A 135,657-nucleotide genomic window follows, 5' to 3' on the forward strand; every position below is an offset into this window, starting at 1 on the left:
GCCTGGGTACTGTGCTACATGAGTGTGGTAATCTGTTGTTCAATGGCATTAGTTCATTTTTTGGGGGGGGGGGCCCATGCAACATTTTTGCTATGGGGCCCTGTGATTTCTAGTTACGCCCCTGGGAGCAGGTGTGTTAAATTTGGTGTTATCGCTCTCACTCTCTCATACTGATCACTGGAAGTTCAACATGGCACCTCATGGCAAAGAACTCTCTGAGGATCTGAAAAAAGAATTGTTGCTCTACATAAAGATGGTCTAGGCTATAAGAAGATTGCCAAGACCCTGAAACTGAGCTGCAGCACGGTGGCCAAGACCATACAGCGGTATAACAGGACAGGTTCCCCTCAGAACAGGCCTCGCCATGGTCCACCAAAGAAGTTGAGGTCACGTGCTCAGCGTCATATCCAGAGGTTGTCTTTGGGAAATAGAGGTATGAGTGCTGCCAGCATTGCTGCAGAGGTTGTAGGGGATGGGGGTGTCAGCCTGTCAGTGCTCAGACCATACGCCGCACACTGCATCAAATTGGTCTGCATGGCTGTCATCCCAGAAGGAAGCCTCTTCTAAAGATGATGCACAAGAAAGACCACAAACAGTTTGCTGAAGACAAGCAGACTAAGGACATGGATTACTGGAACCGTGTCCTGTGGTCTGATGAGACCAAGATAAACGTATTTGGTGTCAGATGGTGACAAGCGTGTGTGGGGGCAACCAGGTGAGGAGGACAAAGACAAGTGTGTCTTGCCTACAGTCAAGCATGGAGGTGGGAGTGTCATGGTCTGGGGCTGCATGAGTGCTGCCGGCACTGGGGGGCTACAGATCATTGAGGGGACCATGAATGCCAACATGTACTGTGACATACTGAAGCAGAGCATGATCCCCTCCCTTCAGAGACTGGGCCGCAGGGCAGTATTCCAACATGATAACCACCCCAAACACACCTCCAAGACCACCACTGCTTTGCTAAGGAAGCTGAGGGTAAAGGTGATGGACTGGCCAAGCATGTCTCCAGACCTAAACCCTATTGAGCATCTGTGGGACATCCTCAAACGGAAGGTGGAGGAGCGCAAAGTCTCCAACATCCACCAGCTCTGTGATGTCATCATGGGGGAGGGGAAGAGGACTCCAGTGGTGACCTGTGAAGCTCTGGTGACCTCCATGCCCAAGAGGGTTAAGGCAGTGCTGGAAAATAATGTCGGCCACACAAAATATTGGCACTTTGGGCCCAATTTGGACATTTTAACTTAGAGGTGTACTCACTTTTGTTGCCAGCGGTTTAGACATTAATGGCTGTGTGTTGAGTTATTTTGAGGGGACGGGAAATTTACACTGTTATACAAGCTGTACACTCACTACTTTACATTGTAGACAAGTGTCATTTCTTCAGTGTTGTCACATGAAAAGATAGAAGAAAAGATTTACACAAATGTGAGGGGTGTACTCACGTTTGTGAGATACTGTACATACTAGTGCCAATTTAGACAGGAGCCAATTAACCGATCAGCATGTTTTTGAAGTGTGGGAGGAAACCGGAGTACCCGGAGGAAACCCACACAGGCACAGGGAGAACATGCAAACTCCAGGCAGGTAGTGTAGTGGTTGGGATTCAAACTAGTGACCCTTTTGCTGCTAACCACTACACCACAGTGCTATTTCCTTGTGAGGTGTGGCTTTAAATTGATGTAACCATTTGATGCCATAAGCCAGTTGTGACCACTAGACTGACATCAATGGAGTAGCATGGTTGTCTTGTAACCCTTTAATTGAGTTATCTATGAAACGCGTTGATCTCAACTTGCTTTCTGTGAAATGGGACATTCATCTGTATATGTGATCTTTGTCACAAAAAATAATACTACCGTATTTATTGGCGTATAACGCGCACCCCAAGTTTAGGAGGGAATTTAAAAGAAAAAAATATTTAGGAGTGAAGTTTAAGGAAAAAACTTACATTTAAATACCCATCAATGCAGCCTTATCAGTGTCATTTGCAGCCTTGCATTGCAGCCTTCCATTGCAGTCTTGTATTGCAGCCTTGCATTGTAGCCATGCATTGCAGCCTTCCATTGCAGCCTTCCATTGCAGCCTTCCATTGCAGCTTTCCATTGCAGCCTTCCATTGCAGCCTTCCATTGCAGCTTTCCATTGCAGCCTTCCATTGCAGCCTTGCATTGCAGCCTTCCATTGCAGTCTTGTATTGCAGCCTTGCATTGTAGCCATGCATTGCAGCCTTGCATTGCAGCTTTCCATTGCAGCCTTCCATTGCAGCCTTCCATTGCAGCCTTCCATTGCAGCCTTGCATTGCAGCCTTGCATTGCAGCTTTCCATTGCAGCCTTCCATTGCAGCCTTCCATTGCAGCCTTCCATTGCAGCCTTCCATTGCAGCTTTCCATTACAGCCTTCCATTGCAGCCTTCCATTGCAGCCTTGCAGGCTTGTCTCCTTGCCATTTTAAAAATGGCGCCGCCGAGATACAGAGCGGATGTCCTGTGTATCTCGGCAGTGCTCGTTCTCGGCTGTTCTCGGTGGCTTTCGGGTATTTTCGGCCGCACTCGGCCGTTCTCGGCTCTTCTCGCCTATTTTCGGCCTCACTCGCCCGTTCTCGGCGGCTTTTCGGCTTTCCAAAATCCTCAGAGAACGCCAGAATGTGGCCGAAAATAGCTGAGAACGGCCGAAAATACCTTAAAGCCTCCGAGAGCGGCAGAAAAGGTTAGGAAGGGCGGGGGATCGGCGTATAACACGCACCCCCAATTTCCCCCTGATTTTAGGGGGAAAAAGTGCGTGTTATACGCCGATAAATACAGTATATTGAGCATAATAGGTGATTCTCTTAAAATTTTGTATGATGTGACGAATACATTTGCAAATACTGTATTTATTGGCGTATAACGTGCACTTTTTTCACTCTGAACATTGGGTGCAAATAGCGTGTGCGTTTTATACGCCAATACTTCAATTTTAGCTGCCTCAGAGGGGACAGGGAGGGGGTGGGATGAGCGCCATAAGATTACATACAGTGAGAATCTCCTGTTTACTTGTGTCTCACTGGTTGCAGTAGTTATTGCTTCCCCCTGCCTTCTGGAGAGTTCTGGAAGGTAGTAGGTTGGGAGTGTCAAATCAGCAGCAGAATATATATATGCAGTCCTAGCCAATCCCTAGGGGAGGGTGCCCAGATGGTGGCTGGGAGGGAGCATAAATAGCTTGGGGCCAGAAACACCCTGTCTTGTTCAGGAGGAGGAGGTCCCAGCCTGGAGGGCTGTTGCCCTATTGGGTGGTCCAGCGTTTTTTTTTTTCTACTGCTCAACGAGCTCCCAGCTATGCTAGCTTGGAGGTTACTCTACTGGAGCTTTGCTGGAGCTAACTGAGGGACTTTGTTTGGGACCTGGTCTGGAGAATTCACAGGAGAGATGTCAGGAAGATATTAAAAGGAGGCATCCAGTTATCCTAAAACATTAGTGGGTACAGACCGATGTGTGAGATCCTAGTGATTGTGTGCTGCTGCTATCCTTCTTGCATCAGAGTCAACCTGTACTTTAAAGAGGACATTGTTCATGGTGCCCCTGTGTAGCTCAGCCCATCATTTGCTACTGCAAGGACTGTGCTCAGCATCTCTAAGGGGAGGATAAGTGTACTCAGGTCACTACTGAATGTTGCTGGAGTATCCCACGGTTACCCTGCACCCATCCAAGTTCGAGCTTCTTTCAATAAAGCAAGAAAAAAAATACCCCTAGACCAAAGGTCTCCAAACTTTCTAAACAAAGGGCCAGTTTACTGTCCATTAGACTTTAGGGGGGCGGACTGTGGCCTTTGGAAGTAAAAAAGATCCCAATGTTAGTGGGAAAAAACAATGCCCCATCGTTGATGTGAGTGGGAGGAATTGTGCACCATCATTGGTGTGAGTGGGAGGAATTGTGTTCCATCATTGGTGTCATTGTTGGTGTTATGGGGAGAAATTGTGCCCCATCATTGGTGTCATTGGAAGGAATTGTGTTCCATCATTGGAATCATTGAGCACCGTAAGTGACATTGGGAGGAATTGTGTACCATCACTGGTGTCATTGGGGGGAATTGTGCCCCAATCATTGTTCTCATTGGGCCTCTTTGTTGGTGTCATTGGAAAGAATTATGTCCCATCATTGTCATGAGTGGGAGGAATTGTGTTCCATCATTGGTGTCATTGTTGGTGTTATGGGGAGAAATTGTGCCCCATCATTGGTGTCATTGGGAGCAATTGTGTTCCATCATTGGAATCATTGAGCACCGTAAGTGACATTGGGAGGAATTGTGTACCATCACTGGTGTCATTGGGGGGAATTGTGCCCCAATCATTGTTCTCATTGGGCCTCTTTGTTGGTGTCATTGGAAAGAATTGTGTCCCATCATTGGTGTCGTTGGGAGAAATTGTGCCCCATCATTGGGAGGAATTGTGTCCATTCATTATGCCCCATTGTTGGTATCAGTGGATTAAATAGTGCCCCAAGGACCGGATAAAAGCAAGCAAAGGGCCGAAGTTTGGAGACCACTGCCCTAGACTAATCATCAAGCCAGAGGTGTGCCGGAGACTGTGTGTCTGGTTAGAGCACCTATTGGGAAAAAAAACTCAAGACCAAATCAGCAGGCTGTTAAGGGGGTGAGCGCTACAAATGTGTGATGATCACAGAATTTTGAAGGTTTTAAGCAGGAATTTCCCTTTTAAATGAGGGGGTGCTGATAAGCATCGGGCCTTATGCCGCACACACACAACCGGACTTTCCTGCAGAAAAGGTCAGACGGGATCATTTCATCGGATATTCCGATCGTCTGTGGGCTTCATCTCACTTTTTTCTTAAAAAATTCTGATGGACCTAGAAATAAAACATGTTTTGAATCAATTCCTATCGGGAAAACCGTTCGTCTGTGTGCTATTCCGACGGACCAAATATGACCCAAGGGCAGCTATTGGCTACCGGCTATTGAACTTCCTTTTCTAGTCCCATCGTACGTCATCGTGTTCGAAACAAATGGACTTTGGTGTGATTGTGTGTAGGCAAGTCCATTCGGTTGGAACTCCATCGCAACTCCATCGGAAAGACCATCAGTGTTTATTGTGATGGAAAGTCCGGTCGTGTTTACGCGGCATTACCCAGAAAAATTTAGTTAGGTAGCTGTATATTGCAGGGTGTACTTGCCAATTTGTCTATATTCAATGGTGCAAAAATCAACTACATATGATTTTACCATCTTTCTTTTTCAGGTCCAAAGTGAACATGGCAGCACCTCCAGAAAATTGAATGTGGAAGAGCATAGGACAGTGATGGCAAACCTTGGGACCCCAGATATTTTGGAACCACATTTCCCATGATACTCAAATACACTGCAGAGTGCATGAGCATCATGGGAAATGTAGTTCCAAAACATCTGGGGTGCCAAGGTTCGCCATCACTGGCCTAGGACCATAATCAAGTTCCTGTTTCTCCAAGAGAAAAGGTGCGAAGCAGATCTATGATGAAATGCCAACAAAATTCGGGTGACAGTGGCCCTTCATATGCAACAGTTAAACGTTGTTTTGCAAATTTTGAAACTGTCCATTTTGGTGTTGAAAGTGAGAAACCCAGCGTAAGTCTGTCTCTGTGCCTGCAAATGTGAAAGCCATCCATGACATGATCATGGAGGACCAGGGGCGGACTGATCATTGGGCTACTCGGGCACTGCCCGAGGGCCCTGAGCCACAAGGGGGCCCCATCAGGGTTGCCAGCCTCAATAAAACCAGGGACAGTATGTAAAAATCTGTGTTTTTTTTTACATCTGTCTCTGAAATGTCCCTTACCGACATCCTTTTGGTCTAAAAATCCTGAGATTATAGCTGCCCCACCTCTCCAGTACCTTCTCAGCCAATAGAAACATGTCTGTGTATACTGTGTGTACATGTATGTGTATACTGTGTGATTATATACTGTGTGTGTGTATACTGTGTGTGTGTATACTGTGTGTGTGTATACTGTGTGGCCCCATAATCTCGGATTGCCTGGGGGCCCCATAATCTCCTATTGCTCGGGAGCCCCATGAGTTGTCAGTCCGCCCCTGTGGAGGACCGACGAATATCAGCCTAAAATATTGCTACATATCTGGGAATATCACGTCAGAGAGTTGGTGCCATTATCCACAACGACCTGGAAATGAGAAAGCTTGCAGCAAAGTGGATCCCAAAACCTTTGACAACCGAACAAAAGAGGAAACGCGTGGAGACATCGTTGGCTGTTTTGGAACATTTTGCAAGAAATGAGTCAGGATTTCCTGGACAAACTGGTGAAGAGACATGGATCTACTGTTATGATCCTGCGACAAAAGGAACAGTCTCAGGAATGGAGGCACAGTGGTTCCCCCGGGCCAAAGAAGTTCCGTGTGCAAAGGTCAGTGCAGAAGCAAATAGCAACAGTTTTTTGGGATAAGAAGGGATTTTCGGCTGGTGTACTACCTCCAAAAGGGTTCAACCATCAATGCAACATATTACTGTTTTTTATTGATGAAGTTGAGGCAAAATATCACAGAAAAACATTGAGGAAAGCTCTCCAAAAGGTGTCATCCTGTTGCACGACAACGTCTAAACACACACTGCAGGTAAAACAATGGCAAAACTGGCCTCCTTAGGCTTTCAAATGATGCCCCATCCACCCTATTCGCCAGACGTGGCTCCTTCTGACTATCATCTGTTCCCCAATCTCAAAAAACACCTAAAGGGACAAAGATTTGGGAATGTTCTGGAGGCAACAAATGCTGCAAATGAGCGGTTACACCAGCAGTTGGAAGAATTTTATTTGCAGGGACTTAAGAAGCTGCAGGACAGATGTCGGAAGTGCATTGACTTCCTGGGGGAATATGTAAAATAGAATGGAAGTTACAGAGTCCTAGCTCAGTTTTTTTCTGGGTAAGGCTCAATATTTATCAGCGCCCTCTCATACAGCTCTACCTGGTTCTATCACATCTCTGACTCTTCACATCATTTCCATAAAAGCAGAGACGGCGAATCGGCCCGGGGCAGGTTCATCTTCATTCCTAATTTACCTTTTTTATTGGCAGACTTTCCAGATTTGGTAATACAAGGGAGTCATTGTCAGTTTATGTTACAGAAAATGATTTACAGCTTCCTGTTTTCTGTAGTCAATAATCTGGTGTTATACGGCATACACTATTATATTATCATAAAAAGAAATGCATGCCTGTGTATTTCCAATGAACAGACTTACAAAGTGGCAGGGTTTACTGAAATGGGTGACATTTTGTTCAAATATGACTTTAATGGGAGACATTGCGTCTTTAGCTATCCCCTCCTTTGCCCCGATAAATGTATACTTTTCACACTCATCCTCCTGCAATATCAGAGCCCTCAATAACAGAGCGGGCCCACTCCGCCTCCTTGAACCGACAGAGCTCTAGCAGGGCAGGCCCATTCTACCTCCCCGCACTACCATAGCCCTTAATTAATGAGCAAGCCCAATCCATCTTCTAGCACTTCCAGAGCTATTAATAACTAAGCGGGCCTACTTCAGCTTCCCGAATTACCAGAGCCCTCAACAACAGAATGGGCCCACTCTACCTCCCTTCCCACACAGAACCCTCAATAATAGTGGGCGCATTTAACCTCCCTGCACCGCTGAGGCCCTCAATAATGGAATGGACCCATTCCACTTTACTGCCCTACCAGCACAATTAATATCTTAATGGGCCCACTCCACCTTCCTGCATTAATGGAGTCCTAAACAACAGAGTGGACCCAATCTGCCTCCATGCACTGCCAGAGCCCTCAACAGCAGAGTGGGCCCACTCTGCCTCCATGCACCATTCAGAGCCCTCAACAACAGAGTGAACCCACCCTGCCTCTATGCACTGCCAGAGCCCTCAACAACAGAGTGGGCCCAATCTGCGTCCATGCACCATTCAGAGCCCTCAACAACAGAGTGAACCCACTCTGCCTCTATGCACTGCCAGAGCCCTCAACAACAGAGTGGGCCCAATCTGCGTCCATGCACCATTCAGAGCCCTCAACACAGTGGACCCACTCTGCCTCCATGTACTGCCAGAGCTCTCAACAACAGAGTATATCCACTCTGCCTCCAAGCACTGCCAGAACCCTCAACAACAGGGTGGGCCAAGTCTGCCTCCTTGCACTGCCAGAGCCCTCAAAAACAGAGTGGACCCACTCGGTCTCCATGCCCTGCCACAGCCCTCAACAGCAGAGTGGGCACTCAATGGAGCTCTCAATAATGAAGTGGGTCCATTCCACCTCCAGCATTAACAGAGCTATTAATAACCTAGGGAGCCCACACCATCTGTCTGCATTGTTGGAGCCCTCAAAATTACAGTGGGACCATCACACCTCCCTTCCAAAGCCCTCAATAATGGAGCCAGCTCACTCCACTTTCTAGCACAGCTTGAGTTATTAATAACAGAGCAGGCCCACTCCACCTCTCTAAACCGCCAGAGCTTTCAATGACAGAGTGGGCCCACTAAGCCTCCATGCACTATAAGGAGCCCTCAACAGAGTGGACCCACTCTGCCTCCATGCCCTGCCATAGCTCTCAACACAGTGGACCCACTCTGCTTCCATGTACTGCCAGAGCCCTCAACAACAGAGTGGGCCCACTCTGCCTTCATGTATTGCCTGAGACATCAACAACAGAGTGCACCCACTTTGCCTCCATGAACTGCCAGAGCCCTCAACAAGAGAGTGGACCCACTCTCCTTCCATGCACTGCCAGAGGCTTCAAAAACAGAGTGGGCACATTCAACCTTCTCGCACCACTGGAGCCCTTAATAATGAAGTGGGCCCATTCCACCTCCAGCATTAACAGAGCTACTAATAACTGAAGGATCCCATACCATCTGCCTGCATTGTTGGAGCCCTCAATATTACAGTGGAACCATTGCACCTCCCTCCCAAAGCCCGTAAGAATGGAGCCGGCTTACTCCACTTTCTAGCACTGCTTGAGCTATTAATACCAGAGCAGGCCCACTCTACCTCTATAAACCGCCAGAGCCTTCAATAACAGAGTTTGGCCAACTGCACCTTCCCATACCGCAGAAGCTCCCAATAACGGAGCGTGCCACAATCCAACTCTAAGTGCTGCTGGAGCCCTTGATACTGCAATTTCCAGGCATGAAGGAGCAGGTGATCTTCCATATCTGAGAGGGCTTGGGCCAAAGTGGCCGATCACCAAGCTGGCAGATTATTATGTGCGCTAAACTTCGACACAGGGATACTACAGCAGAGAGGTGGTGAGGGAGCATGGTGAGTGATCTGCAGACGCTGTCACTCTACCCCCAACCGGACAAGAGGACATTCTCTCTTTCAGGTGGACCGGTGAAGATACAAATATGGTAGCTGCCATGTCTGAATAGCTTTTACAAAGGGCTATCATCCTTATGCTGGCTCTGTACATCCTGAATTCTCTTAGCCCTTGTACACACGGTCGGACATTCCGACAACCAAATCCGTCGGATTTTGTTCGTCGGATTTTGTCCGACGGATTTTGTCCGAAACTGTTGCATACACACGGTCGGACCAAGTTGTCGGAAAGTCCGATCGTTCAGAACGTGATGACGTTATTTCGTTACGACGGGACTACGTTCAGGCTAGTAGCCAATAGCTTTGATGTAGGAATTTGATCTGAGCATGCGTGGCACTTTGTCCGATCGGAATTCTCTACACATGATTGGAGTACGCCCTATCGGAGCAGTTTGTCGGAAAATATTTCTAGCAAGTTGGAAAATTTGTTCCGACGGATATTCCGACGGAAACAGTCCGATGCAGACCACACACAGTCGGAATATCCGACAAAACAGTCCGATAGGACACATTCCGACGGAATCTCCGACCGTGTGTACAAGGGCTTAGAGGTTGACACTTGCCTGAAGGAGGAGATACGGCTAATTCAAATCAATTGGGTATTCTGATATTAATAGGGTCGTCGGTTCGAATCCCAACCACGACACTACCTGCCTGGAGTTTGCATACTCTCCCTGTGCCTGCGTGAGTTTCCTCCGGGTACTCCGGTTTCCTCCCACACTCCAAAGACATGCTGGTAAGTTAGTTGGCTCCTGTCTAACTTGACCCTAGTATGTGTGTGAATGTGAGTTTGGGACCTTCAATTGTAAGCTCCTTGAGGGCAGGGACTGATGTGAATGTACAATGTATATGTAAAAGTGCTGCGTAAATTGACAGCGCTATACATATTGAAATTCCAGGATTAGGCAAATGTACTTGGCGTTTTGGCTTACAACTTATTTGATCATTGAATGAAATTACTCTATATTACTACACATGGTGCTCAAAGTAATTATATTGTTTCTACTATTATAAGTCTTTTATTAATACAGTATATACAGTGGTGTGAAAAAGTGTTTGCCCCCTCATTTCCTGTTCCTTTGCATGTTTGTCACACTTAAGTGTTTCGGAACATCAAACCAATTTAAACAATAGTCAAGGACAACACAAGTAAACACAAAATGCAATTTGTAAATGAAGGTGTTTATTATTAAAGGTGAAAAAAAATCCAAACCATCATGGCCCTGTGTGAAAAAGTGATTGCCCCCTAAACCTAATAACTGGTTGGGCCACCCTTAGCAGCAACAACTGCAACCAAGCGTTTGCGATAACGTGCAATGAGGCTTTTACAGCGTCCTGGAGGAATTTTGGCCCACTCATCTTTGCAGAATTGTCCTAATTCAGTTACATTAGAGGGTTTTCGAGCATGAACGGCCTTTTTAAGGTCATACCACAACATCTCAATAGGATTCAGGTCAGGACTTTGGCTAGGCCACTCCAAAGTCTTCATTTTGTTTTTCTTCAGCCAGTCGGTGGTGGACTTGCTGGTGTGTTTAGGATCATTGTCCTGCTGCAGAACCCAGGTTCGTTTCAGCTTGAGTACACGAACAGATGGTCGGACATTCTCCTTCAGGATCTCTTGGTGGACAGCAGAATTCATAGTTCCTTTTATCACGGCAAGTCTTCCAGGTCCTGAAGCAGCAAAACAGCCCCAGACCATCACACTACCACCACCATATTTTACTGTTGGTATAATGTTCTTTTTATGAAATGCAGTGTTCCTTCTACGCCAGATATACTTGGACACACACCTTCCAAAGAGTTCCACTTTTGTCTCATCGGTCCACAGAATGTTGTCCCAAAAGTCTTGGGGATCATCAAGATGTGTTGTGGAGAAATTGAGACGAGCTTTGATGTTCTTTTTGCTCAGCAGTGGTTTTCTCCTTGGAACTCTGCCATGCAGGCCATTTTTGCCCAGTCTTTTCCTGATGGTGGAGGCATGAACGCTGACCTTAACTGAGGCAAGTGAGGCCTGCAGTTCCTTGGACGTTGTTGTGGGGTCTTTTGTGACCTCTTGGATGAGTCGTCGCTGCGCTCTTGGGGTAATTTTTGCCGGCCACTCCTGGGAAGGTTCACCACTGTTCCATGTCTTCGCCATTTGTGGATAATGGCTCTCACTGTGGTTCGCTGGATTCCCAAAGCTTTGGAAATGGCTTTATAACCCTTTCCAGACTGATAGATCTCAATTACTTTCTTTCTCAATTGTTCCTGAATTTCTTTGGGTCTCGGCATGATGTGTAGCTTTTAAGGATCTTCTGGTGGACCTTATTGTGTCAGCTCCTATTTAAGTGACGCCTTGATTGTGAACAGGTGTGGCAATAATCAGGCCTGGGTGTGGCTAGAGAAATTGAACTCAGGTGTGGACAACCACAGTTATAGTATGTTTTAACAAGGGGGGCAATCACTTTTTCACACAGGGCCATGATGGTTTGGATTTTTTTCACCTTTAATAATAAACACCTTCATTTACAAATTGCATTTTGTGTTTACTTGTGTTGTCCTTGACTATTGTTTAAATTGGTTTGATGTTCCGAAACACTTAAGTGTGACAAACATGCAAAGGAACAGGAAATGAGGAAGGGGGCAAACACTTTTTCACACCACTGTATATGGTTCTTTTGATAGAAATACTCTCTTATATTAGAAATCCTTCTTTTCTAATGTAGCGCCAGATCCTGACGAGCATGCGCTATATGTAAAACTAAAAAAAGGGGGGAATTGGGGAACTTGGGACTTTGAGTGAAGCCATGGCTGGGTAAAGTCATGTGCCTCCATCCCTATCATCTGGAAATAAAAGCTTCACCGCGGCAGGGGGCGGCGGTGATGCAAAAAGAAAAAAGTGGGACTTTAAATGAAGCTCAGGATGACAAAAATGAGTAAAATGGTGGAAAATAAGGATTTAATAATGCGTGAAAAACAAGTTTACATACAATTCATTACATGTATACAAAAATGCGCCCATAACATGGTGTCAATCTGCAACCTGGCAATAATTGATAATAACATATTTACAACCATTAATATTCAGAGTAAAATAAAGGGGACCACCATACTCATAGTTGGATACAAATGTTAAGATAATAGCATCTGCACTGTCAATAGGCTCAAAAACCCAAATATGTTGGAAGAAGTATAACACATATCATGATGGTTATGTAGTTCATACATCAGTAGCTGATTTTACTCTGAATATTAATGGTTGTAAATATGTTATTATCAATTATTGCCAGGTTGCAGATTGACACCATGTTATGGGCGCATTTTTGTATACATGGAATGAATTGTATGTAAACTTGTTTTTCACGCATTATTAAATCCTTATTTTCCACCATTTTACTCATTTTTGTCATCCTGAGCTTCATTTAAAGTCCCACTTTTTTCTTTTTGCATCACCGCCGCCCCCTGCCGCGGTGAAGCTTTTATTTCCAGATGATAGGGATGGAGGCACATGACTTTACCCAGCCATGGCTTCACTCAAAGTCCCAAGTTCCCCAATTCCCCCCTTTTTTTAGTATTCATTCAGGGATGGAAGCTCTCGATGACATCTATGGTTTTATAGTTGTAACTGTCATTTCTGCACCTAGTCTTACTGGCTCAATATTGGCTCTCCCCTGACTATCTGCATAATTGTTTTAAGTGTATAATTTCCTTACCGATTATTACTGTGGTTACCTTATGGTATAACATTGTATACTGTTACTTCCAATATTGTGTGCACTGGTTGTCTGGGTAGTCTCTGCTCTTTTACTGCCCGTATTCAATTGGTGCGGGAGCCGTGACGCACACTGGGGTTTTTCCCCCCGCCCGTATTTGACGCTCGGGGGGCGGGTCTGCCGCCACTGTGTGTCGACGTCACATGTGCGCGCCTGCTGTACGGCGCCTTTGTTGCGTGGTCCTTCCGGCTCAGCACTATCCATTCTCCCGACTGTAGGTGGGGCTGGGGTGGTGCCGACTGCCTGGTGCATGTACGTCCGGGCGTCGGCGTCCCCGCGGCCCCCTCCATGTCTGTGGTTGTGGCGTAGGGGGCGTGGCTGTGGCGGCGTGTATTTATGGGCGTCAGTCCGGGTGTGCTCTGAGTTCCTCTGAGCCCTACACCACAATTGGCATCACATTAATTATGGACTGTTTCCTTTCCTCTCTAATACAGGTATATCTTACACCCTATCTTCATTTAACTCTTTATCCATTGAATGTTTCGGTGATGACCTCTTACCATGGTCTTCCACCGTCACTTCAGTTTGGATTTAATTTCCTCACTTTCACATTCATCACTTTTCTTACTAACCCTTATCCACTGGTCTCACACCCCACACACTCACCCTTCAACATTGTTTTCGGTCCTTTTTCGTGGTTTGTTTTTTGTTTTTGGTTTTCAATTATTGTTTTCACCACACCTCACCAGTTCTCACATTCACACTAGGGGTGCTTGGAGCTCGCCCGGACGCCTGCCTGTGATGATCGCCGCCCTATACATGCCCTCTCGGCTCCCGACACCGATGCTCTGGGGTGGCCTGGGGTCTTTGGCGCCCTGCCTTCCAGTGCACACATATTTGTAAGCCATTTTTGTCTTATACTGATTTTTGGGGGGCTTTATCCATCCCCCCTACCCTGATTTAATATACTTACCTACAAATATTTTCCTATTGCAGATATCTTACATGTCTGCTCCTGAAGAGCGGTTTAAAGCCGCGAAACGCGTCGAGCTACTGATGTATGAACTACATAACCATCATGATATGTGTTATACTTCTTCCAACATATTTGGGTTTTTGAGCCTATTGACAGTGCAGATGCTATTATCTTAACATTTGTATCCAACTATGAGTATGGTGGTCCCCTTTATTTTACTCTGAATATTAATGGTTGTAAATATGTTATTATCAATTATTGCCAGGTTGCAGATTGACACCATGTTATGGGCGCATTTTTGTATACATGGAATGAATTGTATGTAAACTTGTTTTTCACGCATTATTAAATCCTTATTTTCCACCATTTTACTCATTTTTGTCATCCTGAGCTTCATTTAAAGTCCCACTTTTTTCTTTTTGCATCACCGCCGCCCCCTGCCGCGGTGAAGCTTTTATTTCCATGCGCTATATGTGTTTTTGCAAATTAATATTCCTAAAACCACAGTTGGGTTTTAGGGCTAATTATTCTAAATGATGGTTTCAGGGCCAGTCTGGCTGGATTGCACTGGGTTCTCCTTGACTGTAGGTGTCGCTGTCACTGCTGTCAAGTGTGAGAATGCAGTTTTGCTGGGCGTATTGCTCTATTCCTTTCTCGGAACCAGCCCGTGGTAGTGTCATCCTGCTGTGCATTCTGGGAGGTGGTATTTAAGGTACTGACTTCACGTGCTTCTAGGTTCCAGTCCAGAAGAGCTTTCTGTCTGTTTTGTCCTGGTCCTCCTGACCAGCCCCCATGGCTCTCCTGACCTGGGATGCGGATCCATGCAATTCCGAGTCTCGGGGCTGGATGGCCTGAGGTGAAATAACTGCAGGGACAGGCCTGAGTGGATATCGAGGCCTGAGCATTCAAAGGTGGTCCGGTGCCGTCTCATCTAAGGAGAGGCCCAGCAACTGGAGAAGCATCCAGGGGAGGACTCTTCGGGAGAAGGCCATGAACAAGGCTGGCTTCTCTGAAGGAGCCTGGAGGCTCAGTTGAAGGACACTAAATGGTTCTACACTCATACGGTATCGCCGGACCGGCTGCAAAATACTGGTACCGTATGATAGCTGTTTAAATTTACCTACGTCCCTCAGTTACATTCAAGTCTGTGGCAGAGACTTTGTTTTCCTTAAACACCCTACCGGCTGCTAAGCCTAGTGAGAGGAGGTCTATCTGGTGGTTGTGAGAATCCAGTTGTGAAACGGTAATTCTCTGGATTTCTATTGTGAGAGACTTCCTATCTTTGCAGTTCCAAAAGTACCTGAACTTTCTTCCTAACCCTCTACCCTCCATTAAGAGACTGTGTTATCTTCTAAATAAATATCCCAAAAAGAGGACCCAGTGTCAGTTTCTGCAGTTCTTTCGGCCATCTACCACGGGAAACCCCTAGACGGAGATGAGGTCAAGAAGGTAACGGTAAGCCCAATAAAACCAGCAGCTCCTTCGGGGGTCAGTGCTACACTTATATATGGTATGGATTTTAAAAACATGTGGCCATTACCTAGGGTGGAATGTATGCAAATAGAGCCTGCTTAGGAACACCCACTTCTCCAGACTGACACCCACCCATCAAGGGATTTTGATATTTGCTTAACTCCTCCCACTGCTTGCATCAGGGCGGAGGGCTCTTGAGAGGAGTAATGAGGAAGGGTGCTGGGATGTTTTCAGGCAGCCATTTACAGGCCCCTTCCACCAGCCATGATCTGCCTGCATTACAGTCGGTCCGTCCATTAGTAGAACACGGGCATCGCGCCCCCTATCCGTGCGTCCGGCCCCCTGATCTACAAACAGGGTGCCGGACCATAGATTCCAATGGGGGGGGGGGGGGTTGAAGCACGTGATTAGAGGCAGCGGCTATAATAGGCTTCAGAATAGGATGGGCTCGGAATGCAGAGCACTGCGTTCCGAGCCCACCCAGTTGTGTGTGAGAATAGGGAATGAATATTCGCTATTCTCCTCTCAGCCAATCAGGAAGCGGGTCATGAGACCCTTTTCATAAATGGAAGAAAGGAGAAGTGATCTTATTGGCCAAGGGTGAGGAGGAAGAGGGAGGAGACGCGTGGCCAGGGGGAGGAGCAGGGGAAGACCGACGGGACCCACCAGCCACAACACTGTGACTCCTCTGGCCCAGACGTCTAGCACTCCCCGGCTTGGACAGGGGAGGAAGGAAGAGGGGGAGATCGGAGTCTGGGCAGGACATATGCCTCCTAAATTAAGGAGGCTGTCTGTCTCCCACGGGGGGGGGGGGGGGGGGGGTGTTCATGTCCGAGGGCAAGGGGGGTGGGGGATGGCGTTGGCTTGCAAACCAATGCCCTCCCCTCCCGAATTATCGAGCACCAGCCACCACTGACAGTGACCCAGTGATAATAGTGGGTCTAAATTAGGGTGTGTAAATAAAGTATAAAATGAAGAGTTTTTATTTAAAATGTATTTGACACGTTGATGGGGAATATGGAAGGCGAAATATAAGCAGATTAAACTTCATTCAGCTTTAAATGAAAATATCTGTAGATTTGTGTATATATATATATATATATATATATATATATATACACACACACATATATACATACATACATATATATTAGACGTCTCAGCACTGGTGTTCCTGTGTTGAGATAAATTTCAGCTTTGTAATTGGAAGGTGACTTTGCTTTGCTCGGGAGTTTAAGGATCGGCCTTTTAATTCCGCAGACAGCAGGTGCGGGTACAGAGAGTGGAGGTCCGGGGCCCGGCCCCAGTAACCGTACACCCCTCCTGGCTCAGAGGAGCCTTAATATAGAGCGTGGAAGGGATCGGTTACACGGCTAAATCCGTAGTCACCACTGTCGGCTGCTCTCCTTCAGAATGGCAGAGCATTTAAAGTGACCCCGTCGCAAACTTGGGCAAATTCAAAAATGTACTCAGAGGAGCTTACCATTCATTACCATTCAAACCATCGGTAGATCCTACAGCTCTAAGTAGATGACCTAAAACTTTTCAGAGCTTTGTACCGCCCCTTCCCGTTTTCCAAGTCTTCCTATTGGTCAATTAGGCTGGCCCCCACATTAATGAACTAATAGCAAGGCCCACATGGTCTTTTACGTGTTAGCCCCTGTACACACGGTCGGACATTCCGACAACCAAATCCGTTGGATTTTGTCCTCTTGGATTTTGTCTGACGGATTTTGGCCGAAACTGTTGCATATACACGGTCGGACAAAGTTGTCAGAAAATCCGATCGTACTTAAAGTGGGAGTAAACCCAGTTTCAAAAAACACTTACATTCCCGGCATGCCGGAAATGCTAACGTTCACATTGGTTGTTCTCTCAACCAAACTTTCAAACCATCCAATGGCTGGTTTCATAACTGATCACATGTGCGGCATTATGGCAGTTGAAGAATCATTAGAGGCCAAGATGGCAGCTTCCTTGACTGAAAACGATAGAAGGGTTTACTTCCACTTTAACGTGATGACGTTATTTCGTTACGACGGGACTACGTTCAGGCTAGTAGCCAATAGCTTTGGTGTAGGAATTTGATCTGAGCATGCGTGGCACTTTGTCCGATCGGAATTCTCTACACATGATCGGATCATGTTGTCGGAAAATTTTATAGCCCAGCTGGAAAACTTGGTCCGTCGGATACTCAGACGGAAACAGTCTGATGGAGCCCAACACGGTCCTATCGGACATTGTCCATCGGAATGTCCGACGGTGTGTACAAGGGCTTAAAGCCCAACTCCAGCAAACCTAAAACTCCTTTATGTCTAGGGGGTGGGAAAAAGATTTTTTTCACCTGAGCAACTTACACAACCCCCCCCCCCCCCCCCCCCAATGCTCAAGCAATGGGCTGTGGCTAAGAACCTTGCATCAGTCATTATGACATCAGAGCAGCTTAGACCGCTGGAGTGCAGGGGAGAAGAGGGGCTGCAAGGCTGGGTCCAGCAGCATAGAGGAACCTGCTGGAGCCGAGGATCAGGTAAGTAAAAGTGCTTCTCCAAATCCCATACACCTAAATGAACAGTCAACCCTTGCAGTACAGATACAGCCCCACTATATGGGAGCAGACTACTTCTCGTGGGGTCAAGTTTTAAAGTGGTTCTAAAGGCAGAAGGTTTTAGAATGCATTAAGGTTAAAAAAAAAAAAACTTCTGCATGTAGCTTGCCCCCCTCCCCCACCCCCCCGTCCTGCCTAAATACTTACCAGAGTCTGATCTTGATCCAGCAATGTGCATGAGAGCAGCAGCTCTCTTAGCTCTCTCTCTACATATTGAAGTGAGCATGCACGAGTGCCCCTATAGCAAGTGGCCTGCTATGGGGGCAAGAGTGCGGGGGAGGGGAGGGCAAGAGTTCCGGCGAGGGACCCCAGAAGAGGAGGACTGGGGCTGCTCCTTGCGAAATGATTGCACAAAGCAGAGTAAATACAATGTGGTTAATAAAATAAATAAAAGTGATCTTGAGTAATTCCTCTAGTGTTACTCGGTGTATAACATCACAATCCAAAACAATGTATCTAGTCCAATCAATATCATGAACGGTTCATAAACCAATAAAACAGAAAAGTCCAAATATTAAAATAAGATGGATAAATGAATAATAAATAATAAAGTCCTTCTAGGTTGAACTTCCACCAATCAGGGTGCTTTCATGAAACAGCTCAGTGCTCTCAGAACTCTCATCTCAATCATGTGAATAGAAAGCCTTCTGGACAAATATACAGTATCTCACAAAAGTAAGTACACCCCTCACATTTTTGTAAATATTTTCTTCTATCTTTTCATGCGACAACACTGAAGAAATGACACTTGTCTACAATGTAAAGTAGTGAGTGTACAGCTTGTATAACAGTGTAAATTTCCTGTCCCCTCAAAATAACTCAACACACAGCCATTAATGTCTAAACCGCTGGCAATAAAAGTCAGTACACCCCTAAGTGAAAATGTCCAAATTGGGCCCAATTAGCCATTTTTCCTCCCCGGTGTCATGTGACTCATTAGTGTTACAAGGTCTCAAGTGTGAATGGAGAGCAGGTGTGTTAAATTTGGTGTTATCGCTCTCACTCTCTCATACTGGTCACAGGAGATTCAACATGGCACCTCATGGCAAAGAACTCTCTGAGGATCTTAAAAAAAAAAAAGAATTGTTGCTCTACATAAAGATGGCCTAGACCTTGGCACCCCCAGATGTTTTGTAACTACATTTCCCATGAAGCTCAACTACACTGCAGAGTGCATGAGCATCACGGGAACTGTAGTTCCAAAACATCTGGGGTGCCAAGGTTCGCCATCACTGGCCTAGGCTATAAGAAGTTTGCCAAGAACGTGAAACTGAGCTGCAGCACGGTGGCCAAGACCATACAGCGTTATAACAGGACAGGTTCCCCTCAGAACAGGCCTCGCCATGGTCCACCAAAGAAGTTGAGGTCACGTGCTCAGCGTCATATCCAGAGGTTGTCTTTGGGAAATAGACATATGAGTGCTGCCAGCATTGCTGCAGAGGTTGTAGGGGTGGGGGGTCAGCCTGTCAGTGCTCAGACCATACGCTGTACACTGCATCAAATTGGTCTGTGTGGCTGTTGTCCCAGAAGGAAGCCTCTTCTAAAGATGATGCACAAGAAAGCCCACAAACAGTTTTCTGAAGACAAGCAGACTAAGGACATGGATGTCGCCGTTAATAAATTTGTTTTGTTTCATTCCATTTAGTATTAGAATTAATTCGTATTTCGTAATTCGTGTCTGAAATTTTGTACAAAATACGAATTTTCGTTATGATGAATTTATCATTATGAGGGGTTCCCACCATCCCTGTGCTGTGCTGACTTCCTGGGTTTTTAACTTTTAGGTTTGTTGACTTTTTCGTAACAATTACGAATGTTTCGTTAAATTTGGATGCGAAATTCATAAACGAAAACAGAATTCGGAAGCATAGCAATTCGTATTTCGGATCCTTCCGAATGTACAAATTTAAGGAAATTCGTACGAATTTTTGATTTGTACAAAACTAATCACACATGTCTAATTACTGGAACCATGTCCTGTGGTCTGATGAGACCAAGATAAAGGTATTTGGTGTCAGATGGTGACAAGCGTGTGTGGGGGCAACCAGGTGAGGAGGACAAAAACAAGTGTGTCTTGTCTACAGTCAGGCATGGTGGTGGGAGTGTCATGGTCTGGGGCTGCATGAGTGCTGCCAGCACTGGGGGGGCTACAGATCATTGAGGGGACCATGAATGCCAACATGTACTGTGACATACTGAAGCAGAGCATGATCCCCTCCCTTCAGAGACTGGGCTGCAGGGCAGTATTCCAACATGATAACCACCCCAAACACACCTCCAAGACCACCACTGCCTTGCTAAAGAAGCTGAGGGTAAAGGTGATGGACTGGCCAAGCATGTCTCCAGACCTAAACCCTATTGAGCATCTGTGGGACATCCTCAAACAGAAGGTGGAGGAGGGGAAGGTCTCCAACATCCACCAGCTCTGTGATGTCATCATGGAGGAGGGGAAGAGGACTCCAGTGGTGACCTGTGAAGCTCTGGTGAACTCCATGCCCAAGAGGGTTAAGGCAGTGCTGGAAAATAATGGTGGCCACACAAAATATTGACACTTTGGGCCCAATTTGGACATTTTCACTTAGGGGTGTACTCAATTTTGTTGCCAGCGGTTAAGACATTAATGGCTGTGTGTTGATTTATTTTGAGGGGACAGGAAATTTACACTGTTATACAAGCTGTACACTCACTACTTTACATTGTAGACAAGTGTCATTTCTTCAGTGTTGTCACATGAAAAGATAGAAGAAAAGATTTCCAAAAATGTGAGGGGTGTACTTACTTTTGTGATATACTGTATAAGCTGATGGTCCTTCCTTTGTGTATTTCTTTCCTTATCTCTATATATGGAATCCAGGCTCTTAAAGTATCACCAATGGCTCCGAACCACATGCAGGAATGAAACGGATAGAATGCCTCCCATAGTGTATTATTCATCATCGTTTAACCACTTGCTGACCGGCTCACGCCGATATACGTCGGTAGAATGGCACGAACAGGCATATTAACGTACCTGTGTGTTGCCCTTTAAGACGCGGCATTGTGAGCGTGCGCGCCCGCGGGACTTGATGTCCGCAGGATACCTGCGATCGTCTCACGGAGAAGGAGGACGGGAAAATGCTGATGTAAACAAGCATTTCCCCATTCTTCCTAGTGAGAGGACACTGATCACAGCTCTCCCTGTGATCGGGAGCGGTGATTAGTGTGGTGACACACACTGCCCCTCCCCCCCCCCCACAGTTAAAACACATTCCTAGGACACATTTTACCCCTTCAGCGCCCCCTCCTGTTTAACCCCTTCACTGCCATTCACATTTACACAGTAATCAATGCATTTTTAATTGCACCGATCGCTGTATAAATGTGAATGGTCCCCAAATAGCGGCAAAAGTGTCCAGATGTGTCCGCCATAATGTCGCAGTCACGATAAAAATCGCAGATTGCCGCCATTACTAGTAAAAAAAAAAAATTAATAAAAATGGCAGAAAACTATCCCCTATTTTGCAGACGCTATAACTTTTGCGCAAACCAATCAATAAACGCTTATGGCGTTTTTCTTTTACCAAAAATCTGTAAAAGAATATGTATCGGCCTAAACTGAGGGAAATTTTTTTTTTTTATATATATATTTTTTGGGGGATATTTATTATATCAAAAAGTAAAAAATAATGTGTTTTTTCCCAAATTGCCGCTCTTTTTTTATTTGTAGCGCAAAAAATAAAAACCACAGGGGTGATCAAATACCACCAAAAGAAAGCTCTATTTGTGATGAAAAAATGACGTAAATTTTGTTTGGGAGCCACGTCGTACGACCGCGCCAATTGTCAGTTAAAGCTACGCAGTGCCGAATCGCAAAAAGTGCTCTGGTCTTTGGCCAGCCAAATGCTCCGGGGCTGAAGTGGTTAAAATGGAAGAATTTATTAACCACTTGCTTACCGGGCACCTAAACCCCCCCCCCCCCCCCCCACTCCTGCCCAGACCAATTTTCAGCTTTCTGCGCTGTCACTCTTTGAATGACAATTTTTAATTTTTTGCTAAACAAACAAAAAAAGTTGGAAAATTTTGAAAAAAATAAATAAATAATGTTTCATAGTTTGTTATAAAATTTTTCAAACAGGTAATTATTCTCCTTCATTGATATGCCCTGAAGAGGCGGCACTGATGGGCACCGATAGGCTGCACCAGGGCTTTTTTTCCCTCAAACAATAGGTGCCGAAACTCAACCATGACCCCCCAAAACCCCTCCCCCCACACACACACCTTCCAAATCACATCAAATAGTGGGTGTGGTCAGTCAAATTTCACAAACAGTAGGAGGTTCTTAAAGGGGCATTAAATACCAGGATTGCATTACACACAGAGTGCAGAGCTGTCACTTGTAAACACAGAAACAGGACTTCTTTGTTTACAAGTGATTGTGGTGAGCTGCCCCCCCCCCCCCAAGGGTCTGAGCCAGAGGGGGTGGAACTGAGTTCCACCAAGTTTCCCCTGAAAAAAAGCCCTGGGCTGCACTGATGGGCACTGATAGGCACATAAGGTGGCAATGATGGAGACAGATAAGGCAGTACTGATGGGCACAGATAAGGCGGCACTGATGGCCACTGATAAGATGGCACTGATGGGCACTAATAGGTGTTACTGATAGGTACCACTGATAAATGGCACTGATAGGTGGCACTGATGGACACTGGTGATGAGACACTGATAGGTGGCACTTTGGGCAGTTATAGGTGGCATTGTGGGCACTGATGGGTGGCGCTGGTGGGCACTGTTAGGCAGCACTGTTGCGCAGTGGCAGGTGGCACAGATGAGCTGGCGGGAGCTCTCCTGATGTCCCTCTGAGAGATCAGCTTTTTTTTTCTCCTCACACATATAGAGGAGATAAGGAAAGAAATACACTAAGGAAGGACCATGATTATAGCTGCCCCGCCTCTCCAGTACCTTTTCGGTGTGTGTATGTGTATACTGTGTGTGTATACTGTATGTGTGTGTATACTGTATGTGTGTGTATACTGTGTGTGTATACTGTATGTGTGTGTATACTGTATGTGTGTGTATACTGTGTGTGTGTATACTGTGTGTATACTGTATGTGTATACTGTGTGTATACTGTATGTGTATACTGTGTTTGTATACTGTATGTGTATACTATGTGTGTATACTATGTGTGTATACTGTATGTGTATACTGTGTGTATACTGTATGTGTATACTGTGTGTGTATACTGTATGTGTATACTGTATGTGTGTGTATACTGTGTGTGTATACTGTATGTGTGTGTGTATACTGTGTGTGTATACTGTATGTGTGTGTGTATACTGTGTGTGTATACTGTATGTGTATACTGTATGTGTATACTGTATGTGTGTGTATACTGTATGTGTGTGTATACTGTGTGTATACTGTGTGTGTGTACTGTGTGTGTATACTGTATGTGTATACTGTGTGTGTATACTGTATGTGTGTACTGTGTGTGTATACTGTATGTGTGTACTGTGTGTGTATACTGTATGTGTGTACTGTGTGTGTATACTGTATGTGTGTGTATACTGTGTGTGTGTGTATACTGTATGTGTGTGTATACTGTATGTGTGTGTGTGTACTGTGTGTGTATACTGTATGTGTATACTGTGTGTATACTGTATGTGTATACTGTGTGTGTATACTGTATGTGTATACTGTATGTGTGTGTATACTGTGTGTGTATACTGTATGTGTGTGTGTATACTGTGTGTGTATACTGTATGTGTGTGTGTATACTGTGTGTGTATACTGTATGTGTATACTGTATGTGTATACTGTATGTGTGTGTATACTGTATGTGTGTGTATACTGTGTGTATACTGTGTGTGTGTACTGTGTGTGTATACTGTATGTGTATACTGTGTGTGTATACTGTATGTGTGTACTGTGTGTGTATACTGTGTGTGTATACTGTATGTGTGTGTATACTGTGTGTGTGTGTATACTGTGTGTGTATACTGTATGTGTGTGTATACTGTATGTGTATACTGTATGTGTGTATACTGTATGTGTGTGTATACCGTGTGTGTATACTGTGTGGCCCCATAATCTATTGCCTGGGGGCCGCATAATCTCCTATTGCCCGGGGGCCCTATGAGTTGTCAGGCCGCCCCTGCAGGGAAGTATAATATGTTTATTATTTTATTTATTAAAAAAAAAAAAATCTAAGTTTTACAATCAATTTAACATGTGTGCAAAAAAATAAAAAAATTGCTCTAGAGGGGAGCTAGTTAAAGGGCAACTTGTGGCAACCAATCACAATGCATCTTTCACTGACCTGACCACAGTAAACTGAAAACTGATTGGCTGCTGTGGACTACTACGCGTTTCACTGCACATCGTTTTACTGAATAATCTGAATTATTTTTCACAGGATGTACAGCCCGGCATCACAGAAATGGTCACTGTGTGCGGCAACAAGTGGGCCTGTGTTTCTCACTTACATTTTATTTTGCAGATTTTTACACTAGAAAATAAGAGGACATATCTGCTTATTTTTATTATTTTATTTAGATATATTCATGTTTTAAATAAAATGACCTGAGTTCCATCACATCGTCACATCAGAATGAATTCACATGTAATCTATTTCTTCCTTTCTCTGACTCTACTGGGATCATCGGGACATCTAGACATGGAAAACAGAGTCCTCACATTCCCTTATGGCAGAACGTCTCTCCTGGGGCGGCTCTGAGCTGCACTGTGCATAACTGGCAGTTACTAACAGGTGAGGCCGAGCCCAGAATCTTCTTCTGTACCCACACAGGCGGCATTCTACTACTTGGAAGTGTTGATGTTTTTCCAGTTCGGAACGACTCGGCACTTCGGCATAAAGGAAGTGATAAAAACAGCTGCAGGTATGTGAGGGCAACCTGGGCATGTGTTGGCTGGCAAAGCTTCATCTCTCCTTTGTGAGCTCTTCATCCAATCACATCAAGGGGGTGCAGCAAGATGCTGCTGGGTGGTGTCTGCTAGGCCCATAATTGATAGATGAGGGGATATCCAGAAAACACAGTACACCCAAAGTGCTGAGAACCTTCTGAGAGCCCATTGGTGGAACGTTCTCTGCATGTGGCTTATCGTCCAACCAGCCACTCTCCGCTATGTGCTGCACTGTGTGCCATGGGTGCAGCTGTGTGGAAACACTAGAGGGCGCCACGTTCCTGCTTGTGCTGGCGCAGAGCTTGTAGGAAGATCTGCTTCACCTGGACCATCATCTCATTGTAGAGCTTCAGGTCGTCCTCCTTCGTTTTCAAGGCGCTTTTTAGAGCCGATTTCAGAGCTTCATTTTCATCTACTTTTATTTCCAGCCTGAAATATAAAGGCGATATTCAAGATGAGCGCAACAGGTAAAGGCGGCATGGCGGCATCCACAGCACACCGAAGAGAGCCTTGCATAGGAACCGCAATCATTTTAAGATTCTCCCCCCCTCCCTATTCGAGGAAAGAAATATTGCCAATCTCTACTTACCCTCTCTATGCCCCAGCACTATCCATCAATCTCTACCTACCCTCTCTATGCCCCAGCACTATCCATCAATCTCTACTTACCCTCTCTATGCCCCAGCACTATCCATTAATCTTTACTTACCCTCTCTATGCCCCAGCACTAACCATCAATCTCTACTTACCCTCTCTATGCCCCAGCACTATCCATCAATCTCTACCTACCCTCTCTATGACCCAGCACTATCCATCAATCTTTACTTACCCTCTCTATGCCCCAGCACTATCCATCAATCTCTACTTACCCTCTCTATGACCCAGCACTATCCATTAATCTTTACTTACCCTCTCTATGCCCCAGCACTAACCATCAATCTCTACTTACCCTCTCTATGCCCCAGCACTATCCATCAATCTCTACCCACCCTCTCTATGACCCAGCACTATCCATCAATCTCTACCCACCCTCTCTATGACCCAGCACTATCCATCAATCTCTACCTACCCTCTCTATGCTCCAGCACTATCCATCAATCTTTACTTACCCTCTCTATGCCCCACCACTATCCATCAATCTCTACCTACCCTCTCTATGCCCCAGCACTATCCATAAATCTTTACATACCCTCTTTATGCCCCAGCACTAACCATCAATCTCTACTTACCCTCTCTATGACCCAGCACTATCCATCAATCTCTACTTACCCTCTCTATGCTCTAGCAATCTCTACTTACCCTCTCTATGCTCCAGAAATCTCTATTCATCCCCTCTATGCTCCAGCAATCTCTACTTACCCTCTCTATGCTCCATCAATCTCTACTTACCCTCTCTATGCTCTAGCAATCTCTACTTACTCTCTCTATGCTCCAGAAATCTCTATTCACCCCCTCTATGCTCCAGCAATCTCTACTTACCCTCTCTATGCTCCAGCAATCTCTACTTACCCTCTCTATGCTCCAGCAATCTCTACTTACCCTCTCTATGCTCCAGCAATCTATACTTACACTCTCTATGCTCCAGCAGTCTCCAGCAATCTCTATTTACCCTCTCTATGCCCTAGCAATCTTTATTTACCCTCTCTATGCTCCAGCAATCTCTACTTACCCTCTCTATGCTCCAGCAATCTCTACTTACACTCTCTCTGCTCCAGCAATCTCTACTTACCCTCTCTCTGCTCCAGCAATCTCTACTTACCCTCTCTATGCTCCAGCAATCTCTACTAATCTCTATTTACCCTCTCTATGCTCCAGCAATCTCTATTTACCCTCTCTATGCTCCAGCAATCTCTACTTACCCTCTCTATGCTCCAGCAATCTCTACTTACCCTTTTTATGCTCCACCAATCTCTACTTACCCTCTCTATGCTCCAGCAATCTCTACTTACCCTCTCTATGCTCCAGCAATCTCTACTTACCCTCTCTATGCTCCAGCAATGTCTATTTACCCTCTCTATGCTCCAGCAATCTCTACTTACCCTCTCTATGCTCCAGCAATCTCTATTTACCCTCTCTCTGCTCCAGCAATCTCTACTTACCCTCTCTATGCTCCAGCAATCTCTACTTACCCTCTCTATGCTCCAGCAATGTCTATTTACCCTCTCTATGCTCCAGCAATCTCTACTTACCCTCTCTATGCTCCAGCAATCTCTATTTACCCTCTCTCTGCTCCGGCAATCTCTACTAACCCTCTCTATGCTCCAGCAATCTCTACTTACCCTCTCTATGCTCCAGCAATCTCTACTTACCCTCTCTATGCTCCAGCAATCTCTACTTACCCTCTGTATGCTCCAGAAATGTCTATTTACCCTCTCTCTGCTCCAGCAATCTCTGCTTACCCTCTCTATGCTCCAGCAATCTCTACTTACTCTCTCTATGCTCCAGAAATCTCTATTTACCCTCTCTATGCTCCAGCAATCTCTACTTACCCTCTCTATGCTCTAGCAATCTCTACTTACCCTCTCTATGCTCCAGCAATCTCTACTTACTCTCTCTATGCTCCAGCAGTCTCTGCTTACCCTCTGTATGCTCCAGCAATCTCTACTTATCTTCTCTATGCTCTAGCAGTCTGCAGCAATTTCATTAAAAAGACAAAAGGGTGATTCGGGAGATGGTGAGAGGTAGGTACAGTAGTGTAGTGTAGTAGTGTAGTGTAGTGTGGTGTAGTAGGTGACAAACTAGAGTTCTGCTTTAAGGCGCTTGACCCAGCTTTTCTCTTGCAGAATATGCAGTATTAGTTGGTCACCGACCAGCCCCTGGCCTGCTGACTGGACAATGAGAGAGAAAACACACTGATGAGGCCACCATCCTGCAATAAGAATGGAGTGATAGGGGAGGGAAGGAAGAGTGAGCTCCCGGGGGGCCAGGAATTAACGTGAACCTGTCTTTTACTGATTGGGCAAAGCATAAGAAGGCTTTACAAAAAAGCCACGCATTGCAACTTCATATTATAGGTTTTCTGACTAGAGTTCACAACAGACGGTATTTATCTTTCAGATTGTCTATGGAATTGTCTGAACACAGTGGGGGGGGGGGGGGGGGGGGGCACTGCTGCGACTTAGCTGCATGTGTGATCTTCGCCTCCTGCTTCCATCTGAGTGACAAGGTCCCCTAATTCAAGGTGCCCTCTCCTCCTCCATAAAATGCTGCATAAGGCCCCATGCACGCTGCCCGTTTGCCAAGCTCTTCTATATGCCTTGCTTCTAGCATGAGAGCTAAAGCTACATTTTTGAAAACCCATTTAGGCGCGTCATTCGCTTGACCGTTAATTTAATCGGCCAGAATATTTATTTACTCTGGCCATTGAAATTAATTAACGCTCAAGAGTTAAACGCACATAGTGTTAATGCATGGCGCATTAGCCATTTTTAGTGGCAAAACGCTCCTCTCCTAAATGCACCGGCCCTGTTTTTTTTCTGCCGTTAAAAAGCTGTAAATGCCTATGTGTGCATTGACACCTAGCGGGCCATTTACTAAAACTGGAGAGTGCAAAACCTGGTGCAGCTCTGCATGGTAACCAATCAGCTTCCATCTTCAGTGTGTTTAGTTAAGCTACGAAAAACCTGGAAGCTGATTGGTTTCTATGAAGAGCTGCACTGGATTTTGCATGCACCAAAGGCAAATCGACTGCGCACTCTGCAAAGTGAAGTTGCTCCGGAGCTTAGTTAATAGACATGTGCAATTTGTTTCGTTCCAAATGTGTTTTTTAACGAATTTCGGCAAATTTGTTAATTCGTAAATATCCAAATTAACGAAAACCCGTTTAATGAATTTTTCCGAATATTCATAAATTTGAAAATTCGTATATTCCTACATTCGTACATTCATAAATTTGTACATTCATACATTCGTAAATTTGTACATTCATACATTCGTAAATTTGTACATTCGTACATATAAATTCGTACATTTGCAAATTCATAAAATTTGTACATTCGTAAATTCATAAATTCGTACATTCGTAAATTCGCACATTCGCATATTCGTAAATTCATAAACTCGTACATTCATACATTCGTAAATTCATAAACTCGTACATTCATACATTCGTAAATTTGTACATTCGTAAATTCATAAATTTGTACATTCATAAATTCGTAAATTCGCACATTCGTAAATTCGTACATTCACACATTCGCAAATTCATAAATTTGTACATTCATAAATTCGTAAATTCGCACATTCGTAAATTCGTACATTCACACATTCGCAAATTCATAAATTTGTACATTCATACATTCGTAAATTTGTACATTCGTAAATTCATAAATTTGTACATTCATACATTCATAAATTCGTAAATTCGCACATTCGTAAATTCGTACATTCGCACATTCGTAAATTCATAAATTTGTACATTCATAAATTCATACATTCGTAAATTCGCACATTCGTAAATTCGTACATTCGTAAATTTGCATATTCGTAAATTTGCATATTCATAAATTTGTACATTCATAAATTCATAAATTTGTACATTTGTAAATTCATACATTCGTAAATTCGCACATTCAGAAATTCATAAATTTGTAAATTTGTACATTCACACATTTGTACATTCATTAATTCGTATATTTGCAAATTCATAAATTGGTAAATTCATAAATTCGTACATTCATAAATTTTGTACATTTGTACATTCGGAAATTCATAAATTGGTAAATTCATAAATTCGTACATTCGTAAATTCATAAATTCGCACATTCATAAATTTTGTACATTTGTACATTCGGAAATTCATAAATTTGTAAATTCATAAATTCGCACATTCATGAATTCGGAAATATGAAATAATAATTACCTAATAACTTAACTATTAAATTATAGGTATTGTAATTTCCTTTCAAATTTGGCTGTTAGTGAACATAACAAATACGAATTTACCCGAAGTTACAAATTATCCAAAATAATGAATGCCGTATCTAAATGAATGGAATATAATGAATTAATAATAATAAATAACAATAATAATAATAAAAACTTTTTATTATTATTACTATAAATAATTTGTTCCATTCCATTTATTTAGATGTGGCATTCGTTATTTCGGATAATTTGTGACTTTGGATAAATTGGTATTCATTACGTTCACTAACAGCCAAATTTGAAAGGAAATTACAATACCTAAAATGTAATAGTTACTATATCAGATTTTCGAATTTCCAAATTTCTGAATTTTCTCATTTGCGAATGTACGAATTTCCGAATGTACACATTTTCTAACTTATGAATGTATGAATTTTCTAATTTATGAATATACAAATTTTCTAATTTCCGAATGTACAAATTTTTGAATTTCCGAATGTACAAATTTATGAATTGCGATCATAACAAATGACCTGAAAAACTAAAAAACAAAAACAAAAACGAATGAAACGAAAACAAAAATGAACAAATTTTTTGGCAGTGCACATGTCTATTAGTAAATGAGGGGAAGCTCTGCTGACTCCCATTGTCTAACCATGTGCAAGCAAAAAAATTATGTTTATTTTTTTCCTTGCATGTGATTGGATGTTCTTTGTAAAGTGAAGCTTTACCTCATTTACTAACCACGTCATCGGAAGGTACGCCCATGGATCGCTGCCTTCCATTGGGGGGTCGGACGGGAAAGCAGCGATCCAAGGTCCCCCCCCCCAAAAAATATTGAGCTCCAGCTGCCACTGATCTTAATGCAGTCTATGCATTAAGATAAAAGGCCTTCTGTGTGCAGCAGGGTCCCCAACAACCCCTAATACTTACCTGAGGCCATCTAGATCCAGCGATGTTGCAGGAGTGTCTTGCCCGTCAGGAACTCCCCTCCTCATTGGCTGAGACAACAGCGCGGCTCTGGCTGCGGTCAAAGTCAGTCAGCCAATCAGGAGAGAAAGGGGGCCGGGCCGAGGCTCCATGTCTGAATGGACACAGGGAGCTGCGGCTCGGCTCAGGTGCTCCCATAGCAAGTTGCTTGCTGTGGGGTCACTCAACAGTAGGAAAAGGGCCAAGAGCTCCGAAGAGGGACCAGAGAAAAGGAGGATTAGGGCTTCTCTGTGCAAAACCATTACACAGGGTAGGTAAGTATGACATGTTTGTTATTCTTAACTAAAAAAAAAAAAAAAAAAAAAAAAAACTTTACAATCACTTTACGGCGCGTTTAGAGGCAGAAAAAAAAGTCAAACGCCCTTAAAAGTGCTATTTTTGCCTCCCAGAGTGCATGAGGCCTAAAAGTACCTGTAGGTGGGCAATAGTTAGCTAAAATATTACTTTTCCTCTACTTCGTCCTGCAGCAGCTAGGTGAAGGCGATGTCATCTCGCTTCGCAGATCTCAGAACATGTTGAGTAGCCAAATTTTGCAAGAAGGTCCATAAAGACATGGGTGAGAGAGTTTGGGGTGGAGGAACTTGACTGGCCTGCACAGAGTCCTGACCTCAACCCGATAGAACACCTTTAGGATGAATTAGAGTGGAGACTGCGAGCCAGGCCTTCTCATCCAACATTAGTGCCTGAACCTTACAACCCAAAAGGTTTTCGGAGTGTGTCTATGGGAATGTCTGACCATTCTGCCAGAAGCGCATTTGTGAGGCCAGTTACTGATGTTGGACGAGAAGGTCTGGCTCGCAGTCTAATTCATCCCAAAGGTGTTTTATCGGGTTGAGGTCAGGACTCTGTGCAGGCCAGTCAAGTTTCTCCACCCCAAACTCGCTCATCTTTATGGACCTTGCTTTGTGCACAGGTCCAAATCATTTGGTGGAGGGGAGATTATCGTGTGGGGGTTGTTTTTCAGGGGGTGGGTTTGGCCCCTTAGTTCCTGTCAAGGGAACTCTAAGGCGTCAGCATACCAAGACATTTTGGACAAACAACACAAACACCGACTCCTACAAGTCCAACCCAGCTCTCTACCCCAACGCCTGGTATACCATTGATAATGCTAATACTATCATTCGTTTCTATCATATTGCCCCTTCCTACATCCCCTCCCCCCCCCTTTTTTTTTTTTACCCCCCCTATTCCCCATCCACCACCACCTTCTCCTGACTCCTACCCCCTAAGGATTGTATTACAACTTTCCATTGTACTCGATGTAAAAATTTCATTTATGTGCCATGTTTTATGCCATGTTTATGCATACTCTTGGTTTATCTTTTGTTTTCAATGTTTGTTGCATTTTCATTCAATAAAAACCTTTGATTGAGAAAAAAAAAAAAGACATTTTGGACAATTTCATGGTCCCAACTTTGTGGGAACAGTTTCGGGATGGCCCCTTCCTGTTCCAACATGACAGATCAAGGTCCATAAAGACATGGATGAGCGAGTTTGGGGTGGAGGAACTTGACTGGCCTGCACAGAGTCCTGACCTCAATCCAATAGAACACCTTTGGGATGAATTCGAGCGCAGACTGCGAACCAGACCTTCTCGTCCAACATCAGTGCCTGACCTCACAAATGCTCTTCTGGAAGAATGGTCAAACATTCCCATAGACACATCTCCTAAACCTTGTAGACGGCCTTCCCAGAAGAGTTGAAGCTGTTATAGTGGCAAAGGGTGGGCCAACTCAATATTGAACCCTACAGACTAAGACTGGGATGCCATTAAAATTCATGTGCGTGTGAAGGCAGGCGTCCCAATACTTTTGGTAATATAGTGTATATATATTATCAATTCCCCCACCCCATGGGTAATTTTGTGAACAGGGGGGGCAACTTCTTGTAATGAGCGGAACTTTCCATTGAAGTGGAAGGTCAGCTTGAAGCTATTCAGCTCTGTAAAGAAAAGGCTCATTCATATGCAAAACGGCAAAAAAAAAAAGTTAAACTTTTTTAAAAGTTTTATATATATTTTTTTTTTTTAGACCTAAGATTTAGAGATAAAAAAGAAACATTTCTAGAACACGTTCTCTTCAAAATGTCACAACATGGGTCCCACAAACACAGACTTACTTTATGCCGAGTTCCTCGAGCTGCGTCTCCAACGGCACACTGGAGGATAAATCCAAACTTTCATTGAAATTCAGGAAGAGTCGGGAGTTGCTGAGCGACTGTCCTGTAGAGAGAAAATGGTCTGTAATTCACAGGGAGAGTTCCGTGTATAGAAGAGGGAGCCAATCACGGACACCGAGACATTACACACAAGGCAGCTTGTTACCTAAACTGAACCTGTTGGGTATACCGAAAATTTCCCCATTCCCGAAATCTGTCAGATCAATACCACTACCCTGTTTCCCCCGAAAATAAGACCTAGCGTGATTGTCGGTGATGGCTGCAATATAAGCCCTACCCCCCCAAATGAGCCCTAGTTAAAGTCCTTGTAGGTCTTATTTTCAGGGTAGGGATTATTTTTGGGGAAACAGGGTAGGGTTAATTGGGGGGGGGGGGTAGGGCTTATATTGCAGCCACCACCGCCAATCATGCTAGGTCTTATTTTCGGGGAAACAGAGTAGACATGTGCACCGACAAAAAATGTGTTTGTTTTCGTTTCATTCGTTTTTCTTCTTTTTCAGCTTTTTCTGAAATTCAAAAATTTGCAATTCAGAAATTCGAGGGTTCCGAAAATGCGCATTTTCTCATTTTCGAATTTTCAAATTTTACATTTCCGAATTTTCAAATTTTACATTTCCCGAATTTTCACATTTCGAATTTTCGCAATTTTTCAAATTTCGGAAATTCAAAAATTCAACAATCCAAAAATCTGAAAAAAAGAAAGAAAATCAGTAAAATTCTAAATAATAACTATTAAATTATAGGTATTGGAATATCATTTCAAATTCGGCTATTAGTGAACGGATTTCGAATTTTTAAATTTCCAATTTTCAGAATTTCAAATTTCCGAATTTTCAGAATTTCAAATTTCCGAATTTTCAGAATTTCAAATTTCCGAATTTTCAGAATTTGGAAATTCAAAAATTCGAAAGTCCAACAATCCAAAAATCTGAAAAAAAAGAAAGAAAATCAGTAAAATTCTAAATAATAACTATTAAATTATAGGTATTGGAATTTCATTTCAAATTCGGCTATTAGTGAACGGATTTCGAATTTTTAAATTTCGAATTTTCAGAATTTCAAATTTCCGAATTTTCAGAATTTGGAAATTCAAAAATTCGAAAGTGCGACAATCCAAAAATCTGAAAAAAAAAGAAAGAAAACCAGTAAAATTCAAAATAATAACTATTAAATTATAGGTATTGGAATTTCATTTCAAATTTGGCTGTTAGTGAACGTAACGAGTACGGATTTATCCGAAGTCACGAATTATCTGAAATAACGAATTCCGCATCTAAAAGAATGGAACGTAACGATCTAATAATAATAAATAACAATAATAATAATAATAATAAAACCTTTTTATTATTATTATTTATTATTAATTTGTTCCATGCCATTTGTTTAGATGCGGCATTCGTTATTTCGGATAATTCGTAACTTCAGGTAAATTCGTATTCGCTGCGTTTACTAACAGCCAAATTTGAAAGGAAATTCCAATACCTATAATTTAATAGTTAGTTATTATTTTGAATTTTACTGATTTTCTAACTAGTAAATTATAAGTATTGGAATTTCCTTTCAAATTTGGCTGTTAGTGAACGGATTTCGAATTTTTTAATTTCTTATTTTCAGAATTTCGAATTCCCGAGTTTTCAGAATCTGGAAATTCAAAAATTCGAAAGTCCAACAATCCAAAAATCTGAAAAAAAGAAAGAAAATCAGTAAAATTCAAAATAATAACTATTAAATTATAAGTATTGGAATTTCATTTCAAATTTGGCTGTTAGTGAACGTAACGAGTACGGATTTATCCGAAATTACGAATTACCTGAAATAACGAATGCCGTATCTATAAGAATGGAACGTAACGATCTAATAATAATAAATAACAATAATAATAATAAAACCTTATTATTATTATTATTTATTATTAATTTGTTCCATTCCATTTGTTTAGATGCGGAATTCGTTATTTCGGATAATTCGTAACTTCGGGTAAATTCGTATTCTTTGTGTTCACTAACAGCCAAATTTGAAAGGAAATTCCAATGCTTATAATTTAATTGTTAGAAAATCAGTAAAATTCTAAATAATAACTAACAATTAAATTATAAGTATTGGAATTTGCTTTCAAATTTGGCTGTTAATGAATGTAACGAATACAAATTTAACCGAAGTTACGAATTATCCAAAATAACGAATGCCGAATCTAAACAAATGGCATGGAACAAATTAATAATAAATAATAATAATAATAAGGTTTTATTATTATTATTGTTATTTATTATTATTAGATCGTTACGTTCCATTCTTTTAGATGCGGCATTCGTTATTCCAGATAATTAGTAACTTTGGATAAATTCGTATTCGTTACGTTCACTAACAGCCAAATTTGAAAGGAAATTCCAATACCTATCATTTAATAGTTAGTTATTATTTTGAATTTTGAATATTTTGAATTTTACAGATTTTCTTTCTTTTTTTCAGATTTTTGGATTGTTGAATTTTTGAATTTCCAAAATTCGAACAAATTACGAAAATACGGAAAGCGGAAATTCGAAAGGAAATTCCAATACCTATAATTTAATAGTTATTATTAGTTGGTTATTATTTAGAATTTTACTGATTTTATCTCTCTGTTTTTTCAGATTTTCGAATTTTTGGATTTTTGAATTTTTGAAATTCCAAAAATACGGGAATTCTAAATTCGGAAAATTCTAAATTTGAAAATTCGAAATCCGTTCACTAACAGCCAAATTTGAAAGGAAATTCCAATACCTATAATTTAATGGTTATTATAACTTGACCCTCCCTCCTAGATTGTAAGCTCTAACAAGCAGGGCTCTCTGATTCCTCCTGTATTGAATCTTGCCATCTATCCATTGAGAATAAAAAACTGTGTTTTCTTTCCTCAATTTTGGCGTGGGGTTCTCCTCAAAATCCATACCAGACTCGAAGGGCCTGGTATGGATTGGGGGGACCCCCATGCTGTTTTTTTTTCAAAATTTTGGCATGGGGCTCCCCTCAAAATCCATACCAGATCCAAAGGGCTGGTTACAAATTGGGGGGATCCCACACTGTTTTGTTTTCTCAATTTTGCCATGGAGTTCCCCTCAAAATCCATAGCAGACTCAAAGGGCCTGGTACGGATTGGGGGGACCCCCACGCTGATTTTTTTCTAAATTGTGGCATGGAGTTCCCCTCAAAATCCATACCAGATCCAAAGGGCCTGGTACAGATTGGAGGGGACCCCACACTGTTTTATTTCTCAGTTTTGGCATGGGGTTCCCCTTAAAATCCATAGCAGACTCGAAGGGCCCGGTATGGATTGGGGGGTAGGAACCCTACGTTTTTTTTGGCATGAGGTTCCCCTCAAAATCTATACAAGAGCCAGATGGCCTTGTACGCATTAGAGGGGGGCTCCCAGTGTTTATTTTTCTACATTTTGGCATGGAGTTCCCCTTAAAATCCATACTAGATGCGAAGGGCCTGGTACAGATTAGGGGGACTCCCATGCTGTTTTTTTTTTGCCCTCAACTTTGTATTGCCAGCAATGATTTGTTTACATTTAGCTGACAGCGAACAGCTCTTTTCAAAAAGTGACAGCAGGTGCAAGGAGAAGAACCCCCCCCCCCACACACACACACACACACACACACACACACACACACACACACACACACACACACACACACACACACTGTCACAGGAGAAGTGAAATCGGAACATGTTACATATTCATGTCATAGAGGGATGACATCATATGAAGGAGACACGTTACTGGAGGGCTGCACAGGGTGGGAGGAGACAGACTGGGAACGGATCCCTCTATGACATGGTATGAAGGAGACACGTGACTGGAAGGCTGCACAGGGTGGGAGGAGACAGACCGGGAACAGATCCCTCTATGACATGGTATGAAGGAGACACGTGACTGGAGGGCTGAACAGGGTGGGAGGAGACAGACCGGGAATGGATCCCTCTATGACATGGTATGAAGGAGACGCGTGACTGGAAGGCCTGCACATGGTGGGAGGAGACAGACCGGGAATGGATCCCTCTATGACATAGTATGAAGGAGACACGTGACTGGAGGGCTGAACAGGGTGGGAGGAGACAGACCGGGAACAGATCCCTCTATGACATGGTATGAAGGAGACACGTGACTGGAAGGCCTGCACAGGGTGGGAGGAAACAGACTGGGAATGTTACATATTCCACCCTAAATATGGGAGGAACACCTAACATGTTCCGAAGGTTAATTTATTCTTTAAAGAGACACTTGCCTATTAAAGTTGAAGTTTGATCTGCTTATAAAGAGCCGAGAAGGCCACCCGGCTCTTGTATATGCCTGCCCTTTCCACCCCCCTCCTCCTTCCATAGAAGCTGTATTATGGCTTCCGTCAATGAAAAGCGATCTATGAATGGAGGACAGCTGGCAGAATGAAACGTCTTCCTCCTCCATTCATAAAAGCTGTACTATAGCTTCCTGCAATGAAAATCGATCTATGAATGGAGGAGGAAGACATGTCATTCATCCACCCATCCTCCATTCATAGATTGCTTTTAATTGCTGGCAGCTATAGTGCAGTTTCAATGAAGGAGGGGGGCAAAAAAGGTGGGCATAGGCAGCACTCTCGGTCACTGCCTATGACAGTCTCAGCAGCTCATATTAATCCCTGCAGCACCCAGTTGCGGCTGGTGGTATATATTTTATTTTGGGTGGGGGGCATTGGGCAGTCACCAGCCCCGCCTTTACCTCATCTATTGGGCAGCGATTCCTCTACGTCTCCTCCCTCCTCCTCATGAGTAGCCAATAGGAACGATTATCCCTTCGGCCAATTGAGTGATGGGTCTCGGGACGGGTCTCCCGCTTACTGATTAGCTGGGAGGAGAATTAATTTGCTATTGTCACACAACTGGGTGGGCTCGGGGCGCAGTGCTCTGTGCCCCGAGCCCACCCTTTTTCAAAGCCAATTAGAGCCTTGGGCTTTAATCATGTGCTTCAAAAAATAAATAAAAACCCCATTGGAATCCATGCGTTCGGCACCCTGCATGTAGATGAAGGGGCCGGATGCACAGATAGGGGGGCGGCGCCCGTGTGCCCTGCATTACAGCACCTGAAGATTATTGCTGCAAGGGATGGGGGATGGGACAGATTTCAGCTAAGGCAGCAGCCACCAGCACAAGGGACACTTCTCTTTCAATGTAGGTACTGTCCCTTGTGCTGAATTAAAAAAAAAAACTAAGCTTGGCTTTAAAGTGGTTGTAAACCCATAAACACAGCACCGGCCAGCGACATCACCTCCGGAGATTACTTCCGGGCATCGCGGTTTCAGCGATGTGATGCGCGTGGTAACGCCACACTTACTGAAGCAACGGCACATACGTGCCATTGCTTCTGTTTGTGTCAGTGCCTATGTGCCGATGACGTCGGCACTTGCAAATACAGGGGATAGCTCCTAAACCGTGCGGGTTTAGGAGATATCCGAGGTAGCTACGGGTAAGTCTTATTATAGGCTTACCTGTAGCGAAAAGTGGTCTGTAAGGGTTTACAACCACTTTAAGTTCTTTAAAGTGTATTTTTTTTTAAGTAAAAGTTCTGCCTCACAGAAGATTTCACAAAGTTTCACCCTTTGGAACTAATCCCCACCCCCTTATTACCCTCCTAGCCAACCAGAGTGCCTTAGTGGTGAATGAGGGCACAGTGAAGGTGGGGTAATGAGAAGGCAGAGCTTATATCTAATGCCGCGGACACACGACCGGACTTTGACGGACTTGGTCCAGCGGACTGGAATCCGTCAGACAATTCGATCGTGTGTGTGGGCTCCAGCGGACTTTTTCTTCCCAAAAGTCCGGCGTACCTAGAAATAAAACTTGCTTCAAATCTTTCAGACGGACTCGAGTCCAGTTGAAAAATCCGGTCGTCTGTGTGCTAGTCCGAAGGATTAAAACCGACGCTAGGGCAGCTATGGGAGTGATCGTGTGTGGTCTAGTCCGTTCGTTTGAAAGTCCGGCGGACCTCAGCTGCAAAGTCCGTCGGATTGTCCGCCTAACCAAGTCCGTCGAAAAGTCCGATCGTGTGTACGCGGCATAAGAGACGGTGGAACCCTTAGCAACAAAGTGAAACCAGTATCAGAGGGGCACACAGGCTTTTCGGAGCAGGCACCTCCAATGACTGGCTGTTAGGCAGCAACTCAGACTAGTGACAGGTTCACTTTAACCACTTAAGCCCCGGACCAATTTGCAGCCAAAGGACCAGGCCCCTTTTTGCGATTCGGCACTGCGTCGCTTTAACTGACAATTGCGCGGTCGTGCAGCATGGCTCCCAAACAAAATTGGCGCCCTTTTTTTCCCCACAAATAGAGCTTTCTTTTGGTGGTATTTGATCACCTCTGCGGTTTTTATTTTTTGCGCTATAAATAGAAAATATAAAAATAGAGCGACAATTTTGAAAAAAATTCAATATTTTTTACTTTTTGCTATAATAAATATCCCCAAAAAATATAAAAAAAACATTTTTTTCCTTAGTTTAGGCCGATACGTATTCTTCTACATATTTTTGGTTAAAAAAAAAAAATCGCAATTAGTGATTATTGATTGGTTTGCGCAAAAGTTATAGCGTTTACAAAATAGTATAGTTTTATAGCATTTTTATTAATATTTCTTTTTGCTAGTAATGGTGGCGATCAGCGATTTTTATTGTGACTGCGACATTATGGCGGACACATCGGACATTTTTGACACATTTTTGGGACCATTGTTATTTATACAGCAATCAGTGCTATTTAAATGCACTGATTCCTGTGTAAATGACACTGGCAGTGAAGGAGTTAACCACTACGGGGCAGTGTAGGGGTTATGTATGACGTGATGTTTTTTTTTTTATTGTAGGGGGGCGTGGCCTGGCTTGTGACATCACTGATTGCCCTTCCCTATAAAAGGGAACAGACGATCGGTGACAGCCACACATGGAAGCATGGGGAGAGGTTTGTTTACACAGACCTCTCCTCGTTCTTCAGCTCTGTGACCCGATCGCGGGACACCAGCGGCGATCGGGTCCGCTGGTCCCGCAGCCACGGTCACGGAGCACAGGACCGGGTTCGGGAGCGTGCCCCTGACCCACGGCTGGGCACTTAAAGAGCCACGTACAGGTACATGATTGTGCCCAGCCGTGCCATTCTGCCCGACATATATGGGCGTGAGGCGGTCCTTAAGTGGTTAATGATCATTTATGAGAAATTGTGTTCTTCTATTCTTTTGAAACAACCCAGAGCGAGGCAGAGGTAAGAGTAGATATAGAGAGACAGAAGCTTGTTAGCAACCAGTAACCATGTCAGGCCCAAACCACCGGGCTGCCATACCGGCTTTGCCGCGAGCAGACATCTTTTGGGTGCCGCCATTCTTTGCAGCGTCCATCTTCATCTTCTCCAACTGTTGTTCTACATGAACGCAGCGCCGCCTCTCTTCCTGCAGCTTCTTCTCAGCTTCCAGGACCTTCATGTTGCTCTCCTCCGTCCTCCTCTGCAGAACTGACACCAGCTCCATCAGCCGGTCTCTTTCCACCTCAGCAGCCTGACACAGCGCTCTGTACTCCGCGTTCTGCGCTCGCAGCTCCGAGCTGTCACACACAGGGCAGGAAACTTAGAAACATGCAACAATGTATATACAGTGATGGCACCATTCACAATCAGCCTTCTAGATTCCAGTACAGAATGTCCAGTTTATGACCACATTACCATGTAACCTCTTGTACAGGCCAACTTAAAGCGGAGGTTCACCCTAAAGTGGAACTTCCGCTCATTGGAACCCTCCCCCCCCCTCCGGCGCTACAATTGGCACCTTTCAGAGGGGTGCAGGTACCTGTACAGTACAGGTATCTGCACCCACTTCCGGCGTAGATTCTGCAGAAGCTACGCCCCTTTCCGCAGAATCTACGCCCCTTTCCGAAGGTCCCCCGCTGCCTGCTGGGAAACACACGGATCCCAGAGACAGCGGGGACCATCCTTATTGCGCAGCGCGACTCGCGCATGCGCAGTAGAGAACCGGGAAATGAAGCTGCAAGGCTCCACTTCCTGATTCCCATACCCAAGATGGCGGCGGCAGCACCCGAGAGACGATGTGCCGACATCGCGGGCGCGCTGGGCGGGTAAGTGTCATTATTTTAAAAGTCAGCAGCTGCAGTATTTGTAGCTGCTGGCTTTTAAAAAAAAAAAAAAACGGCGGAACTCCCGCTTTAAATACAAAGAATTACCGCTCTAAGGTAATGACTTCTACCAAAACAGCTGTCTCCACAATCCCACAGGGTGCTGGCTCTGTTTGCAACAGGAACTGAAGTAGAAAAGATGTAGCTGGATAGCCGCACTCCGAATTATTCAACTTTATTTCAAAAATATAATTGAAATCATAGCATCTAGGCTGGTAAACAGACTAACTGCACAGCCGCTGACATGTTTCACACCGAACACGGTGCTTAGTCATAGCTATGACTAAGCACCGTGTTCGGTGTGAAACATGTCAGCGGCTGTGCAGTTAGTCTGTTTACCAGCCTAGATGCTATGATTTCAATTATATTTTTGAAATAAAGTTGAATAATTCGGAGTGCGGCTATCCAGCTACATCTTTTCTACTACAGGTCAACTTAAAGCCGTGGTTCTCAACCTGTGGGTCGGGACCCCTTCGAGGGTCGAATGATGATTTGCCAGGGGTCACCGAATCCTGGGCTGTTCCATCCCCCCCCCCCCACCAAGGAGTAAGAGGATAAAAATAGAGAATAAATGGAAGGGAGAGGAAAAGAGGGGGAGGAACAAAGAAAAAGGGAGAGAAAGAATAATGCCGCGCACACACGACCGGACTTTTCAACAGCAAAGGGCTGACGGAAGGAATCCGTCGGACAATTCGATCGTGTGTGGGGCTCCATCGGACCTTTGCTGTCCAAAAAATCTGACGGACTTTAGAAATAGAACATGTTTAACATTATTCGGCCGGAACTCTGCTGGACCCAGTTCCTATCGAGAAATTCGTTCGTGTGTATGCTGGTCCGACAGACAAAAACCGATGCTAGGGCAGCTATTGGCTACTGGCTATGAACTTCCTTATTCTAGTCCGGTCGTACGTCATCACGTTAGAATCCGTCGGACGTCCGTTCATTTGGAAAGTCTGTCGAAAGGCTGTCGGGAAGACAGTCGGACCTAGTCCATCAAAAAGTCCGGTCGTGTGTATGCGACATAAGAGGAAGTACAAGAAAGACGGCTAGAGAGGGGGATGGGGGGGGAGAGAACAAATTAGGATAGAGAGAGATAAAAGGGAAAGAAAGGAGAACAAAAAGAAGGTGGTACATCCTAAAATGTACCATAAGGGGTTTTAATACTGTACAAGTGGAAGGGACTCAGGGAGCGCTAAATGTCCCTGGATTAGGGGCGCAAATTAGTCTTGCCTTGGGTGCTGACAACCCACGCTAGGAAAATTATTTTACAGGGGTCCCCACAACTTGGCAAATTTTATCAAGGGGCTACGGCACTAGAAGGTTTAGAACCACTGCCGTAAAGCAAAACCTTCCATGGCAAATGGAATTATATTTACCTCCTCTGTGTAATGGTTTTACACAGAGCAGCCCCCAATCCTCTACTTCTCAGGTTCCTCACTGGCGCTCCTGACTCCTCCCCCTGCTGAGTGCCCCCAGAGCAAGTAGATTTCTCTGGGGGCACTCAAGCAGGCGCGATCCCGAGCTACTTCTGTGCGTGTTCATTCACACACAGAGCTGTGGCTTGGCCACGCCCCCTCGCTCCTCATTGGCTCACTGGCTGTGATTGACAGCAATGGGAGCCACTGGCTCCCTCTGCTGCCTCAGCCAATGAGGGGTGAGAGCCCCCGGAGAGCCAATTCTGTGGTGCACATCGTTGGATTGAGATGGGGCTCAGGTAAGTATTAGGAGGGGCTGGGGGCAGCTGCTGCACGCAGAAGGTTTTTTTTTACCTTCATGCATAGAATGCCCCAAACCTACAACCACTATATAAAAATAACAAACATGTTATACTTACCTGCTCTGTACAGTGGTTTTACACAGAGCAACCCAGGTCCTCCTCTTCTCGTGTCCCCCGCTGGCGCTCTGGGCCCTTCGCCCTTGCCCCATAGCAATCCGCTTGCTGTGGGGCGCTTGTGTATGCTCGCTCCTGAACCGGCTCTCTCCATAAGACACAGAGAGCGCAGTTCAGCCCCACCCCCGCTCCACTGACTGTGATTGACAGCAGCGGGAGTCAATGGCTCCTGCTGCTGCATCTCAGCCAATCAGGGCAGAGAGATCTGGGAGGGCCTCGGGTCTCGTGCATATTGCAGGATCGAGATCGGGATTAGATAACTATGGGGAGGGGGGCTGAGGGTTTATTACCTTCATGTATAGAACCTTGAGCCTTAACAACCACTTTAACCACTTCCTGCCCAAGAGCATCATATGACGTCCTGGAATTTCAGTGAGAATATCTGAATGATGGCTACAGCTACAGGCATCATTCAGATATCCTTGTTTTCAGCTGGCGATTCTGTGCACCACACGAATGATCAAAGCGATGGGAGGGGTCATCCCCTCCATCCTGCCGCCATCCGGTGCTTCTCCAGGCTCTCCTGTGCCATCGGGGACCCGGAGAAAGAATCAGCCGCCCCCGAATGACGAGCATAGAGATTTCCAGTGACCAGATGGTCACCGGTCATCTCTATGACCGTCGGAGGCCCGGCGCGACATTATGACGTCACATCCGGTCCGTGGATGTAAACAGATGGTAAGCACGAGAGCGTGAATTTTTTTTCCGATCTCATGCTTTCCAGCCTGGAGGAGAGATGTAGGGGTCTTATTGACCCCACATTCTTTATAAAGAGGGCCTGTCACGAATGATTCCTATTACAAGGGATGTTTACATTCCTTGTAATAGAAATAAAAGTGATAAAAAAAAAAAAAAAAAGTAAAAAAGAAATAAGAAAATAATAATAATTAAAAAATGCCCCTGTCCCCGGTAGCTTGCGGTCAGAAGCAAATGCACACGTTAATCCCGCCCACATATGTAAACGCCATTCAAACTACACATGTGAAGTATCGTCGCGTGTGTTAGAGCGCAAGTAACGATTTTAGCTCTAGACCTCCTCTGTAACTCTAAACATGTAAGCTGTAAAAAAAAATTAAACGTCGCCTATGGAGATTTTTAAGTACTGAAGTTTGGCGTCATTCCACGAGTGCGCGCAGTTTTAAAGCATGACGTGTTTGGTATCTATTTTCTCGGCGTAACATCATCTTTCACATTATATTAAAAAATTGGGCTAACTTTACTGATTTGTTATTTTTTTAAATCATGAAACCAAAAAAATAAAAAAAATTAGTTTGAAAAATTGTTGCGCAAATACCGTGCGAGATAAAAAGTTGCAATGACCGCCATTTTATTCCCCAGGGTGTCTGCTAAAAAAAAATATATATCATGTTTGGGGGTAATTTAAGAAAGCAAAAATGTAAGAAAGAAAGAAATGAAATGAAATGAAATGAAATGTAAGAAAGCAAAAAAAAAAGATGATTTTTACATGTAGGAGAGGAGTGCCAGAATAGGCCCGGGATTGAAGGGGTTAAAGTTGCGTGCGCCACCCGTGTTCCTGGGTTTGGATAAACTTTAACCATCTCATAAAACACAACAATGACAAGAGAGAATTCCCAGCAGTAACTGGATGTGATATTTTAATTTCCGCACCTTCCAGACGGAGAAGCCGTGGTGATGACAGGAGGTAAGCAATCCGCGGCCTCTACAAGCTCGTGTCCCAGTTTGGAAACTGTCCTGATTTCGGAGACAAAAATAAGAGGCGATATAAAAATAATCAGAGGTGACTTCAATCAGAAGCAGCATATTCTGTCCTACAAGTCACAATCCCAATGCAAGAAGGAATTTTCCCATTTTCCCAGAGTTGGAGGAATCATTTCCAATGTTTTTCAATCTGCGCCTTTCCTTAGAATAATCTCTGTGATCCTGCCATTAATGTCTTTGCTGCGGCACTTCCTGTCCCGGTCTACCAGTTGTGCCCCTTGCATTGTCAATGGCCATACTGAGGCAGTTTACATTCAAATCTTACATTTTCACTGTTACCATGTTTCCCCCGAAAATAAGACCTAGCGTGATTGCCGGTGTTGGCTGCAATATAAGCCCTACCTCCCAAATAAGCCCTACCCTGTTTCCCCGAAAATAAGCCCTACCCTGTTTCTCCAAAAATACACCCTACCCTGAAAATAAGCCCTACCCTGTTTCTCCAAAAATACACCCTACCCTGAAAATAAGCCCTACCCTGAAAAGAAGCCCTGCCCTGAAAATGAGACCTACAATGACTTTAACTAGGGCTTATTTGGGGGGGTAGGGCTTATATTGCAGCCATCACTGACAATCACGCTGGGTCTTATTTTAGGGGAAACGGGGTATCATTATAACGGTGTTCACCATTGTGCTGTACAGAGATACAGCATACATACAGAAGGAGAAAATATAGCTGCTCTTATAAATAAACACAAAGAAATAAGTGTATAAAATAATAATGATATTTACATTAAGCTGGTCACACTCACATATGAAGGAAATCAGCGCAGAGATAAGAACATAAGAAATACAAAGAATAATACAGCCAACATAACAGATGGGAACTACAGCAGCCCATACATTATGCAATTTTTTTTTTCCATCCACCACAGTTAGGAGGTCTCCCGATCAACACTGATTGACTCCCTTTACACGCACATGAACTTTAATGGTATCCCAGTCTTAGTCCGTAGGGTTCAATATTGGGTTGGCTCCGCCCTTTGCCGCTATAACAGCTTCAACTCTTCTAGGAAGGCCGTCCACAAGGTTTAGGAGGGTGTCTATGGGAATGTTTGATTCATCTATTTATCATTTTTCAATAGTTTTTTTCACTCTTTCCCCTTTTTGAAATTTTTTTTTTTTTTTTTTTTTTGGATTTTATCAGAAAACGAGTCTGTGAGCGTTGTTTTCCTTCTCCCTTTTCTTCCTTCTCAAATTATCATATAGATATGAGAAAATACAAAAAGCTGCGCCAACATAAAAGTAACCTATAAATAAACACCCCTAAAAAAAGGATTATTTTTTATATATGTGAAATGTGAATAGTTGATATATTCAAAACTTCTAAATAAAAAAGTAACAGTTAATAGGAATTCATCCTCAAAAAGTTCATAAAGGAGTCCATAAATGATCAACAGTTGCGGTCCTAAATGGAAACACCACGGTGGTTGAACACACTCAGATGCGCACAAGTGCCCGTCACCATATAGTGGGTGCGCTTACCAGATGGAACTTTGGTTAGAGCGTTATAACTATACCCTCAATCGCGTCAGAATATTCCTCTTTTTAGTAGATCAGCTCACCGAAATGAACAACAGGACTTTTAGGCTCCATGCACACTGAAGCTGATAAACTGCAGTTTATTGGAGTTTGGGCGTTTTTTGTAAAAGCCCATAAACTCCACTCTATGTTAGCCTATGTGTCCATGCACACATGGACGTTTTTCAGCTTTAATGAGCAGTGGAGTTTATGGGCTTTTTTCTGAACGCCAGAAATTCGCGTTCAAAGTGCCGTTTTTCAGCGGCAAAAAACGACAAACGCTCATTAACGCTCGTTCATTAGTGTTTGGCATTCTATTTTTCAATGCATTGTGGGATTTTTGGAGTGTCCTCTGTGTATTTTTATAAAAAACGCCCATTAACGCTAACGCTGTAAAACGCTCATTAACGCTCGTTAACGCTAGTATAAAACGCTGTTAAAAGCAGGTTTTTCAACCAGCGTTTTCTGCCAGCAATCTGGCGTCCAGAAATAGCTTTTTGGAGCTTCAGTGTGCATGGAGCCTTATAAGCACATCTTAATCCACGATCCCAAACAATACTAGCAGTAGCTTAAGGGAGAAAAGAGGGAACCAACATAGTGTGATACTGTTTGGAGGATTTATTAAAGTAAAAAGTAGCGCACTTACATGAGCATCGAATATATACAGCATGCATAGAAAGAACATAAAAAGCCGGCCGGCATTCAGGAGCCCGTCCTCCTCTCCTACAACGTGATGGCGTCACTGTAGGAGAGGAGGACGGGCTCCTGAATGCCGGCCGGCTTTTTATGTTCTTTCTATGCATGCTGTATATATTCGATGCTCACGTAAGTGCGCTACTTTTTACTTTAATAAATCCTCCAAACAGTATCACACTATGTTGGTTCCCTCTTTTCTCCCTTAAGCTACTGCTAGTATTGTTTGGGATCGTGGATTAAGATGTCCTCATAAGAGTGCTGTTGTTCATTTCGGTGAGCTGATCTACTAAAAAGAGGAATATTCTGACGCGATTGAGGGTATAGTTATAACGCTCTAACCAAAGTTCCATCTGGTAAGCGCACCCACTATATGGTGACGGGCACTTGTGCGCATCTGAGTGTGTTCAACCACCGTGGTGTTTCCATTTAGGACCGCAACTGTTGATCATTTATGGACTCCTTTATGAACTTTTTGAGGATGAATTCCTATTAACTGTTACTTTTTTATTTAGAAGTTTTGAATATATCAACTATTCACATTTCACATATATAAAAAATAATCCTTTTTTTAGGGGTGTTTATTTATAGGTTACTTTTATGTTGGCGCAGCTTTTTGTATTTTCTCATTGCTGTTAGGTGTTTGTATCACATTTATTGCTGCCGCCTTCCTTATAGATTGTTAGTAGTTTGTGTTTGTTTTTGCTTCACCCAAGCGCAGTTTATTTTTTCCCTTTATCATATAGATATACCTAAACACCTAGGTGTGGTTATCCTCTATATACATAGATTATAGGTATGACAATAGTTTCATGCCGTATATACACCTTGTGTTCATACGTTAAAAATGTATGTCCCTAATTTTATTCATACATTGGGATTCTATCGCAGGTGTGACTCACCATATTGTCCGGCTGCCACCCACTCCCTATACCCATGGGTGGTGAGGTATGTGTGTGACCTCCCGTGAGCCACGCCTCTGGACCTTTGACCTTTCCCTCCTGGCATTTGGTGATATTTTTGGATTTGGTAACACTCTTGATACGTGAAGGGAAATCGAGGCACCACCCCGAGGGGGAACTCCACTAAAAGCACTTTATTTATTTTATCTCCTTGGACGTGCAGTATTGGGTAAATTATACTAAAAAAATATGGTATTCCCAGTATAATTAACATTTGATGTACCGTATATACTCGAGTATAGGCCGACCCGAGTATAAGCCGAGGCCCCCAATTTACCCCCAAAAAACTGGGAAACCTATTGACTCGTGTATAAGCCGAGGGTGAGATATGCCTGTCCATCCCTGTGTGTGTGTCCATCCATCCATCCGTGTGTGTGTGTGTGTGTGTGTGGTGTGTGTGTGTGTGTGTGGCCTTGTGTGTCCAGCCTACCTGTGTCCCGAGCGTCCGTCCGGTCCCGAGCCTCCGTCCGGTCCCGTCCCGTCCCGAGCCTCCGTCCGGTCCCGTCCCGTCCCGAGCCTCCGTCCGGTCCCGTCCCGTCCCGAGCCTCCGTCCGGTCCCGTCCCGAGCCGAGCCTCCGTCCGGTCCCGTCCCAGGATCACCGCTCTTCGTCGGCGCCCATTCCCCTGTTCAAATGCCGCGCCTCCCTGTCTGTGATAGGCGGAACACAATTTCCCAGCAGCCTGTGTTCCGCCTATCACGGACATCGTCTCATCCTCGTCCGTAGTACGAAGATGAGACGATGTCCGTGATAGGCGGAACACAGGCTGCTGGGAAATTCAGTGTTCCGCCTATCACAGGCGAAGGCGGAGCCAGAGGCGCGGCTTTTGAATTATAGAATGGCCGCTGTCTGTCTGCTCGACACGCTGATCGAGCAGGCAGACAGCGATGACTCGAGTATAAGCCGAGGGGGGCACTTTCAGCCTCAAAAAAGAGGCTGAAAATCTCGGCTTATACTCGAGTATATACGGTATTTATTTATTGCATCTTTGTTTTATAACAGACCATTTCTCTGAAGAAGACCCCTTGATTGGGTTGAAACGCGTTAGCACTATACGTCTACTGTTGTTATATTGTACAGTGTCATTTATAGTTGTGTCTGCTTGTGCACATCCATTGTTATTATTGTACTCTTTATATAGGAGTCTCTTAACTGTTCAGGTGGAGCTTATGTTTTTACCTCTGTGCCATGTTGCTATCTTTTCATGGTAATAAATATTAAAATATTTCTCATGTTACCATGATATGCATTTATTATTGTTTTCTGCTGCCTAAAAACCCCGTTTGTGGGGGAACTTGTTCCATTTTTTTCATTCGTGTGGGGTGAGCAGCACCCTCCAAGCCCTTTGTGGCCGTGTGTTCTTTTCCAGTATCTATGGGAATGTTTGACCATTCTTCCAGAAGCCCATATGTGAGGTCAGGCACCAATGTTGGACGAGAAGACCTGGATCGCAGTCTGCACTCTAATTCATCCCAAAGGTGTTCTATCGGGTTGAGGTCAGGACTCTGTGCAGGCCAGTCAAGTTCCTCCACTCCAAAGTCGCTCATCCATGTCTTTATGGACCTTGCTTTGTGCACTGCTGCAAATCATTTGATGGAGGGGGGATTATGATGTGGGGGATGTTTTTCATGGGTTGGGTTTGGCCCCTTAGTTCCAGTGAAGGGAACTCTTAAGGTGTCAGCATTCCAAGACATTTTGGACAATTTCATGCTCCCAACTTTGTGGGAACAGTTTGGGGATGGCTTCTTCCTGTTCCAACTTGACTGCGCACCAGTATACAAAGCAAAGTCCATAAAGACATGGATGAGCGAGTTTGGGGTGGTGGAACTTGACTGGCCTGCACAGAGTCCTGACCTCAACCCCATAGATCACCTTTGGGATGAATTAGTGCCTGACCTCACAAATGCTCTTCTGGAAGAATGGTCAAACATCCCCATAGACACACTCCTAAACCTTGTGGACGGCCTTCCCAGAAGAGTTGAAGCTGTTATAGCTGCGAAGGGTGGGCCAACTCAATATTGAAACCTACGGGCTAAGACTGGGATGCCAAGTTCATATATAAATTATATTATAATAAATAATATATATTTTTTTCTTATATACAAGGATAAAACAAGAAACCAATAATGTTTATGTGCGTGTAAAGGCATGTGTCCCGATACTTTTGACAATATAGTCAGGGCCGTCTTTAATATTGATTGGACCCTGGGCAAAAAAATTCTCAGGGACCCCCCCCCCCCCCCCATGCAGTTTTGCTCTCCACCTGCTCTGAGACATACAATAAATAGCAGCTAGACTTAAAATCAGTTTACTGTATCAGATCAAGGCAGCAATTGCGATTGGTTGCCAGTGGTTACAGCATATCATTACTGCTTAATGACTGGTTGCTAGAGGTTATAGCACAGATTACGGCTCACAGATTAGTTGCTAGAGGTTACAGCAAATGATTTCTATTTGTTAATTGGTTACTAGAGATTACTGTAAAGTAATACTGCTCACTGATTGGTTGCAGCACATCATCTCCTCACTGCAGGGCAGCATGATATACATATGAATGCCACCTTTATATATCAATGCTGCCGGCCGCATCTATTTACTTAGTAATGCCGCCACTATTTACATATGAATGCTGGTTATTTACATGTAAACACAGGTCTGCAGGTGAGTAATCTGTACATAACAATAGGGCAGAGCTGGGCAGCATTAGTACCAGCACTTCACACTGAGATATCGGGACACAGCACAGGACTAAAACTTCAAGGGACGAGGGAATTTACACTGCGATAGTTGGCAAGTATGAGGCAGCTGATTTGGGCCCCCCAACAATGACAGGGCCCAGGGCAGCTGCCCCTTTTGCCCTGCCTTAAAGACGGCCCTGAATATAGTGTGTATTTGTACATTGGAGGGGCATTTAGAATCCCATGCCTCGTTTCCACTGAGCGGAACGGTTCAGGTCGGTACAGTATGGAAGGGATAGAATGGTCCGGCCTATTCAGGTGAGCGTTTCCACTGCAAGTCGGACCACCAGGGGCCATATGGGGGTTTAGAAAAAATGCCTTTGACATGAGCATTGACGTTTTTTTTCTGTCCGCCAATCAGTGAAATGTATTCTGTGATGCCAGTAGCTCCGCCCTAACCATACCGTACCATTTTCTATGGCCCCACATCTGAAGCAGGACCATGAATGGTGCGGTATGGCTCGGTTGTATGGGCCACTTTCATAATGGAAACACTCAAAATAGCGTACCGAACCGAACCGTACCGAACCGTACCGTACCGAACCGAACCGAACCGTACCGTACCGAACCGCACCGAACCGTACCGTACCGAACCGAACCGTACCGAACCGTACCGAACCGATCCGCTCAGTGCAAACGAGGCAATGCATTTTTGTTTTTGAATTGCTTCATTTATGGATGAGACCCTCCAATGGCACTATTAATGATGTGGCATGTGGGACATTTAACATTTTGGACGCTACATTCACAGGTGCGTGAGCTTCTTTGCCACGTTTGACACCCATAGGGCCAGTGGCGTAACTAGAACCTTCAGGGCCCCGATGCAAGAAACCATGAAGGGCCCCCACTGAACCCCAGCCAGGGCCCTTCCCTCCGAGTCCGGCGGTGGAACTCCAGGGCATGGTCACAGGTATGACCTTTGGGAGCCCTGTAGTTCCACCACTGGGTGGGGAGAACAGACATCGGACTGAGCGGCAATGCATGGAGCAGGAGAGGGGTACTCTGAGGACACAGGTCATGCGGGGAATGCACAACTAAAGAGCAGCCAGTGTGATAGTCGAACATGGAGCTCTGCTAGTCACCCTCCGCTTCCAGCCACCCGTGTGCATGGTGCACTGGTACCCCTAGCTGCCTATGCTGCTGCCGGCCATATGTAGAGGGGGCTGCATGGGCCCCCTGCATCACAGGGCCCGGTTGCGGTCGCAACTGCTGCACCCCCTATAGTTACGCCCCTGCATAGGGCAGCCCAAGTGAAATGAATGGGCCGTCCTCTGTGTGTGTCAAACGCAGTAAAGAAGCTCGTGCGTCTTTTTAATTCTCAAGCTTGGCGTGTTTGCATTGCTTGTGGTTTGCGGGGCACTTGCAGAGCAGCTCCAATCACATCTTGTTCAGCTGGCGCTACACCTGCTGAAAACGACCGGGGGTATCATTTCTGCCGCAGCCACAAAGCATTGTGGGTGGGGCATGTGTTTACACCCAGCAGTGAGCTGTGCGGGTAAAAGGGGGGGGGGTAGTGGTTGGGTGGCGATAAAAGCACGGCTCAGCCGTGGGGGTTTTCTGCCCCTCAACTGCTAGTGTGAAAGAGCCTCTAACCACGCGGTTTGCTGCATTTGACGCACATTTCAGGTGTATTACCTAGCAGAGGCGACTGAGCCCGCGTGGTCTGCGATATCAGACAGTGACCGCGCTGAAAGCCGCTTATCCATCCTGACCCCATCTTGCGACTCTTCAGCTCCTAAAATCTTCATACTGGACGGCCTTTTAGGGGAAGTCTAGACACAAAACACTCATTGTTAGGAATTATACTTCACAAATGTATAAAATGTTTATTTTGTGCAATTGCCTGGAATGCAGGAAAGTTGCCTATAGTAACCAATCAGATGCCAGTTTCACCGTCTCTACATCTTATTGGTTGTTCTGCGCAGCACTGACACTTTCCTGTTGTGCCATTTTAAAAATATATCCAGATTTTCAAATTTTCCTATGGAGGAGGCCTAGAGCCTCTGTCAGGTTTTTATTGCTATCTGTTTGCTTGCTGGAAAGACAATTGGTGATCATTGTCACCGGGACTGTGAAGAAGAAATCCACAATGTTACCGTTGTCACCAGAACAGGAGGGGAGAGGAAATGATTCATTGGGGACACCTGTTCTAGTGACAACTCTCTAAAGCTGGCCGTACGCGTATAGAATTTCAGCCGTTTGCACTGCGAATGACTATTCGCCGATCGATAGCGACTTGTCCGCTAACTGACAGAATAAAATTGTTTCCGTGATCAAAAGTGATCGTTCGATAACAATAACAACAGATTTAATTCTGGTTCACCTATATTCCAAGGCAGTGGCGGCCGGTCCTCCATTTCAGTCAGTCAAACCCCCCCATTCAGGTGGTCCGTCAAAGTCCCCCCCTGCAATGCCCCTGTTCAGGCGGTCCGCTAGTCAAACCCCCCATTCAGGCGGTCCATCAAACTCCTCCCCACCTCCCGCATTCGGTCGGTCAGTCAAAATCCCCCACATCTCAATTCTAACCAAACCAAACCCCAAATGAACAAGATCAAGTTCCGAAACCCAACCCACGCACGCGCGTCGCTCGGTCGATTTTTCTTTTTATCAGCCAGCGACAGCCAAATGTACACCCCCATCCACACGAACCAGGTAGATGGAGGAATCCTCCCCATAGCGTTCTGTATTCTGATAGTGGGGACTCATCTGCTGTCAGAATACACTGATCAGCGCTGCAGCCAATTGACCGAACAAAAGTTTACCAACAGTCCCAATCGTTAGATCAACTCCTGTCAAATGGGAATGGCTATGGATTTGTTTGAAATTCAGCTGGCTTCTGCTGAACCGGACGAATTTCAATCCATCTGTGGTCAGCTTAAAGAGGAGGGCCGTTTAAAAAAAAAAAAAAAAATTAAAAGTCAGCAGCTGCAAACACTGTAGCTGCTGACTTAATAAGCACACTTACCTGTCCAGGGCGCCCGCCATGTCTGCCGCCCGAGGCCGACCCGTCCCTCGGCTCTCGGGTCCCGGCGCCGCCATTCCTTGTAAGGGAAACAGGCAGTGGAGCCTTACGGCTTCACTGCCCGTTTCCTACTGCGCATGCGCGAGTCGCGCAGCGCTTTGTGAATGGGACGCGCTGTGTTCTGGAACACACAGTTTCCAGAACACAGTGCGACTCATTACCCAGAAGACGCCACACGGAGGAGAGAAGACAGAAGATCTCCGCATAGGAGAAAGAGGAAGATTAGGATTATGTGCCTAGCAACAGGAATTTCTGGTAAGTAAAAAAAAAAAAAAATGTTCATTTTTTTTTTTTTTAGATTTTTTTGTAATTTTTAATATTTTTTTTTTTTCAGGGTGGCCCTCCACTTTAACCCCTTCCCTCCCAAGGGTAAAACAAATCTTAATGCCTAAGCACAATTTTGCAACTTTGTAGCATATATATGTAAAGCGCTGCATAAATTGATGGCGCTATATAAGTAGCTGTAATAAATAAATAGCGTGCGGTTACAGGGCGGTTGTGGCACGGCCTCATTCTTATCTGACAGGGTTCACAGGGACTTCTAACAGCATGTTGGCAGTGGAAGCACCACGGGCCGGACAGAGAGAGCCAAAGGGCCGGGTGTGGCCCACGAACTGCAGTTTGCCCAGGTCCAGGGCCAAAGGGTCGGGTGTGGCCCACGGGCTGCAGTTTGCTCAGGTCCAGGGCTGGACTGGGACAAAAATTTGGCCCTGGACTTCATCCAGACCGACCCACTTTAATTTTGCAAACACGCACAAAAACAGTATATAAACTATACGCAATTATGCAAAAAAACATTAGTAAAAACATTCCACTGTAAGGCCCCTTTCACACTGGGGCGCTTTGCAGGCGCTATAGCGCTAAAAATAGCGCCTGCAAAGCGCCCTGAAAAAGCTGCTGCTGTCTCTCCAGTGTGAAAGCACTCAGGGCTTTCACACTGGAGAGACAGCAGCAGCTTTTTCAGGGAGCTTTGCAGGCGTTATTTTTAGCGCTGTATCGCCTGCAAAGCGCCCCAGTGTGAAAGGGGAGCGGTGCGCTTGCAGGACGGTCAAAAAAGTCCTGCAAGCTGCATCTTTGGAGCGCTGTAGGAGCCGTGTATTTAACGCTCCTAAAGCGCCCCTTCCCATAGGAAACAATGGGGCAGCGATGCAAACCCGCCTGCTAAATATAGCACCACTTTACCGCCAGCGCCCGCAACGCCCCAGTGTGAAAGTAGCCCTAGTATAAAGTGCTTCTTTTTTTTTTTTTAACTCCTTCCCGCCGAGCGCACGCAGATGTGCGTACTCGGCTTCCGGGGGGTATACCGGGATGATGCCTGTTTTTTTCAGCGGGCGATTGGCTATCCAGCCATAACAACCGATGTGGCTAAAAGCTGCTCGGCTGTTATGCCGGAGGAGCGGGAGGGGACGCCCCCCCTCCCGCCGCTGTTACCGGTGCTCCCGCTGGATCAGGAGCACCGATTCCATGTGCGCTGCCTCCGGCTGGGCTGGGGAGGAACTGGGATGAAGCCGTAAGAGGCTTCACTCCAGTCTCCTCATAGTAAACACAGAAGCGACGTCATGACGTCACTTCCCATTTACTTGGCTGCCAATGGCGCCGGTTTTAAAAATATATACGGTATTCAGAATCGCCGTTTTCGGCGATCTGAATACATTGAAGTGTGGAGAGATTGGAGGTCTTTTAGATCCCTGATCCCTCCATAAAGAGTACCTGTCACCACCTAATATGCCACGTACACACGATCAAACAAGCGGGTGGAAAAGTCCGGCAAACTCAAGTCCGCCAAACAATCCCCCCGTGTGTAGCCTCCGGCATACTTTTTTGACCCGAAAGTACGGCGGACTTAGAATGCCGTGTTGCACTCCAATCTTCCCACCGGACTCGCATTTCGGCGGACAATCCGGCCGTGTGTGTGCCAGACCGCCGTACTTTTGAAATGAGCGGACTTTTCCCGCCCGGAGAAAAGTCCGCTCATTTTGAGCGGGTCTCCAGGTAGGCGGGGCCCGCGAAGGAGACGTCGCTGGCCCCGCCGCCTGGTATGGACTTAAAGGGGAGCCCCAACGCCGAAAAAAATCGGCGTGGGAGTCCCCCCCAAGTCCACAACAGACCCTTGTCCGAGCACGCTACCCGGCCGGCCAGGAAAGGGGGGGCGAGCAAGCGCCCCCCCCTCCTGAGCCGTACCAGGCCGCGTGCTCTCAACATGGGGGGTGCATTGGGGAAGGGGGGCCGCGCGGCCCCCCCACCCCAAAGCACCTTGTCCCCATGTTGATGAGGACAAGGGCCTCTTCCCGACAACCCTGGCCGTTGGTTGTCGGGGTCTGCGGGCGGGGGACTTATCGTAATCCGGGAGCCCCCTTTAATAAGGGGGCCCCCGGATACCGGCCCCCCACCCTATGTGAATGAGTATGGGGTACAATGTACCCCTACCCATTCACCTGCAAAATAAAAGTACAAAAAAAACACAACACACGAGATAAAATACTTTATTGCACAGCTCCGGGGGTCTTGCGTCTTCGGGGGTCTTCTCGCCGGACTCCTCCGCTATCTTCTTGTAGCTCTTTTGCTAGCGGAGGAGTCCGGCTTTCTTCCTCGCCGCCGTCCTCTTCTTCCGACTTCGGGGGTCTTGTCCCCCTCTTCGGTTCTTCTTCTGTCGCCGCCGCCTTCCGTTCTTCTTCTTCTTCTTCTTCTTCTCCAGGAGATGTTGACTCGACGATCTCTCCGGCCGCAATGCCAGGGACGTGCTGCGCTGCCACTTATATAGGTACAAGGGGCGGTGTCACATGGGTTTATGTCACATGGGTTGGTCACATGGGTTGATGTCACATGGCGACAGTCCCAGCATCCTCCGGGACTGTGACATCGTAAGGGGGCGGGGTCACCATGTGACACCAACCCATGTGACATAAACCCATGTGACACCGCCCCTTGTCCCTATATAAGTGGCAGCGCAGCGCGTCCCTGGCATTGCGGCCAGAGAGATCGTCGAGTCAACATCTCCTGGAGAAGAATTTTTTTTTTACTTACCAGAAATGCCTGTTGCTAGGCACATAATCCTAATCTGCCTCTTCCTCCTCCGCGGAGATCTTCTTTCTTCTCTCCTCATCGCATTGTCTTCTGGGTAATGGGTCGCGCTGTGTTCTGGGAACTGTGTGTCCCAGAACACAGCGCGTCCCATTCACAAAGCGCTGCGTGACTCGCGCATGCGCAGTAGGAAACGGGCAGTGAAGAATGGCGGCGCCGGGACCTGAGAGCTGAGGGACGGGTCAGCCTCGGGCGGCCTACATCGCGGGTGCCCTGGACAGGTAAGTGTGCTTATTAAGTAAGCAGCTGCAGCGTTTGCAGCTGCTGACTTTTAATTTTAATTTTTTTTTTAAACGCCCCTCTTTAACCTTTTCTTTGGCCGCTAGCGGGTGTTAAAATCTCGCCGCTAAAACAGCGGTAAAGCACAGCTAAAACTAGCAGCGCTTTACCGCTGACGCTGCCCGCGGCTCAGTGTCAAAGGGCTCTAATAGGCAGTACAGCGGTGCTTAAATTAATGGCTAGCCACGCAGCCATTACTTTGACAGGCTGAAACTGGCCCACCGACCCATCGGCCCACCGGGAGACTCCCGATGGCCAGTACATGCCAGCTCAAGTCTGGAGTAGACAGTCACTGAGTTGGGGGTCCAGGATGGAAAATGTTGTATATCGTGACAGGTCAGGAATTCATTCACGTAGACTTGTAAAGTAACCGAGAGGTCCACTTAAAGTTTTACCTTGGTGGTCAGTTGCTGGATTTCCACCTCCAGCTCTTTCACCTTGGCCTCCCTCTCCACCACCATTAGTTTCAGCTGATTGACCAGCGAGTTCTGCTTCTGGCTCTCGTTGTTCAGGTGCAGGCTCAGGGATTGCTGCGAGTCTTGGTGTTTCTGCTCCTGCTTGCTCAGGTTGTTGAGGATCTCCTGCATATTCTTCTGCTGCACCTGGAAAAAATGTAGGAAGATGATTGTAAGACGCCACAGCCGTATTTACACTTCATTTCATTGTGATTCATTATCACATTTTTTTATTTCACCTTTTTTTATAAATCACTTGAGAGTGTCATTTCTGATTTTTGGAGCGGATTGAGTACTAATAGCTTAGTAGGGGTTTTACTACAACTGCTAAACATCTGTTAAATTATCCATCACACATGGAGCGCATTGTTTTCCGTTAGATGGCTGCAGTGGCGGCCTGGAACCGCCCCCCCCCCTCCCCCATCCATCCCTACGACCCCCTGATCTACATGCAGGGCCCACCCAGTTGTGTGACAATAGCAAATTAATATTCACTAAAGTTTTGATCTTTTGCTTTTAAGAAGGTAGAGGAGAGATTTGGGGTCTTTCTGACCTCCGGATCTCTCTATAAAAAGGGTCTGTCATCGTTATTTCTATTACAAGGGATGTTTGCATTCTTTGTAATAGGAATAAAAGTGTTAAAAAAAAAAAAAAAAAAAATGAAAGCGCCCCCATTCCACCGCGCTCACGCGCAGAAGTGAACGTATACATAAGTCACGCACGCATATGTAAATGGTATTTGCACCACACGTGAGATATTGCTGCGATCATTAGAGCGAGAGTATTCATTCTCACTCTAGACCCCCCAATGTAGCACTAAACTGGTAACCTGTAAGAATTATTAAAGTGTCGCCTATGGAGATTTTTTTAAGTACCGTAGTTTGTCTCTGTTCAACGGATGTGTGCAATTTTAAAGTGTGACATGTCGGGTACCTATTTACTCGGCGTAACATCATCTTTCATATTTTACAAAGAAATTGGGTATATATTTTGAATTTTTTTTTTTAATTCAGTAAAGTGTATTTTTTCCAAAAATCATTTGAAAACCATTGCGTACATACCATAAGTAATTAAAATTGTTAATTTATTCTCTAGGGACAAAAAAAAAAAAAAAAAATATATATATATATATATATATATATATATATATATATATAATATAAATAATTAGAACAATCACCATTTTATTCTCTAGGGACGCTGCTAAATATATATATATATATATATATATATATATATATATATATCTATATATATATATATATATATATACACACATTTTTTTATATAAATATATACAATATATAAGGGGTATATATATATATATATATATATATATATATATATATATATATTTATTTATATATATATATATTTAGCAGCGTCCCTAGAGAATAAAATGGTGATTGTTCTAATTATTTATATATATATATATATATATATATATATATGTATATATATATATATATATATATATATATATATATATATGGGAGTTATAAGTAATTTTCGAGCAAAAAAATACAGAGTTTTACTTGTAAACAAAAAGTTCCAGAAAAGGCCCGGTCTTTAAATGGGTAATGAAAAATGATGGCTCTGACCATGTACTTATATTCTTGCAAATGATACGCAAAATGAAGGCCTTTAAATGAATGTGCATCGATTAATCAGACCCTGCTTTCTTTTACAACTAAAAACTTTATGAAAATACTATTAATTTCCTTTAAGAATAACCGAAATAAAACAAGGGAAAAAGAAGACGGAGAAGGGGGAAACAAAAAAAACCTCAGAAAAAATTGTTGGTTGTATTGGACTTTTTAGGCATACTAATATAATTAAATATATAGCATAGAAAAATAAAGAGAAAAAAATATATATATTAAACGTAAAAATATATATATATATTTATTTATAAAAATAAAAAAATAAAAATAAAAAATTATAAAACACATCAAGTACTGTTTTTATATATCCTGTCTATACTAATAAATTTTACATCATATCCATATCTATTTCCATCAGATATATATACCCAGAGGGTAAACAAATGTACATTAATGCTTAATATACAAAAATAAGAATAACCAACACATAGTACCAGCAGGGCGTCTATGAGTTCGTCGTCGTGCTTCCCTTTATCCAGCAGTGTCGTCATTTGCAACTTGAGGGTCTTCAGATCATTGGACAGAGATCGGTTCCTGGCTTTGGAAGCCTCAAACTTCTTTTTCAGATCCTCATGTTCCCTTCTGAGAGTGTCGTGTTCCCCGGTCAGTCTCTAGGATTATAACAACGAGACAACATGGAAGCAAAAACAATAGCAATATAGGATTAAAAACAGAACTACTACTACATGAAGCATTCAGTATGTGCCAGCTATGTACTTGGCAACTGTCCCAGAGTTGCCGGGACAGTCACAGCTTTGAGACAAATGTCCCGCCATGGCTCAGTCCCGGCCGGTGTCATCGAGCCCCATTTGTTCAGAAGGGGTCTGGGGGCAGAAAGGGGACTATTTCATCATATTCGGGTGCAGGGAGAAGAATCCCAGCACAGCAGCTGCTGCTGCTTTGGCAAATTGTTATAGAACAGTGATGGCGAACCTTGGCACCCCAGATGTTTTGGAACTACATTTCCCATGATACTCATGCACTCTGCAGTGTAGCTGAGCATCATGGGAAATGTAGTTCCAAAACATCTGGAGTGCCAAGGTTCCCCATCACTGTTATAGAACAAGTAGGGACTTTACCTTACAAATCCTTGTGATCAGTGTACATGCTTGCTGTTACTAACAGATTTTTTTTTTTGCTGTTGTTTTTCCCTTTTCTTTTTCTCTCTCAAACAGTTGCATCTCAAAAAATTTGAATATCATCAAAAAGTTAATTTATTTCAGTAATTTAATTCAAAAAAAGTAAAAAATCTATATATTTTCCAGATTCATTACACACGGAATGATATATTTCAAGCATTTCTTTCTTTTAATTTTGATGATTATGGCTTACTGCGAGTGAAAACCCAAAACGCAGTATCTCAGAAAATGAGAAAATTACAGAAGACCAATAAAAAAAAAAAAAAAGGATTTTTGTAATACAGAAATGTTGGCTTAGTGAGAAGTCTGTCCATGTGAGGTATAGTGTGCACTCAATACTTGGTTTGGGGCTTCTTCTGCAATTCTTTATTTAGACAAAACACACAGAAATACAGAAACCACTTAATTTGCCTACAAGACCGTGTAAGATCTTCTGAAATGGGCCGAGATTTTCCTTGCCTGCCGCAAGATGTCCTGGACCCCAGGGTATTTGACAAGGAATCGCTGCACGACCAAGTTTAAGACGTGTGCCATGCATGACACGTGCGTGATTTTGCCCTGTTTCAATGCGCTAAGCAGATTGGCACCGTTGTCACACACCACTTTACCAACTGTCAAATTGAGCGGTGTTAGTCACTGATCTGCCTGTGAACGCAAAGCTGAAAGGAGTGCCGGGCCAGTGTGGCTCTTGGCTTCCAGGCACAACAGACGCAGCACAGCATGGCAACGTCTCACCTGGCATGTCGAATAGGTTCTGGGGAGCTTGGGCGGCGCAGCAGAAGAGACGCTAGCAGCGGAAAAGGAGGAGTCAGCCGAGGAGGAGAGGGAGGAGGATGGAGTAGGAGGAGAAGAAGAGGCAGGCCTGCATGCAATCCGTGGCGGTAAAACCAAATCTACATGGGTGCCACGGGTTACATGCTTGACAGCCGTCAGAAGGTTCACCCAGTAGTTATATACCTTCCCTGCCCGTGTTTGCTAGACCACGTGTCTGTGGTCAGATGTATCTTGGCACCGACACTGTGTGCCAGAGATACATTCACTTGCCGCTGAACATGGCCATATAGCTCTGGGATGCCCTTCTCTGAGAAATACTTCCTTCCTGGGACCTTCCATTGTGGTGTTCCAATGGCCACAAATTTGTGAAAGGCCTCCGAGTCCACCAGTTTATATGGCAGTAGTTGGGGGGCTATGAGTTCTGACAAGCCAGCCGCCAACCGTTGGGCAAGAGGGTTATCCGGCGTCATAATTTTTTTACGCTCGAACATTATGCCCACGGAAGCCTGCCTTTTTGCAGAAAAACGTGAGCTTGGCATGATGGAAGGTGGAGTGGAGGACAATTGTGAGGAGAGAGGAGAAGGAGAAGTAGAAGACGAGGCTGGACGGTGAGAGCCTGCAGTGTGGCTTTGTGTGTTCCGTTGCTCCCACTCGGCTCGGTGATGGCTGCCCATGTGCCTTCTTAAGGCGGTCGTCCCTAGGTGAGTGTTGGGCTTACCGCGACTAATGCGTTGACTACAAAGATTGCAGATGGCAACGCTATTGTCAGCAGCGGACACGTTAAAAAAAGCCCACACTGCGGAGCCATGTGCCGGTGTCCTGGGAGCGTCAGATGTGACCGTACATGGTCGATGACTCGCTCCTGATACATTTGCAGTCTGCTTTGTCCCTCCTGTGCAATGTAAGTTATTCCTGCTTCTCCTCCCTATCTGCTGGTCCATATCTCCCTCTGAACTCCCCTCCTCTTCCTCTCTTGTGGGCACCCACGTGACATCACTAGACATGTCATCATCGACGTCACCTTCCCCACTGCTATAATTAGAGATCTCGGAGTAGGCAGCAACACCGGGGACCAACCTCCTCCTTGGGCTGATCTGGGTACTGTGGTCAGACTGCTGAGTGGCGGTTGTTGCTACCTCCTCTTCCTGATCCAATACCAAGAGTGGCTGCGCATCAGAAATGTCCTCTTGATATGGATCGGAAAATAATTCCTGTGACTCAAGCGGAAGGTATGTGGTGGTGGTGGTGGTGGTGTTGTTGTTGGTGGTAGTGTCTTTGGGGGTGCACATAGCAGAGAGTGAAAAAGAGGGTGCAGATCGAGAGGATGAGGAGGGTGCAGAAGAGTAAGGCTGACTGAGCCACTCAACCAAGTCTGGTGCGTCCTTTAAAGTAATTGAACGCACCTTCTGCAATTTGCCACTTTGGCTCAAGCCTGTTGCTCCTGCCCTACCCCTACCACCCCTGCGGAAGGGCCTGCCTCTTCCTCTGCCTGTCATTTTTTAAATGACCCTGTGACAAAAGTCTCTAGAGAAGTGCAGTATTTATGTGGAAGAAGGTATATAACACCCGCTTCAATCTGTTGTATTGGGGGGTCACTGGTCTATCACACCAGTTATAATACTTTTTTTTTAATTGCGTTTGTCACTCTTTGTAGTATCGCTGCAGAACTGCTCAGCAGTCACAATGCTGCACAGTGGAAATGCACTATACTATGCTTTCTATATGTGCAAGTATTTTATACGTGTATTACACATCTATATACTGCACACCAAATAGTACACCTATACCAGTCCTTAAAAGGACCTTTGTGGACCTAGTAGCTAGTGATTTGCAGACTGTCCCTCAGTCCCTTCACCGGGGATATGCAATTAGTGGACCTCCAGCTGTTGCAGAACTACAACTCCCATGAGGCATAGCAAGACTTTGACAGCCACAAGCAGGACACCCAGAGGCAGAGGCATGATGGGACTTATAGTTTTGCAACAGCTGGAGGTCCGCTAATTGACGATCCCTGCCCTACACTGATAAAAGACAGCTGCAGAATCGGGCAGCAGTCAAGTATAATATTCTTTCTATATTTGAAAGAAAGTAGATTATACATGTACAACCCTATATACTGTACACCTATACCAGTAGGGATGAGCCGAACACCCCCCTGTTTGGTTCGCACCAGAACCTGCGAACAGACCTAAACTTCGTGTGAACTTTAGAACCCTATTAAAGTCTATGGGACTCGAACGTTCACAATCTAAAGTGCTCATTTTAAAGGGTAATATGCAAGTTACTGTCCTAAAAAGTGTTTGGGGACCTGGGTCCTGCCCCAGGGGACATGGATCAATGCAAAAAAAAGTTTTAAAAAAACGGCAGTTTTTTCAGGAGCACTGATTTTAATAATGATTAAAGTGAAACAATAAAAGTGTAATATTCCTTTAAATTTCGTAGCTGGGGGGTATCTATAGTATGCCTGTGAAGGGGCGCATGTTTCTGCTGCTTAGAACTGTCCCTGCACAAAGTGTCATTTGTGCAGGAAAAAAAGTCTTTTAAAATCACTTGCGGCTAAATTGTCAGCTCCCTGTAATACAGAGAACACTCAATGAGTGTTCTCTGTATTAGCCGACAATTCATTCATTCGTTGATAATAAAAAAAAAAAAAATATATATATATATATATATATATATATATATATATATATATATGTATATATATATATATATATATATATATATATATATATATATATATATATATAAGCGTGGGGGTTCCCCTAAATTCAATTACCAGGCCCCTTAGGTCTGACATGGATATTAAGGGGAACCCCGTGTCAAATTTAAAAAAAAAAAAATTGACGTGGGGGTCCCCCTAAAAATCCACACCAGACCCTTTATCCGAGCACGCAACCTGGCAGGCCGCAGGAAAAGAGGGGGGGGGGACAAGAAAGTGGCCCACCCTCCCTCCTGAACCGTACCAGGCCACATACCCTCAACATTGGGAGGATGCTTTGGGGGTCTGTGACCCCTCAAAGCACCTTGTCCCCATGTTGGGCCTCATCCTCACAACCCTGGCCGTTGGTTGTGAGGGTCTGCGGGCGGGGGGCTTATCAGAATCTGGAAGCCCCCTTTAACAAGGGGACCCCCAGATCCCGGCTCCCCCCCTGTTTGAAAAGGTAAGGGGGTACAAAAGTACCCCTACCATTTCACAAAAAGTGTAAAAATGGTTAAATAAGACAAACACACTTTTGAAAAATTCCTTTATTAAAAATAAAAAAAAATAAAAAAAAGATTCCAGCGGTGCTAATCCACTCTTGCTATCCAGCGACAGATCTCCGGGGTCCAGCGATGGATGATCATATCCAGCGACGGGGAATCTCTCAGTCCAGCGCTGTCCATACATCCGTATTCTGTCTCCACTGCGGAGACACTGCGGGGATCCCAGCGCTGACGTTTCTTATATTAGGAGGGCGGGGCCACCCGTCACCTGACCCTGCCCTCTCTGACGCTGGTGAAGGGAGCCAGCGGATGTATGGACAGCGCTGGACTGAGAGATCCCCCGTCGCTGGATATGATCATCCATCGCTGGACCCCGGAGATCAGTCGCTGGATAGCGAGAGTGGATTAGCACCGCTGGAATCTTTTTTTTATTTTTTTTTATTTTTAATAAAGGAATTTTTCAAAAGTGTGTTTGTCTTATTTAACCATTTTTACACTTTCTTTGTGAAATGGTAGGGGTACTTTTGTACCCCCTTACCATTTCAAACAGGGGGGGGCGGGATCTGGGGGTCCCCTTGTTAAAGGGGGCTTCCAGATTCTGATAAGCCCCCCGCCCGCAGACCCTCACAACCACCGGCCAGGGTTGTGAGGATGAGGCCCTTGTCCTCATCAACATGGGGACAAGGTGCTTTGAGGGGGTCACAGACCCCCAAAGCATCCTCCCAATGTTGAGGGTATGTGGCCTGGTACGGTTCAGGAGGGAGGGGGGCGCTCTCTCGTCCCCCCCTCTTTTCCTGCGGCCTGCCAGGTTGCGTCCTCGGATAAAGGGTCTGGTATGGCTTTTTAGGGGGACCCCCACGTCAATTTTTTTTTTAATTTGATGCAGGGTTCCCCTTAATATCCATGTCAGACCTGAAGGGCCTGGTAATTGAATTTAGGGGAACCCCAAGCTTTTTTTTTTTATTAATCAATGAATGAATTGTCGGCTAATACAGAGAACACTCATTGAGTGTTCTCTGTATTACGGGACCCGACAATTTAGCCGCAAGTGATTTTAAAAGACTTTTTTTTCTGCACAAATGACACTTTGTGCAGGGACAGTTCTAAGCACCAGAAACATGCGCCCCTTCACAGGCATACTATAGATACCCCCCAGCTACGAAATTTAAAGGAATATTACACTTTTAGTGTTTCACTTTAATCATTATTAAAATCACTGCTCCTGAAAAAACGGCAGTTTTTAAAACTTTTTTTTGCATTGATCCATGTCCCCTGGGGCAGGACCCGGGTCCCCAAACACTTTTTAGGACAGTAACCTGCATATTACCCTTTAAAATTAGCACTTTAGATTTCTCCCATAGACTTGTATAGGGTGTTCCCGGCTTTTCGAATTTGCTGCGAACAGCCCAAATTGTTCACTGTTCGCTGAACAGGCGAACAGGCAATGTTCGAGTTGAACTCGAAGCGCATCCCTACATACCAGTCCTTAAAAGGACCTTCCTTCCCTACCAGTGTCATTTACACAGTAATCAGTGCATTTTTATAGCACTGATCGCTGTATAAATTCCATTGGTCCCAAAATAATGTCAAAAGTGTCCGATGTGTCCGCCATATTGTCACAGTCCCCACAAAAATCACAGATCACCACCATTACTAATATTTTTTTTTTTTTAAATGCCATAAAACTATCCCCTATTTTGTAGACGCTATAACTTTTGCACAAACCAATCAATATACGCTTATTGGGGATTTTATTACCAAAAATATTTAGAAGATTTAGAAGATACATATCGGCCTAAACTGAGAAAAAGATGGGAATATTTATTATAACAAAAAGTAAAAAATAATGCGTTTTCTTTCAAAATTGTCGTTATTTTTTTGTTTAATGCAGAAAAAAATAAAAACCACAGAGGTGATCAAATACCACCAAAAGAAAGCTCTATTTTTGGGAAAAAAAGGACGTCAGTTTTGTTTGGGAGCCACGTCGCATGACCACGCAATTATCAGTTAAAGCGGCACAGTGTCGAATTGCAAAAAGCGCTTTGGCCAGGAAGGGGGGGGGGGGGTAAAATCTTCCAGGGCTGAAGCGGTTAACAAGGTAAGATGACTGGCTCAGATCAACTCTAAAACTGCAGCTCTTGTGGGATGTTCCCGGTTGGCAGTGGTCAGGATCAACCAATAGGGGTCCAAGGAAGGAAAACCGGCCAACTGGCGACAGGGTCATGGGCTGCCGAGGTTTACCGAAGCACTTGGGGAGCGAAGGCTTTTAAGAGTTCTTCCATGTTAGGTTGAGAAAAGCCGCCATAGACAAAGAAAGGATCCCAACATTTGCTTTTACACAAGTAACATGGTGTTCACGTGTGACGTTGTTTACATGGTCACATGTGTGTTTTGTATCCTACCTAAAACATACTGACACTGACCTTTGACCCCAGCCTTAACCTTTCACCTTTACCCCAACACTAATTCTGACCTAGATCAAGCCTTGATCTAGCTATTTTTTTCTTACTTTTTTTTTTTTTTTTACACACCTAAGCCCGGTTCACACTAGTGCAATGCTAGAAATCGCATATGATTCCCACCGCATTGCTGTGTACATCCCGCCATCCCCCGCTGTCAGGCGTCGGGATGCCACTTCACCAGTCTGGGGATTTGAAATTCTCCTGGATTTTTCTCCTCTCCTCTAGCGCTGACATGATGGGCTAGATGGAGTCTGATTGGTCAGTGCTGTCCATGTGACGGTACTGACCAATTAGAATGCCCCCTAAACATACACGCTGAGAGGTACAGATGGGACATTAGACAGCGGCGATTTCAAATCCCTGGTCTGGTGAAGCGGCGTCCCGGTGTCTGACAGCAGTGGGACCGGGGGGGGGGATCCAGTGTAAGTTCACCTTACAGTTTTTCTGTAAGTTTTTACACTTTAAAGCGGAGTTCCACCTGTTTTTTAGTTTATTAAAAGTCAGCAGCTACAAAAAGTGTGTCAGGGCTGGGCTCAGCCCTTCCTTCTCTGAGCTGGCCGCTCACCTGTCAGCTAATTGCCAGCTCCCATCTCTCTCCACAGTTACTCAGCTGTTGATGATATCCTGCTCGTCAGTCTGGCCTACTTAAGCCGCCCAGCCCAGAGGATCTCTGCCTTCACCTTGGTCAACATCACAGAGACTATCTCCTGCGTTCCTGTTTAAAGACTTGCTTTGCTGACATCCCTTCTGGCTCCAGATCCTGCTTGCTGTTCCACTACATTGATCCCTGACATTCTGGCTTGGCTGACTATCCGTTCCGGTTACTGAACTTTGGCTATGTTTTGACTATGTTTGTTCTTTTTACTTTTATTATTAAACAAGTGTGATTGAACTGTACTTCTGTCTCGGTCTGATTTCATGGTTTCTGACAAAGTATAGCTGCTGACTTTAAATAAACAGACATTTACCTGTCCCGCGGTCCATTGATGCGGGCGCCCGAAGCCTCGCTCCTTTTCCCCTCCTATCCGCTGTACCGCCATAGCAACTGTGGGCAGCTGGCCGTGACAGCTTACAGCCGGGCGCGCACCGTGCATGTGCGAGTCGCGTTGCGCTCTGCTATTGGACTGGCATTCTTCTGGAACCTGTGACGTGTCCCAGAAGATTGCTGGCAGAGAGAAGCCGCCTAGGGCGAGAGGAGGAGTGGCCTAGGCGGCCAAGGACAGGAAGGCCCACTAAAAAGAAGGTACCCACTACCCCCCCTGATATGAATGGTGAGTGGCACATTTTAAAGCTCTGTGGATTACGCTGACTATAGAGAGACAACAAATATAAAACACCTCCATGATATTGTCCTGCAGCTCTCACAATATCTGTCTCGTCTATATTACCTCCAGTGATTCCTTCTTCTCTTTCTCCAAAGTTCGCAGGCGAAACAAGTTCTTCTCCTGAGCGGGCAATCTCCGGGATGTCCCCAACATCTCTTCCTCCAGACTGAGTTCTGACGTGGGACTCCTTATCTGCCCCAGCTGGCTCTCCAGCTCCCGGACCTGCACAGAGTATAGACAACATTACATTGGTTCTATTTCAGAGATGGTCATGGAGATGGAGCCCTCGTATAGTACCATGGATGGAGAAGGAAACAGTAAAGAGCAATGACAACGCTCCAGTTAAGCGACTCCGGCAAGTTCCTCAGAAAGAAAAGTCCACAGGTTTTACTCACCCTGCCCTGCAGAGCTAGAATGTGCTGCGCCCGGCCTCTCCAACTTCCAGATGAGGAAATAAGCTGAGGAATATTCACATCTTCTCCAACTTCATTGACGAGAACCTGCAAATAGCGTGGGATATTACAAAGGGCTTGGCATGTTAGGCATGTTAGATTGAGCTATAAAAGAAGACTTTGTATATTAAACCAGGCACCACAACTCTCAGCACAGTGGCCTGAGCATAGGGCTGCCACCTGTCTAGGATTCACCCGGACAGTTCGGGTTTAAAATCTTGTGTCCGGGTTTCAGTAGCCTGGAAACCAGATAATGCTCAGGATAGAGCCTGGGCCCCAGAAAAGGTTCACCATCTTGTTCTTGGCACCAGGCAAGGCTCTGAACTCTAGCTTGGTTATCAGGTGAGGCTCAGTATATCGATCAGGGCGTAGGATCATAGCATAAGGCTCCTTATACCAGTCTGGGCATCAGGTAAGACTATGCAAATGTGAGCTCCACAAAAGATCCTATCCATTATAAAGGATATTAGATGTAGAGCAGTGGTGGCACGATCATTAGGGGTGCCGCCCCCCATCCATGTGTCCGGCCCCCTTATCTACATACAGGGTACAGGCAGGACCATGGGTTCCAATTGAGGGGGTTGAAGCATGTGATTAGAGCCAGAGGCCCTGAAAAGGCTTCAGAAAAAGGGTGGACTCGGGGTGCAGAGCACTGCCCTCTAAGCCCACCCAGCTGTGTGATAGTAGCGAATTAATATTCGCTATTCTCACTCTGATTCTCCTCCCAGCCAATCAGAAAGTGTTCCCGGTATTCCCTGCGTTCATGTCCCTCTCCTGCCAAAGGGGGGAGGGGGTGGGGGGGTTGGCGTTGGTTTGCTGCCCCCCACAAGCACCAGCCACCATTGATGTAGCGTCTTTTGCTGTGTTAGCCATTAATTATTGCAAACATTTTGGCGCTTAAGTGATACATTTTAGTATTATTTGACTGCATAAAGGAACCCAACATGCCCCCAAAGTTTGCATAATAGATCTTACAAATGGCCATCATACATTTTATTATATACTGTACAAGCAATACATACAATAGAGACTAAAAAGTCACCCAAAAACAGTCAGCATGGACCTGACAACGCACTTGATGGAACACAAGGCACGCTAAAAATGTAATAGGTGTAGCGCCGCCTCCTGAAGAGCATGCGCTATGTGTTTTTGTCATTTAATATTTCTGGAACTGCAATTTGGTTTTGGGTTCCATTATACTAAATTTTGGTCTCAGTACCAGTCTAGCTGGATTGCATTGTGTTCTGCTTGACCATAGGTGGCGCTGTCATCTCTGGAAGGTGTTAGAACGCAGGACAGTTAGGTGCATTGAGTGCCCATTCTTTCTCGGAACCAGCCCAGTGGGAGTGTCGTCCTGCTGTGCAATCTGGGAAGTGCTTTCTGTCCGTTTGGTCCTGGTCCTCCTAACCAGCCCCCAGGGCTCTCATGGCCTGGCTTGCGGGTCCACCCAATTCTGAGTCTCGGGGCTGGCTGGCCCAAGGCAAAGTAATTGAAGGAAGGATTTGGAGGTGGTCCGGAGCCGTCTCGGTTTGTAGAGAGGCCCAGAAGCTGGAGAAGCATCCAGGGGAGGACTCTTCGGGAGAAGGCCAAGGCTGGCTTCTCAGAAGGAGCCTGGAGGCTCAGTTGAATGACCCCAAGTGAATCTGCAAGATCCTGGTACCGTACGAGGGTTCTCTAAGTTTCTCTACATCCTTCAGTTATTCAAATATTCTACAACAAGTCTGTGGCAGAGACTTTGCTTTGTTTAAGCACTCTATCGGCTCCTAGGCCTAGTGAGAGAAGGACTATCCGATAAGAGTGAGGATCCAGTTGTGAATGGCTATTCTCTGGATTTTCCTAATGTGAGAGACTCTTTTCTATTTGCTTAAAGCGGAGGTCCACCCTAAAGTGGAGCTTCCGCTCATTGGAACCCTCCCCTCCTCCGGCGCCACAATTGGCACCTTTCGTCAGGGAGGGGGGTGCAGGTACCTGTACAGTATAGGTATCTGCACCCACTTCCGGCATAGATATCTGCAGAAGGTACGCCCCTTTCCGCAGAATCTACGCCCCTTTCCGAAGGTCCCCCGCTGTCTGCTGGGAAACACACGGATTCCAGAGACAGCGGGGACCATCCTTATTGCGCAGCGCGACTCGCGCATGCGCAGTAGGGAACCGGGAAATGAAGCCGCAAGGCTCCACTTCCTGATTCCCATAACCAAGATGGCGGCGGCAGCACCCGAGAGACGATCGAGAGATCGGCTTCGGGTGCCGACATCGCGGGCACGCTGGGCGGGTAAGTGTCATAATTTTAAAAGCCAGCAGCTGCAGTATTTGTAGCTGCTGGCTTTAAAAAATAAAAAAACGGCGGAACTCCCACTTTAAGTCCCAAGAGTACCTGGACTTTCTACCTAAACCCTCTAACCCTCTTTGAGAGACTGTTTTTTGTCTACTTCTTCTTTGCAAATAAAAATCCCTCAAGTGGATCTGGTGTCAGTCTCGGCAGTTCTTGGGCCATCTACCTGGGGAAACCCCTAGACACAACACGAGGTGAAGAAGGTAACAGTAAGCCCAATCAAATCAGCCGCTCCTTCGGGGGTCAGTGCTACATAGGTTTCCGCTGTACCAACAATTTTTAATAAAACCCCCCACAAACCCGTCACATCTGTTGCACCCCACATATAGAGGAGCGATGCTGTGCCATATATACCTTGTGAGCCATTTTCAGCTCTTGCTTTGTAGTCTGGATTTGGTTTCGATATTCCGTTAGCTTTAGATTAGCAGCTGCCAGCTTCTCTTGTAGAGCTTTTATTTCCGAACGTTCGACCTGCAGAGAGATACAGTTGAGAAGGTTCTGCTGGATGTTTTCATAATCATTTCTCCATAAAAAACTATCCACCATAGGCATGTGCATGGAGTGTACCAGATGTGCCTGGGCACACCTTAATCACCCCATGGGGCAAAGATCCCCCACCCCCAGCAGTGCTGCTGGCTTCTCTCCTCTCTTCTCCTTTCGTCGGCTGCTGTGGGGGATGTATCAGGAAGCAAAACAGGAGGAAGGGACGGGTAAATATGTAATTTACCGACCCCTTCCTGTTCTGAATGAACAAAGTGAGTGATTGGTAAATTTACTCGCTCCTGTGCCCATTCCTAATTGAAGCAAAGGACTTCTTTAAAGTGGTTGTATACCCCTTTTTTTTTACATTTTTACCTACAGGTAAGCCTATAATAAGGATTACCTGTAGGTAAAATTAATATATTCTAAACCTGTACATTTAGGAGATATTCACTTTGCATGTACTGTGAAGATCCGGCTGAAGTTTCGGTAAACGCCGCCGGACCTTGCCGGAAAGAATACTCCCGTGCGCATGCGGGAGTGACGTCATCATCGCAGCTCCGGCCACTCACAGCCAGGTCCCTATTGCGCATGCGTGAAGCTCGCTGCGCTCCCTTACAGGTCCGGTGTCCTGTCGGATAGCGCCCCCCGTCGGATAGTGTCCGCTGTGTACTGCGCATGCGCATTACACAGGACAAGCAGATTCCGAAAATAGCCGAAGATGAACGGCGCCTGCGCCGTGAGTCCAGGTTCTAGCCCCACCATCCAAGTGGACATAGCGTTAGAATAAAAGAGCCGAGCGAATCAAACTGTGCCAAAGCGTGGCGAGCAAAGCCAGCCCACGAGGGGGCCCTCTAATATGTGCAGCCCTATGTCCACTTGGATGGTGGGGCTTGCACCTCGACTCACGGCGCAGGCGCCGTTCATCTTCGGATGTTTTCCCAATCTCCTTCTGCTCCATACTGTGCAAGCGATGCGCCTGTGCAGTACGGGGCAGACACTTTTCGATGGCCGGACTGTATATGTCACAACACTGGCAGCAGGGGAAGGAGGAGGGGGCCGGACTTCTGACGTACCTTGCTGCGGCGTGGTCTGACAGAAGTGGGGATAAGGGACCTGTCAAACACAGGTACCCGCTCCCCCCTCCACCCGAAAAATGCCAAATATGGCACCGGAGGGAGGGGAGGAAGCAGAATAGCGGACGTTCCACTTTTAGGTGGAACTCCGCTTTAAGCAGAGGTATGGCTACACAAAGGTCATTAATGATGAGCTCAGGGGGCGTGTTCAGATCGAACCCGCCAGGAAGCTGTCACTGCACACCACCAATCACAGGCAGTGAGGCATTTCCCAACCCGCATCTGCACATACACACGCTGCCTACGATTGGTCATGTGCAGTGCCGGCTTCCTGGCGGGTTCAATCAGAACACGCCCGAGCCCATCATTAAAAGGTCATACTCCTGGCATTTCAACTTCATCCCCCACTTTACAATTTCCAAGACACAGCAGAAGTTGCCCCTTCCTAGAACTTCAACCCCCACCCAGTGCCCCTCTGCTTACATTTATATTAGACATTACTCCCCCCCAGTACTTCATAATCTTGTATCCTCCCTAGTAATCTGCCAGCATTATGACCAGTATTTACAATAACCTACCTACCTGCTAGTGCATGGCTGGGATGCTTTCATTGTGGTCTGGGAAGGCAGCCATTGGGACAGCATGCAGAGAAAGTCAACGCTTCCTCTCCATTGACATTGAAGGTTGGTGCCCCTGATCTCTCCCTCGTGCTTACAGGGCGAGAGTTTATCTCCCACTGTCTCTGCAGAAACACCTACCTGGCAAACCGTAGACTGGGCATTGCCACTACTACACGCAAGTGGACCTGTTTTTATGCTTGATAGCAGTGCCCCCCCCCCCCTGCACTGTAGAATGATGATGCCCTGGGACCACCCATAAGCAGCCCTGCCAGGCCCAGGCCCCCTGCTGAACCGATGAGGCCTGGGCCTGGTATGGGAGTACTGCCTATACCCCCCCCCCCCCACCCTGTTGACACCCCTGTATAGTGTAGTTAGATCTTTTCACAGAAACAATTTACCGGAGTTGCTTCCATGGACCGGATCACATTCATCCCATTCCTTGAGTCTTTCTCAGGAAGTTGTGAAAATGTTGTCAGCTGCAAAAAAAAAACACACACAATGGAAATTTATGCAACGAACAAATAATGTTTTCATATAAAAAATGTGCTTGAGATCATCCAAGTACATAGAGCCCAATTATGACCACAAACTGCAGTCAAACGCTAGAGCGCCACCTGCTGTGTGCCTGTAGTAAATGTTATACAGTCATAAGCAATCATTTATGGTAACATAACTGTAAATAAGATATAAAATAAAAAAGTACAATACAAAAACTAAAATATTCCTTTACCCACCTGCCTACCGGGCACTTTTACCCCCTTTTACCCCAGGCCAATTTTCAGCTTTCAGCGCTGTTGCACTTTGAATGACAATTGCGCGGTCATGCAATGCTGTACCGATATGACATTTTTGTCATTTTTTTTTTTTTTGGTGGTATTTATTCACCACTGGGCTTTTTATTTTTTGCTAAACAAACACCGAAAATTTAGAAAAAAAAAATATATATATTTCAAACAGGTAATTTTTCTCCTTCATTGATGGGCACTGATGAGGCTGCACTGATAAGTGACACTGATGATGAGGCACTGATGAGCACTGATTAGCAGTACTAATGGGCACTGATAGGTGGCACTGGTGGGCATGGATTAGGAGTACTGGTGGGCATGGATTAGGAGTACTGGTGGGCACTGATTAGCAGTACTAATGGGCACTGATTAGCAGTACTAATGGGCACTGATAAGTGGCACTGGTGGACATGGATTAGGAGTACTGGTGGGCACTGATTAGCAGTACTAATGGGCATCGATTAGCAGTACTAATGGGCACTGATAGGTGGCACTGGTGGGCATGGATTAGGAGTACTGGTGGGCATGGATTAGGAGTACTAATGGGCACTGATTAGCAGTACTAATGGGCACTGACTAGCAGTACTAATGAGCCCTGATAGGTGGCACTGGTGGGCATGGATTAGGAGTACTGGTGGGCATGGATTAGGAGTACTAATGGGCACTGATTAGCAGTACTAATGGGCGCTGATTAGCAGTACTAATGGGCACTGATTAGCAGTACTAATGGGCACTGATAGGTGGCACTGGTGGGTATGGATTAGGAGTACTGGTGGGCACTGACCGCCAATGTGGGGACCGATGTCCCTGTTAACAGAAGCTGGTTAATGACTTTCTCCTTTTCTACTTATTGGCTGACAGCTGATCACGTGGCAAAGGGGCGACTGGCCCTTTACCCTGATCTTTGATCAGCTGATCACAGAGCGCGCTGCCTGTGCGCCCCCTGTGGAGCACGGGGATGCCCATGGATGTGTGAAAATGGGTGTGAAATGAATCAAGTGACAAAAATACAAAATGCTCAACGAAACACAAAGGTCTCAATGTCCACATAGGAATTTCCGACGGAAAAAGTTTGATAGCTGGATCTAAAATTTTCCGACAACAAAATCCGATCGCAAACTTTTTCCGATGGTGTGTAGAGAATTCCGACGCACAAAGTGCCACGCATGCTCAGAAAAAAATTGGAGACGAAAGCTATTGGCTACTGGCCTCTACATAGTCCCGTTGTACGTTTTTTTACGCCAACTATCGGATTTTCCGACAACTTTGTGCGACCGTGTGTATGCAACACAAGTTTCGGGCCATAATCCGTCTGAAAAATTCCGACGGATTTTGTGGTCGGAATGTCCGACAGTTTGTACAGGGCATAACAGTTTGTTCACGTGTTGTTTTTCAGTTACTTCATGCCCATGGATGCCCTCCTGGCAAAGTAAGCCCGCGCTGTAGCCGTCTTTCGGCTATAACACAGGCGTGAAATTAGCTAATAAATACATTAATGTAATAAATAGTGTTTTTTGGGTTTTTTTCATCACATTGGCGTTCTGCTATAATCCAGCAGCACCAGAAGGCCCCGAGCAGGGATTAATGTTGTTACCTCTCGCTCCAGCTCTTTCACTTTGTTATTCAGCTGTTTCGCTTTGGTCTTCTCACTCTCCAGCTCGGCGCTGAGCTCCCGATTTTTTTTGGACAATTCCACAATTTTTGTTGCTGCAACGTCTCCCGCTATCCCGGCTGTTCCTGAGGGAAGACACACCACAGTGGGGGTGGTTTATTGTACAGCAAGACTATTTTTACTGTATATTACAATAAAGGAGAATTAGGGGACTGGCATCAAACATGGCAGCATACGGTGGTAGTCTGCTGCCGTGGATTGGCACCAGGAAAGGAAAATTAAGGTAAGGATTTGATACAAATTTTAAATTTTAAATGGCACCAATTCATAGCAGCATATTACCACATGTATACTTCCATGTTGGTGCCAGGAAAATTTAAAATTTGTATCAAATCCTTACCTTAATTTTCCTTAAGAAAATTAAGAAAAGAAAAGAAAATTACGGTAAGAATTTGATACAATTTTCAGTTTTTCTGGCACCAACATGGCAACATACATGTGGTACATGCGGTAGTATGCTGCTATGAATTGGTGCCAGGAAAAGAAAATTACAGTAAGAATTTGATACAATTTTCCATTTTCCTGGCACCAACGTGGCAGCATAGAGTGGTAGTATGCTGCCATGGATTGGCATCAGGAAAGGAAAGGAAATTTAAGGTAAGTATTTGATACAGTTTTTTTTTGGCACCAAAATGGCAGTATACATGTGGTTCATGTGGTAGTATTCTGCTATGGTTTGGCACCGGGAAAGGAAAATTAAGGTAAGCATTTGATACAACTTTCAGTTTTCCTGGCACCAACATGGTAGTATACATGTGGTACATGTGGTAGTATGCTGCTATGGATTGACACCAGGAAAGGAAAATTAAGTAAGTATTTGATACAACTTTCAGTTTTCCTGGCACCAACATGGCAGCATACATGCGGTACATGTGGTAAATATGCTGCCATGGATGGGCATTACAAAAGGAAAATTACGGTAAGCATTTGATACAATTTTCCATGTACCAACATGGCAGTATACATGCGGTACATGTGGTAGTATGTTGCCATGGATTGGCACCAGGAAAGGAGATTTTAAAAGGAAATTGAAGGTAAGTATTTGATACAATTTTTTTCTGGCACTAACATGGTAGCATACATGTGGTACTATGCTGCTATGGATTGGCACCGGGAAAGGGAAATTAAGCGAAGTATGTGATGCAATTTTCAGTATTACTGGCACCAACATGGCAACATACATGCGGTACATGCGGTAGTATGCTGCTATGGATTGGTGCCAGGAAAGGAAAATTACGGTAAGTATTTGATACAATTTTCTATTCTGCCCATACTTCTCTTCTAAAGCCACTGCATGGCCATCGAATTTATTAAGCAGATAAAGCACGCCTGTCGTGTGAAACGCGTCACCTTGCTTCCCCTGCCTGTACACCATTGTGTGCTTATTTGATTCGATTTTTTTTATCTGCTTAATAAATGTAATTGCATTTTCCTGCTATCCATTGAAAACGCTGAAAGTGCAAAAAAAACAAAACAAAAAAACCAAACAAACAAACAAACAAACAAGCAAAAAAAAACCTTGTTGAGAACGTTTCCCAATGTCCTGTTTGGATTGACAGTGCCTCTGCTGCAATGTAATCTGGATCAGCATTGTCAGCTCTGCCTGCTGGACTACAGGACTCCTCCTTTTCCCAGTCCCTCTACATATATATAGACATACTGTATACATACAGTATCTCACAAAAGTAAGTACACCCCTCACATTTGTGTAAATATTTTCTTCTATCTTTTCATGTGACAACACTGAAGAAATGACACTTGTCTACAATGTAAAGTAGTGAGTGTACAGCTTGTATAACAGTGTAAATTTCCTGTCCCCTCAAAATAACTCAACACACAGCCATTAATGTCTAAACTGCTGGCAACAAAAGTCAGTACACCCCTAAGTGAAAATATCCAAATTGGGCCCAAAGTGTCAATATTATGTGTGGCCACCATTATTTTCCAGCACTGCCTTAACCCTCTTGGGCATGGAGGTCACCAGAGCTTCACAGGTTGGCACTGGAGTCCTCTTCCCCTCCTCCATGATGACATCATGGAGCTGGTGGATGTTGGAGACCTTGCGCTCCTCCACCTTCCGTTTGAGGATGTCCCACAGATGATCAATAGGGTTTAGGTCTGGAGACATGCTTGGCCAGTCCATCACCTTTACAATGACACGTGGCACTGATGACAGATGGCACTGATACGTGGCACTGATGACACTTACACGTGGCACTGATGACAGATGGCACTAATATGTGGCACTGATGACACGTGGCACTAATACGTGGCACCGACGACAGATGGCACTAATACGTGGCACCGATGACGCGTGACACTGATGACAAATGGCACCAATAAATGGCATTGATGACAAGTGACACTGACAACAGATGGCACGTGACACTGACAGGTGGCAATGATGACAAATGGCACTGATACGTGGCACTGATGACAGATGGCACTAATATGTGGCACTGATGACACGTGGCACTGATGACAAATGGCACTTATACGTGGCACTGATGACATGTGGCACTCATACGTGGCACTGATGACAGATGGTACTAATACGTGGCACCGATGACAGATAGCACTAATACGTGGCACTGATGACGTGTGACACTCATGACAGATGGCACCGATAAGTGGCATTGATGACACGTGACACTGACAACAGATGGCACATGACACTGATGACAGATGGCACTTATATACTATTTAATGTCCGTCTTTCAGATCTAGATCGAATTTTTTGGTTTAAGGTAATTTCTGCCCGGTTTTAAATATTAGTTTTTTAGATTTAAATCGAACTCTTCGTTTGGGTAGGTAGTGTATGCCTTAGGATCCGATCGTCTATAATATAGTGGAAGGTATGTGGAGATAACATTTGCATACCTGCCCATTACGATGTTGTGATCTGCCCTTACTTGATATGGCCATCAGAAGCTCAGAGTGGGGCAGAACTAATTGCATGTAGTGTTATTTAATGCGGTGAGTCAATGCGCCGCCCGTGCCCCTGGAAGACGTTACTTTTAACGAAACGGCGTAGGGAGGAGTGGCGTATTGATGTCACCGCGTTCCACGCTGAACCCGGAAGCGACGGGCAGCGTTTACGAAGCCGGCCGGCAAATTTGTTTGTAACACAGCGAACTGTTTTTTCAGCTTGATGTAAGTGCAACCTTTTATTTATTTATTAAACTTAAGAATTTACTACACTATGGCGACCCTTTTTGTTTCTGTATGTGCCGGGCAATGAGTGGTGTGGCCGTAGGACCTTTCCAAACATCCGAACTGAGATTTATCCTCCTGGCGGTCCATGTGCAGAAGGAGTGTTTTCTTGTTGTGGCCATATCTGGTCTCTGTGATGGGACCAGTCTAGCTGGTAAGCGGCAGTAATATTGGTGGTGGAAATCTGTCTCTGCATCTTTGAAGACACCTTTTCCTTTACCGGTGTGGTGTGTTACACGGTGGAAACTACAATCAAAAAGAATATATTTTTTATATATAAAATAATTTTTTGGGTGTGTAGATGGTGATATGGACTAATATTTGAATATACACATTTTTTGGATTAGATTTTGCTTAAATATTGTTTAGATACATTTTTTATTTATTTTTTTATTTATTTTTCACAAATATTTCTGGATCATTTTTAGCGCAGCTTTTTGAAAATTAACTTATATGTGGCACTGATGACAGATGGCACTGGGGACAAATGGCACTGACAACAGATAGCACTAACAGGTGGCACTGGGGACAGATAGCACTAACAGGTGGCACTGGGGACAGATAGCACTAACAGGTGGCACTGGGGGCAGGTGGCTCTGGGGAGGATGGCACTGGGCGAGGATGGCACTGGGGCGGATGGCACTTTTTTTTAAACTTACGGCCGCTGCAGCCGTTCATCTCTCCCCTCTCACACGCTGTCTGTGTGAGGAGGGAGAGCAGCGCTGAGAGATGATCTCATATGTTTACATATGAGATCATCTCTCATTGGACACGCTGATCGCTCTGTAAACGGCCGCTGTGATTGGCCGTTTACAGCGATCTGTGACTGGCTGTGTCCGAGGGACACGGCCAGCGCAGAACTTCCCTGATGCGCGCCCGCGGCGGCGCGCAGAGGGGGAAGTAAACAAGAGGACGTCCAGGGACGACGTCCCGGCAGTAAGCGTCCGCTCTGTAGCCGTCTTTTGGCTATAGGGTGGGCGCGAAGCGGTTAAAGCGGAGCTCCACCCTAAAGTAGAGCTTCCGCTCATTGGAACCCTCCCCCCCTCCGGCGCCACAATTGGCACCTTTCAGGGGGGAGGGGGGTGCAGGTACCTGTACAGTACAGGTATCTGCACCCACTTCCGGCATAGATATCCGCAGAATCTACGCCCCTTTCCGCAGAATCTACGCCCCTTTCCGCAGGTCCCCCGCTGCCTGCTGGGAAACACACGGATCCCAGAGACAGCGGGGACCATCCTTATTGTGCAGCGCGACTCGCGCATGCGCAGTAGGGAACCGTGAAATGAAGCCGAAAGGCTCCACTTCCTGATTCCCATACCCAAGATGGCGGCGGCAGCACCCGAGAGACGATCGAGAGATCGGCTTCGGGTGCCGACATCGCGGGCGCGCTGGGCGGGTAAGTGTCACTATTTTAAAAGTCAGCAGCTGCAGTATTTGTAGCTGCTGGCTTTTAAAAAATAAAATAAAAAATGGCGGACTCCCGCTTTAATAAAGTTTTTCAAGTTGTACAGAAACAGAAAAGTAAATATGTAGTAACATGGTAACACTCACAAGGCAGTTTAAATTATTATTATTTATTATTATTAATTTGTTACGTTCCATTCGTTTAGATGCGGCATTCATTATTTCTGATAATTTGTAACTTCGGATAACTTTGTATGCAATCCTTTAACTAACAACCAAATTTGAAAGGAAATTCCAATATCTATAAGTTAAAGGGGTTGTAAACCTTTGTGTTTCTTCCCCTATGGTGAAAAAACACCTGGCAGTGACCGGCCCCCCAGTTTTACTTACCTGAGCCCTGGAACTTGCCCCAGAGGGGACGCGCCCGGGGGGGGGTTCTCGGCTCTTGATTGGATAAATTGATAGCAGCGCAGCCATTGGCTCCCGCACCAATCAAATCCAATGATGCGGACACCATGGGGGGGGGGGGCGTGCCCGAGTCATACATTCGCCGTCTATGGATGCAAATGCTGGACTCGGGAGCACGCCCGCAAGGTAACCCCCCCGTGGGAGAGTGCTTCTCCTAGGGGGGTTATCTGATGTGGGGAGGAGCCGCGAGAGCTGCTGGGGGACCCGAGAGGAGGAGGATCGCAAAACGAGCTGCACAGTGGAGGGAAGTATGATTATGTTTGTCGTTTAAAAAAAAAAAAAAAAAAAAACCCATACAATCACTTTAGTAGTTCGTTTTTATTTCAGATTTTCTTTCTTTAGAATTTTCGTTCTTATTTTAGTTCTTTGGATTTTTCTGAACCCGCATCTAAAACGAATGGAAGTTATGAATTTATTCAAAATTTTATACATAACGAATGACCAGAAAAACAAAAAATAAAAAAAAAATCTAAACAAAAAAGGAAAATTAACATATTTTTCAGCAGTGCACATGCCCAAAAATAACCATCAAATCGCCCCATCGGTCTGGAGCTCCAAGATTTCACCTCATGGGGTGAGGATGGTCATGAGAAAAGTGAGGGATCTGTCCAGAGGAGGAGCGTGGAGGAGGAGGAGCTTGGAGGAGGAGGAGCTTGGAGGAGGAGGAGCTTGTGAATGATCTCAAGGCAGTTGGGCCGACAGTCACCAAACAAACCTTTGGACCGCCATGGACTGAAATCCTGCAGTGCCCACAAAGTCCCCCTCCTCAAGAAATCACATGTACAGGACCGTCTTAAGTTTGCTAATGAACAATTGAATGATTCAGAGATGGATCGGGAGAAGTAGACATGTGCACTACCAAAAAATACCTTCACTTTAGTTCCATTTGTTTTGTTTTTCGGGTCATTCATTATGATCGAAATTCGTTATTTCAAATAAATTTGTAACTTCGGAAAAATTTGAATTAGTTACGTTCCATTCTTTTAGATGCGGTATTTGTGAATTAGAAAAATTCATAAAATCGTAAATCCGAATATGCGAAAATCTGAAAATTCAAACTAATAACTCACTAAAAACAGCTAACTATTAAATTATAGGTATTTTAATTTCCTTTCAAATTTGGCTGTTAGTGAACGTAACGAATACGAATTTATCCGAAGTGACAAATTATCTGAAATAACGAATGCCGCATCTAAATGAATGGAACATAAAGAATTAATATTAATAATAAAAAGTTTATTATTATTATTATTATTATTATTATTAATAATTAGTTCCATTCATTTAGATGTGGCATTGGTTATTTTGGATAATTCCTAACTTCGGATAAATTTGTAACAGCCAAATTTGAAAGGAAATTCCAATACCTATAATTTAATAGCTAATTATTATAAGTTACTGTAGTTATTTTTTGGATTTTCAAATTTTAGAATTTTCAGATTTTCATTCTTATTTTCAAATTTACTAAACGGGTTTTCGTTAATTCGAATATTTCCGAATTAACGAATTTGTCGAATTTCGCATTAAAAAACGAATCCAGAACTAAATGAAGTGCACATGTCTAGGAGAAAGCGCTGTCATCAGATGACATCAAAATTGAGCTCTTTGGTATTAACTCGACTCGCCGTGATGGAGGAAGAAAAATGCTGACTATATCCCTAAGACCCCTTTCACACTGGGGCATTTTTCGGCCGTTTTTCAGGCACTTTAGTGTTAAAAAAAAGTGCCGATAAAGCGCTTCCGAATTTTTGAATTTTCCAATTTCTGAAAAAAGCAAAAAAAAAAAAAAAACGATGAAATTAAAACAAACTAATTTTTTGTGAGTTCACATGTCTACCATGTATTGTAAAATCTTGGATGAGAGCCTTCTTCCCTCGGCCAGAACACTGAAGATGGGTCGTGGATGGGTCTTCCAGCACGACAATCACCCAAAACATACCGCCAAGGCAAGAAAGGAGTGGCTCAAGAAGAAGCAAACTAAGGTCATGGAGTGGCCTAGCCGGTCTCCAGACCTTAATCCTATAGAAAAGTTATGGAGGGAGATGAAACTATGAGCCAAGAAACCTTAAAGCGGAGGTCCACCCTAAAGTGGACCTTCTGCTCATTGGAATCCTCCCCCCCTCCGGCGCCACCATTGGCACCTTTCAGGGGGGAGGGGGGGTGCAGGTACCTGTACAGTACAGGTATCTGCACCCACTTCCGGCGTAGATTCTGCAGAAGGTACGCCCCTTTCCGCAGAATCTACGCCCCTTTCTGAAAGTCCCCCGCTGCCTGCTGGGAAACACACGGATCCCAGAGACAGCGGGGACCATCCTTATTGCGCAGCGCGACTCGCGCATGCGCAGTAGGGAACCGGGAAATGGTTCACTTCCTGATTCCCATACCCAAGATGGCGACGGCAGCACCTGAGAGACGATCGAGAGATCGGCTTCGGGTGCCGACATCGCGGGCGCGCTGGGCGGGTAAGTGTCATTATTTTAAAAGTCAGCAGCTGCAGTATTTGTAGCTGCTGGCTTTTTAAAAAAAAGGCAGAACTCCCGCTTTAAGGATTTAGAGAAGATCTGTAAAGAAGAGAGGACCAAAATCCCTCCTGAGATGTGGGCAGACCTGATCACCAACTACAAGAAATGACTTACCTCTCTGCTTGCCAACAAGGGTTTCTCCACCGAGTACCAAGTCATGTTTTGCTTGGGAATCAAATACTTATTTCATCATTAAAATGCAAATCAATTTATAACATTTGTATCATGTGTTCTTTTCTGGATTTTTGGTTGATATTCTGTCTCTATCATATAAAATACACCTATGATAAAAATTATAGACCCTTCATTTCTTTGTAAGTGGGCCAACTTACACAATCCGCAGGGGATCAAATCATTATCCCCCCCCCCCCCCCCCCGCTGTATATACTTCATATGATTGGTGATTACCGGCTAGAGCCACCTTGTCGTCTTCTACTTTCCTCCTGAGGTGTCGAATCTCAAACTCTTTTTCTTTCAGAAGTTTGTGCAATCGTCCGTTTTCATCCTGCAGTTCTCGTAACTGTCCCTCCAACTGTTGGTTCTCGTCCTCCAGGAGCCTGTCCCAAGGGAAGAACTCTGCCGTTAGATCCCGAGCAACAGTAACATGTCTTCCCGAGCAACAGTAACATGTCTCCCCAAGCAACAGTAACATGTCTCCCCAAGCAACAGTAACATGTCTCCCCGAGCAACAGTAACATGTCTCCCCGAGCAACAGTAACATGTCTCCCCGAGCAACAGTAACATGTCTCCCCGAGCAACAGTAACATGTCTCCCCGAGCAACAGTAACATGTCTCCCCGAGCAACAGTAACATGTCTTCCCGAGCAACAGTAACATGTCTCCCCGAGCAACAGTAACATGTCTTCCCGAGCAACAATAACATGTCTCCCCGAGCAACAGTAACATGTCTCCCCGAGCAACAGTAACATGTCTCCCCGAGCAACAGTAACATGTCTCCCCAAGCAACAGTAACATGTCTCCCCGAGCAACAGTAACATGTCTCCCCGAGCAACAGTAACATGTCTTCCCGAGCAACAGTAACATGTCTCCCCGAGCAACAGTAACATGTCTCCCCGAGCAACAGTAACATGTCTTCCCGAGCAACAATAACATGTCTCCCCGAGCAACAGTAACATGTCTTCCCGAGCAACAGTAACATGTCTTCCCGAGCAACAATAACATGTCTCCCAGAGCAACAGTAACATGTCTCCCCGAGAAACAGTAACATGTCTTCCCGAGCAACAGTAACATGTCTTCCTGAGCAACAATAACATGTCTCCCCGAGCAACAGTAACATGTCTTTCCGAGCAACAATAACATGTCTCCCAGACCAACAGTAACATGTCTCCCCGAGAAACAGTAACATGTCTTCCCGAGCAACAGTAACATGTCTTCCCGAGCAACAATAACATGTCTTCCTGAGCAACAGTAACATGTCTTCCCGAGCAACAGTAACATGTCTTCCTGAGCAACAGTAACATGTCTTCCCGAGCAACAGTAACATGTCTTCCCGAGCAACAGTAACATGTCTTCCCGAGCAACAGTAACATGTCTTCCTGAGCAACAGTAACATGTCTTCCCGAGCAACAGTAACATGTCTTCCCGAGCAACAGTAACATGTCTTCCCGAGCAACAGTAACATGTCTTCCCGAGCAACAGTAACATGTCTTCCCGAGCAACAGTAACATGTCTTCCCGAGCAACAGTAACATGTCTTCCCGAGCAACAGTAACATGTCTTCCCGAGCAACAGTATCAACTGCCCAGAGGCCGGAAGAACGGGATGTTCCCCTTATATATTCCTCTCCCTGTCACTCTGCTTTTTGCATCTGTCAGCATGCCCCTTGTTGGCAGATTACATTGTTTGCATTAAAAAAAAAAAATACATTTAGTGAAATTCTTTAACTACTTCAAACACCAACCCAATTCTGACACGTCTCACCTAAAAATCTAAATTTTTTTTTTTGCCAGAAAATGAGTTAGAACCACCTGACATTATATATGTTTTTTAACCACTTGCTGTCCAGGCCAAAACCGAATGATGGCTACAGAGCGATCGGATAATAAATAATGTCCTCCCACAATCACGCTCCCCCCGCAACAATAACCTAGGCAGCCACCATTGTTTTTGGGTTGATTTACGCTTTACCTCTGATGGCAGTTTTATCATATGTCCACAAGATGGTGCTAGAGCTCCACAGACTGATAAATATCTGTTTTACAACTCTTATATACTTTATTATGACACTATAAATAGAACTTTACCCTCTCCAGCAACTTTATATAATTCTCCTAACCACCCCCGCCTCCCCCCCCCCCCCCCCCCGTCTAACCGATTTATTCCCTAGGGCAGGGGTGCCCAACCTTTTTAAGAGCGAGGGCCACTTAAGCAACTTGGTAACCAGTCGCGGGCCACAATGAGTGGAGTGGGCGGATGACAGGTCACGGCCACTCTATAGGCCCTCCAATCCGATCCACCCAGTATTTTTTTTTTTTTTTTTTTTTTTTAGAGGATCAGAGGGTCCGATTGGGTAGGGCCGATCGTGTGAAAAGAGCTTAAGACTTTCATACTGACGTGCTGTGGTTTACCCGCACCGTGGTTGCAGAGTGGTGCACCTGTGTCTATCCTGCGGGTTAACTGAACTTTGCCATAGACTGCCATAGACAGCCAGCGCTGTACAGGAAGCATCAGTTTATGAGGCTCTGCTCTGCAGCCACTTTCTTCCTCTACCACCAGCTTCATTCACAACACTGATGCTGTGGTAGGATGGGTTGGCAACCTGCGATCTGGGCTTGCTAACCCACAGGAGGTCGCAGGCCACATCAGAGGGCTCCGCGGGCCACATGTGGCCCCGGGCCACTGGTTGGCCACTCCTGCTCTAGGGCCTCTGCCTTAAAGAAAAATTTTATATAATATATATATTTTCTTTAACGTAGAGGCCCTAGAGAATAAATTGGTGAGTTTTGCAATTTTTTATGTCACACGATATTTGCGCAGCGGTATTTTTAACCACAATTTTTGAGAAAAAATACAATTGAATTTTAAATGTGGAAAACACAATACATAACCCAATTTTTTTCAAAAAATATAAAAGATGTTACGCCGACTAAATAGATACCCAACAGGCAGGGCTGTTTTTAAGGCAGGGAAAAACGGGCAGCTGCCCTGGGCCCTGTCATTGTTGTGGGGCCCAAAGCAGCTGCCTCATACTTGCCAACTATCCTGGTTTAAATGTACTCATCCCTTGAGGTTTTAGTCCTGTGCGGTGTCCTGATATCTCAGTGTGAAGTGCTGCTACTAATGCTGCCCAGCTCTGCCCTATTGTTGTGTAAAGATGACTCATCTGCAGACCCTGTGTTTACATGTGAATTACGGGCATTCATATGTAAATAGTGGTGCCATTCATATGTAAATAGGGGCATTCGGCGGCATTGATAGGTATATCAGGCCCCCCTGAGGTCATATCCACAGTTATCACTGTTAACCAATCAACAAGCAGAAATCATGTACTGTAACCTCTAGTAACTAATCAGTGAGCCGTAATGTGTGCCGCCAGAAACCAGTCAGTGAGCGGTAATGATACACTGTAACCTCTGGCAACTAATCACAATAACTGCCTGATCTGATTCAGTAAACTGATTTTCAGTCTAGCTGCTATTTATTGTATGTCTCAGAGCAGGTGGAGAGCGAAACTGCATGGGGGGGGCCCAAGAAAAGTTATGCCCAGGGTCCAATCAATATTAAAGACGCCCTGCCAACAGGTCTGGTGCTAGAATTACTGCCCATAATCTGATGTTTGCGGTGATACCTCCCATGTGTGGGACAATTACTGTTTGCGGGCGGGACCAACAGGGGGAGTTTAATTATTATTAATGTTTTAATTATAAATTTTTACACAGTTGCATTCAATTTAATTTATTTATTGCTGTAAACATCCTTCTGACAGTGAGGCCCCTTTCTCAGTTTAGCTCTAGAAATAGCCTCTGCACAGCGCCTGAAAAGCCTCTCCCATTCACTGCGGTGTGTCTTTTCACACCGGGGCGGTGCACTTGCGGGACGTTCCTGAAAACTCCTCCAAGCAGCATCTTTGGCACGGGTTGGGAGCGCTGTATTAACCACTTGCCGCCCGCCATATAGCAAAATGATGGTGGGGTGGACAAGTGGTTGTAATATCCTGACCGGACGTCATATGACGTGATCAGGGTGGCACGCATCGCGGCGATCATTGTTGCGGGGTGTCAGTCTGCGGGGTGCTCCAATCACAGGGAGCAGAGATCAGTGTCACTTGTTGCTAGGCAGAACAGGGAGATGCTGTTTACATCGGCATCTCCCCGTTTTACCTCTCCGTGAGGCGATCGCGGGTGTCCCTGTGGCGATCGAGTCCGCGGGACTGGACCCACGGAGCCTCGGCGCGCGCGCCCCCGCCTCTTAAAGGGCAATGTACAGGTACATGATTTTTCCTGTACGTGCCCTTCTGCCGACGTATACCGGCGTGAAGTGGTCGGGAAGAGGTTAAGAATATTAATGCTTTTTTTTTTTTGGGGTGGCCCACCACTTTAACACGCCACTTCTGGGTCAGCGACAAAAAGGGGGAGGGGTTTGAACAGGTATTCCCTCCCCTCTACCCAGCGGAACCCGCCATGTTGGTTTCCAGCCTGAAGATGGGAAAGCAGGGGCCCGAGATACATGGGGGGGGGGGTGAACAGGCTAGGGGGAGAGGGAGAGGTTGATGGTGGGTGGGGGCAGTGGGGGGTGAAGTAAATGTAAACTGTAAATACTCGGAAACACTCGGAAATACGCTGTTCCCGAGTGTTTCGGAGCCTTTACGAGTTCAGCCGAGCTGTGCCCGAGTATTTCCGAGGCTCTCCGGCGCCCCCCCCCGGCACTCTGGCCACATACGGTATTGCATGCAATAGAAGTCAATGATGTCACCTTTTCCCCAGATCGCTGGAGGAGTCCCGGTCCAACTGGAGCAGATCTAGCTGGTCCTGAACCCCGAACGCGTCGGCTCTGCTCTGCTCCTTGTCGCTCTGCTTCTCCTTCTTCCTCTCCATCAGTCTCTGCAGACGTTTCTGTTGCTGCTCCTGGAGCGCCTTGAACTGCTGCCGCAGGTTTTCATTTATCATGGCGTCCGATTCCATGGTGACCTGGAAGACACGAACCCCCGTTATATACTGATATCTATGGGTCCCCCCGGAGACCCGTACTGCTCAGATGGAACCCGCATCGGCCTGGCTAGGAAATCCCCGGGGAGCAGATCGAGGGGGGATAACCTCAGAGACATGTGACCCGGGACCTCCCACAACAGGGGTTTGTTTGGTAGGGTTACGGTAATCGGATGTTGGGTATATAGAGGGGGTTGTTCATGAAGACTTCTACTGGATCGCGGTGTAGTGTGCGGATCACCGTGTAGTACAGAACCCGGCCTCATCTGCCAAAACCCCGGCAAATAGACGACACCAGAAGTCTCAAGAGATGGAGCCGTTCTCTTGAGCGATCGCGGCGTAAATCTAAGTCCCTGCAAGACTTCACCCTCTACAAATCTGCCCTTCAATCTCAAATACAACTCCTGCCTCCACACTGCTAAAGAAACCTACTACAACCCTCTCATCAAACCTCGTCAACTCTTTTCTACCCTTAATTCCTTACGTCACCCCGAACTGCCCCCCGCCCACCAACTTGCTCACCGCTCAAGAGATTGCCAACCTTTTCATAAGCAAAATGGACACAATTCACGTGGAGATTAACAGAATAAAATTTCCTCCACTACCCAACACATCGGGTCCAACACCGCGCTCAACACTCTCCTCCTTCTGCCCAGTTACCCCCGAAGAAGTTGATAAACTCCTCTCCATGGCCCACCTCACCACCTGTCCCCTGGACCCTCACAATTCCTGCGACCACCTTCCTGCTCTATCCTCAACTCCCCAACCCACATCTTCAACCTCTCCCTCTCCTCCGGCACCTTTCCTTCCCCCGCTCAAGCATCTACTGGTTACCCCCCCCATACTTAAAAAAAAAAGCCTCACTAGACCCCACCTGTTTGACTAACTTAAGACCCCATCTCCCTGCTCCCTTTTGCCTCCAAGCTCCTGGAACGCCTTGTCCATGACCGAATGAGTTGCTACCAAACTGACAACAACCTTCTCGATACCCTACAGTCCACAACATTCTACTGAAACTGCCCTACTAAAACTCACCAGTGACCTACTAACCGCTAAAACCAACGGCCACTACTCCATACTCCATACTCATACTCTAAGCCCCTGTACACACGGTCGGAGATTTCAACAACTAAATCCGTCGGATTTTGTCCGTCGGATTTTGTCCGAAACTGTTGCATACACACGGTCGGACAAAGTTGTTGAAAAATCCGATCATTCAGAACGTGATGACGTAATTTCGTTACGATGGGACTACATTCAGGCTAGTAGCCAATAGCTTTGATGTAGGAATTTGATCTGAGCATGCGTGGCACTTTGTCCGATCAATATTCTCTACACATGATCGGAGTATGTCTGATCGAACCAGTTGGTCGGAAAATATTTCCAACAAGTTGGAAAATTGGGTCCGACGGATATTCCGACGGAAACAGTCCAATGGAGACCACACACAGTCGGATTATCCGACAAAACGGTCCGATAGGACACATTCCGACGGATTCTCCGACCGTGTGTACAAGGGCTAAGATCTCTCTGCTGCCTTCAACACAGTTGACCACCTGCTCCTCCTCAGATAACTACACTCCCTTGGCCTCCGTGATTCTGCTTTACCCTGGTTCTCCTACCTAGCTCAGCGCACTTTCGGTGTCACTTACAACTCCATCTCCTCCGCTCCTCTTCCTCTGTTGGGGTACCCCAAGGTTCCGTCCTTGGGCCCCTCCTATTCTCGCTCTACCACTTCCTCTTTCTGTTGGGGTACCCCAAGGTTCCGTCCTTGGGCCCCTCCTATTCTCGCTCTACCACTTCCTCTTTCTGTTGGGGTACCCCAAGGTTCCGTCCTTGGGCCCCTCCTATTCTCGCTCTACCACTTCCTCTTTCTGTTGGGGTACCCCAAGGTTCCGTCCTTGGGCAACTCCTATTCTTGCTCTATACCACTTCCTCTTTCTGTTGGGGTACCCCAAGGTTCCGTCCTTGGGCCCTTCCTATTGTCACTCTATACCTCTTCCTATTTCTGTTGGGGTACCCCAAGGTTCCGTCCTTGGGCCCCTCCTATTCTCGCTCTATACCTCTTCCTATTTCTGTTGGGGTACCCCAAGGTTCCGTCCTTGGGCCCCTCCTATTCTCGCTCTATACCACTTCCTCTTTCTGTAGGGGTTCCCCAAGGTTCCGTCCTTGGGCCCCTCCTATTCTCGCTCTATAACTCTTCCTCTTTCTGTTGAGATACACCAAGGTTCCGTCCTTGGGCCCCTCCTATTCTCGCTCTATAACTCTTCCTCTTTCTGTTGAGATACACCAAGGTTCCGTCCTTGGGCCCCTCCTATTCTCGCTCTATACCACTTCCTCTTTCTGTTGGGGTACCCCAAGGTTCCGTCCTTGGGCACCTCCTATTCTTGCTCTATACCTCTTCCTCTTTCTGTTGGGGTACCCCAAGTTTCCGTCCTTGGGCCCCTCCTATTCTCGCTCTATACCTCTTCCTCTTTCTGTTGGGGTACCCCAAGGTTCCGTCCTTGGGCCCCTCCTATTCTTGCTCTATACCTCTTCCTCTTTCTGTTGGGGTACCCCAAGGTTCCGTCCTTGGGCCCCTCCTATTCTCGCTCTATACCTCTTCCTCTTTCTGTTGGGATACCCCAAGGTTCCGTCCTTGGGCCTCTCTCTACTCTATACCACTTCCCTGGACCAGCTGATAACTTGCCATGGTTTCCAATACCACCTCTATGCCAACGACACCCAGATCCATCTCTCCACTCCTCAACTCACCCCCCTCAATCTCCTCACAGATCTCCAACTTACTGAAGGACATATCAGTATGGAGGTCTCACCACTTCCTCAAACTTTCTAAAACTGAGCTTGTTATATTTCCTCCTTCACGCCCCCCGGTGACTTCACCATTAATATCAACAACACAACCATTGGTCCCTCCACACATGCCGGGGTCCTGGGTGTAATCCTTGACTCTGACCTCTCCTTCAGCCCCCACATCCAATCACTGGGTAAATCCTGCCGCCTTCACCTCCGCAACATCTCCAGAATTCCCCCTTCCTGACTAATGACACCACAAAGCAACTCGTTCACTCCGCGATTATTTCCCACCTTGACTACTGCAACTCTCTCCTTAATGGCCGACCCTTACACAGGCTCCCCCCCCTTCAGTCTATTATGAATGCTGCTGCTAGGCTAATACACCTCACTAATCGTTCCGTGACTGCCGCCCCTTTCTGCCAATCCCTTCTCTGGCTTCCCCTCCCCCACCGTGTAAAATTCAAAATGCTAACCATAACATGCAAAGCCATCCACAACATCGCCCCCCCATCTACATCACCAACCTCATCTGCAGATATCACCCAAATCGTCTCCTCCGCTCCTCCCAGGACCTCCTGCTCTCTGGCTCCCTTGTTACCTCCTCCTATGCTCACCTTCAAGACTTCTCCAGAGCCTCTCCCATCCTCTGGAACTCCCTGCCCCAGTATGTCCGATCAGCCCCTACCCTGTCCACCTTTAGAGCCCATTCACACAGGGGCAACTCCTGATCCGACTTCAGGTCGCCCCTAGTCGCCTCAGGTCGGACAACATTTAAAAAGCAATGTAAGTGAATGAGAGCCGTCTTAATGCACACTACTGAAGTCGCTCCGACTTCAGAAAAGGTTCCTGTACTACTTCTATCCGACTTGTAGGCGACCGGTACCCATTGATTTCAATGGAGGTTGCCTCCAAGTCGGATCTCCGTTTATACGGAGGCGACTCTGACGGAATTATCAGCTCTGAAGGGGGAACTCCACGCCAAATTTCTGAAAAAAATTTGGCGTGGGTTCCCCCTCCGAGAGCATACCAGGCCCTTAGGTCTGGTATGGATTCCAAGGGGAACCCCCTACGCCGAAAAAACGGCGTGGGGGTCCCCCCCAGATCCACACCAGACCCTTATCCGAGCACGCTACCCGGCCGGCCAGGAAAGGGGGTGGGGACGAGCGGGCGCCCCCCCACCCCAAAGCACCTTGTCCCCATGTCGATGAGGACAAGGGCCTCTTCCCGACAACCCTGGCCCTTGGTTGTCGGGGTCTGCGGGCGGGGGGCTTATCGGAATCCGGGAGCCCCCTTTAATAAGGGGGCCCCCGGATACCGGCCCCCCACCCTATGTGAATGAGTATGGGGTACAATGTACCCCTACCCATTCACCTGTGGAAAAAAAGTACAAAAAAAAAACACAACACAGGGAAAAAATATTTTATTGCACAGCTCCGGGGGTCTTCCGTCTTCGGGGGTCTTCTCGCCGGACTCCTCCGCTATCTTCTTGTAGCTCTTTTACTAGCGGAGGAGTCCGGCTTTCTTCCTCCCCGCCGCCGGCCTCTTCTCCCGACTTCGGGGGTCTTGTCCCCCTCTTCGGTTCTTCTGCCGGGCCACCGCGCCTTCTTATAGCTCTTTTGCAGGCGGTGGCCCGGTCTTCTGTCTCCGCCGCCGCCTTCCGTTCTTCTTCTTCTTCTTCTTCTTCTTCTTCTTCTCCAGGAGATGTTGACACGACGCTCTCTCCGGCCACAATGCCAGGGACGCGCTCCGCTGCCACTTATATAGGGACAATGGGGCGGTGTCACATGGGTTGATGTCACATGGGTTGGTCACATGGGTTGATGTCACATGGTGACCCCGCCCCCTTACCATGTGACATCAACCCATGTGACCAACCCATGTGACATCAACCCATGTGACACCGCCCCATTGTCCCTATATAAGTGGCAGCAGAGCGCGTCCCTGGCATTGTGGCCGGAGAGAGCGTCGTGTCAACATCTCCTGGAGAAGAAGAAGAAGAAGAACGGAAGGCGGCGGCGGCAGCAGAAGACCGGGCCACCGCCTGCAAAAGAGCTATAAGAAGGCGCGGTGGCCCGGCAGAAGAACCGAAGAGGGGGACAAGACCCCCGAAGTCGGGAGAAGAGGCCGGCGGCGGGGAGGAAGAAAGCCGGACTCCTCCGCTAGTAAAAGAGCTACAAGAAGATAGCGGAGGAGTCCGGCGAGAAGACCCCCAAAGACGGAAGACCCCCGGAGCTGTGCAATAAAATATTTTTTCCCTGTGTTGTGTTTTTTTTTTGTACTTTTTTTCTACAGGTGAATGGGTAGGGGTACATTGTACCCCATACTCATTCACATAGGGTGGGGGGCCGGTATCCGGGGGCCCCCTTATTAAAGGGGGCTCCCGGATTCCGATAAGCCCCCCGCCCGCAGACCCCGACAACCAACGGCCAGGGTTGTCGGGAAGAGGCCCTTGTCCTCATCGACATGGGGACAAGGTGCTTTGGGGTGGGGGGGCCGCACGCCCCCCCTCCCCCAAGGCACCCCCCCATGTTGAGGGCACGCGGCCTGGTACGGCTCAGGAGGGGGGGGGCGCCCGCTCGTCCCCACCCCCTTTCCTGGCCGGCCGGGTAGCGTGCTCGGATAAGGGTCTGGTGTGGATCTGGGGGGGACCCCCACGCCGTTTTTTCGGCGTAGGGGGTTCCCCTTGGAATCCATACCAGACCTAAGGGCCTGGTATGCTCTCGGAGGGGGAACTCACGCCAAATTTTTTTCAGAAATTTGCCGTGGAGTTCCCCCTTGAGCTCATTCTCTGCTTGGCCTCGGCAAAAGTCGCCTGGCCTGGGGCGACTTGTAAGTCGTCCCAAGTCGGGCTTGAAGTCATCACAAGTCGTTTTGAAGTCGTCCCAAGTCGCGCTGTGATCTTAACTCAAGTCGTGTCCAAGTTGCCTGACTCAAGTCGCCTACAAGTCGTGTTGCCCCTGTGTGAATGGGCTCTTAGGAGTTCCCTGAAAACTCATTTATTCAGGAAGTCTATCCCACAACCACCTAACTGTCCCCGAGCCACCCCCATCAAATCATTCTCTGCAGCTACTACCTTTTGTACCACCACCCCCTCCCTTTAGAATGTAAGCTCTACGAGCCGGGCCCTCCTGTACCTTTTGTATTGTACTGTAATTGTGTTGTCCCCCTATACATTGTAAAGCGCTGCGTAAACTGTTGGCGCTATATAAATCGCGTATAATAATAATAAAAATAGTAGTGTAGTAGTAGTAGTTAGTAGTGTTTAGTAGGAGGTAGTAGTGGTGTAGTCACAGTGTAGTAATAGTAGTGTAGAAGGAATGGTGTAGTTGCAGTGTAGTAGTAGTAGTAGTGGTGTAGTTGCAGTGTAGTAGTAATAGTAGTGTAGTAGCAGTAGTGGTTTAGTAGAAGTGTAGTAGTAGTAGTAGTAGTGGTATAGTCACAGTGTAGTAGTAGTGTAGTAGAAGTGCAGTAGTAGTAGTGGTGTAGTTCCAGTGTAGTAGTAATAGTAGCGTAGTAGTAGTAGTGGTTTAGTAGAAGTGTAGTAGTAGTAGTGGTATAGTCACAGTGTAGTAGTGTATTAGAAGTGTAGTAGTAGTAGTGGTGTAGTCACAGTGTAGTAGTCGTGGTGTAGTTGCAGTGTAGTAGTAATAGTAGTGTAGTAGCAGTAGTGGTTTAGTAGAAGTGTAGTAGTAGTAGTGGTATAGTCACAGTGTAGTAGTAGTGTAGTAGAAGTGCAGTAGTAGTAGTGGTGTAGTTCCAGTGTAGTAGTAATAGTAGCGTAGTAGTGGTTTAGTAGAAGTGTAGTAGTAGTAGTAGTAGTGGTATAGTCACAGTGTAGTAGTAGTGTATTAGAAGTGTAGTAGTAGTAGTGGTGTAGTCACAGTGTAGTAGTCGTGGTGTAGTTGCAGTGTAGTAGTAATAGTAGTGTAGTAGTAGTAGTGGTTTAAGTAGAAGTGTAGTAGTAGTAGTAGTAGTAGTGGTATAGTCACAGTGTAGTAGTAGTGTAGTAGAAGTGCAGTAGTAGTAGTGGTGTAGTTCCAGTGTAGTAGTAATAGTAGCGTAGTAGTAGTAGTGGTTTAGTAGAAGTGTAGTAGTAGTGGTGTAGTCACAGTGTAGTAGAAGTGTAGTAGTAGTGATGTAGAAGTAGTGGTGTAGTTGCAGTGTAGTAGTAATCAGTGGCGGCTGGTGCTGAAAATTTTTGGGGGGGTGCAAAGAAACTGAAAAATGCTGAAACCCCCCCTCCCCCCCATCAAATGCAGACACTGTGCCCACCGAACCCCCCCCCCATTCACGAGGCTCACAGCTCTGGCACCCCCAACCCTCCCATGCGAGTCTCTGACAGACCCCCTCCCCCCCACACTTACCACCAGGCAGCAGCTCCTCTCAGTGCACCAGAGCGGTGGCGACTTCCACTCCAGTGTTTGTCTCCTGCGTGCCTCTTCCTAAGCGCCAGGCATCCAATAGGGTGGTCTGGCGCTTTGGCCAATCAGGAAAAAGGTCTGATGCCCTGCCTCCTGATTGGCAGAGAGGAAAGCTAGTGTGAAAATAGCGAAAATTAATTTCCTATCCTCACACAATTGGGTGGTATAAAGACGCACACACTCTACGCCCCGAGCCCACCCTATTTTGAAGCCTATTAGAGCCTCTGACTGTAATCAGGTGCTCCGAAAAATACCACCCCCTCCCGCCCCCGCCATGGGAATCCATGCATCTGGTGTCCCGAAAGGGGCCGGAGCGCATGGATGGGGGGGCGGCAACCACAATGCACAGGGCGCCACTGGTAGTAATGGTGTAGTCGCTGTATAGTAGTAGCAGTGGTGTAGTCGCAGTGTAGTTGTAGTAGTTGTGTAGTAGTAGTAATGGAGAAGAAGTGATGTAGTAGTGGTATAGTAGTAGTGATCTGATCACTATGTAGTAGAGGAGTAGTAGTAGTGATCTGATCACTATGTAGCAGAGGAGTAGTAGTAGTGATCAGATCACAATGTAGTAGAGGAGTAGTAGTAGTGATCTGATCACTATGTAGTAGAGGAGGAATAGTAGTGCTCTGATCACTGTATAGTAGAGGAGCAGTAGTAGTGATCTGATCACTATGTAGTAGAGGAGTAGTAGTAGTGATCTGATCACTATGTAGTAGTAGAGTAGTAGGCGTAGTGATCTGATCACTATGTAGTAGTAGAGGAGTAGTAGTAGTGATCTGATCACTATGTAGTCGGGGAGTAGTAGGCGTAGTGATCTGATCACTATATAGTAGTAGAGGAGTAGTAGTAGTGATCTGATCACTATGTAGTCGGGGAGTAGTAGGCGTAGTGATCTGATCACTATATAGTAGTAGAGGAGTAGTAGTAGTGATCTGATCACTATGTATGTAGTAGAGGAGTAGTAGCTGTGATCTGATCACTATGTAGTAGAGGAGTAGTAGTAGTGATCTGATCACTATGTAGTAGAGGAGTAGTAGTAGTGATCTGATCACTGTGTAGTAGAGTAGTAGGAGTAGTGATCTGATCACTATGTAGTAGTAGAGGAGTAGTAGTAGTGATCTGATCACTATGTAGTAGTAGAGGAGTAGTAGTAGTGATCTGATCACTATGTAGTAGAGGAGTAGTAGTAGTGATCTGATCATTATGTAGTCGGGGACTAGTAGTAGTGATCTGATCACTATGTAGTAGAGGAGTAGGAGTAGTGATCTGATCACTATGTAGTAGTAGAGGAGTAGTAGTAGTGATCTGATCACTATGTAGTAGAGTAGTAGGAGTAGTGATCTCATCACTATGTAGTAATAGAGAAGTAGTAGTAGTGATCTGATCACTATGTAGTCGGGGAGTAGTAGTAGTTATCTGATCACTATGTAGTAGTAGAGGAGTAGTAGTAGTAGTGATCTGATCACTATGTAGTAGTAGAGTAGTAGGCGTAGTGATCTGATCACTATGTAGTAGTAGAGGAGTAGTTATCTGATCACTATGTAGTAGAGGAGTAGGAGTAGTGATCTGATCATTATGTAATAGTAGAGGAGTAGTAGTAGTGATGTGATCACTATGTAGTAGTAGAGTAGTAGGCGTAGTGATCTGATCACTATGTAGTAGAGGAGTATTTGTAGTGATCTGATCACTATGTAGTAGTAGAGGAGTAGTAGTAATGATCTTATCACTATGTAGTAGAGGAGTAGTAGTAGTGATCTGATCACTATGTAGTTGGGGAGTAGTAGGCGTAGTGATCTGATCACTATATAGTAGTAGAGGAGTAGTAGTAGTGATCTGATCACTATGTAGTACTAGAGGAGTAGTAGTAGTGATCTGATCACTATGTAGTAGTAGAGGAGTAGTAGTAGTGATCTGATCACTATGTAGTCGGGGAGTAGTAGGCGTAGTGATCTGATCACTATATAGTGATCAGATCACTACGCCTACTACTCCCCGACTACATAATGATCAGATCACTACTACTACTCCTCTACTACTACATAGTGATCAGATCACTACTACTACTCCTCTAGTACTACATAGTGATCAGATCACTACTACTACTCCTCTACTACTATATAGTGATCAGATCACTACGCCTACTACTCCCCAACTACATAGTGATCAGATCACTACTACTACTCCTCTACTACATAGTGATAAGATCATTACTACTACTCCTCTACTACTACATAGTGATCAGATCACTACTACTACTCCTCTACTACTACATAGTGATCAGATCACTACTAATACTCCTCTACTACTATATAGTGATCAGATCACTACGCCTACTACTCCCCGACTACATAGTGATCAGATCACTACTACTACTCCTCTACTACTACATAGTGATCTGATCACTATGTAGTAGTAGAGGAGTAGTTATCTGATCACTATGTAGTAGAGGAGTAGGAGTAGTGATCTGATCATTATGTAGTAGTAGAGGAGTAGTAGTAGTGATCTGATCACTATGTAGTCGGGGAGTAGTAGGCGTAGTGATCTGATCACTATATAGTAGTAGAGGAGTAGTAGTAGTGATCTGATCACTATGTAGTCGGGGAGTAGTAGGCGTAGTGATCTGATCACTATATAGTAGTAGAGGAGTAGTAGTAGTGATCTGATCACTATGTATGTAGTAGAGGAGTAGTAGCTGTGATCTGATCACTATGTAGTAGAGGAGTAGTAGTAGTGATCTGATCACTATGTAGTAGAGGAGTAGTAGTAGTGATCTGATCACTGTGTAGTAGAGTAGTAGGAGTAGTGATCTGATCACTATGTAGTAGTAGAGGAGTAGTAGTAGTGATCTGATCACTATGTAGTAGTAGTGATCTGATCACTATGTAGTAGAGGAGTAGTAGTAGTGATCTGATCATTATGTAGTCGGGGACTAGTAGTAGTGATCTGATCACTATGTAGTAGAGGAGTAGGAGTAGTGATCTGATCACTATGTAGTAGTAGAGGAGTAGTAGTAGTGATCTGATCACTATGTAGTAGAGTAGTAGGAGTAGTGATCTCATCACTATGTAGTAATAGAGAAGTAGTAGTAGTGATCTGATCACTATGTAGTCGGGGAGTAGTAGTAGTTATCTGATCACTATGTAGTAGTAGAGGAGTAGTAGTAGTAGTGATCTGATCACTATGTAGTAGTAGAGTAGTAGGCGTAGTGATCTGATCACTATGTAGTAGTAGAGGAGTAGTTATCTGATCACTATGTAGTAGAGGAGTAGGAGTAGTGATCTGATCATTATGTAATAGTAGAGGAGTAGTAGTAGTGATCTGATCACTATGTAGTAGTAGAGTAGTAGGCGTAGTGATCTGATCACTATGTAGTAGAGGAGTATTTGTAGTGATCTGATCACTATGTAGTAGTAGAGGAGTAGTAGTAGTGATCTGATCACTATGTAGTAGTAGGAGTAGTGATCTGATCACTATGTAGTAGTAGAGGAGTAGTAGCAATGATCTTATCACTATGTAGTAGAGGAGTAGTAGTAGTGATCTGATCACTATGTAGTCGGGGAGTAGTAGGCGTAGTGATCTGATCACTATATAGTAGTAGAGGAGTAGTAGTAGTGATCTGATCACTATGTAGTACTAGAGGAGTAGTAGTAGTGATCTGATCACTATGTAGTAGTAGAGGAGTAGTAGTAGTGATCTGATCACTATGTAGTCGGGGAGTAGTAGGCGTAGTGATCTGATCACTATATAGTAGTAGAGGAGTAGTAGTAGTGATCTGATCACTATGTAGTAGTAGAGGAGTAGTAGTAGTGATCTGATCACTATGTAGTAGAGGAGTAGTAGTAGTAGTAGTGATCTAATAATTATGTAGTAGAGGAATAGTAGTAGTGATCTGATCACTATGTATGTAGCAGAGGAGTAGTAGTAGTGATCTGATCACTATGTAGTAGAGGAGTAGGAGTAGTGATCTGATCATTATGTAGTAGTAGAGGAGTAGTAGTAGTGATCTGATCACTATGTAGTAGTAGAGTAGTAGGCGTAGTGATCTGATCACTATGTAGTAGAGGAGTATTAGTAGTGATCTGATCACTATGTAGTAGTAGAGGAGTAGTAGTAGTGATCTGATCACTATGTAGTAGTAGAGGAGTAGTAGTAATGATCTTATCACTATGTAGTAGAGGAGTAGTAGTAGTGATCTGATCACTATGTAGTTGGGGAGTAGTAGGCGTAGTGATCTGATCACTATATAGTAGTAGAGGAGTAGTAGTAGTGATCTGATCACTATGTAGTACTAGAGGAGTAGTAGTAGTGATCTGATCACTATGTAGTAGTAGAGGAGTAGTAGTAGTGATCTGATCACTATGTAGTCGGGGAGTAGTAGGCGTAGTGATCTGATCACTATATAGTAGTAGAGGAGTAGTAGTAGTGATCTGATCACTATGTAGTAGTAGAGGAGTAGTAGTAGTGATCTGATCACTATGTAGTAGAGGAGTAGTAGTAGTGATCTGATCATTATGTAGTCGGGGACTAGTAGTAGTGATCTGATCACTATGTAGTAGAGGAGTAGGAGTAGTGATCTGATCACTATGTAGTAGTAGAGGAGTAGTAGTAGTGATCTGATCACTATGTAGTAGTAGAGAAGTAGTAGTAGTGATCTGATCACTATGTAGTCGGGGAGTAGTAGTAGTTATCTGATCACTATGTAGTAGTAGAGGAGTAGTAGTGATCTGATCACTATGTAGTAGTAGAGTAGTAGGCGTAGTGATCTGATCACTATGTAGTAGTAGAGAAGTAGTAGTAGTGATCTGATCACTATGTAGTCGGGGAGTAGTAGTAGTTATCTGATCACTATGTAGTAGTAGAGTAGTAGTAGTAGTGATCTGATCACTATGTAGTAGTAGAGTAGTAGGCGTAGTGATCTGATCACTATGTAGTAGTAGAGGAGTAGTTATCTGATCACTATGTAGTAGAGGAGTAGGAGTAGTGATCTGATCATTATGTAGTAGTAGAGGAGTAGTAGTAGTGATCTGATCACTATGTAGTAGTAGAGTAGTAGGCGTAGTGATCTGATCACTATGTAGTAGAGGAGTATTTGTAGTGATCTGATTACTATGTAGTAGTAGAGGAGTAGTAGTAGTGATCTGATCACTATGTAGTAGTAGGAGTAGTGATCTGATCACTATGTACTAGTAGAGGAGTAGTAGTAATGATCTTATCACTATGTAGTAGAGGAGTAGTAGTAGTGATCTGATCACTATGTAGCCGGGGAGTAGTAGGCGTAGTGATCTGATCACTATATAGTAGTAGAGGAGTAGTAGTAGTGATCTGATCACTATGTAGTACTAGAGGAGTAGTAGTAGTGATCTGATCACTATGTAGTAGTAGAGGAGTAGTAGTAACTCAAGTCGTGTCCAAGTTGCCTGACTCAAGTCGCCTACAAGTCGTGTTGCCCCTGTGTGAATGGGCTCTTAGGAGTTCCCTGAAAACTCATTTATTCAGGGAAGTCTATCCCACAACCACCTAACTGTCCCCGAGCCACCCCCATCAAATCATTCTCTGCAGCTACTACCTTTTGTACCACCACCCCCTCCCTTTAGAATGTAAGCTCTACGAGCCGGGCCCTCCTGTACCTTTTGTATTGTACTGTAATTGTGTTGTCCCCCTATACATTGTAAAGCGCTGCGTAAACTGTTGGCGCTATATAAATCGCGTATAATAATAATAAAAATAGTAGTGTAGTAGTAGTAGTTAGTAGTGTTTAGTAGGAGGTAGTAGTGGTGTAGTCACAGTGTAGTAATAGTAGTGTAGAAGGAATGGTGTAGTTGCAGTGTAGTAGTAGTAGTAGTGGTGTAGTTGCAGTGTAGTAGTAATAGTAGTGTAGTAGCAGTAGTGGTTTAGTAGAAGTGTAGTAGTAGTAGTAGTAGTGGTATAGTCACAGTGTAGTAGTAGTGTAGTAGAAGTGCAGTAGTAGTAGTGGTGTAGTTCCAGTGTAGTAGTAATAGTAGCGTAGTAGTAGTAGTGGTTTAGTAGAAGTGTAGTAGTAGTAGTGGTATAGTCACAGTGTAGTAGTGTATTAGAAGTGTAGTAGTAGTAGTGGTGTAGTCACAGTGTAGTAGTCGTGGTGTAGTTGCAGTGTAGTAGTAATAGTAGTGTAGTAGCAGTAGTGGTTTAGTAGAAGTGTAGTAGTAGTAGTGGTATAGTCACAGTGTAGTAGTAGTGTAGTAGAAGTGCAGTAGTAGTAGTGGTGTAGTTCCAGTGTAGTAGTAATAGTAGCGTAGTAGTGGTTTAGTAGAAGTGTAGTAGTAGTAGTAGTAGTGGTATAGTCACAGTGTAGTAGTAGTGTATTAGAAGTGTAGTAGTAGTAGTGGTGTAGTCACAGTGTAGTAGTCGTGGTGTAGTTGCAGTGTAGTAGTAATAGTAGTGTAGTAGTAGTAGTGGTTTAAGTAGAAGTGTAGTAGTAGTAGTAGTAGTAGTGGTATAGTCACAGTGTAGTAGTAGTGTAGTAGAAGTGCAGTAGTAGTAGTGGTGTAGTTCCAGTGTAGTAGTAATAGTAGCGTAGTAGTAGTAGTGGTTTAGTAGAAGTGTAGTAGTAGTGGTGTAGTCACAGTGTAGTAGAAGTGTAGTAGTAGTGATGTAGAAGTAGTGGTGTAGTTGCAGTGTAGTAGTAATCAGTGGCGGCTGGTGCTGAAAATTTTTGGGGGGGTGCAAAGAAACTGAAAAATGCTGAAACCCCCCCTCCCCCCCATCAAATGCAGACACTGTGCCCACCGAACCCCCCCCCCATTCACGAGGCTCACAGCTCTGGCACCCCCAACCCTCCCATGCGAGTCTCTGACAGACCCCCTCCCCCCCACACTTACCACCAGGCAGCAGCTCCTCTCAGTGCACCAGAGCGGTGGCGACTTCCACTCCAGTGTTTGTCTCCTGCGTGCCTCTTCCTAAGCGCCAGGCATCCAATAGGGTGGTCTGGCGCTTTGGCCAATCAGGAAAAAGGTCTGATGCCCTGCCTCCTGATTGGCAGAGAGGAAAGCTAGTGTGAAAATAGCGAAAATTAATTTCCTATCCTCACACAATTGGGTGGTATAAAGACGCACACACTCTACGCCCCGAGCCCACCCTATTTTGAAGCCTATTAGAGCCTCTGACTGTAATCAGGTGCTCCGAAAAATACCACCCCCTCCCGCCCCCGCCATGGGAATCCATGCATCTGGTGTCCCGAAAGGGGCCGGAGCGCATGGATGGGGGGGCGGCAACCACAATGCACAGGGCGCCACTGGTAGTAATGGTGTAGTCGCTGTATAGTAGTAGCAGTGGTGTAGTCGCAGTGTAGTTGTAGTAGTTGTGTAGTAGTAGTAATGGAGAAGAAGTGATGTAGTAGTGGTATAGTAGTAGTGATCTGATCACTATGTAGTAGAGGAGTAGTAGTAGTGATCTGATCACTATGTAGCAGAGGAGTAGTAGTAGTGATCAGATCACAATGTAGTAGAGGAGTAGTAGTAGTGATCTGATCACTATGTAGTAGAGGAGGAATAGTAGTGCTCTGATCACTGTATAGTAGAGGAGCAGTAGTAGTGATCTGATCACTATGTAGTAGAGGAGTAGTAGTAGTGATCTGATCACTATGTAGTAGTAGAGTAGTAGGCGTAGTGATCTGATCACTATGTAGTAGTAGAGGAGTAGTAGTAGTGATCTGATCACTATGTAGTCGGGGAGTAGTAGGCGTAGTGATCTGATCACTATATAGTAGTAGAGGAGTAGTAGTAGTGATCTGATCACTATGTAGTCGGGGAGTAGTAGGCGTAGTGATCTGATCACTATATAGTAGTAGAGGAGTAGTAGTAGTGATCTGATCACTATGTATGTAGTAGAGGAGTAGTAGCTGTGATCTGATCACTATGTAGTAGAGGAGTAGTAGTAGTGATCTGATCACTATGTAGTAGAGGAGTAGTAGTAGTGATCTGATCACTGTGTAGTAGAGTAGTAGGAGTAGTGATCTGATCACTATGTAGTAGTAGAGGAGTAGTAGTAGTGATCTGATCACTATGTAGTAGTAGAGGAGTAGTAGTAGTGATCTGATCACTATGTAGTAGAGGAGTAGTAGTAGTGATCTGATCATTATGTAGTCGGGGACTAGTAGTAGTGATCTGATCACTATGTAGTAGAGGAGTAGGAGTAGTGATCTGATCACTATGTAGTAGTAGAGGAGTAGTAGTAGTGATCTGATCACTATGTAGTAGAGTAGTAGGAGTAGTGATCTCATCACTATGTAGTAATAGAGAAGTAGTAGTAGTGATCTGATCACTATGTAGTCGGGGAGTAGTAGTAGTTATCTGATCACTATGTAGTAGTAGAGGAGTAGTAGTAGTAGTGATCTGATCACTATGTAGTAGTAGAGTAGTAGGCGTAGTGATCTGATCACTATGTAGTAGTAGAGGAGTAGTTATCTGATCACTATGTAGTAGAGGAGTAGGAGTAGTGATCTGATCATTATGTAATAGTAGAGGAGTAGTAGTAGTGATGTGATCACTATGTAGTAGTAGAGTAGTAGGCGTAGTGATCTGATCACTATGTAGTAGAGGAGTATTTGTAGTGATCTGATCACTATGTAGTAGTAGAGGAGTAGTAGTAATGATCTTATCACTATGTAGTAGAGGAGTAGTAGTAGTGATCTGATCACTATGTAGTTGGGGAGTAGTAGGCGTAGTGATCTGATCACTATATAGTAGTAGAGGAGTAGTAGTAGTGATCTGATCACTATGTAGTACTAGAGGAGTAGTAGTAGTGATCTGATCACTATGTAGTAGTAGAGGAGTAGTAGTAGTGATCTGATCACTATGTAGTCGGGGAGTAGTAGGCGTAGTGATCTGATCACTATATAGTGATCAGATCACTACGCCTACTACTCCCCGACTACATAATGATCAGATCACTACTACTACTCCTCTACTACTACATAGTGATCAGATCACTACTACTACTCCTCTAGTACTACATAGTGATCAGATCACTACTACTACTCCTCTACTACTATATAGTGATCAGATCACTACGCCTACTACTCCCCAACTACATAGTGATCAGATCACTACTACTACTCCTCTACTACATAGTGATAAGATCATTACTACTACTCCTCTACTACTACATAGTGATCAGATCACTACTACTACTCCTCTACTACTACATAGTGATCAGATCACTACTAATACTCCTCTACTACTATATAGTGATCAGATCACTACGCCTACTACTCCCCGACTACATAGTGATCAGATCACTACTACTACTCCTCTACTACTACATAGTGATCTGATCACTATGTAGTAGTAGAGTAGTAGGCGTAGTGATCTGATCACTATGTAGTAGTAGAGGAGTAGTAGTAGTGATCTGATCACTATGTAGTCGGGGAGTAGTAGGCGTAGTGATCTGATCACTATATAGTAGTAGAGGAGTAGTAGTAGTGATCTGATCACTATGTAGTCGGGGAGTAGTAGGCGTAGTGATCTGATCACTATATAGTAGTAGAGGAGTAGTAGTAGTGATCTGATCACTATGTATGTAGTAGAGGAGTAGTAGCTGTGATCTGATCACTATGTAGTAGAGGAGTAGTAGTAGTGATCTGATCACTATGTAGTAGAGGAGTAGTAGTAGTGATCTGATCACTGTGTAGTAGAGTAGTAGGAGTAGTGATCTGATCACTATGTAGTAGTAGAGGAGTAGTAGTAGTGATCTGATCACTATGTAGTAGTAGTGATCTGATCACTATGTAGTAGAGGAGTAGTAGTAGTGATCTGATCATTATGTAGTCGGGGACTAGTAGTAGTGATCTGATCACTATGTAGTAGAGGAGTAGGAGTAGTGATCTGATCACTATGTAGTAGTAGAGGAGTAGTAGTAGTGATCTGATCACTATGTAGTAGAGTAGTAGGAGTAGTGATCTCATCACTATGTAGTAATAGAGAAGTAGTAGTAGTGATCTGATCACTATGTAGTCGGGGAGTAGTAGTAGTTATCTGATCACTATGTAGTAGTAGAGGAGTAGTAGTAGTAGTGATCTGATCACTATGTAGTAGTAGAGTAGTAGGCGTAGTGATCTGATCACTATGTAGTAGTAGAGGAGTAGTTATCTGATCACTATGTAGTAGAGGAGTAGGAGTAGTGATCTGATCATTATGTAATAGTAGAGGAGTAGTAGTAGTGATCTGATCACTATGTAGTAGTAGAGTAGTAGGCGTAGTGATCTGATCACTATGTAGTAGAGGAGTATTTGTAGTGATCTGATCACTATGTAGTAGTAGAGGAGTAGTAGTAGTGATCTGATCACTATGTAGTAGTAGGAGTAGTGATCTGATCACTATGTAGTAGTAGAGGAGTAGTAGCAATGATCTTATCACTATGTAGTAGAGGAGTAGTAGTAGTGATCTGATCACTATGTAGTCGGGGAGTAGTAGGCGTAGTGATCTGATCACTATATAGTAGTAGAGGAGTAGTAGTAGTGATCTGATCACTATGTAGTACTAGAGGAGTAGTAGTAGTGATCTGATCACTATGTAGTAGTAGAGGAGTAGTAGTAGTGATCTGATCACTATGTAGTCGGGGAGTAGTAGGCGTAGTGATCTGATCACTATATAGTAGTAGAGGAGTAGTAGTAGTGATCTGATCACTATGTAGTAGTAGAGGAGTAGTAGTAGTGATCTGATCACTATGTAGTAGAGGAGTAGTAGTAGTAGTAGTGATCTAATAATTATGTAGTAGAGGAATAGTAGTAGTGATCTGATCACTATGTATGTAGCAGAGGAGTAGTAGTAGTGATCTGATCACTATGTAGTAGAGGAGTAGGAGTAGTGATCTGATCATTATGTAGTAGTAGAGGAGTAGTAGTAGTGATCTGATCACTATGTAGTAGTAGAGTAGTAGGCGTAGTGATCTGATCACTATGTAGTAGAGGAGTATTAGTAGTGATCTGATCACTATGTAGTAGTAGAGGAGTAGTAGTAGTGATCTGATCACTATGTAGTAGTAGAGGAGTAGTAGTAATGATCTTATCACTATGTAGTAGAGGAGTAGTAGTAGTGATCTGATCACTATGTAGTTGGGGAGTAGTAGGCGTAGTGATCTGATCACTATATAGTAGTAGAGGAGTAGTAGTAGTGATCTGATCACTATGTAGTACTAGAGGAGTAGTAGTAGTGATCTGATCACTATGTAGTAGTAGAGGAGTAGTAGTAGTGATCTGATCACTATGTAGTCGGGGAGTAGTAGGCGTAGTGATCTGATCACTATATAGTAGTAGAGGAGTAGTAGTAGTGATCTGATCACTATGTAGTAGTAGAGGAGTAGTAGTAGTGATCTGATCACTATGTAGTAGAGGAGTAGTAGTAGTGATCTGATCATTATGTAGTCGGGGACTAGTAGTAGTGATCTGATCACTATGTAGTAGAGGAGTAGGAGTAGTGATCTGATCACTATGTAGTAGTAGAGGAGTAGTAGTAGTGATCTGATCACTATGTAGTAGTAGAGAAGTAGTAGTAGTGATCTGATCACTATGTAGTCGGGGAGTAGTAGTAGTTATCTGATCACTATGTAGTAGTAGAGGAGTAGTAGTGATCTGATCACTATGTAGTAGTAGAGTAGTAGGCGTAGTGATCTGATCACTATGTAGTAGTAGAGAAGTAGTAGTAGTGATCTGATCACTATGTAGTCGGGGAGTAGTAGTAGTTATCTGATCACTATGTAGTAGTAGAGTAGTAGTAGTAGTGATCTGATCACTATGTAGTAGTAGAGTAGTAGGCGTAGTGATCTGATCACTATGTAGTAGTAGAGGAGTAGTTATCTGATCACTATGTAGTAGAGGAGTAGGAGTAGTGATCTGATCATTATGTAGTAGTAGAGGAGTAGTAGTAGTGATCTGATCACTATGTAGTAGTAGAGTAGTAGGCGTAGTGATCTGATCACTATGTAGTAGAGGAGTATTTGTAGTGATCTGATTACTATGTAGTAGTAGAGGAGTAGTAGTAGTGATCTGATCACTATGTAGTAGTAGGAGTAGTGATCTGATCACTATGTACTAGTAGAGGAGTAGTAGTAATGATCTTATCACTATGTAGTAGAGGAGTAGTAGTAGTGATCTGATCACTATGTAGCCGGGGAGTAGTAGGCGTAGTGATCTGATCACTATATAGTAGTAGAGGAGTAGTAGTAGTGATCTGATCACTATGTAGTACTAGAGGAGTAGTAGTAGTGATCTGATCACTATGTAGTAGTAGAGGAGTAGTAGTAACTCAAGTCGTGTCCAAGTTGCCTGACTCAAGTCGCCTACAAGTCGTGTTGCCCCTGTGTGAATGGGCTCTTAGGAGTTCCCTGAAAACTCATTTATTCAGGGAAGTCTATCCCACAACCACCTAACTGTCCCCGAGCCACCCCCATCAAATCATTCTCTGCAGCTACTACCTTTTGTACCACCACCCCCTCCCTTTAGAATGTAAGCTCTACGAGCCGGGCCCTCCTGTACCTTTTGTATTGTACTGTAATTGTGTTGTCCCCCTATACATTGTAAAGCGCTGCGTAAACTGTTGGCGCTATATAAATCGCGTATAATAATAATAAAAATAGTAGTGTAGTAGTAGTAGTTAGTAGTGTTTAGTAGGAGGTAGTAGTGGTGTAGTCACAGTGTAGTAATAGTAGTGTAGAAGGAATGGTGTAGTTGCAGTGTAGTAGTAGTAGTAGTGGTGTAGTTGCAGTGTAGTAGTAATAGTAGTGTAGTAGCAGTAGTGGTTTAGTAGAAGTGTAGTAGTAGTAGTAGTAGTGGTATAGTCACAGTGTAGTAGTAGTGTAGTAGAAGTGCAGTAGTAGTAGTGGTGTAGTTCCAGTGTAGTAGTAATAGTAGCGTAGTAGTAGTAGTGGTTTAGTAGAAGTGTAGTAGTAGTAGTGGTATAGTCACAGTGTAGTAGTGTATTAGAAGTGTAGTAGTAGTAGTGGTGTAGTCACAGTGTAGTAGTCGTGGTGTAGTTGCAGTGTAGTAGTAATAGTAGTGTAGTAGCAGTAGTGGTTTAGTAGAAGTGTAGTAGTAGTAGTGGTATAGTCACAGTGTAGTAGTAGTGTAGTAGAAGTGCAGTAGTAGTAGTGGTGTAGTTCCAGTGTAGTAGTAATAGTAGCGTAGTAGTGGTTTAGTAGAAGTGTAGTAGTAGTAGTAGTAGTGGTATAGTCACAGTGTAGTAGTAGTGTATTAGAAGTGTAGTAGTAGTAGTGGTGTAGTCACAGTGTAGTAGTCGTGGTGTAGTTGCAGTGTAGTAGTAATAGTAGTGTAGTAGTAGTAGTGGTTTAAGTAGAAGTGTAGTAGTAGTAGTAGTAGTAGTGGTATAGTCACAGTGTAGTAGTAGTGTAGTAGAAGTGCAGTAGTAGTAGTGGTGTAGTTCCAGTGTAGTAGTAATAGTAGCGTAGTAGTAGTAGTGGTTTAGTAGAAGTGTAGTAGTAGTGGTGTAGTCACAGTGTAGTAGAAGTGTAGTAGTAGTGATGTAGAAGTAGTGGTGTAGTTGCAGTGTAGTAGTAATCAGTGGCGGCTGGTGCTGAAAATTTTTGGGGGGGTGCAAAGAAACTGAAAAATGCTGAAACCCCCCCTCCCCCCCATCAAATGCAGACACTGTGCCCACCGAACCCCCCCCCCATTCACGAGGCTCACAGCTCTGGCACCCCCAACCCTCCCATGCGAGTCTCTGACAGACCCCCTCCCCCCCACACTTACCACCAGGCAGCAGCTCCTCTCAGTGCACCAGAGCGGTGGCGACTTCCACTCCAGTGTTTGTCTCCTGCGTGCCTCTTCCTAAGCGCCAGGCATCCAATAGGGTGGTCTGGCGCTTTGGCCAATCAGGAAAAAGGTCTGATGCCCTGCCTCCTGATTGGCAGAGAGGAAAGCTAGTGTGAAAATAGCGAAAATTAATTTCCTATCCTCACACAATTGGGTGGTATAAAGACGCTCACCCTACGCCCCGAGCCCACCCTATTTTGAAGCCTATTAGAGCCTCTGACTGTAATCAGGTGCTCCGAAAAATACCACCCCCTCCCGCCCCCGCCATGGGAATCCATGCATCTGGTGTCCCGAAAGGGGCCGGAGCGCATGGATGGGGGGGCGGCAACCACAATGCACAGGGCGCCACTGGTAGTAATGGTGTAGTCGCTGTATAGTAGTAGCAGTGGTGTAGTCGCAGTGTAGTTGTAGTAGTTGTGTAGTAGTAGTAATGGAGAAGAAGTGATGTAGTAGTGGTATAGTAGTAGTGATCTGATCACTATGTAGTAGAGGAGTAGTAGTAGTGATCTGATCACTATGTAGCAGAGGAGTAGTAGTAGTGATCAGATCACAATGTAGTAGAGGAGTAGTAGTAGTGATCTGATCACTATGTAGTAGAGGAGGAATAGTAGTGCTCTGATCACTGTATAGTAGAGGAGCAGTAGTAGTGATCTGATCACTATGTAGTAGAGGAGTAGTAGTAGTGATCTGATCACTATGTAGTAGTAGAGTAGTAGGCGTAGTGATCTGATCACTATGTAGTAGTAGAGGAGTAGTAGTAGTGATCTGATCACTATGTAGTCGGGGAGTAGTAGGCGTAGTGATCTGATCACTATATAGTAGTAGAGGAGTAGTAGTAGTGATCTGATCACTATGTAGTCGGGGAGTAGTAGGCGTAGTGATCTGATCACTATATAGTAGTAGAGGAGTAGTAGTAGTGATCTGATCACTATGTATGTAGTAGAGGAGTAGTAGCTGTGATCTGATCACTATGTAGTAGAGGAGTAGTAGTAGTGATCTGATCACTATGTAGTAGAGGAGTAGTAGTAGTGATCTGATCACTGTGTAGTAGAGTAGTAGGAGTAGTGATCTGATCACTATGTAGTAGTAGAGGAGTAGTAGTAGTGATCTGATCACTATGTAGTAGTAGAGGAGTAGTAGTAGTGATCTGATCACTATGTAGTAGAGGAGTAGTAGTAGTGATCTGATCATTATGTAGTCGGGGACTAGTAGTAGTGATCTGATCACTATGTAGTAGAGGAGTAGGAGTAGTGATCTGATCACTATGTAGTAGTAGAGGAGTAGTAGTAGTGATCTGATCACTATGTAGTAGAGTAGTAGGAGTAGTGATCTCATCACTATGTAGTAATAGAGAAGTAGTAGTAGTGATCTGATCACTATGTAGTCGGGGAGTAGTAGTAGTTATCTGATCACTATGTAGTAGTAGAGGAGTAGTAGTAGTAGTGATCTGATCACTATGTAGTAGTAGAGTAGTAGGCGTAGTGATCTGATCACTATGTAGTAGTAGAGGAGTAGTTATCTGATCACTATGTAGTAGAGGAGTAGGAGTAGTGATCTGATCATTATGTAATAGTAGAGGAGTAGTAGTAGTGATGTGATCACTATGTAGTAGTAGAGTAGTAGGCGTAGTGATCTGATCACTATGTAGTAGAGGAGTATTTGTAGTGATCTGATCACTATGTAGTAGTAGAGGAGTAGTAGTAATGATCTTATCACTATGTAGTAGAGGAGTAGTAGTAGTGATCTGATCACTATGTAGTTGGGGAGTAGTAGGCGTAGTGATCTGATCACTATATAGTAGTAGAGGAGTAGTAGTAGTGATCTGATCACTATGTAGTACTAGAGGAGTAGTAGTAGTGATCTGATCACTATGTAGTAGTAGAGGAGTAGTAGTAGTGATCTGATCACTATGTAGTCGGGGAGTAGTAGGCGTAGTGATCTGATCACTATATAGTGATCAGATCACTACGCCTACTACTCCCCGACTACATAATGATCAGATCACTACTACTACTCCTCTACTACTACATAGTGATCAGATCACTACTACTACTCCTCTAGTACTACATAGTGATCAGATCACTACTACTACTCCTCTACTACTATATAGTGATCAGATCACTACGCCTACTACTCCCCAACTACATAGTGATCAGATCACTACTACTACTCCTCTACTACATAGTGATAAGATCATTACTACTACTCCTCTACTACTACATAGTGATCAGATCACTACTACTACTCCTCTACTACTACATAGTGATCAGATCACTACTAATACTCCTCTACTACTATATAGTGATCAGATCACTACGCCTACTACTCCCCGACTACATAGTGATCAGATCACTACTACTACTCCTCTACTACTACATAGTGATCTGATCACTATGTAGTAGTAGAGTAGTAGGCGTAGTGATCTGATCACTATGTAGTAGTAGAGGAGTAGTAGTAGTGATCTGATCACTATGTAGTCGGGGAGTAGTAGGCGTAGTGATCTGATCACTATATAGTAGTAGAGGAGTAGTAGTAGTGATCTGATCACTATGTAGTCGGGGAGTAGTAGGCGTAGTGATCTGATCACTATATAGTAGTAGAGGAGTAGTAGTAGTGATCTGATCACTATGTATGTAGTAGAGGAGTAGTAGCTGTGATCTGATCACTATGTAGTAGAGGAGTAGTAGTAGTGATCTGATCACTATGTAGTAGAGGAGTAGTAGTAGTGATCTGATCACTGTGTAGTAGAGTAGTAGGAGTAGTGATCTGATCACTATGTAGTAGTAGAGGAGTAGTAGTAGTGATCAGATCACTATGTAGTAGTAGTGATCTGATCACTATGTAGTAGAGGAGTAGGAGTAGTGATCTGATCACTATGTAGTAGTAGAGGAGTAGTAGTAGTGATCTGATCACTATGTAGTAGAGTAGTAGGAGTAGTGATCTCATCACTATGTAGTAATAGAGAAGTAGTAGTAGTGATCTGATCACTATGTAGTCGGGGAGTAGTAGTAGTTATCTGATCACTATGTAGTAGTAGAGGAGTAGTAGTAGTAGTGATCTGATCACTATGTAGTAGTAGAGTAGTAGGCGTAGTGATCTGATCACTATGTAGTAGTAGAGGAGTAGTTATCTGATCACTATGTAGTAGAGGAGTAGGAGTAGTGATCTGATCATTATGTAATAGTAGAGGAGTAGTAGTAGTGATCTGATCACTATGTAGTAGTAGAGTAGTAGGCGTAGTGATCTGATCACTATGTAGTAGAGGAGTATTTGTAGTGATCTGATCACTATGTAGTAGTAGAGGAGTAGTAGTAGTGATCTGATCACTATGTAGTAGTAGGAGTAGTGATCTGATCACTATGTAGTAGTAGAGGAGTAGTAGCAATGATCTTATCACTATGTAGTAGAGGAGTAGTAGTAGTGATCTGATCACTATGTAGTCGGGGAGTAGTAGGCGTAGTGATCTGATCACTATATAGTAGTAGAGGAGTAGTAGTAGTGATCTGATCACTATGTAGTACTAGAGGAGTAGTAGTAGTGATCTGATCACTATGTAGTAGTAGAGGAGTAGTAGTAGTGATCTGATCACTATGTAGTCGGGGAGTAGTAGGCGTAGTGATCTGATCACTATATAGTAGTAGAGGAGTAGTAGTAGTGATCTGATCACTATGTAGTAGTAGAGGAGTAGTAGTAGTGATCTGATCACTATGTAGTAGAGGAGTAGTAGTAGTAGTAGTGATCTAATAATTATGTAGTAGAGGAATAGTAGTAGTGATCTGATCACTATGTATGTAGCAGAGGAGTAGTAGTAGTGATCTGATCACTATGTAGTAGAGGAGTAGGAGTAGTGATCTGATCATTATGTAGTAGTAGAGGAGTAGTAGTAGTGATCTGATCACTATGTAGTAGTAGAGTAGTAGGCGTAGTGATCTGATCACTATGTAGTAGAGGAGTATTAGTAGTGATCTGATCACTATGTAGTAGTAGAGGAGTAGTAGTAGTGATCTGATCACTATGTAGTAGTAGAGGAGTAGTAGTAATGATCTTATCACTATGTAGTAGAGGAGTAGTAGTAGTGATCTGATCACTATGTAGTTGGGGAGTAGTAGGCGTAGTGATCTGATCACTATATAGTAGTAGAGGAGTAGTAGTAGTGATCTGATCACTATGTAGTACTAGAGGAGTAGTAGTAGTGATCTGATCACTATGTAGTAGTAGAGGAGTAGTAGTAGTGATCTGATCACTATGTAGTCGGGGAGTAGTAGGCGTAGTGATCTGATCACTATATAGTAGTAGAGGAGTAGTAGTAGTGATCTGATCACTATGTAGTAGTAGAGGAGTAGTAGTAGTGATCTGATCACTATGTAGTAGAGGAGTAGTAGTAGTGATCTGATCATTATGTAGTCGGGGACTAGTAGTAGTGATCTGATCACTATGTAGTAGAGGAGTAGGAGTAGTGATCTGATCACTATGTAGTAGTAGAGGAGTAGTAGTAGTGATCTGATCACTATGTAGTAGTAGAGAAGTAGTAGTAGTGATCTGATCACTATGTAGTCGGGGAGTAGTAGTAGTTATCTGATCACTATGTAGTAGTAGAGGAGTAGTAGTGATCTGATCACTATGTAGTAGTAGAGTAGTAGGCGTAGTGATCTGATCACTATGTAGTAGTAGAGAAGTAGTAGTAGTGATCTGATCACTATGTAGTCGGGGAGTAGTAGTAGTTATCTGATCACTATGTAGTAGTAGAGTAGTAGTAGTAGTGATCTGATCACTATGTAGTAGTAGAGTAGTAGGCGTAGTGATCTGATCACTATGTAGTAGTAGAGGAGTAGTTATCTGATCACTATGTAGTAGAGGAGTAGGAGTAGTGATCTGATCATTATGTAGTAGTAGAGGAGTAGTAGTAGTGATCTGATCACTATGTAGTAGTAGAGTAGTAGGCGTAGTGATCTGATCACTATGTAGTAGAGGAGTATTTGTAGTGATCTGATTACTATGTAGTAGTAGAGGAGTAGTAGTAGTGATCTGATCACTATGTAGTAGTAGGAGTAGTGATCTGATCACTATGTACTAGTAGAGGAGTAGTAGTAATGATCTTATCACTATGTAGTAGAGGAGTAGTAGTAGTGATCTGATCACTATGTAGCCGGGGAGTAGTAGGCGTAGTGATCTGATCACTATATAGTAGTAGAGGAGTAGTAGTAGTGATCTGATCACTATGTAGTACTAGAGGAGTAGTAGTAGTGATATGATCACTATGTAGTAGTAGAGGAGTAGTAGTAGTGATCTGATCACTATGTAGTCGGGGAGTAGTAGGTGTAGTGATCTGATCACTATATAGTAGTAGAGGAGTAGTAGTAGTGATCTGATCACTATGTAGTAGTAGAGGAGTAGTAGTAGTTATCTGATCACTATGTAGTAGAGGAGTAGTAGTAGTGATCTAATAATTATGTAGTAGAGGAATAGTAGTAGTGATCTGATCACTATGTATGTAGCAGAGGAGTAGTAGTAGTGATCTGATCACTATGTAGTAGAGGAGTAGGAGTAGTGATCTGATCATTATGTAGTAGTAGAGGAGTAGTAGTAGTGATCTGATCACTATGTAGTAGTAGAGTAGTAGGCGTAGTGATCTGATCACTATGTAGTAGAGGAGTATTAGTAGTGATCTGATCACTATGTAGTAGTAGAGGAGTAGTAGTAGTGATCTGATCACTATGTAGTAGTAGAGGAGTAGTAGTAATGATCTTATCACTATGTAGTAGAGGAGTAGTAGTAGTGATCTGATCACTATGTAGTTGGGGAGTAGTAGGCGTAGTGATCTGATCACTATATAGTAGTAGAGGAGTAGTAGTAGTGATCTGATCACTATGTAGTACTAGAGGAGTAGTAGTAGTGATCTGATCACTATGTAGTAGTAGAGGAGTAGTAGTAGTGATCTGATCACTATGTAGTAGTAGAGGAGTAGTAGTAATGATCTTATCACTATGTAGTAGAGGAGTAGTAGTAGTGATCTGATCACTATGTAGTCGGGGAGTAGTAGGCGTAGTGATCTGATCACTATATAGTAGTAGAGGAGTAGTAGTAGTGATCTGATCACTATATAGTAGTAGAGGAGTAGTAGTAGTGATCTGATCACTATGTAGTAGTAGAGGAGTAGTAGTAGTGATCTGATCACTATGTAGTAGTAGAGGAGTAGTAGTAGTGATCTGATCACTATGTAGTAGTAGAGGAGTAGTAGTAGTGATCTGATCACTATGTAGTAGTAGAGGAGTAGTAGTAATGATCTTATCACTATGTAGTAGAGGAGTAGTAGTAGTGATCTGATCACTATGTAGTCGGGGAGTAGTAGGCGTAGTGATCTGATCACTATATAGTAGTAGAGGAGTAGTAGTAGTGATCTGATCACTATATAGTAGCAGAGCAGTAGTAGTAGTGATCTGATCACTATATAGTAGTAGAGGAGTAGTAGTAGTGATCTGATCACTATGTAGTAGTAGAGGAGTAGTAGTAGTGATTTGATCACTATGTAGTAGTAGTGATCTACTCACTATCATGGAGTAATATTAGTGATCTGATCACTATGTAGTAGTAGTAGTACTGTAAGTCCCGGGTGGTGATCACAGACAGATCTGTCGCATATCGCTCAGGCGCGCTCCCGTCACACAGAATTGTCAGTGCGCGCGCCTCCCAGACTAGTCACAATCAATCAACTCCAATTGAATGATCCAACGCATGCGCAGTACGCACCGGGATGTAGCATATGTTTCCCTCCGGACGATCCCCCGATCACCACAATGTCCTTATTACACAGAAATATCGTTGGACGTCCCCGGACCTCCTCTGACACCGGCCATGCTGGGACATGTAGTCCCCGCGGCTCTCCGGTCTCTTACCTCTATTCGCCTCTCACGGAACTCTATAAGAGCGTTCTACTCCAGAACGCGTCACCTAGGCAACCGGCACCATGGAGACGGCGCTGGGATGACTTCATCGCGCTGTCGGCTCCGCCCACTAGTAAACGCCGTTGCCAGTGAGCATGCGCAATGCATGTGCAATGCAATCAGATCACAGCCAGTCCAGTCTGTTACATATAAATCTCCCCTCCTCCACCCCACTGTGTACAGCATACAATGCGCGGTGTATAGGACCTCATATGTCAGCCATGTCACCTCACACACACACTGCTTCCTTCCTCTCAGGTCTCTGGGTGCATCATAGCTCCCAACTGTCCCTCTGTCCTCATTTTTGGTCTGATTTATATAGTTGTATATAAAATGCACGTTTTATCCAAAAGGGTTTTACGGACCTAAACCTTCCATTCAACTGCTGAATTTCTGCATCTGTAAATTCCAAAAGCCAATATAAAGGAATAGTGGTGGTAAAAAAAAAAAAAAAACACTTGTAGGTTTAACCAATGATTTTTTTCTAGAATTCTCCTTTAAGGGGGCGTGGCATGGGGGTGTGTCCTATGATTACATACTTTTGCTAATAGGTGTCCCTCATTCCCATCTCAGAAAGTTGGGAGGTATGGGTGCATTGCCCTGCGGTGGGTCGCTTATCAGAGGGAGCTTGGACATATGGCCTATTTTAACCCCTGAAAGCCCGCATGCTGCATTATCCAATCACCACAGCAGCTCTGAGTTGTGGTCAGCGCACAATTCTTTCCCATCGCACCACGCCAGTGTGAAAGGGGTCTTAAATTGCGCGCGCTTTTGCGAAATGGCGACAAACTTCAGTACTCTATATTGTCTGTAGGAGGCGCTTTAAAAGCCCCTACAGGTCATCAGTTTAGAATTAACCGTTCGCCGGCCGCACTATGACCAGATGACAGCTACAGCATGATCTGATAGTTCTGGAACGACGTCTATTGATGTCCTCCTACAACCCTAACCCCCACCCCCCCTGCACACCAACGCAGCATGTATCGGGAGTGCTCTGTGATCACAGATCGGGGTAGTGTGCCAATCACAGTTGATCACAGATCGGGGTAGAGGGCCAATCACAGCTGATTACAGATCGGGGTAGAGGGCCAATCACAGCTGATCACAGATCGGGGTAGTGTGCCAATCACAGTTGATCACAGATCAGGGTAGAGGGCCCATCACAGTTGATCACAGATCAGGGTAGAGTGCCAATCACAGTTGATCACAGATCGGGGTAGAGGGCCAATCACAGCTGATCATAGATCTGGGTAGAGGGCCAATCACAGTTGATCACAGATCAGGGTAGAGGGCCAATCACAGTTGATCACAGATCGGGGTAGAGGGCCAATCACAGCTGATCACAGATCGCGGTAGAGAGCCAATTACAGTTGATCACAGATCGGGGTAGAGGGCCAATCACAGCTTATCACAGATCAGGATAGAGGGCCAATCACAGATGATCACAGATCTGGGTAGAGTGACAATCCCAGTTGATCACAGATCTGGGTAGAGTGCCAATCACAGATCCAGGTAGAGGGCCAATCACAGTTGATCACAGATCGGGGTAGAGGGCCAATCACAGCTGATCACAGATCGGGGTAGAGGGCCAATCACAGCTGACCACAGTTCGGAGTAGAGAGCCAATCACAGCTGATCACAGTGTAAATAGGGTTTGACGGTTATCAGCTTTCCTCTCCTCAGGCTAACAGTGTGTGAAGAGAAGAGATCCGGTAAGGGGCAATCCACACAGGGGACATCTACACTGATAATCAGTATCAGTGCAGCCTGTTAGTGCAGCCTAGTAGTGCTCACCCATGCAACCTATCAATGCCCATCAGTGCCACCTATCAGTGCTCATCAGTGCAGCCTATTAGTTCCCATAAGTGCTCCCTTTTAGTGCTCATCAGTGCTGCCTATCATCAATGCAGCCTATTAGTGCCCATCAGTGCTCATCACTGCAGCCTATCAATGCCCATCAGTGCAGTCTATCAATGCCCATCAGAGCAGCCTATAAGTGCCCATCAGTGAAGCCTATCAGTGACCATCAGTGCATCCTATTTATGCCACCTATCAGTGCAGCCTCATCAGTGCCACATATCAGTGCCACCTATCAGTTCTCATCAGTGCCTCATCAGTGCCTCATACATACCTCCCATCTTTTTGAGATGAGACCTAGGCCGCGTACACACGCGCGGACTGTTTGCCCAACCTTGTTCGTCAAACAGTTTGGGCAAACAGTCCGCTCAAAATTTGCATGAGCGGACTTGCCCACATACGAGCGGACTGTTTGACGAACAAGATTGGGCAAACAGTTCGCTCAACTTTTGAAATGAACGGACTGGCCCACGTAAGGAGGAGGCAAATCCGCCCATTTCGAGCGCGTGTACAGGTAGGCGGGGCCCGCGAAGGAGACATCGCGGGCTCCGCCGCCTTGAATGGGCTTAAAGGGCAACCCCAACGCCGAAAAAAATCGGCGTGGGGGTTCCCCCCAAGTCCACACCAGACCCTTGTCCGAGCACGCTACCCGGCCGGCCAGGAAAGGGGGGCGAGCGAGCGCGCCCCCCCTCCTGAGCCGTACCAGGCCGCGTGCCCTCAACATGGGGGGTGCCTTGGGGAAGGGGGGGCCGCGCGGCCCCCCCACCCCAAAGCACCTTGTCCCCATGTTGATGAGGACAAGGGCCTCTTCCCGACAACCCTGGCCGTTGGTTGTCAGGGTCTGCGGGCGGGGGGCTTATCGGAATCCGGGAGCCCCCTTTAAGAAGGGGGCCCCCGGATACCGGCCCCACACCCTATGTGAATGAGTATGGGGTACAATGTACCCCTACCCATTCACCTGTGAAATAAAGAACAAAAAAAAAAACACAACACATGGAAAAAGTATTTTATTGCACAGCTCCGGGGGTCTTCCGTCTTCGGGGGTCTTCTCGCCGGACTCCTCCGCTATGTGTGTGTAGCTCTTTTGCTAGCGGAGGAGTCCGGCTTTCTTCCTCCCCGCCGCCGGCCTCTTCTCCCGACTTCGGGGGTCTTGTCCCCCTCTTCGGTTCTTCTGCCGGGCCACCGCGCCTGGTCCGGTGGCCCGGTCTTCTGTCGCCGTCTTCCGTTCTTCTGTCGCCGCCTTCGGTTCTTCTGCCGGGCCACCGCGCCTTCTTGTAGCTCTTTTACAGGCGGTGGCCCGGTCTTCTGTCGCCGCCGACTTCCGTTCGTGTTCTTCTTCTTGTTCTTCTTGTTCTTCTCCAGGAGATGTTGACACGTCGCTCCCTCCGGCCGGAATGCCAGAGCCGCGCTGTGCGGTCACTTATATAGTGACAATGGGGCGGGGTCACATGGTATATGTCACATGGGTTGGTCACATGGGTTGATGTCACATGGGGACTATGACATCGTAAGGGGGCGGGGTCACCATGTGACCAACCCATGTGACATATACCATGTGACCCCGCCCCATTGTCACTATATAAGTGACAGCGCAGGGCGGCTCTGGCATTCCGGCCGGAGGGAGCGACGTGTCAACATCTCCTGGAGAAGAACAAGAAGAAGAACACGAACGGAAGTCGGCGGCGACAGCGGCGACAGAAGACCGGGCCACCGCCTGTAAAAGAGCTACAAGAAGGCGCGGTGGCCCGGCAGAAGAACCGAAGGCGGCGACAGAAGAACGGAAGACGGCGACAGAAGACCGGGCCACCGGACCAGGCGCGGTGGCCCGGCAGAAGAACCGAAGAGGGGGACAAGACCCCCGAAGTCGGGAGAAGAGGCCGGCGGCGGGGAGGAAGAAAGCCGGACTCCTCCGCTAGCAAAAGAGCTACACACACATAGCGGAGGAGTCCGGCGAGAAGACCCCCGAAGACGGAAGACCCCCGGAGCTGTGCAATAAAATACTTTTTCCATGTGTTGTGTTTTTTTTTGTTCTTTATTTCACAGGTGAATGGGTAGGGGTACATTGTACCCCATACTCATTCACATAGGGTGGGGGGCCGGTATCCGGGGGCCCCCTTCTTAAAGGGGGCTCCCGGATTCCGATAAGCCCCCCGCCCGCAGACCCCGACAACCAACGGCCAGGGTTGTCGGGAAGAGGCCCTTGTCCTCATCAACATGGGGACAAGGTGCTTTGGGGTGGGGGGGCCGCGCGGCCCCCCCTTCCCCAAGGCACCCCCCATGTTGAGGGCACGCGGCCTGGTACGGCTCAGGAGGGGGGGCGCGCTCGCTCGCCCCCCTTTCCTGGCCGGCCGGGTAGCGTGCTCGGACAAGGGTCTGGTGTGGACTTGGGGGGAACCCCCACGCCGATTTTTTTCGGCGTTGGGGTTCCCCTTTAAGCCCATTCCAGGCGGCGGAGCCCGCGATGTCTCCTTCGCGGGCCCCGCCTACCTGTACACGCGCTCGAAATGGGCGGACTTTCCGAGCGGGAACAGTCCGCTCATTTCGAAAGTACAGCGGACAGGCCCACACACGGGCGGACTGTTCGCTCAAACACAGTTTCAGCGGACAGTTTTTCGGAATTTCCGAAAGACTTTGTCCGTCCAACTGTCCGCTGAAACTGTCCGCTGAAAGCCCACACACGAGCGGACTGTCCGCCCAAACACTGTTCAGCGGACAAGGTTGGGCGAACAGTCCGCCCGTGTGTACGCGGCCCTATTGGGCCCGGTTCACACTGATCCGACAATCGCTCCAATTTTGGACCACTTGTCGCATCAGAAGTTGGAACCCATTCAGTGCAATGGAACCGTTCCAATCGGTGCAACTTGAGTCGCTCTGACTAAGAAAACGGTTCCTGCGCTACTTTTAGTCTGACTTTGGTGCAACTTGCATTGACTTCTGTTCTGTCACGCGAGTCTTTGAGTTCCAAAATTTGTTAAACAGTTTTTCGTTAATTAGAATATTTCCAAATTAACCAATTTCGTCGAAAAACAAATTCAGAACGAAACAAATTGCACATGTCTATCTCTGTGGCCCTGATCTCGGGACACGGCCCTTGCGGGACAGCGTGCTGATAAAAAAGGGACAATACCGGCAAATCCAGGACAGTTGGCAAATATGTGCAGGGCCCAAAACTCACACCCTGTGTTTGGGGGCCTGCGCCCACACAGATGTCAAACTGGGAGCAGCTGCTCTGGCCAACTGACAAGAAACACCTGTGCCTACCTGTGCAGGTACGCACGGCCCTCACACGTATCCCCTGTAATAGTGTCTGTGTGAATGAGGCCTTACAAGCAATCTGGGTTGCAAAGACCCTCTGCCCCTGCCGACACACGTGACATTTGTCGGTGGCAGTGAAAGGGTTAATGTCACCCATGGAAAATGTTGGGAATCGGTTTGTCCACCGTTTCACACCTCAGTTTTAAGGCTTGACATGTTGGGTATCTACAGCGCATCCGGAAAGTATTCACATCGCTTCACCTTTTCCACATTTTGCTATGTTACAGCCTTATTCCAAAATGGATTAAATTCATTATTTTCCTCAAAATTCTACAAACAATACCCCATAATGACAATGTGAAAGAAGTCTGTTTGAAATCTTTGCAAATTTATTAAAAATAATAAAATAGATTAGAATTAAAAAGAATAGAATATAAAAAATATAACCATTTCCACAATTTAAATAGAATATAAAAGACTAGATCAAAATAAAATAGAAAGAATATAACCATCTTCCGAAATTGGAGTTTTGAATAGAATAAATTCAAATTTGAATAGAATAGAAAAGAATAGAAAAAAAAAAACCAATAGAATAGAAGGAATATAACCATCTTCCGAAATTCGAACTCAAATAGAATCGAAAACGACTAAAATATAAAAGAATAGAATAAAATAGAAAGAATATAACCTTCTTCCAAAAATTGAGTTTTAAATAGAATAAATTCAAATTTGAAGAGAATATAAAAGAATAGAATAGACTATAAAATTATTTAATATAATAAAAAAAAAAAAAATAGAAAGCAAGCAAGCACGCAGCCCCGGGATCAGCCATGCTCTGACTGTGCTTTGCAAGTCCCCGGCCCTAAAAGCATAAAAAGAGCACTGAAGTGAGAGCGGATGGCTCGCTACTAGATCCCCCCAGATTCGGGAACAGACGATGCAGCGGAGAGGAGCGGGAACAGCAAGAAAAAAAAAAAGCAATATGGCGCCCTGAAAGGGAGAGACTGCACGTAGCGGCCCACGGACACAGAAACCTGCCTCACCTCAGCTGGATGCAGCCTCACAAGACAGCATGGGTAGAGATCCCTTCTCCTCTCAATCTCAAGAGGAGTTCCTGCACACTCCAGGAGGAGAGCTTCCACAGCTTTCCTCATCTGCCTCCCCTGATAGGGGACTTGAGTATACAGATTCCCCAGCTTCATCCACTTATAGACACATGGCTGACCTAGCTGAGCTGGCCCTGTGCCAAAATGGCACTACTACACAGGCTCAAGCTCTTATTCAGTCGGCCACATACATTGGCAATGCCGTGCTCCTTGCCCGATTTTCTGCCCTCCTACAACAAGAACTGTCTAAGCCCTTGTACACACGGTCAGAGATTCCTACGGAAAAGGTCCGATCGGACCATGTTATCGGATAATCCGACCGTGTGTGGGCTACATTGGACTTTTTCCGTCGGAATGTCCGACCAACAAAGTTTGGGAACTGGATATAAAATTTTCCGACAACGTGATCCGATCGGATAAAGTCTGATCGTTTGTAGAGAATTTCCGATCAGACAAAGTGCCACGCATGCTCAGATCAAATTATGAGACCAAAGCTATTGGCTACTAGCGGCAACGTAGTCCCGTCGCAACGAACGTTATCACATTCCAAACGATCAGATTTTCCGACAACTTTGTCCGACTGTGTGTATGCAACACCGGTTTCGGACAAAATCCGTCTGAAAAAATCCGACAGATTTTGTTGTCGGAATGTCCGACCGTGTGTACAAGTGCTAAGGCATGCACAATAATTACTACTGATCTGAAAGAGGACTTTCAAACCATTGGCGATCGACTGGACACCATTGAGTCGAAAATGTATGGAACGGTGAAAAGGGTTAATCAAAATTCAAGAGTGATATCATCCCTACAAGACCAACTTGATCGGGCTAATAGAAGACCTGGAAAATAGGTCAAGGCGGTACAATTTCTGTGTTTGGGGCCTCCCTGAATCAGTGGTGGACTTGGAAAATGCTGTACAATCCCTGATGAAAGATCTGATGCCCGATATTTCTCTTCATCACCTGGAAATAGATAGAGTTCACCATGCTTCAGCAGAGCCTAGGCCTGATGGCTTACCTTTCACTTTTACAAGATTAAGGAGAAGATCATGATGGCGGCCAGGACCAAAGGCAAATTATACCTCCTCAGAAACACAGTCCTGATCTTTTCAGATATTTCCCAGGTGACGATTCAGAAGCAGAGATCCTTGAAACGATTACTATCCCACCTGATCAATTGTCAAATCAAATATCGATGGTCCTTTCCTTTCCGTTTATCTTTTTCATATCAAGACAAGCCATGTTCCTTTACCAACCTCAGATCTGGCAAGGAAACACTTCTGGAACTAGGACTGATCTCAAGAGATGGTCCAGACACTGGTACTATACCATGGGGGATAAACCCAACAGACTTACCTTTTACTTTTACAAGATCAAGGAGACAATCATGATGGTGGCCAGGACCAAAGGCAAATTATCCCTTCTTGGAAACACAGTCCAGATCTTTTCAGATATTTCCCAGGTGACGATTCAGAAGAGGAGATCCTTGAAACCATTACTATCCCTCCTGATCATTTGTCAAATCAAATATCGATGGTTCTTTCCTTTCTGTTTATCTTTTTCATATAAAGGTAAGCCATATTCCTTTACCAACCTCAGATCTGCCAAGCAAACTCTTCTGGAACTAGGACTGATCTCAAGAGATGGTCCAGACACTGGTACTATACCATGGGGGATAAACCCAACAGTCTACTGGTGAGAAAATTGACCCCCTGGGCCGTTCACTCCGGCCATGCCAGTATTACATCTACAAAATGTCTATCTATCCCAAAATCCTCAATTAATTTTAGAGGAATTCTTCACCTTTTATTCTAAACTCTACGTTTCTTCTAGACCTTTCTCCAAAGACAAGGCAGAAGACTTCTCCTGTGATCTTTCACAGTAGTGCGACTTCAAATTTGCTTGCGATTTTGCTGCGATATCAGGGAATGCCTGCGTAACTGGCATCAAAGTTGGACCAAAGTAGTGCAGGGACTACTTTGAAGTCTGAATGACTTGAAGTCGTACTAATATGAAAGGTTGTCATTGGAAATGATGGGGAAGGACTCGTCATGCTGCTTTGCAGTCCCATCTCGTGGGACAAGTTGTACAAGTGTGAAATGGGCCTTAGCAATCAAAAATCCGAGAGAGTCGGGATATACAAGGGGTCTATTACGGGGATCGTGAACACAAATGTGTGCTGTTTGCGGATGACATACTGATGCTCCTCTCTTCCCCAGTTACATCATTACCCAATCTGCACCTAATGCTATGGCACTTTACTTCTGTCTCTGGTTTACAAATAAATGATTCTAAATCTCAAGCTCTAAATAAACATCTCGTTAGAAATGCATATAGTCCGAGCCTTGAAAAATTCATTCTCCTTCAAGTGGCAATCTGAAGCCCTCCCATATTTAGGCATCACTCTAAAACCCCTGCCTCCACACACTATATCGGATAAATTACCCCCCCCCCCCCCTTGTTCAAAAGATTAAGGGAAGACCTTAAACGATGGCCCAACAACCCCCCATCATGGTTCGGTCGATTGTACAAAATGAATGTTTTGCCTACAGTGCTATACTTATTTAGAACAATCCCTATAATGCTACCTATGTCGGACTTTAAGAAATTCCAAACACAGTTGCTACAATTTATATGGGGAAATAAAAAACCTAGGGTGAACAGGCACACTTTATACACACCTAAATTAAGGGGGGGATTAGGAGTGCCGGACTTGGTGAAATACCATCAAGCTGTGCAATTAGCACAGTTGCTCTAATTACATTCACGACATTCCCGACCACTCTGGATGTCCTTGGCGTCATCTCTTTGTCCCAATATAAGGAGATTAGCCACTTAATGTGGATGCGTGCAAAGGACAGGCCGGTCGTGCTGCGTCCAACACTATATTCATTGAACCTGTGGGATAGACTCCTAGTCACCCATAGATTTAAATCTCCGCACACCCCATTGGCTCCATTACTTGGGAACCCCTCCTCCACCCCGGGTCTTCACCCCCAAAATTTTGCCTGGTGGACTAACATAGGTCTAAGCCCCTGTACACACGATAGGAAATTCCGACGGAAGATGTCCGATCGGACCGTGTTGTCGGATAATCTGACCGTGTGTTGGCTCCATCTGACTTTTTCCATCGGAATGTCCGACCAACAAAGTTTGAGAGCTTGGCTATAAAATTTTCCAACAACATGATCCGATCAGACTTTGTCCGATCATTTGTAGAGAATTCCGCGCATGCTCAGATCAAATTACGAGACCAAAGCTATTGGCTACTAGCCTGAACGTAGTCCCGTCGTAACGAACAAACGTCATCACATTCTGAACGATCGGATTTCGTCCGACCGTGTGTATGCAACACCAGTTTTGGACAAAATACGTTGGAAAAAATCCGACGGATTTTGTTGTCGGAATGTCCGATTGTGTGTACAAGGGCTAATACGAATTGTGGATTTTTGTGACCATAGAGATGTTTTGTCGAAACAATCCCTTCAGAAACGACACCAGCTTCCTAATTCGGAATTATACCGATATATTCAGAGAGGTTACCATTACTTGGGAACCCCTCCTTCACCTCAGGTCTACCCCCCCTCCCCCAAATTTCACCTGGTGGACCAACAAAGGTCTAATACTAATTGTGGATTTTTGTGACCATAGAGGTGTTTTGTCAAATCCCTTCAGGAACTATACCAGGTACAGTGGCTGTGATTGATGGGCACAGTGGCGGCAATTGATGGGCACAGTGGCGGCAATTGATGGGCACAGTGGCAGCAATTGATGGGCACATTGGCTGCATTTTATGGGGCACAGTGGCTGTGTTTGATGGGCACAGTGGCTGTGTTTGATGGGCACAGCGGCTGCGTTTGATGGACACAGCTGCAGTGATTGATGGTAAAGTGAGGCTGCAATTGATGGGTTTGCTTACGCCCCCCCAAAAAGTTTGAGCACCAGCCGCCACTGCACCAGCTTCCTAATTCGGAATTATACCGATATATTCAGATAGCGCACTTTTTAGCGACACTAAATCGCACCTCGTCAAAACCAATGGAGTATCTGTGCAGGAGTTTCGACAAACACACTGGTCATATATCCAAAATGTATTCCATATTGACCTCCGCATCTGAAAAGCTATTTTATATGCATAAATGGGAGGAGGACCTGGAGGAGACTCTGGGTGTGGAGGAGTGGAGTAAGATTGCACAAAGTGCATCTAAGTCATATACCAATACATTGCTGATTGAAGCGAACTATAAGGTCCTTCTGCGGTGGTATATGGTGCCGGCAAGAGTAGCGTCCTTTGTCCCTGGAGTGTCCCCGCAGTGTTTCAGAGGGTGTGGTATGAATGCCACAATGTTCCATGTTTGATGGAAATGCCAAAAAGTCAGGCGGTTCTGGATCTGTACCTATAATTTCATATACTCACTCAAGTGAACCTCATTAAACCACCACTGCAGGCACTGTTGGGGCGCCCGAGAGAGGGACCGACGAGACACACAAAGACTTATAGAGGGGGCGTGGCCTGGACATGGCTGAGTGAGGACACACTTCTCCTGAGCTCCCGACCTTCTCCCGGTTGGCTAAGCCTATTTGGCTGTAACTTGCCCCACTGTATACGGCATGTACTCTGCAAAAAAATGGAAGACAAAAGGAAGATCAAAAGCTGCAAAACTCGGTAAGACCCGGTAAGGGGAGATATAGAACATTACCTCGCATACTCCCAGCTAGCCTCCCCTGCTTCCAAGATGGCGGAACCACGTGTTGAGACACACGAGGCCCAGGGCCCCGATAACCGGCCTGCATTCCCCGCTGCATCTATGGAGTCTGACTCCTATTCGGACACCCCCACTGCTCTACAGTCAGGATCACAGACCTCTCTATCCCTATCCCATGGTGTGGGGGTGGATGACGAGCTGCGGGCGCCTATCGGCGATTCTAAATGATAAACTTGTCCTGTTTGAAAAGACTTGAGACCCCTGAATTAAAGTGGCGTTCCACCCAAAAGTGGAACTTCTGCTTTAAGCACTCCTCGCCCCCTGACATGCCACATTTGGCATGTCATTTTTTTTGGGGTGGGAGGGGGTGTGTACCCTTTTTTTCGTGGGACTTCCTGTCCCAGTTCTTTCTTCCTGTTCTCGGCCGCCTAAGTGACTCCTCCTCTCGCCCTAGGTCGGCCCCTCCCTGCCAGCAATCTTCTGGGACACAACTCCAGGTTCCAGAAGATCGGCTGCCCAATAGGAGAGCGCAGGAGATGCCGAGGAGAGGAGGGGTTGAGGAGATAGCCTCTGGGCGGCCACAACGCTGGACCGTGGGGCAGGTAAGTGTTGGTTTATTAAAAGTCAGCAGCTATGCTCTTTGTAGCTGCTGACTTTTAATAAATGAAAAAATACCTGTCAAATACTCTATGAGACAGCTATGCCATGGAATGTCTGCCCCCCCCCACCTTTTTTTTGCCCTTCAATTGAGATAGGGTGCACCTTCCTCTTTCTAATGCTTTGTTCCCCTTCTTTTCTCATATTAATCATATTCTCTCCACTTTTCCTACTATATTTGCCCTTCATGGGCGCTCAGGTCAACTGGGGTATCTGCAACTGATGGAGAGTTCAGACTGGCCGCTACTTCAGACCGGTGTCGTGAGTCACGGGAGCGTCACAGGAGTGTCCATCGCTCCGCAACATGCTTCGGTTGGTTACCCCCAATATCAATAGACCCGCCTGGTCTGGGGTGAGGATCCGTCTGTTCCTGAGTCTTGGAACCGGCTGGTCCGAGGCGCAGTAACTGAGGGAGGATTCAAGGTGTCCGGGTGTGCTCTCGGCTTGGAGGGGCACCGCAGCTCGTGTAAGCGATCGGGGGAGGACTCTTTGGAGGAGGGCCGACAAGTGGCATCCTGAGAAGTGCCTGGTTACTGAGTTGAGAAGGACATTGACGAATCCACACTTTTTCCAGTACTATCAAGGAGACAGAGAACGTTCCGGGTACTGAGGAAAAAGGTTCCTATTCACTGCCAGTTACAACTTGTTCAAGGTCAGAGATTTCACAAGTTCTGAATCAAAGTGCTGATGTCACCAAAGGCTTACCGCATGGACTGGGCCACGGGTATAACCGAGGAGCCGGCCATCTTCACTCCTTTGGTGAGGCTTTCCACAGAGGTGACACCTGTCGTTGCTGATGCCTCAGAGGGAGATGCTGCTACGTCTGTTACGGAGACTGCTGAGGAGACCACTCTGGAGCAGATGGACACTGTTTCTACCACCATTTTGGAAATCACTATTTCTCCACTACAGAGGGTAAAGCGTACAAAGTCCTCACGGAAGCCACGCAAAGTTCCGCCACCAAGTCCGGCTGGATCCAATCGGCGGAAGAGGGCTGCTTCGGAAAAGAGTCTGACTTAGGGTTGCCACCTTTTCTTCAAGTCAAACCCGAACACTTTATCGGCGCGCGGCAATTTTTTTTATAGTATAAACTATACATATATTTTGCTATTAAATAACATTTCTAATCATATGACATTAATAACAAGAGTTCGCCTTTACATCAGAGTCCACAGAGTTGAACTTGCAGAGTTCCCTTTCACTGTAAGGGGAGACTCTGCAGACTTCGATGTAAGGGAGAACTCTGGGGACTCTGGAAACCCTGATTTAAGGGGGAACACTAAGAACTCTGATGTACGGAGAGGACTTTGATGTAAGAGGGAACACTGTGCCCTTTGGTGTAAAGGGGAACTCTGATTTACCTAAGTGTACTCTCTCAGAGGCAGGAGAGAGAAGGGGGGAGACTTCAGTCGCAGACAGGGATGGATGGTGAGTTCACTCACCCCTTGGCAGTCAGCACCTCTCATCCAGATGTATCTGAGGCTGCTGGACTTCTAATTAAGAGAATAAGAGGTACAGATCAAGCCCTCTCTCCTCCCCTGTCTGTGTTTGTGTTTGGGGGGGGGGGGGGGGGGTGCTGGCTTCAGTCAGTGTGAAAGAGGGTGTAAAGGATCTCAGCTTAGATAACTACAGCCAGTAACCCTGCTGGGAAGCCATGGTCCAGTCTTAATAATGTGTCCGGGTTTCAGGCAGTCTGAAACCTGGACGCATGGTTCCAAACCCAAACTGTCCGGGTGAATCCTGGACAGGTGGCAACCCTAGTCTGACTGTGAGTACATCCTTGTCTAATTATTTACCAGCAGAGGAATACAGAAATTCAGAGCTAGAGACCCTGTTGGATCTAGAAGATAAGGACATTTTGGGGGTATTGTCAGAGGAGTTGTTGTGGGCTGGAGGGGATGATGTGGCCGCCACTTGTGCAGATGTGTCGTCGGATTGGCTGGATCTAACCTCTGGGGATGGAACGCTGAATGCAGAAAATCCCGTCACGGTGAATGTGACTCTCCCTAAACCCGTGAAACTGTCCACACTGAAGAGGGATTCTGCCACGGTGGTGCAGCGGTCCCCAAACTCCTGCATACCGCCTGGGGAGGGAAGTGCCTGTACATTGCCGAAACTTGCAAGGTCACAGAGGCTTATCCACAGGAGAGTAGCTAACGAGTACGGGTTGGAGTTTCCCTATGTCCTCAGGGATGTTATGACTGTTATTGAGGAAGATCGTGAGGCCTGGTATGAGGATGATGTTTGGAGTTACCTAAAAGTGCCAAAGCCGCTCCGGAAAAGGGCCTTTTCGCTGGAGCTCTATGACCGATTTCAGGGTTGTTTGTTGCATTGGAGCTATGGTCGGCATATCTATTGTGACAAGGTTGTGATATGCAGACTAGACAAAGTGCCATATATTTCATCACTACCATAGATGCACAAGGAAAAGATCTAACTTTGCCTGATCTGAGATTTTATTGGTGAACTGTTCCTGGAGCCAAGTCTTTGAGTTTTGCGCAAGAGAGATAACTTTTCTGTGTCTTCAGTTCTTATGTTCCTGCAAAGTTACAAAGACTGTGGGGTAGTTAGTTAGGTGGTTACTACAAGGAAATACACGTTAAGTTCTACAGGCTTTTTAGCGCACAGCGCTCTGGTTGAGAGACTTGAAGTTACTCTGACCACTAGGTGGCGTGAGTCGACAGGAAAGGAGCAGTATTAGACAAGAACTTCCTTTTCACAGCCATTAGAAAATGTTAGAGAGAAATTTCTTTGAAGAAAGAAGTTCCATTGAATTAATGATGGAATTTCACTCCTCAAGACGAAATGTATAGTGTACAGTGTTGTCCTTTGTATTGTGTTTCTCTTTCAGGATGCACCGAGATCGTCTGTCAAGCTCATCGGAGATTGGGTGGGTTAGTCAGTTTAGCTGGGTGGTATATGTACAGCATTGAATGTGTTATTGTGAAAATGCTAATGTTTAAACGTGTTTCTTCCCTTTTCCCTTCCCATAAAAAGAAAACTCAGGCACCGTATAGTTTTTTTTGGATAGGATTTTTTCCCTGGTTGTTGCCTAGATGAAGAGGACATCGTCTAAAAAACTGGGGCTATGTGTAGCGACGACACTTTGGACAAAGTGTCTGTCATGTGTAAATCTAGTTTTTGCCTCAGAACAGTAAAGGGGTTCTGAGGGTTAATTATGTAGGTTCAACTTTGACATCAGTCTGGCTGGGCTGTGTTGGAGTTCTGCCTGGTCATGTGTACAGTGAGGTGCACATGACAGGTCAGAACCAGGCCTGGTTGGGCAGTTTGGGTATCAACTTCCCCGGAGCCAATCAGTGGGTGTGCCGGGCCCCGCTGAGGAGTCTGGGGAGGGGTACTTAAGATGTTGAAGTCACGTGTTCAGTAGGAGTTTGTGAGGCCCGGGCGGTCTGTTCTTGTTTCCTGGACCTGGGTGGCCCCGCGAGGGGTCCCGGTCACGGGGTGTTCGACACCCTGCAACATGCTTCTGTCGGTTAGCCCCAATAGACCCGCCTGGTCTGGGGTAGGGATCCGTCTGTTCCCAAGTTTTGGAACCGGCTGCTCCGAGGTGCAGTAACTGAGGGAGGATTCAAGGTGTCCGGGTGTGCTCTCGGGCTTGGAGGGGCACCGCAGCTCGTGTAAGCGATCGGGGGAGGACTCTTCGGAGGAGGGCCGGCAAGTGGCATCCTGAGAAGTGCCTGGTTACTGAGTTGTGAAGGACATTGACGAATCCACACTTTTTCTAGTACTATCAAGGAGACAGAGAACATTCCAGGTACTGAGGAAAAAGGTTCCTGTTCACTTCCAGTTACAGCTTGTTCAAGGTCAGAGATTTTAAAAGTTCTGAATCAAAGTGCTGACTGCCATAATCTCTGGCTAGAGATTTGTTCAGCCTTGAAGAGCCCAGCTGCGAGTGGCTACTCTCTGGGTGGTAATAGAGACTTTGTTGTGTCTGCAGTTCAAGGTGCCTGAGTTCTTCACCCTTGCCCTCTGTTCCTATACGAGACTGTGTTGTTGGACGCTACCCCTGCAAAATAAAACCTTTCAAAAGGACTTTATTGGTGTCAGCGTCCAAAGTTGTTGGGTATCAACCCTGGGAACCCCTAGACGTGGAAGAACCAGCCAAGCGGAGGTAACCTGTAAGCCCAAAAGTTAGGGCCACCCTGCCAAGGGTTATGGCCGCTACATATTATATATATATATATATATATATATATATATATATATATATATATATATATATATATATATATATATATATATATATATATATATATGTATAATTTTATACAGAGGAATATATATAAGACACTATACAGAGGAGTATATATAACATTATATAATCAGACTGTGCTCTTTGTCACTGATGTTCTATAAGGCTTTTTGTCATTGAATGGCTGACCCTGAGCGCACGGCGCATGCGCATTAGGGCGCCGCCATGTTGGTCCACCCAGCACTCGAGCCTCAGGAACTCCCTCTAGGCCCCAGGCCAGAACAAGCCGTGTGGAGGAGGAAGATGGCGGCGGGAAGTGACGTGTTTAGCCGGTGAGGGAAGCCTGACACTTCCGTTCAGCAAAGATGGCGGCGGCGTGCCTGGTGCTCCGGAGGTCGCTGCGGGCCGGACAACTCCTCGGGGGGAAGCCGGCCTGGCCACAGACGCCACAGGTGACCGGAGGTGGGGGGAGAAGGGTAGGTGGGGCGCCGGTGATGGAGGGAGAAGCGGCCGGTGTGGGGGAGGAGGGAGGCCGGGAGAGGAGTGAAGGTCACCCGGGAGACAGGCCGGACATCTCTTGTGTGTAGACCGGGGACTGTCTGTGCTGAGGACTGGTGACCCCACACTGTAATTTCTATACCTGGGGACACCCGGAGGTTAGATAACCGGAACCTTCATCCTGCAACATGGACTGTCTGTGCTGAGGACTGGTGACCCCCTTTGTTATTTACATACATGGGGACACCCTGACATTATACAGCCAGACTCCTCCTCCTGCAGTATGGACTGTCTGTGCTACACTAGAGTAGAGGGGTATATTAAACTGACATTACATAACAGGTTACATAACCAGGCGACTCCTGCAATGTGGACTGTCTGTGCTGCAGAAGAGTATTTGTACTGAACCAGGGTGACCCCCCCCCCCCCTCCGTGCTGAGGACTGGTGACCCCCTCTGTCATTTCTATATATGGGGACACCCTGACATTACACAACAGGTCATATAACTCCTGCTGCAATGTGAACTGTCTATGCTGCAGAAGAGTGGAGGAGTAATTGTATTGAACCAAGGTGACCCCCCAAATATCTGTACATGGGGGACCCCCTGACTGGATATAACACGCTACAATAATGGGGGCCTTACCTGCAGCCCTCCAGCAATTGCAGAACTACAAGTCCCATCATGCCTCTGCCTGGGGGAGTCATGAATGTAACTGTCAGCCTTGCAATGCCTCATGGGACTTGTAGTTCTGCCACAGCTGGAGGGCCGCAGGTAGAGCACCCATCAGACGACTCCTGCAGTATGGACTGTCTGTGCCGAGGACTGGTGACCCCCTTCTGTTTCTATATGTGGGGACACCCTGACATTACACAGCCAGACTCCTCCTCCTGCAGTATGGACTGTCTGTGCTGAGGACTGGTGACCCTCCTCTGTTATTTCTATACACAGGGACCCCCTGACATTACACAGCCAGACTCCTCCTCCTGCAGTATGGACTGTCTGTGCTGAGGACTGGTGACCCTCCTCTGTTATTTCTATACACAGGGACCCCCTGACATTACACAGCCAGACTCCTCCTCCTGCAGTATGGACTGTCTGTGCTGAGGACTGGTGACCCTCCTCTGTTATTTCTATACACAGGGACCCCCTGACATTACACAGCCAGACTCCTCCTCCTGCAGTATGGACTGTCTGTGCTGCAGAAGGGTAGAGGAGTAACTATGAACCAGGGTGACCCCCCTTTCCCCTCCCCCCATATCTGTACATGGGCACGCCATCATATTACACATCCAGAGGCCCCCCACCCCCTGCAATATGGACTGTCTGTGCTGAGGACTGGTGACCCCCCTCTGTTATTTCTATACATGGGGTACCCCCTGATATTACACAGGTTAAATAACAAGAATCGTTCTCCTGCAATGCGTACTGTCTGTGCTACACCAGAGTAGAGGGGTATATTGAGCTGAAACAGGGTGTCCCCATGTATAGATATGGGGGGGGGGTCATCCTGTTTCACTTCAATATACCCCTCTACTCTGGTGTAGCACAGACAGTCCACATTGCAGGAGAAAGAGGTTACATAGCAAGAATCTTTCTTCTGCAATGTGGACTGTCTGTGCTGAGGACTGGTGACCCCCCCCCCCCCCTTGTAATTTCTATACATGGGGACACCCTGACATTATACAGCCAGACTCCTCCTCCTGCAGTATGGACTGTCTGTGCTACACCAGAGTAGAGGGGTATATTAAACTGAAACAGGGGGACACCCTGACATTACACAACAGGTTACATAACCAGGTGACTCCTGCAATGTGGACTGTCTGTGCTGCAGAAGAGTGGAGGAGTAATTGGATTGAATCAAGGTGACCCCCCCCCCCCAAATGTCTGTACATGGGGACCCCCTGACTGGATATAACACGCTACAATCATGGGGCTCTTACCTGCGGCCCTCCAGCAATTGCAGAACTACAAGTCCCATCATGCCTCTGCCTGGGGGAGTCATGAATGTAACTGTCAGCCCTGCAATGCCTCATGGGACTTGTAGTTCTGCCACAGCTGGAGCACAACAGGTAGAGCACCCATCAGACTCCTCCAGAAACATGGACTGTCTGTTCTGCCCCAGAGCAGAGTAATATGAGACCCCCCCCCCCCCCCGCAGCATCTCCCCATGAGGGTTCAACATCCTGAGTCCAGGACCTCTGCCTGCAACATGGACTGTCTGTGCTGCACCAGAAGAGGGTGGAGCTATAACTGAGGACTGCTGACCCCCCCCCCCCCCTTCTCATCTATATATACATACATGTGACACGGGGACACCTTGAGATTATACAACAGGTTAGATAACCAGACTCCTCCTCCTGCAACTTAGACTGTCTGTGCTTCACCAGAAGATGGTAGAGGCATGCCAACTGCTATACTTATGGATACCTGCAACGTGGCCTGTCTGTGCTGCACCTTACCTGAGTAGAGCCATGGTAACCCCCCCCCCCCCCCCCAAATCTACAGTGCCTTGCAAAAGTATTCACCCCCTTGGCATTTTTTGTGTTTTGTTGCCTCACAACCTGGAATTACATGGATTGTTTGAGGATTTGCATCATTTGATTTACAGAACACGCCCACAACGCAAACAACAAATAGGATAAAATAACAGAAAAGGTCAATGTGCAAAACTATTCACCCCCCTAAAGTCAGTACTTTGTAGAGCCGCCTTTTGTGGCTCCAAGTCTCTTTGGATAAGTCTGAGTCTTCCCACATCTCACCACTGGGAGTTTTGCCCCATTCTTCCTCCTTGCTAAACTGCTCCAGATCCTTCAAGTTGGATGGTTTGCACTTGTGAACAGAAATCTTAAGGTTTGGCCACAGATTTTCTATTGGATTGAGGTCTGGGCTTTGATTGGCCATTCCAACACATTTACATGTTTCCCCTTAAACCACTCAAGTGTTGCTTTAGCAGTGTGTTTGGGGTCATTGTCCTGCTGGAAGGTGAACCTCCGTCCTAGCCTCAAATCACACACAGAGAGGTACAGGTTTTGCTCAAGAATATCCCTGTATTTAGCACCATCCATCTTTCCCTCAACTCTG

The 135,657-nt window shown here is 45.5% G+C and overlaps 2 protein-coding genes across 4 annotated transcripts in view; one reads left to right on the top strand and one right to left on the bottom strand.

The window, feature by feature from the left end:
• Window positions 1-24,581: 24,581 nt before the first annotated feature.
• CCDC13 (coiled-coil domain containing 13) lies at window positions 24,582-116,312 on the bottom strand. 2 transcript variants are annotated; one of them, XM_077490543.1, is made up of 15 exons: window positions 116,236-116,312; window positions 88,095-88,309; window positions 83,573-83,721; window positions 75,480-75,622; window positions 73,499-73,576; window positions 71,279-71,395; window positions 68,536-68,640; window positions 68,204-68,362; window positions 59,668-59,844; window positions 57,510-57,716; window positions 52,368-52,504; window positions 44,712-44,795; window positions 40,350-40,606; window positions 32,944-33,046; window positions 24,582-25,398 (listed from the first exon to the last, which is right to left on the bottom strand). In XM_077490543.1, the coding sequence occupies exons 2-15, from the start codon at window positions 88,301-88,303 to the stop codon at window positions 25,233-25,235; spliced, it is 2,091 nt and encodes a 696-aa protein (XP_077346669.1). In that variant the 5' UTR covers window positions 88,304-88,309; window positions 116,236-116,312; the 3' UTR covers window positions 24,582-25,232. The 2 variants fall into 2 exon arrangements, with proteins under 2 accessions (XP_077346669.1, XP_077346670.1); XM_077490544.1 differs by having other exon boundaries at window positions 116,090-116,275.
• A 16,064-nt stretch (window positions 116,313-132,376) lies between these two features.
• Window positions 132,377-135,657, top strand: part of CYC1 (cytochrome c1) — a 39,681-nt gene continuing 36,400 nt past the window's right edge. Inside the window, exon 1 of one of the 2 annotated variants that reach the window (XM_077490546.1) lies at window positions 132,377-132,528. In XM_077490546.1, coding sequence (XP_077346672.1) covers window positions 132,442-132,528 — 87 coding nt within the window. In that variant the 5' untranslated portion in view covers window positions 132,377-132,441. Of the gene's footprint in view, window positions 132,553-135,657 lie in introns of both variants that reach the window. The other variant, XM_077490545.1, reaches the window with a different exon arrangement.

Source organism: Lithobates pipiens, unplaced genomic scaffold (genome assembly GCF_037356315.1).
Source record: "Lithobates pipiens isolate NorthernLeopardFrog02 unplaced genomic scaffold, aLitPip1_a1.2 Scaffold_19, whole genome shotgun sequence".
NCBI classification, from domain to species: Eukaryota; Metazoa; Chordata; class Amphibia; order Anura; family Ranidae; genus Lithobates; species Lithobates pipiens.

Coding starts and splice junctions, on each gene's coding strand:
- CCDC13 (XM_077490543.1), bottom strand. CDS start 88,303: ATGGAATCGGACGCCATGATAAATGAAAACCTGCGGCAGCAGTTCAAG. Junction 57,717..59,667: donor AACTCATAGACGCCCTGCTG/GTACTATGTGTT, acceptor CATTTTTTCCAG/GTGCAGCAGAAGAATATGCA. Junction 44,796..52,367: donor GGCTCAGTCGCCTCTGCTAG/GTAATACACCTG, acceptor CTCCGAAATCAG/GACAGTTTCCAAACTGGGAC.